The 144,179-nt window shown below is 44.7% G+C and overlaps 1 protein-coding gene across 3 annotated transcripts; it reads right to left on the minus strand.

The window, feature by feature from the left end:
- Nucleotides 1-19,040: 19,040 nt before the first annotated feature.
- SPECC1L (sperm antigen with calponin homology and coiled-coil domains 1 like) lies at nt 19,041-95,528 on the minus strand. Of its 3 annotated transcripts, none has more exons than XM_088477873.1 (16): nt 95,348-95,528; nt 68,768-68,945; nt 64,296-64,443; nt 61,596-63,178; nt 61,228-61,435; nt 52,598-52,671; nt 42,068-42,243; nt 41,814-41,980; nt 41,612-41,721; nt 35,190-35,280; nt 34,964-35,050; nt 33,253-33,412; nt 32,245-32,347; nt 22,144-22,260; nt 21,924-21,983; nt 19,041-21,811 (listed from the first exon to the last, which is right to left on the minus strand). In XM_088477873.1, exons 2-16 carry the CDS (start codon nt 68,906-68,908, stop codon nt 21,722-21,724), a joined length of 3,315 nt encoding a protein of 1,104 aa, XP_088333999.1. In that variant the 5' UTR covers nt 68,909-68,945; nt 95,348-95,528; the 3' UTR covers nt 19,041-21,721. The 3 variants fall into 3 exon arrangements, with proteins under 3 accessions (XP_088333999.1, XP_088334000.1, XP_088334001.1); XM_088477874.1 differs by lacking the exon at nt 95,348-95,528 and adding an exon at nt 77,988-78,024; XM_088477875.1 differs by lacking the exons at nt 52,598-52,671; nt 61,228-61,435; nt 61,596-63,178; ... (1 more) ...; nt 68,768-68,945; nt 95,348-95,528 and adding an exon at nt 43,082-47,531 and having other exon boundaries at nt 19,047-21,811.
- Between the last annotated feature and the right edge of the window lie 48,651 nt (nt 95,529-144,179).

Consider the following 144,179-nt stretch of genomic DNA (forward strand, 5'->3'; position numbering starts at 1 on the left):
CAATGCAGGAGCTCTTGTCAGACTATCCTTAAGATTAAGGAGGGCCTGTTCTGATTCCTCTGTGTGTATGACACGATCGGGCTTTGAGGAAGAGACTAATTCCTGTAATGGTAAGGCCAAAATAGAAAAACCTGGGATCCACATTCTACAGTATCCACACATTCCCAAGAAGGTACGAATTTGCTGTTGATTCTGCGGCAGTGTCATATTTTGTATGGCCTGGATTCTATCTGTTGTAAGATGTCGTAACCCCTGGGTTAGGCAGTGTCCCAAATATTTTAATCTGGATTGGCACGGCTGTAGTTTGTCCTTAGCCACCTTGTGTCCTGTTTGCAAGAGATGAAGTAACAAAAGTTTAGTATCATTCAAACATGACATAAACGAGTCAGAACATAGCAATAAATCGTCCACATATTGAATTAGAACAGATCCATTGGCAGGTTGAAAAGATTGTAAACAGTCGTGCAATGCCTGGGAGAAGATACTGGGGCTGTCTATGAAACCTTGGGGTAACCGTGTCCATGTGTATTGTAAACCTCTGTATGTAAATGCGAATAGATACTGACAGTCAGGATGGAGAGGCACAGAGAAGAAAGCAGAACAGAGGTCAATGACAGTGAAATGGGTTGCATTTGGTGGGATCTGCATCAGAATGACAGCTGGATTTGGCACTACAGGGAATTGGCTCTCTACTACCTTATTAACACCTCTAAAGTCTTGTACTAGCCTATAGCCCCTCCCACCACTCTTCTTCACTGGAAAGATGGGACTGTTGGGTACACTAGCTGTACGAAGTAAAATTCCCTGTTGCAATAATCGCTCAATTATTGGAAAAACCCCTAATTCTACCTCCTGTTTAAGTGGGTACAGGGGAATTTTTGGAGCTTGCCTTCCGCTTTTTAAATTTACCATTACTGGGCTTACGTTTGCCATTAATCCAGTGTCCTATCCATCTTTAGTCCAAAGGGAATCTGGAATTAGGGACATTTCATTTATCTGAGATGGATTTTCATTTAAACTTGTAGAGTGATACATTATCCTTTGGGGAGTGTTCAATATATCCCGCACCTCGTGTGCAACTCTCTCTGGGATATCTAAAAATAAACCATCAGGGGTGCAGTATATAACACATCCCATCTTACATAACAAGTCTCTTCCCAGCAGGTTAGTAGGAGCCGTAGCAGTCAGGAGGAAAGAATGCCTGGTATGCAACGGCCCAATAGTAACCTCTGTGGACTTTGTTAAAGGATAATGTTCCACTTTACCTGTTACACCCATTGTTGGTACTGTCTCGTTGGTCACCTGTAAATTAACGGGAGATTTTATCACTGATCTGGTCGCCCGTGTCTACAAAAAAGTATATTCAGTACCAGCTACATCAACCATCATGACCGGTTCTTCCCTAGTACTTCCCGTTAACCTGACTATCTGTAGACTACAGGTATGACCTGACCCCTAGCGTTGGCTACCATTCTCTAATAAAGCATTTACGGCCACAATTGGAGCTGGTGCCTGCTGGACATTTGCTGGCCTCTGTGCATATCCCTTATGGGGATATCCAGGTCTTCCCTGATTTGGGGTTCCTACTCTTTTTACTGTACAGTTTCTACTTAAGTGTCCTTGTTGTTTACAGTTAAAACATGTTCGTGGATCGGGTGAAGACATGTGTTGTTGTGAAGTTTGACCAGAGGATATAGATGGTGGATATGGGTAAGGATAGGGAGGGTAAGGGTATTGTGGGGGATAAGAAGTTGGTGGGTAGTATGGGACCTGTGGTTGCATTGGATTAGTGGTATAGAGTTGTGTTTGTTGTTGCGTGGGGTTGGTGTGAGCACAAACTTGTTCAGATGTGAGTGCAAGTGCAAGTGTGTCTGCTGGCTGTGATGTTACCGTCATTCCCTCCAGAGCATACTGACAGCCGTTAGTTTTTCGCTCTGGGCTTCTCTCTTCTTTGAGATGTTTTTATCATGTTCGATGGCGATTTCTATGAGGGTATCTATTGTGAGTCCTCGCCAGCCAGGCTGTGAGGTCTGAACCCGGGTTTTTAAACTCTCTTTCAGACCGTCCACGAGTACCGTGACTATCATTCCCCTGTGGTGAGTGCTATATTTAATATCCTCTATCCCAGTGTACTGGGTGATAGCCTGCAGAGCCCGGTCGCAATAATCTTCTGCAGTTTCACTCTCTTTTTGCTTAATGGTGAAAATTTATTCCAGTTAACTACTACTGGAAAATACATACCCAATTGAGTTACAATGCGGGAAATGTTACCTTGGTTTACTTGGTCTGTTAAGGGAACGTCACCATCCAATACACAATCCGCGATAAATTTTGTCACGTCAGTATTGCGTGATAGACAGGCCCTTAACACCACACGCCAATCTTTATTAGTTGGCTTATGTGAACTACCCAAATTTCTCAAAAATCTTTGACATTTGGCTAGTTCCTTTTTGGGATCGGGGAAATCATTTATGATGGAATTTAGTTCTACTCTTGTCCAAGGACAATGCATTACTACTTCCCTCATGGGCACTATACCGTTTGCATCTGCATTTCCATTCGGAACAGTTATTGTCCGAATGGGATTGAGACCGGTAGCGCTGCTACGTTTGACCTGGTTACCTGGCTGGGGGTTTAGTCTGCTGCTGCTATGTATGGTATGAACAACTTCCTCTACGGGTGCAGAGGGCGTTAACACTTCCCTTGCTGTTACCGACGGAGATGGCGGCACCACTCGTGATTGTGGTGATGCAGCATCTATCATCTGCACAGCATGGGAAATGGCAGACATTACAATAGGCTCATCATACACATCATAAACATTTTCTTTATGGTTGCTTAAGAGAGGGTAGAAATTGCTTGTTACATTTTTATGGGTATTTTTGGTAACTGTACTTGCACCTCCATCCACATAAGGTGGGGGAGGTGAGCGTGAACTGCTGACAATACTCTCCACGATGCTACCTTGCCGCACATGCGTGCCATTTTGCGGCTCGCCCGAATTGCAATTTAGCGTCATGGATATATTCTATGGCAATGTCCTTGCGACGCTAGTTTGCGTCGTTTGCACATTTTTAAGCCACGCATCCCCTTCATGCTGCCACAACTTTAAACATTCATAATATTTAACCTTTTTCTCTTGGGAGCGCATCAGACTGATGTGATCCCGGACATTATCTAATACATTTTTATCAAAACTACCAATTCTGGGAAACGGTCTAACACTCTTCATCGTCATTTTAAACCATACATTACAATACCTTATTGAATAAGTACCATACTTAGTATGCATAATACAACGAGCCGATCCGATCGGCGCCTCAATTAGCAGCACATCATTGTCTAACATCTCTACTGTTTGCGCGGCTCCCATTCTGAGACAAAATCCTACGCTTTTCAATAAAGATTTAAACTGGTGAAAGACAATCAAGATACTTTCACTTACCTATTAAAGTGGACTATTTAAGTCGGCGGCACCCACACACCTGGATAAGATTTGAAAAAGGCAACTTCCACACCCGGATAAGATTTAGTAAAGCAACTTCCACACCTATGGAAGTTTATATGTCGGCCACTTCCACGCACCTCTCTACAACAAAGACAACATGTACACCTGCTACTGTGTATAGAATGATAAAGCTGCTTACCAAGCGACTAGCACTTAGCCCTTACAGGTCATACGGTACCTTTAACTGTAGGGAAGTTACCCCTACCAACAAAACACTCACTGTTACACACTTTTTCCTGCGCAGAAAAATACACGTTAACCCAGATATTGGTAATAATTGAAAAATGTAAACCTCAACGGCTTTGTTCAAACACGTGGCAGCACAACCGGAAGTATGTATACGCTATTGTGCGACCAGTCGCATACACAATAATGCGACTACCACACAACCGTATGACCTTTAGCTGCGTACACAAAAGTGCATCTTTGCTGTGCGCAAACCTGCGACTTGGCAGCGTACTCATTACTGCGGCACCCCTTTAAACGTAAGGTTCTATCAACAGAGGAAAACAAACTTTTTCCTCTCTTGTCCCTGGATTCTAGTCAGCTTTCTTGATTCGCAAGGAGAAGGATAGCGATTTTTCAGCACAAAGCGGTTGCAGGAAAACCCTGCATGTGGCCACTCCACCCTTTGCTGAGATATCCATAGCCGTATGTACCGTCTGAGCAGGTATGTGACTTCACTACGAGCCCCAAACTAACGATACTGGATCAGAACCTCTATACACACCTTCCTATACCTTCTAATATCCTACCTATACCTTCTAAGGATGACGCTAATTTGCGTATGCAGCCATACAGTAAATAAAAGACAAGACCTGGAATCTGTGGTTCCAAAGCACCAGTTTTATTCAAGTAAAAGTACAGTCAGTTACACGCTATTGATCCAGACACAATTTAGGCGCAAAGGAATTATACAGACCCAAGTACAGTATACATACGCAGCGCTTCCGGTACCAGATGTTAGACATCAGCAAGAAACCCCTCGTCTATCAGCATTCAGCATGAAGACTAAAGACCCAGTGTTGGAGCACACATTTATACCCCCCAGGAATAGACAAAACAATAGAGACGTTTGTTGCTGATGCTATTGGTTCCCAAGGGGGATCCATCTGTTACGGAGCATTTAACAGGCTGATTCAAGTAGACTCATCCCAGCCTCTAACAACTGGGGGTCTCTGCCCCCCCACCCCATGCAATCATCCTAACAGTTGTTCATATAATATACATTTTGTTGCTTGAAGTCTCTCCGGTCCATAAGTTGAGAATGCATGATGCGATCTCCCCACCGATAACACCGGAATACTGTGGAAAGAGTACGCATCAGTACGAAACCAAACACGGCTTATTTAGCATGTATAAAACCTTAGTTACCAAATATCTTTATTTCACAGCATTTATACTAACTGAACCAACTTAAATCTTATACCTTAAAGCTAATGGAACCTTGTAAGTGAATATGTAATGTGTGAGTGTACGGGGTTTGAAATGAAGATGCTAGTTAACTGGGGACAGATGTGTGCGCATTTAGCTACTAAACAGTGTTTTTCTTATGCATTCGCTAATATGCGACTAGTTAACAGCGCTATTGTGCGTATTATTGTGTATATGAGAAATGATGGAAGATGCAATTGCATGGTGCTAATAGTAATCTCGCCATATGTACTTAATTGTGACTTTATCTAAAATGGAGCTTGGGCGGCCATTCGCAAAATGGCATCTTGCGATCTCATTTCTAATTTTAAACTGAACTTGTCTCAGCCAATTACGCAGCTTCGACACGATGGACATCGGAAGCTGACTGCTAGCAATCAATGTTCCCAATTAGATGGCAGTACTTTTTCCATTAAATTTTGATTATTCGAAGGTTTTGATGCGATGGCTAGTAGAGATGAACATCGGAAGCTCAGCACGAAATGGTTGCTAGGCTTCCGATGTCCATCCCTGCAGGGATCCCCTGACCAACATCTTCCTTCCCCCACCCACTGGCTGTGCAGCAGTGAGAGGAGGGAGGGGGCAGGGAGTGTGAGTGCGGTTCTTGTCCTGTCACACTAGCTTTGCCTCTTTGAATGCGACTATATTTAGATTGAGAGAACAATCAGACTGAGCCGTGTACAAGTATCTCAGATAGAAACCTATGCACAATTTCCACTTCCTATAATAATGAAAACTGCAAACAACTTAACTTGTGGCTTGCAGCATGGCGTGGTCTGTCTCTTAAAGAAAATGAAAAACAAAAATTAAAACAAAGATGATTTGCAATATGAATATTCCCTTTTAGTAACATTTTGTTGAGAAATATATTTAATTATAGGGTTGAACAAAACCTGTTTATACAAGATTGTAAATACAAGGTATGTTCCTCCTGAAATTAGTGTTTTGGTGTTTGCACCAGGATACAGATAGGAAGTACAAGAGTAAACATAAGTTGTTAAATATCTAAAAACTTGTTAGGGGTACATATATGTAATTTCTGCACAATAAATAGACTGGTGTCATACAGTGAGGGCAGAATGCAATCTGTGTTTGATCCTCAAGCAGAATGTGTAAAAGGCTTCTCTTCTGTGATTGGAGTCAGCAACCTGCTATATGGCAGAGTAACCTCTGTATGTTCAGAACACTGATTTATGCGGCGATACTGAAGGAAGCAGACTGCTAAGTGCTCAGAGAAACTAAAACATAAAAAACAAACAAGAAAACATGAACCACATTCCACCCAATACTGTACTAGTCAGAATTCAGTTCATTCTTAAGATATTACTCACCTAATCATTGCCAAAAAATGATTTGTTTAACATGAAGACAGCCATGTGAGAAAAAGTGGACTATTACGTTATATGCACACCATTTTACCCCATACTCGGCCAGCAGCATGTGGTGTTGCAGGACGTCATTAAATAAGTCACCCTTATACAGAGTTGTACATACCTCTGCACCCTGACCGTCCCTAATACCCAGAAACATCAGTGCGCACTATCCGTGGTGCAAAAGATACATCTGAAAACAGGCATATTTACGCTTCCAGCCATTTCTGCCAAGCCTGCAATTCTATTGACATGCCCCATGTGAGCACTGCTTATGCGAGAATGCCCCATAACGCCCCGTTCAATTGCAAGTGGAGATGCGGCAGCATTCCTTAAGAACAAGTGTACACAACTACCTGTAATGCAGAGTGTTGAGCAGGGTATGGTGCATACACATGGTACGATCTGCACCACCAACGTCTTGAAATATATCTTTCAGTGAAGCCATCCTGCCACATCTCTGAACAGGCAAAGTTGACGATATCGTCCAAGTTGGCCTGCATGCATGGACGATGAAAGATATCTTTATCGTCCATGTGGGCACGCGCATCGTTGGTCGTTGTCAGGTGACTGCAAAAAAGTAAACGATATGAACGATATCGTTATTGTTCATGAAAGTCGTACCGTGTGTACTGACCATTATGCTCTCCGCAAACTGAATTGCATTTAACGCTACATCATCTGCTGTGTCAGCAATCAGCCATGTACATGATTTACGGATTGATCCCTATGTTTTGGCACAACATGTCTATTACCTGTGTGCGAATGAGGCTAAAGTATGTACATTGACAACAACTTAAGTGAAGCACAGAATGAACATCTCACCGGATGATTGCCTAGATGTACTACCGTTGTTGCCTACATACTGTATGGTTTTCTGCTTGACATTTTAAAAGTCAAAAACTAATTGAACAAACATTACTTTAAACTTATATGTCCCACAAAATGACAGCCTGGCGCTAATAAACTACAATTGAATAATACACCACAGCTGCAAACTGCTATGGGTCTGTGTAAACCCAATAAAAGATCACCTGCTGATGATCCCAAACAAAGATAATACACAGATGGTGTTGCGCTAATTGAATTTGTAATTACAAATAAATACTTAACGTGGCAGAAATGAATTCATATATTTTTCATATATATATTTTTTTTCTTTTTAATTGATATGTTGCTTCAATGATTTAAAGATACATTGTGAGTATTCATGTACATTTCAGTTTTCAAGACACCAAGTGAAGAGTTGATTTTATTTTCTGTGTTTCAAAATGGTTTTACCTGTGTTAAGAATGACAATTAGAACATTGGCATCATGTGGAGACTGATTAAATAACATTGTATCCTATCAGGTAAAAGGAAGCTGTATATAAGGCGGGAGAATATACTTTACCCCTTTCATGCTCTTTGATAAAGCTTCATGTAGTGGAAGCGAAACTAGTTAGAGGATGTTCATCAAGTGACACAGTCGTTTTGCTGACTTTGGATACCTGTTTATTTCCACGGAGAGCCATAAGCGTTACACATTGCGGTGACGGTGCCCGCTGGCTGGATTCAAGACGGTGAGAGATAACCAGGCGGTCATGTGTTGACCATATTACAGCCTCAGGATTTCCCCCGTCAGAAGATAACCTTGTCCATTGGCCAGGCAGTAGGAGATAACAATAACCGCTACACCTCTTCAGGATATACAGGTGGATTATATATGCGCTTCGAATTAGCATGGAGTCCGTGTCTCCTAAATAACAGTGTACTGTTACACCTTTGGAAAACATTCCAGCGCTACCCCCTTGTCAAAACCCGGAGGTAAAATTAAAGGGGTTATTAGGACTCTCATATGTGGACTTTGATCGGGTGAGAACTGTCAGATTAAGATTGGTCACAGTTTACATGCAATATACAATTTTTTTAGATTTTTATGTTTTCTTTAGTAAACCTGTCAGTTATGCAGGTTTCTATTAGGAATCAAGAGGTTCCATGGTAATATATGATAGTCTGTACAGACTTTTACAATATTAAGGTGATTGTTATATGTCATTTGTATACCATTACTGATATGCTTATTGTGTATTTATTAAATTCATGGTAGATTTATTTGGTGTCTTGAATTCATTTCTGCCACGTTAAGTATTTATTTGTAATTACAAATCCAATTAGTGCAACACCATCAGTGTATTACTTTAAACTTGTTGCTTTCTTCCTATAAGCAAATAGTTGTATGAACCCCCAAAATAACTGAATTTTGGTACTTACAGATAAATCCCTTTCTCCGATTCCACAGGGGACACTGGAGCTCAAGACAGTGAGGTATAGACGGTGGTAGAGTAGAGCCTGGCACTTCAAATAATTAAGAAGTGTGACTGGCTCCTCCCCCTCTATGTCCCATCAGCTGTGGGACACAGTGAAACGCGTCAGTAGGACTTTGTACTGAGGACCTGATTCAGACCCAGTCGCTAGTTGTAGCCGCTCGCTCCTAGCATATGCAAATTCGAGTTAGCGACGGCATGGCAGGCAATCGCACGCCAAGGCATAAGCACGCCCCCTAAATGTCTTGGCGAGCGATCACCTTGCCTATGTAGACGCACATTAGCGTGTATTTACAGACCACTAGCGCACATCATCTCCAGGAAGTGTCTTAAAACATTGGTACATCGAGGACCATCGGAAACAATCACAGCGCTTGTGGTTGACTCTACCCTCCCACAAGCACTGCGAGCTCTTCAGTGTAAAAAACCACCAAGTGACGTGTAGTAGGACGCATCTTTGCTAATTATGCACACACAAAACTCCGTTTGGACACTCAGACACTCTCCCGTTCACAAGCACCTTCCCCTGTTACCACCCTCAAACGGCACATTCTGTCACTCAAAGTAGCAGGCAGGCTGTGTACTGCAAGCGCACAATTCCCCATCACTGAGACTGGCTTGAGCACGTGCATTGCAAATTATACCCATGCGCAGACGGGTGATAGTCGGTCAGTGCGAGCAGCCGCAGCTTAGCGAGCAGGTCTGAGTCAGGTCGTGAATTCCTTATTGCACTGGTACTTTTATACCATCCTTCCAACACCTGGACCAAGCCTCACAACTTTTTTTGGCATATTGCACTTCATCTACAGTGGACTGTAATTTCTACACATAGCAATCTCATCCACAAAAGGCTCATCTACAACAAGGGATCATCATCATGCAGGATTGCTTCTGCTTATGAAACCCATGTGGTTTGTGGTTGGTAATTATACAAGACTATATGTGGCATTCAAACTATCACTTGCCAATATAGAGGCCGCCATAGGAAAAGGTGTTTTGTTGTTATATACAGTTTCCCAGATGCTGAATTATCATCAAGCAACAAAACTGATACTGATATAATTATATATGATCACATAGAGGTGTATTCAGATTCCTATTAAGGATATACTTTTATGAATTTCTATTCATTTGCATGATTTTACTAATCAGCTGTTTTATATTAAATATGTTTATGCACTATATCCATTCCATTTCTTATGGAGCGTACACACGGTCAGATTTGTCAGACTTGTCAGATTTGTCAGATGAACGACTGAACGATTAAACGATTTGAAAGATTTGAACGATTTTACCAAAGTTTTGAACGATTTGAACGATTTGGACGATTTTTGACTGCATTAAAATGAATGGAATCGTCCAAGTCTGACTGCAAACCCATCAGATGTCAGATATCGTTATCTGACAAACGGGAACGCGCATCGTTGATCGTCCGTCGTTCAGGCATGTCAGATATGAACGATTTTCCTTCAGATATGAACGACTGAACGATTTTTAAATCGTTATCGTTCATATCTGAAGGAAAAATCTGATCGTGTGTATGCACCATTAATCATTCCATATTGTTGTTTTTTTTAGCGCTGTATATTTTTTTTTTCTAATGTCTAGCTATGGGCTTGTCGCTATGGCCTTCAACAATCACTTGTCTTATGGAACTTCGGTGATTCGCCATGCGTTCTCTAAATGTTGTTGTTTAGACAACAGAATATAGCCCGCATGGGCACATTAAGATGTAAATCACATAGGTCGACGTACATGTCAGCCAATGCTTAATGACAATTTTCTTTCCTGTGTGGGGGTGGGTAAACTCCTTGCCTGACAACATGCCCCCACATGTGGTGCATCCCACACAATGGAAACAGTCTGGTTTTTTTTTTTTTATGTTTAAGTCACGTTGTCCTGGACCATTCTTTAAAATTTTCTTGTGGGCCTCAGTAACAATTGTTTGAGGTTTGGCCCTAATTTTTTATATATATATATATACACACACACACACACACAATTTACTTTGGGTTCAGGGTATTGACTAGGGAAAGAAACTTGTGCCAATGCAAAAGCAAGACTTTTTTTTTTTACTTACATTATAGCCTGTACATAGAATATATAGACCATGGGGTATAGACTCATTTGGGACTTTGGCAATTCAATAATTTGTAAGAATGTTTTGCTCCTCCCTCTTCTACATCCCCATGGTGCAGGTTATTCTTCTAACAGAGCCCCGTAAGACAAAACAGAAACATAAAAAAAGCTGTTCAGGTCTGCTCAGAGTTGCACAAAACTGTGAATCTTTGGAACGAACACATAGAATTTTCTGCACAGGTAAAATTCTGTACTGCAATGCTCACAAAATACGCCAGTAGAATGGGCATGCACACAGTAAGGAAAAGGTTTCCACATCCCAATGTAGGCATGGAGAATGACAGTATTTTGGATGCAGGCATCATAGAAGACTAGAAGATCACCTGATTTTCTGTCATCTTGGTAATATAGATTTTCAAAACCTCAATGATAGCAAAGGAGTGAAGAGATAATCTTCCTCCATAGATTCTTAATTTTATTTAAATGGAACATGTAAATATTAGGAGTTATGGTAGACTTACCTTTGTTAACTCTATTTCTTCGAAGTCCATTGGATCCACAGGGACGCCATGGGGGTGGGGGGTTAGGGGTGTTTGGTGCCTGGATCACTCCACCCAAACAGTTAAGCTTTAGCTCCCAGGATGCATCAGTCCTTCTCCACATACACCCCCGCCCCCAGCCACAGGCAGTTTTGTAAAACAAGCCCAAGGCAGTAGCAGAAAAGAAGAGAAGGAAGAACATTACTCTCAAGAAACACTCTCCCAGAAGATGGATTCAGTGATCAAGACAGAAAAATGCCCAAAGAGGCCAGGTGCGTGAGCGTGGGCACCCTGTGGATCCTTTGGACTTCGAAGAAATAGAGTTAACAAAAGGTAAGTCTACCATAACGCTTATTTTCTTCTTCAGGGGATGTCCCATAGCAGTTTACTTAAGGCTGGGACGCTCCTGAGCAGAAAGGAGAATCCGACGCCCAAAGGAAGCATCCTGAGAGAGAAAAGTATTAAAGGCGTAAAACCGGAGAATGGTGTGGACGGAAGACCATGTGGCCACCTTGCAACAATTGTTCAGCAGAAGCAACACGTCGAACCACACACGAGTGTCCCACAGACTGAGTTGAATGAGCAGCAACTCTGTTTGGAACAGAAAGATCAGTTTGCATGTAGGCCTGAGAGATTGTCATGCGAAGCCATCAAGTCAGAGTCTGTTTGTTAGCTGGCCAGCCTCGGTTGTGAAATCCATAAAACACAAAAAGAGAATCTGATTTCCTCAAGGAATTTGTAACATCCACTTTGATCCGAAGTGCACAAACCACATCAAAGGAAGCTTCACCTGCATAAAAATCTGAGGACTGGAAGGGCAGAACTACAATCTCTTCATTTAAATGGAACCGGGATACCACTTTAGGGAGATACCCAGCCCTGGTACAGAAGACAGCTCTGTTCGGATTAAAGATCAAAAATGGGAAATGACCAGAGAGTGCTGCTAAATCAGATACCCTGCGGGCAGAGGAGATAGCGAGCAGAAAGTCTTCGCTGTCAGCCACTTGAGGTCTACCGAGTCCAGAGGTTCAAACGGAGGAGCCTGTAGAGCCCTGAGAAACAAGGACAAATCCAGAGGCACCGGAGGGACAAAAGGAGGTTGAATGCGGAGGACACCCTAAAAGAACCAGATTGACAGAGCAGAAACCTTAACTCTAAGGGAGGCCAGGCGGAGACCAAGGTCTAACCCAGACTAGAGAAAGGCAAGCACACAGGATACCCTAAAAACTGTAGGGTCATAGCCTCTGGGGAGCACCATTCAAAGTAATAGATGCGTGCTGAGGCAGGATTACGCGCCCTGAGCATCGTCTGGACCACAGAGAAACCCTTGGCTCTCAAGAAGGAAGACTCTAGAGCCACGCCGTGAGACAGATGAGGTAGGTCCGGGTGTAGGCAAGGACCCTGTGCTAGTAGTTCCTGCTGTACAGGATGTGGAAACTGAGTGTCTGTGGAGAGACTCTGTAGGTTGGTGAACCAATGTCGCCGAGGTGATTAGTGCCGCCTTCTTGCTTGAACTTTCAAAGCACCCTCGGGAAGAGGGAGATCAGAGGAAAGAGGTGTGTGAGATTGAAGTCCCATCTCGCTGCCAGAACGTCCCATGAAGGAGGCTGAGGGGTCTCTGGTCCTGGACCCGTACCTGGGGACCTTGTAGTTGTGACGTCAGGCCATGATGTCTATGTCTGGCAGGCCCCATTTGTCCACCAAGAGTAGAAAGATATCCAGGTGGAGAGCCCATTCTCCAGCTTTCTTTCCTGACAGCTTAGGAAGTCCTCTTCCCAGTTGAGGACTCCTGGAATGAACACTGCCGAGATTGCTGGGAGATGACCTTCGGCCCAGACCAGAATGTTTGCCACTTCCCACATGGCTGCCAGACGTCGCGTGCCTACCTGATAGCTGAGGTACGCTACCGCAGTTGAGTTGTTGGACTGGATCTGGACTGGCCTGTCCTGTCGTGGAGGAGATCCCGCGCCTGAGTGCTCTGTACACTGCTCGAAGCTCCAGAATGTTTGTGGGCAGGTGACTTTCCTTAGTTGTCCACCGTCCCTGAAAGGAATGATGACAGGCTACCACGCCCCATCCACAAAGGCTGGCATCTGTCGTGAGAAGTTCCCAATCTGGAATCCAGAAGGGGTGACCCTTGTCCAGATGGGACGTCTGTAGCCTACATGAGAGGGAAAGCCGGACCTCCGGAGAGAGGAGGATCATCTGGGACCAGATCAGATGATACTGTTCATACAAACCGGGAGCAAATCAGTTGTTGCAGAGGCCTGGAGTGGAACTGGGCGTATTCCACCATATTGAAGGTGGACACCATGGACCCCAGGACCTGATTGCTGAGTGAATGGATACCCTCAGATTGTGGAGCAAGCTGCGCACATGCAAATGTAGTGTCAAACTCTTGTCTGCTGGCAGAAAGATCCTCTATTTTCTTGAATCTAGGAGTGCCCCCAGATGTATCATCCGCTGTGTCGGAGATAGGGAGGACTTTTTCCAATTGATGATCCAGCCATGTGTTTGCAGGCAGTCCCCGGTCAGCTGGAGATGGCGTTGTAACACGACCGGTGAGCCTGCCAAGATTATGGAGGTTGTCTAGGTATGGCAGGATTCTGACTCCCTGGCATCTGAGGTGTGCCGCCATTATTTTGGTAAAGACCCAAAGGGCTGTTGACAGACCAAAGGGTAGTGCCCAAAACTGGTAATGTTGCTGCAGAACAGCAAACCATTAGAACCGCTGGTGGGTTGGAGTAATAGGTACATGCAGGTATGCATCCTGAATGTCCAGAGAAACCATGAAATCCCCAGGACAATTGATCGTAAAGTTTCCATAAGGAACTTGGGCAGTCTGATAAACCTATTCAGGGATCTGAGATTCAGAATAGGCCAGTGAGGGAAGCAATCGGGAAGCCGACTGCCTAAATACCAGCAGCCGGCTTCCCGACTGTCTTATCCCTGCATGGGTGAAATGCCGGGCGTCTACATGTAGACTCCCGCCTTTCCCCGACCCCGGGAGACCGGCGCCCAGCATCACGATCGTAGGCTAGGGGGAGTGAGGGTTAGGCACCCCCGGGGGGGACTTAGGGTTAGGCACCGGGGAAGGGGGTGGTTAGGGTTAGGCACTTAGAGGGGGGATTAGGGTTAGGCACTAGGGGGGGAAGTTAGGGTTAGGCACCCCTAAGGAGGGTTAGAGGGGTTAGGTTAGTGTATACTTACCTCTCCACAATCGGGATTTCCAGCGCTGTCGGGCTTCCGCTGCTTCGCACTCTGCTCCTGTCGGGCTGCCGCTGACGGGAATCGAACCGCCGGCCTTGCGGCCTGCGGTATATCATACCCATTCCGCCAGTGAGACCCATTCGGCTTCTGAATTAAAAAAAAAAAAGAGAGGAATAAAATCCTGTTCCTTTCTGAGCCAAAGGAACCGGTATTATCACACCTGAACGCAGTAGGGAGTGAATGGCCTTCTAGAGGGCAAGGGCCTTGATGGGGTCTGGGGAGAATGCCTCAAGAAAGTGAGGGTGTACCCCTAGAGATACCACTTCTCGGACCCAGGCGTCTGTTGTTTGACGCCAAGAGTCGGCATATTGAAGTCGGCCTCCCACCCTGGGATCCCCCAGGAAGAGGCCCACCCCATCAGGCAGAATGTTTGTCATTAGGCTTGGAAGCTGGACGTCTGGCCAATCAAGGCTGCTTGACTCGCAGCTTGGTGGTCTTGAGCAAACTAGACTGCCTGGGAAAAGACTATCCTCTTGTCTTACCCTGGGGGAGAAAGGACCGATAAGAGGACAGCCTAGGCTTAGAGGCAGTTGCTGATGGAAGAAAGGCAGATTTAGATGCTGCCACGGTAGCCACAAACTTGTCCAATTCTGCGCTGAACAGCCTGTCTCCAGTGAAGGGTAAAGAATCGAGTGCATTCTTGGCTCCCATGTCTGCCTTCCAGGACCGTAGCCAAAGTCGCAGATGCCTTAGAGGCAAGGAGTCAAGTATCCAACGCAGCTTCTCCCAAATAAGAGGCTGCTTCCTGAATAAGGGAGATATAGGCCAGTTGTTCCGTGGTAGCGTCTAATGGCAGGATCTCTTCCAGTGCCCCTGCCCATCCTTCGATAGCCTTAGCCACCCAGGCCGCAGCCATAGCGCCAGAAAGCGAGTAGACTGATTTTAGACAAGTTTCTAGCTTCTATCCGTGGCTTCCCTAAGGGAGAATGTAGACGGTAAAGGCAGCGTAGAGTTTCTGACTAATCGTGCCACATGCGAATCAACAGTGGGAGGGACTTCCCATTTAGTACACTCCTTAGTAGGGAGAATGTAAAAAGACTATAGTCTTTTTGGGACCTGTAACCGCTTGCAAGGAGTACACCAAGCTTTCCCCATTAGCTCAGTGAGGTGTTCTGATTGAGGGAATTCCGCCCCAACCGCCTTCTGACGTTTAAACATCGAGGTTTTTGGTTTAGGGGCCAGTTCATCATCCTCTATATTTAGGATTGATTTAACCACACTCGCTAAAGCAGTAACATACACTGTTGATTGACGGTGCTCCTCACCAGAGTGTGATTCGGAATGAGAACCTTGTGCGCCATCTGCCTCCTCAGATGATGCGTCAGAATCCAAAAGCTGGGTGGACTGAGAGGATGATACAGTTTGCCTGTGTGCTTTGGTGGCTAATGGTCTGTCCGCCTGTAACATTTAGTGAGAGACGGCAGACGTTTGAGCCATATTCTGATGTGCATAAAAATCCATCCAAGGAGAACGCATAGGGGGTACAGATATTGTAGGTTGTAACAGCTGCGAGTACCCTATGGTAGGAGGCAGCATGGGAGTGATAAAAGATCCACTAGCTGAGTCATAACCTGGGATAAGGAGGACACCCAGGGTGGCTCATCTACCGGGGCTGGTAAAGTGGATTTGTTAGCAGATTTATAATAATTAGCACATAGACCCTCCTGCATGAAATCCTGAGGGGGCAAGCCCGCAAAACAGGATTTACATGTAACCACACAGGGTCCTCCCGTTTAGCCTTGCCTTTGGAAGACATAGAAATAGCCAATAAGTAGCACACAATAACTGTCTAGTTAATAATGCAATGTGACACCCTTCACAAATACAAGTAAATGTGAAGTACAAATGCATCTACCCACCTGGTATTTGAGGGTTTGAGAAAAGAGCAGCAGGGACAGATATAACTGATAGTCAGAAAGTTTAAGACAGCATATCACACAACAAAGCTAGCACAGGTCACATTCAATGATTATAAATATACTTATAATGGGAACTAAAACTACTCAAGGCTCCAAGAGCTGCTAGAATTTGTGCACTGTATAACCTGGCCCCAGGGAGAGGTATACAGGGAGACTGGTCCCGACACTCCTGAGACCTGTAGCTTCAGAAAAGCATTAATGGCTACTGAGCGTCTCATATAGGAGGGTGAGTAGGAGGAGCAGCCGAGAAACAGGAAAACTCCTGTAAGGGATCGCGCTTTGGGCTGGGGGAGGGGCTGCCGGGGGAGAGCCTACTTCACCATTGCCGCATCAACCAGAGTGCCGCTGGCCTCACCTGGTCCCCGACGCCGGCTTTTTAACAGCCCCGGTGGTCTAGAGGGGGAGCGGACGCACCATTAGCCAAACTACAGCGTCTTCCAGCAGGTCTCCAGCGCCTGAAGTAAGGACTGCCAACAAGCGATTCCCTGCAAGAAAGGATTCGCCTTACCTGATCTTCTCCGTTGCCCGGGTGCAGCCCTGGGTCCCCAGTGGATAGGCTAGCATAAGCCCCATTGGCCCCCAGCGAAATTACCAGACCACTTACTGGTGTTGCGGCGCCGGCCGAGGTAGTTGGAGCATCATAACAGGTGCCCCTTAGGACGCCTTGCTGTGCTTGCTCAGATGACAGAAAAAAATAAAATAAAAAAAATAATAAAATTAAATACTTGGTACTGCTAAAGCAGTCCCCGTTATAAAAGGTGCGACTGATCCTGTCCAGCACCAAACGAAAAACTGTCTGCCTGTGGCTGGGGTATATGTGGAGGAGGACCAAGGCATCCCGGGAGCTAAAGCTTAACTGTTTGGTGCCTTGATCACTCCACCCTCCCCTTGGTATCCCTGTGGATCCCCTATGGACTCTGAAGAAGAAAACCTTGGTTATAGTTAAAAGGATATGGAGATTTGCAAGATAGAGAGTATGGAATCTAACACTCTCCGGGCAGCGGAAATTGACAAAACAGTTTTCTTATGAGAAACTTGTTACAGATCGTTGTTATTCCCACTAGTGTAGAACTGAATGTTGGTCATAATGCACCATACACCCAGCATAAAGTCTGCTCCTCGTCTGGAAGACGACAAAGAGGGCAGAAAACTGAACTTTTAAGAAACTTATTTATAATCCTTTATCTAACCTATTCTGTACAAACAGTAGCAGTCAGGCTTATTTGAAAGAAGTAGTTTGAAATGTCTATATTTTTCAACAAGAGTCATAATTCCTGCAGACCCAAAGATGATTCTTCATCAAATCACTTTTTTTGGCTGTGAACATGGGCCCTGATTCAGAGCCGGACGCTCTGAACAGAGCGCTCGCTCTGAATCAGGGCCGTCCTATTTAAATTTGCAGCGGCCTCTTGGACGCTCGCATAGCTGTGGGGTACCACCCACAGCTTATGCGAGCATCCATGATGATGGTCACGATGGTCAAGACCATTGCGACCATCGGGCTTGCGACGAGACCCTGCGGTAGGGTCTCGTGGCTGCAAGCCCAGGAGTGATTTTGGCTCTATCAGAGCCAAAATCACTCCCACTGACATCACTAGTGATGTCAGTGGGGCCGGACCCAGACGGTAGGTGTTCCCATGGGAACGCCTCCGTCTGGCAGCCACGCTCCCGGCACGCCTACCAAAGGGGGCGTGCTGTCAGTCACCATCGACAGCACGCCCCCTTTGATGTGAGACCCGGAGCGACGGAGAGCCCGTCGCTAGCCGGGTCTCGCGCATGCGCACGACAGAGCTCCCTCCGTTGTGCGCATGCGCAGTAGGGCACCATCGACCCGCTTGCGAGCGTCCTGCGCTCGCGAGCGGGTCTGAATCAGGCCCATGGTTCTAACCAAATTGTAGAAGTACCCTTATTTACTTAAGGAATGTATCTTCAAATACCACATCATTACAGACCATTCTACTAATACCTAATGGTAAAACGATCCCTGAGTGAATGTGTTTTGTTTTTCAGGAAGATCCCCACAATTGTCCTGGCCTGTGTGGCGTTATTAACAGCATCAGAATTCTTTAACGTTTTACTTTTATGAGAATGTACAGAAGGATTACAAAGAAGAAATCAATAAATTAGATGGCAATTCCAAGGGTTTATCATGGCATTGACAAGGAACGACTGCAGAATATGGGTCCTGAGCAGAAGCACTCCAACCAGATGGAGTTTTCCAGCAACAGTCCCCCAGTCAGTACATGTACCAACAGTAAAGGGGCCCCCCAGAAGACATCCCATGTCAAAAGATGGCTTGTGAGAGGTGGTACCAAGTGCGCCCCTCAGCCCACTCTGAAACCATCTATACCATATGAGCACCGCAGCAGTCACTTGAAATAAGCTAGGCAGCAAATTATAAAAAAATAAGATTCATGCTGCTGTGCAATCTACCAAAAACCATCCTGTCGTGTCAATAATAATAATAATAATAATAATAAAAAACACACACACCACTGAGTTCCCTACAAGATGAAGAGGTCATATAAGATGGAGGATGAAGAAAAACTTTATTCGAAGTGCCAACGTCCTAAAGAAGGCTCTATAGCTCATGGTCCATTGGATGATAAAAAGTAGCCATTTTCTATTGGATGATTCTGTGTGTCCCGGGACATTAACATACATTCGAGTACGTGAATTGTTTCTATACCACAAATTTTTTTTTTCTGGTGCTCAAGTCTTAAATACTTTGTTGGTAGAACATATACACCAGAAATAATGTCACTACAGTAATCCGTTCCTTCTGGAACTTTTAAAAACCCTGCATGATGCACGGGCCTCGCGTCACACAGAGGATCACCCTATACCTCATGTCACACTACTTGGAGGCATGAGAAAGTCTGGCTTGTTATCACAGACTTTTACAGCAAACAGATTTCAGTAACCACAGAACAAAATGAAAACAAACCTTTATTACTTTATTTTGGAAATGCCCTTTTGCATCGCAAAGCCAATGCATGTTTAAATATATCATATATAATAGATATTATATTAATAAAATAATAAAACGGCCAGTAACACATTCCTAGCAGAGAGAGACCTGCAGGGAACAATATGGATATTTTGCTGTTGCACTGCTTTATATTATGGCAAGTTCTCTACCAGGATGTGGTTAAAGCTTCATAGGTATCAATGCAAAGTCTGGCCACAAGGAATATTCTGCCAACATAATATGTTTAAATATTGTGTACTTAACAATAACAGAACACATAAATTGTGTCATATACATTAATAGGAACTAATCTCATTCTGAGATCCACATACAAAAAAGCTGTCGTTTTTGGCAAACTTAACTTTCCACAGTTGAGCATTTCAGAGAAGTTAAGAAATGTAGCAAAAAAACTAAATAAATTAGCCTGGAAAATGTACATTATAAAATAATACGCCTATAGAACTGTCAGCCATTGAAAATGGTATTTAACAATGAATGCCCTATATAATTGACCTTATATATAAACCTCTAAATCTGGCTAGCAGAAGGCATGAAATACACGCCAGATTAATCCTCACTGCCAAAAGGCAAACTTACAACATTCAGAAATAGCTGCAAATATGTAACCACAGTAAGGAGAGGCAGAGAATGTGATATCAGCTGAAAGTGTTCTATTGAGAAGAAACAGAAGATTGCTAAAGAGTATTGTAAAAAAAATAATCTTGTACCCTCCTTTCAAGAAGCAATATATGCAGTGACTTCCTGGTGTACACTACAATGTTAATAGGTATTGCATATGCGGAATGTAGTCAGCATCCCGACAGTCAGGATGCCTGCGGTCAGAATCCCAGCGCCTGAATACCAACAGCAGTCTAAACCCCGGCTCCAGAATTCCAACCAGTGCCAACCAGATGGTGAGTACTAGGGTTAAGCACTAGGGGGAGGTTAGGGTTAGGCTGCAAGAAATGTGGGTTAGGGGGAGGTTGAGCGTTATTTACCAAATTGGACTCCGACTGTTGGGATCACGCTGACGGTATACTGACAGTCAGCATCCTAACCCCCTGGATCCTGTACCCAACCCGCATATGCTATAAACCAATTACTATGTATTACCAGTGCCCTGGTAGGTCAAACAGCTGGTTATAAAGTTAGGTTTTGATATCTTGGTCTCATGTAAAATCTCCATTGGTCTTTTCACATATTAAAAAAAAAAATGCACTGTAACATAATGAAGTCTGCCAGTTCCTGTGTTTCTAAATAAAATAGTATTTGTGCTATTACTAATCTATAAATCCACTGGGAGTCATTTCAATGAGGTTTTACAATAACCCAAAGTGGGATGATTTCTACAAGCCAGTAAGAAGTGAGAATAAGCATTTTATCTATACACTTGTAAATGCAAGGGTTACGTATCTCCTCTCTAGGCTTCTAGGATGTACAGAAAGCTCTTATGCGGAAGAGTCCACCTACAGTCTGCAGTTCTCTGAGGTACTTAGAAATCTGGCACTTAATAAATTGGGAAGATTGGTGTCCCCCTCCTGAGGGAGGAAGAGTGGTTCCAAGTCTGGTACATGGTTTGTGCAGATTTCAGAACAAAGTCCATTGAAGGAATGTGAAGTAATATGAAGTATAAGGGTTATACAAAAGTCTGGGAACGTCTAGGGTGGCACAGCAGCTTATACTTCACTGTGGTTACTCTGCAGAAACACTGTACATACAGCATTCTGTTGTTACGGCTTTGTTGTACAAAGGCTAACAGCCGTATGTAGCGCAACATTAACCTGTATTGTCACTTAGTGTTCTAGGCACAAGGAGCAAGAGACAATCTGGACTAAGAAAGCAGCTTAGATGTTGGCACAATATGTGCTTTAGTATGCATCATTTCCATTGTCTATATTTTCTGGAATTAATTGATTATTATTGATGGCTGGCAGGTGCAGCTGCAAGGAACACACATTACTAAGGCACTAGGAGAACTTCGGCAAGACTTACATCTGTTCAGTCCACCACAGTCACGTTATCATGTTTCCACTGCCTTGGCACAAGCTGCATCCTGAGATACCGTAAGCAGAAATGAACTGTACAGTGCCTATGCCATGCAAAGGACACTGACAATGGTGATGACCCTCAGCTCATGTAGCAGGTGGTGAGTCATAGTACAGACTGGTGTATCGGTGAGATCTTAGAAGATGCTGGTCAGTGAGAAACCTTCAACCTCATCCTCACTGTAAATCGCTTGGAAAGTCTTGGTGTCCAGGGTTCCTCACAAAAGAGGGCTTGATTCAAGATGAGGGAGGTTCTAGCAGACATGGGGATGCCGAATGTTCAAGTTTCAAAGTATTTGTAAATGGATGTAACATACGTCATGAGACACTGCCAGTCTGGCCGCTCTGTTCGTACCATTTCATTGATGTCCTGTAAATGACATACCAGAACATGCTCATACAGCTGATTAATGATTAAAATATTATATATTATGAATATTAAAAAATAAAATCTTCCACCCATCAGTTCCCCCCCCACTCACCAGAGTAGATTTGATGCCCACACTTTCAGCTGCTTGAAAAGCCAGAGTGAAGTTTCTCCTCTACGAATACACACCAGAAAAAAAGCACAAAACAAAAATAAAGAAACACACTCAACCTGAGTGACCATACTAAACAGGATTAACAAAGGTACATATGATGTATGGCTGGAAACTTGATGTTATGCCTTTACGGATGGTGGATATGCATGTAACCACTTACCTTGTCCTGGTTGCTCAGTTCCTGGTATGGAATATGAGCAGGTAGGTAGGTGTGCAGCAGAGCGCAGAATGCAAGGCCGTCATTCCAACTGCTGCTGAAATTTGTGATATCAATATTCTGAAAAATAAAAAAAAACAACGACGATGTAAACACAGAGCTAAAGAAGTAAATTGCTCAGTAGAAAAGAGCATTTCCTTACATATTTGTAATCTGGGAGCTGGTGCATTAGTAAAGTGTATCTTAGGAGGTGGAGCTATTGGGGTCAAAAACTTGGTAGGCAGACATTATATTTAAATACACTGTGTGGACACGAGGATCCAAATACCAGTATCCCAACATGGTTGTAATGTTACTCAAAGCATTTTTTTAATAGTGCGAGCATTATAACTTTAAGCATGCCGCTTTACCAGCATGTTTACAGTTATAATCCCTACATGGCATTACAACTGGTATCTGGATTGTCGTGTCCACATTGTTACTCTTGACAGAATATATGTATCCCAAAACTCATGATGACTAAATTTAAGCTGATTTTGGACTGGCCAGATTATTCTACCTATCAAAATAATAAAGTTGTTATTGAACTAAGGCACCAGATAAGGTAGAGTTCAAAAGGCTGCTGGTTTCACTTAAAGTAAAGGTGCATATCTTTGTGGACATCTCATTACTGGTAGCTGCTAATTCAGGTAATGGTATCACTACATATACCAGATGCTTCAGAACGGATGTGGTCACCTTTGCTTCAACAGTTCAACAGGGTGAAATAGATAAGACCTCTGGAGCGGTTAGTTAAGTACAAATCTCTCCTGAATGTATGTATGTATGTATGTGTGTGTGTGTGTGTGTGTGTGTGTGTGTGTGTGTGTGTGTGTGTGTGTGTGTGTGTGTGTGTGTGTGTGTGTGTGTGTGTGTGTGTGTGTGTGTGTATATATATATATATATATATATATATATATATGGTTCATTTTTTACTAACCTTTTGTGATAACAGGTTTGTCATGCACCCCTGTGCAAGCTCATTTATATTAACCTGTGTCAGCTGTCTTTTTGGTAGTATGATAGAAGCTATGTTTGGTGACTGCCTTGCCTTTAAAAGCCAATAGCTGGCAGGTGAGCTTTAAACCAGGTAACATTTTTTCAGTTTAAACTATGTGACAGCAGCTACCAGGTTTTCATCAGTGTGACAGATAGTGTAGGACCTGCAGAGAAGTGGGGTCCCGTGATGTGGGCTGCAGGCTTAAATGCATTGATCAATCCATGGACCAAAACCCCATTATTTATTTATTTATATATTATTGTGAGTGCTGTATATACATGGTGAGTGCTGAGTTTTCTTATTTTATTTATTTAAGCAATGTGTTCACAAGCCACTTGCACCCCATGCCTGGGAATGGCGAGTGCAGGTCTGCACCCCAAATCTGGGAGTGGCGAGTGGCGATGGATTTCTGACTAGATGTACAATCTGCGTGAAGAGGCTTCTGTGTATCCAGAAGAATATGTACATGCGCCTATGGGTTTTTGCAAAACCAGTACTAATATTTTCATTTCTACCCAAATACAAAGGAATCTCCTTCTCACAGGAGCAGGATGTTCCCTCCCGCTGTCCCCGTCTTTTCTTCCCCCGCCTGTCCCTGGGTCAAATTCATTTCTGGGAAGAAACTAAAATAATACCAATAATAATAAAGAATTCATTTCCTGCCTCTTGTACAGCTGTACGTGCTGAGGCGTGCGCACACACACAGTAGCCGTGGCCTTGGGGGGTCCCAGTCCTAGTGCCTAATTAGCTGACACTTATAGGCGCAGGACATGTGTAAATTCAGGGGCACTGACACTACTGAATACAAGACAGAACCTCTAGGGATGAAGGATTCTATTCTCAGAACCAGCTTGTGTGTCAGACATTTGTTACCAAGGAATTTGTGTATTTATATGAGGGTCAAATACAAGTTAATCCTTTTTGCATTAATAAATCTGGGATTTAAAAACTCAACTTTAGTGTCCATCAAAATTCACTGGTTCTCTCATAACAAACAAGTGTTTACAGTTAGAGGGAGTAGGTCTCACTCAGCAATATTTTCCAGGTATGAGGATGCAGCTTAGATAGTACTGTTACAGACATAATTTTATTGTGATCTATAATTCACTCTGAAACCTGAAAACTACACTTAGTGCACTAAACATTCTAACCTCTTACACTGCCCACTCTCTACTAGAGAGAAATTGCTCAAACCTGCATACTAACGTGTTACTGGCACACTGTAACAATTGCTGAATACTCTGCCTGCGTATCCGGTCCCTGAGGTCTGTGACTCCCTGCCAGTGGACACTATTCTGTATTAAAAGATCCCACTGAGGACCAGATAAGTGGACTGTTATTATTTATTATACCTTACTGTGCAATGTTATGCTCGACTAACAAGATTTGGTTTCTATTCATGCACCAAAGAATTACTGTGTGTGGAATTCAATTAGCCCCCATAATTTTTCGGGGACGAAAAACTTGACTTTCGCATTTTTTAAGCTTCGGGCAATTCAATTAGATCCCCTTTTTTGTGCCTGAAAAATTATCTGTTTTCGGGGGAAACCACAGAATCCTTGATAAGTTCTCGGACCTTAAGTGTTTTCACGGACGGCTTCCCGAAAACAGGCTAAGTATCAGGGATTTTTTTTTGGAAGCCTGCTGAGGTCCCAAAAGAAATCCCCAATAAGTGCTGCCGTTGGTTGAACATCGGTGCTAAATGGATATCCCCGGTGGGTCAATTAGCCCGCAGTAAATTACAGAGGCTAACTGAATTCGTCCTCTAAAGCTGGTTATACACTGCACTATTATCGTGACTCTATACTTGCCAACTAAATGGCAAGCTGAAATGATAATCATGCAGTGTATGGGAGCAAGTGAGAAAAAATGGTTGTTCGGACTAGTTGGTTAATTTAACCAGGCGCTTACAGCATTAGTGTTGGTTAACCACAAAATCAGGGAAAAAGCTGGCATGGGGTCTCTCTCTGATTTCAGGGCAACCAGAAATAGACTGCCATCCTGGACTAGTGGAACCATAGAGGGTAGTTCTGCAGGGTCCCCCATCATGATTTAAGACAACTCTAGGCCAGTTGGCACAGGAGCTGGCTTCCGTAGGGTTGGTCGGATTAGCAAAAATGTGTGTAGGCTCCCCCATTATGATTAACTAGCCCTGGTGCCAACAGAACTAGAAGTCCCAGCATGGCCTGGTTAGCAGACATGGACACCAGTTACGAGACATGGACACCAGGGCATGCTGGCACTTGGGGAACAATAAGTGAATGTACTGAATGTAATCAACGTGTCTTTATTTAAGCATTTAGGATTTTTTATCTAAATACATTTCTGAGCTACAACTGTCAGTTGGCCGGGGCAAGCTGGCTCTTGTGGTTCTCCAATTACCAGCAAGCCCATGCAGCCATGCTGGGAGTTGTACCAAGGACAATAAGACTTAGGTCTTACCTGCCAAGTTCTTTACTTCGAACTCCATAGGGGACACAGGGACTATGCTAGGGTATAGGCTGGCAGATGATGTCTGGGCACCAAACAGTTAATTTCTCCAGGATTGTGCAACCCAGGCTCCTCCCCCCATCCCCTGCCCCCAGCCCAGTCTAGTTAGAAAGCCCAAGGCAGGAGCAGGACGGGGGAGAAGGAAGACCGTCACACACACTGATACAAACACCCGAAGAGACAGGGAAACCAGAAAATGGAGGAGAAACCCCGCCAGTCAGGTGCCTCACGGTGGGCGCCCTGTGTCCCCTATGGAGTTCGAAGAAGGGACTTAACAGGTAAGACAAGTCCTTTTCTTCTACAGTAGTTCATAGGGGACACAGGGACTATGCTGGGGACGTCCTAAAGCAATCCCCCTAAGGAAGGGGACAATCCTGAGTACCTGTCGCCCAAAGACCGCATCCGTGGAGGCGAAGGTATCAAAAAGCATTAAAGCGGATTAACGTGTGAACAGAAGACCACGCGGCCGTCGTACAAAGCTGCTCCACAGAGGCACTACAATGAGCTGCCCAAGAGGTACCAACCGATCTTGTGGAATGAGCAGTCACCACGGCCGGGGGATCTGCCATCACGTACGCGTGCGGATGGTTAAGCGAAGCCGCCTGGCTAAGGTCTGCTTAGTAGCTGACCAGCCTCACTTGTGGAAACCACAGAGGATGAAAAAAGGAGTCCGACTTCCGGATATCTCTGGTACGTTCTACATAGATGCAGGGAGCCCTCAAGACATCTAAAAAGGCATCTTCCGTCGAATCCTCGGGAGACTGAAAAGCCGGGACCACAATCTCCTGATTGAGATGGAAACTGGAAACTACCTTAGGAAGGTAGTCGTGTCGAGTTTGAAGAACGGCACGGTCCGAATGAAAGACCAGAAAAGGAAAGCGACGTGACAAAGTGCTCAAGTCCAACACTCTCAGAGCCGAAGCAAAAGCCAGAAGGAAAATGGTCTTCCACGTTAGCCAACAAAGGCCCACCAAATCCAAAAGGCTCGAAGGGAGGTGACTGTAGAGCCCGAAGCACAAGGGACAAGTCCCACGAAGCCACAAAAGGAGGCTGCACGTGGAGAACTCCCTGAAAGAATGTATGAACATCCGGCATCAAAGTAATCTGTCTCTGAAAGAGAACTGAAATTACCGAGACCTGTACCTTTAAGGACCTACAAAGACCCAAATCCAGACCGGCCTGTAGAAACGAGAGAAATTGAGAAAGCCGGAAGGATCTGAGGTTAAAACCGCTGGAAAAATACCCAGGAGAAGCACGCCAAATCCGATTCTAAAACTTTAGAAGGTGGTTTCTGCGCATTCAACATGGTGCGCATGAATGACCGTGAAAAATCTTTAGCACTCAAGACGGATGTCTTAAGGACTGCTGACAGGTTAACATCTTCCCACCTGTAATGACTTGCATCCGTGGTGAGAAGAACCCAGTCCAGAACCCAGAAGGGGCGACCCCTTCCAAGTGGGAGTTCTAGAGCCACCACGCAAGGGAGAAACGAACGTCCCGAGAAATGACAATTGTCTGCAGCTTGATCTGGAGATGGGATCCGCTCCAACGAGTCACAATCTCCATCTGGAGAGGTTGGGAGTGAAACTGGGTGTACTCCACCATGTCGAAGGTGGATACCAGAGATCCCAGGATCCGCATGCAGGAGTGAATGACACCCGGTGATGAAATAAGAACTCTCGAATCCTGTCCTGCAGAACCCTGAATCTTGTCCACTGCGAGAAACACTTTCTGAACCCAAGAATTCAACAGGGCCCCAGGTGGAACATCTTCTGTGCCGGAGTCTGGGAGGACTTCTTCCAATTGATGACCCACCTGTGTGACTGTAGAAGATCTATTGTGAGGCAGAGGTGCTCCTTGAGCATATCCGGAGATCTGGCTAGGATAAGTAGATTGTCCAGGTAAGGGAGAATTCTGATACCCTTGCGCCACAAGTGAGCTGCCATAACCACCATGACCTTCGTAAACACACGAGAAGCTGTGGAAAGGGAAAGGCCCAAAACTGGTAGTGCTCCTCGACTGCAAACCGGAGGAAACGCTGGTGACAGACGGACAGACACATGTAAATAAGTAACCTGGTTATCTAAGGCGGCCATGAAATCCCCTAGTTCCAATGCCAAAATGATGGAGCGCAAAGACTCCATACGGAAGTTGGGGACCCGCAAATACTTGTTGAGTGATTTGAGGTTAAGAATTGGGCGGAAGGAGCCGTTCGGCTTCTGAACCAAGAAGAAATTGACATAGAAGCCAGCGCTCATCTGCTTCTGAGGGACAGGAACCATTACCATGGAGGCAAGTAGAGAGTGAAATGCCTCCCGCAGCGCTTTTGTTTTTCCCGGAAGGCCTGTGGTAAAAAACTGACAGTGGACGCCTGAAAGTCAGAGCGTAGCTTTGTTCTTGAAGACATGTTACTGTGTGCCAAGAAAAGTCCCACACACCTAGTTATACAACAGGGGTGCACAATAGGGAACTGTAGGGGCCACACAAATTTAACAATGAGTGGGGGGAAACAGAGGGGTTACCCCCTTTTACAGTTATAGTAAGAAAGATTGACAGACAAGAGTGTGAAAAATTAGATCAAGCACACAGTCACATTCAATGCAATTATAATAGGCAGATAATGCTCAACAATCCAACCCGTCGGCTGGATGGAGCTAGACTGTATAACCTAACCTGAGGGGAGGTATACAGGGAGACAGGAGCCAAACTTCACTGAAGACTAGCTGTAGCCAGCAGCTCTGTAAGATGGCTGCTCAGCGTCTGTGCAAGGGAGAGGAGCAGGAAAAACCCTTTGGTGGCAAGCCTCCGTGAGGGATCAAACAAAGGGCCGGGGAGGGGCTAACTGGGAGAGCCTACCTCCCCCTGCTGACATAGATCCCCCGGACAATGGCAGCCTACAGTTCTGCTGGCGGTCACTATAATATATCAGCGATGCCTCCAACATTCCCTTTAAATCCATTTAACAACTACCTCCTAGCACCCACCGGGCATCAGGTGCTGGAAGAGCCCTAGTGTTATTGGCAGCAGGACAGGTTATGCCCATGAGGGGGGGCCTGCACACATAATGCGTCTAAGCCCTCCTCTGTGGAAAATAGCACTGGTGCTAAATGGCCTGTGGCTGGGTTGAATCATAGATGGCTAACACCCCCAGATTGCAGGTCTCCTCTATATGGTTCCAAAAGCCCAGACTGGAAAAGCCTAGTGTTGGCTTCCATGTGATCAGAGGGGACCACCATGTCATTCATCCCCTTGACTTTGGGGTAACCATGACTACGGTGAAAGCACTGCTGCTGGTTACAAGTTGGAAGTGGCAGGACACATTTTCTTAAATAAATGACACACAGAACCTTATAAACTAGTGATTAAAACAAAGCTTTTAAAATAATAAATTAATAGAAGTTGTGATATATAGAAAGCTGAGCAGCTTGGGTAGCTCATCCAGGAAAGGTCAGACTTAGTTGACCAATCAGATGAATAATGTCTTGGTGGTGTGGGGGTGCCTCACCGCCCAGCACGTAAATTAAACTTTGCTGTTCTCACAATAGAAACAGCAGCAATTAGCATACCAGTGTGGTGATTATAGGGTTGCTGACAGCAAAGCTCTCTATGAAACACTTGATAAAATGCAGTAGCTAAAGCGGAGTAGCTGATACAAAGGCCAATCACTGGTCAGGGCTGTGATTGGCCTTTGTATCAACTACTCCACCCAGTAGAAAAGAGCAAGGAAAATGTGATCATTAGCATGCATTTTTTTATTCTACACTGTTATAGTGGATGCAATGTTCACATAGTATAACTTCCACTGCCCAAAACATATTGCACAAATCAAATAGTGAGAATGTAATATACAGGAACAAACTAGTTCAACTATCTCAGTGACACAAAAGGAAAAATCTGTAGTGCTGGGTACACACTGGCCTTCATATCGGGCGTTCGTGTGTGCGTCGGCCAGTGTGTACAGACGATATGTCTGTGAACAACATCGTTCACAGACATATCGCATCTGCTGTGCAGCGCAGCCAATGCCCAATATATCTGCATACACTTGCTGCAGAGGCCGCCAGTAACTGACAGCTCAACTGAGAGGGCACATGTAAACGCTCGACCAGTTGTGACACCAGTGCCGACACATCGTGCCGACAATTGGCAAGTATGTATACAAGCACCAGATTGGACGGCGGATTGGCCTAACGGTCGATCAGTGTCCTAGGGTGTACCTAGCTTTAGACTCCAGTCGCTCCAAGATTATTTGAGATTTTCTTCCGCAAAAAAAGTGTAAGATTAAGTGCGGCAGAGCAGAAAAGAAAAACTACATGTCATAGAACATGTTCACAACTAGTGAGAATACTTAAATTTCCAGATTAGTGCCTATGTGACGGACAGGAAGAAGCTACTCTGCATATTTTGCACAATGCCTTTATTCCTCAGGAAGTCACATGACCTCTAGACCAAGCATTTATTGTCTTGTTAGCATGTCCATCACAGCCATCCACCCCCACAGCAGCGGCTTCACAAACAAGTCTTCTGTCAGAGCCTGAACCTAAAGAAGCCGGCATCTCCCAGCACAGAAAAAGCTCAGCAAAATTACAGGGTCTAATGTCACATATCACGGTGTACCCTTTGTCCAGTGGCGGATCTTACCTAGGGGCTGCGAGGCTGCAGCCCCCCTCCCCCAGTAAAATCCTCCACTGTTCAGTGAGCCAGTGCAGTTCATGGCTGCACTGGCTTCACAGTGACTGGAGGTGGCTTCCTATTGGAAGCGCCACCTGCCAGTCACACTGAAGACAGGCAGCCAGGCAGAGGTGCCTCCTCTCCCTGGGACTGCCAGTCCGGGCTATGATCAGCAGAGAGAGGCTTCTAGTGGAAGCCGCTGCTCTGCCTTTTGGGCAGCCCTACAGGGCTTCTCGAGGCTGCAACCAATGCAGCCCCGAGAAGCTGGTGTAAGGCGTGCGCATGCGGAGCACCACCGCCGCACGTGCACAGGTCCCGACGCCTGCCACATTAATTGAGCAGGCGCCGGGACCCAGGACAGTAGCAGCAGCCCCCCTCAGGTATTAACATTTTTCAGCCATAACTCCTGGCAGCCATTTCAATTTGAATAATGCTGTCAAATGTTTTACAGAACAGCGCAATTTCGTCTTTGGATAGGTTATTGGTCAAGCAAACGATGTAATGGGAAAACTTAGTTGATTAGACATTTAAGACTTTTAAAACTTATGCAGTTCTTACACTGATCCGAAAATGATAATGGTCTTGTGCCACAATGATATTAAATATATCAGTTCTAAAGTGAAACATATTGGGGCATATCAAATTGGGCACGAATTTGGAATACCCAATTTTGGATTACCGCGGGTATGCGAGCTTCAATACGTGCGGTGTCCAATTTAAAAAAAACAGTCGCTGGGTTTTCAAAGCTGAAAACCCTGCGGTGGGTGAAAAAAAAAGTAAAAGAAAAAGATTCCTACATGTGTGGGGGTCTCCGGTTGTCTCCAGGGCTCCCGGCGACCTCCCCTCCATCTTGTCACTGGGAGGGGGCTGCTGGGAGGCTCCTGAGGCTGGTGGGAGGAGCAAGGGCTGCTGGAGTATATAGTTCTCCCAGCGCCCTTTACAGGTAAGGGACACACGGGGGGGAGTCATACACACACAATACATACTCACTGCTGCTGCAGGAGACCGGGTCCTGATGCTGGAGGAAAAAGACAGCGCTGCGGAAGGTGAGTAATTAAGGACTAATTAAGCTAATTGGAAACTTTCAAGTGCCTAATTAGTCCTCAGGGGGGGGGGTGCCACCAGGGTCCCAGAGCAAGTCCCGCTGATTTGTCCTAAACTTAATGATATTAGGAAAAACCAGTCTTGCTCTGGAGATGCGAGGAAAAATCTAAAAAACCCCCCACCTGATTGAATAGCAAAAATTCCCCACCTGCAGGAAAATCCTTTCAGGTGTGGAATTTTTTGCTATTCTCGCCCCCACTTGAATATGCCCCATAGGGCCAAATAAAATCGGGTGAGAGTTTAAAAAATGTGAGAGTTTAGCAGTAAACTCTCACATTAGTTGAGTTTTATCTTCAAAATGGGAAAAAATCTGAATGAGATTTTAAATCGTGAGTTTTTTGCTTCTGAAAACATGCGAGTTTGCTCTGTTGCTTTGTTCTTTGACTCTATCACACTTTCTAAACTCTCACCCTATTACATTTAGCCCTTAGTGCCTGTGTCACTGTTTTATAATAGACACAGGGTTATTGACAAGATCTTCAACTCACAAATCCCATATTTTTACCACAGAAGCAAGGAGAAGGCGGCGTTACTTACCTGCCATCTGTGTATGCAAAGTGCATTTGTTAATTCCTTCCTGATTCTAGATAGATGGAACCACATGTATCCCGGTAACTAGCCTTCATCCGCTCCCGGGAGAGAGAGAGTGCTGCTTAATAACCCAGGGTCTAATTAACCAACCTAACAACCTGCCTACGCCTTTTCAGGGTTAGATCTACGTTTAAATGATAACCCCTGCATTGCCAACTGGGCATATATGCAACTGAAGTGCAAAGGAAATCACTCTTCACCATGCTCACCAGGTATCCCTCTGTCTTCTTCTGACACCACTTCAGCAAAGCATTCCTCTTGGAGCCTCCATATTCTCTTGCAAGGGCTGATAAGGGATCCTTCCTCTCCTCCCTGTAGTATACATTGATTGTCATATGTGTCCGAGTAAGGAGTGTGAAAGGAGATTAAATAGAAGGAATATTTCACATGCCTATGCAAAGTGCAAAAGGGACAAAGACCGGTCCATGTGATCATCCTGCCTTTTTACAATCGAGAAGACTACAGCTAATGACAATAACATGGAACATGTATGTCTAAAAATTATTTTATTTTTATATTGAGATGATTAAAAACACAATTATATATTGTCAAAAACTAGTACTTTCAACATATTCTCCTATGTGTTGTTTATAAAAGATTTGAATCAACATCTACAGAAATCACCCTACAATAATACACTAATCTAGTGCTTAGCAAATTAGGTGCCGAGGAACCCTAGGGTGCTGAAGTGCACTTACAAGGGTGCCGTGGGTTGGTAGGTACAGGATCAAAATAAAATTATTTATGGTCCATGTGATAGGCAAAACCATGACTGGTGGCTGCCAATTATAAAATAAGTGGACTAACAGAAGCACAACCCTGTCCATCACAACATAACAGAACCTAAGGAAGACATATAAACACAATTTACTTAAAATTAATAAATGATTGCAGAACTTCTCAATAACAAACTTTTGGCCTACGGGTGTCGTAACAAAATACTGATACTCTAGGGCGCCGTAATTAAAGTTTGGGAACCACTGCACTAATCGATGAAAATCTGTAATGTCTGGAAACATTGCAGAATTTACACACAATTACTGGGAAAACAATCTATAAAAGATAAAGAGGACTCTGCTAGGGCACTGTACCCAGAGCAGCCACATGGGTGTAACATTTATATACACTACAGTGAACAATATACAATTATTGTAGCACTGGAACTCAGTCTAGCGATATAAGGGAGCATGAGGGAACTAGAATACGGAGGCTTCTACCTGATGCGGTTTCGGGCAGTTGGTGTCACAGATGCTGTGGGCGAGGAAGAAGTGAGGGAAAGTTGTGGCGAGGGTGAAGTCATTGACATCAGAGGAGAAGCAGTACCCCCATCTGGCACACTGATGTCCCGTTTTAGTTCCTCACTGCTGCGGCGTGACACTAAAAAAAAAAAAATGACAAAGACACCCTTACAAGACATTAATCAAAAGGAAACAGCTTTCAGCCTCTGATAAGGCACCAAGAGAATGGAGGACATCATAAAACCTGTCTCAAGCCTCATAATATGACTCTTTATATGGCTCTTTATATGACATTCACAGGATGCATGATAAGGAAGAAAGAGCAGCAAACAATAAGATACACAAAAAATGATCACAAAGCTTTGGATTAACAATAATAACTTATTACAGCAATAGTTATTTGCACAAGGCTACATTTTAAACAGCACCCACTAGAAATCCCAGAAAAAGACAGGAAGGGGATAGGAAAGCCCTGTGGAAGTTCGGGTCAGACACTTCCTCTCGAATATTGTTTCTATTCTGAGTACAGGAGGTAAAAAATACAAAAACAAGAAAAGTGGGTGGGTAGAAGAAAAATCGTGTGTGTGTGTGTGTGTGTATATATATATATATATATATATATATATATATATATATATAACAAAAGACAGAGACCCTGCACTCACATTCATAAATAAATATCGGTCGGGGTGCTTCCAAGGACACATGTCTGTATATTGCTGATATACAGACATATGCTGCGGACGCCGGCGGCATGTGTGCCCTCTCTTCACTCCCTTTGGCCTGCAGTATTGCCGTAAGATAGTGCTGTCTGTATATCAGCAATATCCAAAGTGGGCCTTTGATGTTGGCTGGATGAGGCTTTGGGAGTTTGGACACACTTTTTGAACTCCATATTAATTGGGGTTAACTGACTAACCCTATGGAGATTTCTGTAAAGTCTCATATTAATGTCTACCATTTGATGTGATGTCTATGATGTCTACTATGTGAAAGTCTTGAAAAAGGTTCATCTGGGAACCGAAACGTCGACTACAACTAAACACCTGTGACCTATAAGGACTAAATTATCGAGAAATATTGTGAATACATTAAACTGCTTTATAGATTTTAAAGGAGAGTGCATCCTTCCTCATTGGATACAATTCTGAACTATATATAATTTTTTTTTTTTTTTTTTTTTTTAGACACACACACTAATTCAAAGCTAGATGCAGAATTTCATTTTTATTGACCATGTACCAGCTACAGATTAATTCCCAGATAAAAGTATGAAGTTACCCTCCATTAATAGATATAGACTACACATTTCTGTGACTGAACACACCAAATGCCACCACAATTAAAAGATTGTATTTATACAATGGGTCTAGAACATTACAGATGAGAGAGCAGTGACATCCTCTGAGCTTCCACAGTACAGTTACTGCTAAAAGGAAGCCTGATATCTAACAGAAGAGACCATCTTTAGGATATTTCATGATATTGGAAACCTTGTACCTTCTTTTCCTCTCTAATTTATGGTCATCAATGAAGGCTGGATTTTGTCTTGAGTCTATCAAATAAATCTGTCCACTGAAAATTCGGTTATTAGGCGTTAATAAAACCGGATACCAGTCCAAATGTCCATCTTTGCTCTCAGGTGCCCACTGTGGTTATCTATCTATATAACTTATGATTTCTGCTTTACCAGAGATGGATTTTGTGCTGTCCATGGCTGGAACACGGGGCAAGGATGAGGCCGTTCTGACACTGGATGATGATCTCAATAGATGTTCTGCAAAAAAAATAAATCAATCAACTAATGAGTCCTGATCATTCACAGCTCTTTTAGGGTACTCTACAGTTGCATAGTTTTACTGTACCCTTAAAATCAGTCAAAGATAAGTACTAAAATAATGTAATTTGCTAGGTACCTTGCACTGGTATTTCAGCATAGCTTGATCTTTTCTCTGACAGGCCCGGTAATGATTTAGTAGAAGATATAGGTCCACTGATGGAATGTCTCTGCAGGGACAGAGAGATGAACATGAAACAGAAGGTCTATCCAAGGAGTCGATGCACTTCAAAAGGTAAAATATATTGGTACAAATCTAGCACATATTAGTGAAATATAAATATTTTACGCAGATTTTAAATAAAAAAAATAAAAAATAAATCAGTTAACCCACTTCCACTATGGAATAACTCAATTTCCTAGATTACACCAAATTTGCACTACCATGCATTGCAGAGGGGTATTGAAATGTCTTCATATCACAAGTGGATTTGCTTCCAACGCCTCAGCAGATGTGTAAGGGAGAGATCTGACCTACCATATACACTTAAGCCGGGTACAGATTAAATGACCCGGCAGTCTTGCCGATGGTCGGGGGCGATTACCCTTTGCACCGGGACCAGGCAAGATTGCAGGTACACGCCAGAAGATTTAATGAACGACAGAATGATTACTTGTTCCGTCCTTCATTAATATGCACTGCACCGCATGCGATATTGTGTGAATGGCCGTGCAGTACAGCCAATCACACGGTGATGCTGGCGACACGTGGGAACATGCAATAGTGCGCACACACTAGACAATGTGGACAATTTGTTGTTCCAATTCGTCTAAAATTATCAAATCGTCCTATTTCTCATCAAGCATCCAGATGAAGAGGTTAAAGCATAACTCAATTTGAGAGAATCTGTCTCTATAACCCCATGAGATGGGGAATCTCCCCTCTTGTACCACACAATCCCTTCCCACCTCATAACATTTTTGAAACAGCAGTGGAACCTGGGAATTTTCGTGGATCAGGAGGGATTCCGCATTATTCAAGCATCAATTGACACAGCTATCAAGAAGAACAAGTGCCAAAATCCACACCAGATGGTACACAGTCCCCTCTAAACATGAGAGTTATGGTAAAACGTACCTTTGTTAACTCTCTTTCTTCGAAGTCCATAGGGAGACCTTGGGGTGTAGGTGGTGGATGAGGAATCCGGGCACCATGCAGTTAAAGCTTTCAGCTCCCAGGATGCACTGGTCCACTCTCCCTATACCCCCACCCCCGAGCCAGAGGTACCTCAGTTTGTGACAAGCCAAAGGCCGAAGGAGGATAAAATAGAGAAGGAAGACTGGTACACACAAGAATCACACTCAGACGGAAAAACGGTGACCAGAAACAAAGCCCCTCTGAAGCTAGGTGCGTCAGGGTGGGTGCCCTGTGGACCCTATGGACTCCAAAGAAAGAGTTAACAAAGGAAGGTTTTACCATAACATTTTCTTCTTCAGGGTCCATAGGCTCCGCAGGGAGACCATGTCGAGGGTGGACTCCATGGATCCATGAACCTGCATCGCTGAGTGGATTGACACCCTGCGACTGTGGAGGCATCTGCGTACTCGTAGTTGTAATGTGGAGATCTGGTCTGAAGTCAGAATGATTTTCTGCTGTTGAGAATCTAGCAGGGCTCCCAGATGCATCATCCTCTGTGAGGGATTCAGGGAGGACTTTTTTCCAATTGATTAACCACTCATGTTCTTGTAGAAAAGCAATTGTTAGTTGCAGATGGCGGTGGAGCACTTCTGGAGAACCCGCTAACAGCAGGAGGTCGTCCAGATATGGTAGCAGCTGGACACCCTGACTCCGCAGATGGGCCGCCATGATAGCCATAACTTTGGTAAATACCCATGGAGCTGTGGATAGGCCAAAGGGTAGGCCCGAAATTGGAAGTGTTGCTGTAGTATAGCGTATAGGTACATGTAGGTATGTGTCCTGAATATCCAGCGATACCATAAAATCCCCAGGTTCCATAGCCAGTATGATGGAGCGGAGGGTTTCCATCCTGAACCTTGGCACCCTGAGGAATTTGTTCAAGGATTTTAGGTTGAGGATATGCCGATGGGACCCATTCGGCTTCTGAACCAGAAAGAGAGAAGAATAATAACCAGTCCCTCGCTGAGATAGTGGGACTGGCACAATTACCCCTGCTTGCATCAAGGACTGTATGGCTTTCTGGATTTGTAAGGCCTTGTTCGGGTCTAAAGGAGGGTCTGTGTAGAAAAACTGGTGGGGAGGCCGCCGAAGAAATGAGAGGGCACACCCGTGAGTGACCACATCTTTTACCCAAGCATCCGTGGTGGTTTGACACAGCATCGGGCGAAAACTGAATAAGTCGGCCTCCCACTCTGGGATTCCCCAGAGGGAGGCCCGCCCTGTCAGGCTGAGGGTTTATCCTCTGGTTTAGCAGCAGCAGGGCGTCTTGTGATCCAGGCCTGTTTCTTGGGTTAGGCGGCCTTCTTAGAAGGTGACTGTTTAGGAAAGGACTGTCCTTTGGGCTTTCCTTGGGGACGAAAGGACCTAAAAGGAAGAGGTTCGAGGCTTTGAAGAAGCAGATGCTGAAGGCAGAAAAGCAGATTTCGATGCTGCCAACGTGTCAACAATCTTGTCCAGGTCTGGGCCAAACAAGATCTCCCCATTGTAGGGCAAGCCTTCCAGGCCTTTCTTCGAATCAGCATCCGCCCTCCAAGCGTGCAGCCACAGGGTACGGCGAGCAGACACGGCCGCGTGTGGAGGCCAGTACACTGGCATCGAATTTAGCTCTCCAATATATGTAACTGCATCTCGAATGTGACCCACCAATGACACCTGATCCCCAGAAGCTTCTGAGGGAAAGGAGTCCTCAAGTGCATCGGCCCAGCTCTATAGTTTTAGCTACCCATGAATTAGCCATGGATGACGGGCAACAGCGCCTGAGGATATAGATTTCAGGCAAGTTTTCACTTTCCTATCTCTAGGATCCTTTAAGGAAGAAATGGAAAGCATAGGTAACGCAGCACTCTTAATTAAATGTGTAACATGGGAATCCACCGCAGGGGGTGATTCCCATTTTCTACAATGAGCCTCCAGGCGATTGCCAGGCTGCAGCCATGTGTTCAACTAGCTGATCTAACAGAGGGAGTTCTGCGGAAGTCACCTTTACTCGTTTAAACAGAGGGTGCTTGGATTGAGGGGCTGGATCGTCATCCTCTATTACTAAGATGGATCTGACAGCTTGCACCAAAGCAAGAATATTAATTTTAGACAAGAGGCTCCACCTCTGCAGAGTGGAGTCGGGATTAGAGACATCAGCAACCTCTCCGTCGTCAGATGACATCTCAGACTCTGAGTGCTGTGTGGATTGTGATGACAACACAGTACGCTTAGCAGGGTTTAGGGGTTTCTCACCCTGCAACATGGTCTGAAGGGCAGTAGAGGAAGCCACCAGACTCTGCACTGAAGTAGAGAGAACGTCTACCCATGGTGGATGCACAGGAGTAGTCTCCATAGCTGGAATCTGTTGTGGTAATCCCTGTGGGGGCATAACAGTCTGCTGTGGGTAACCGCGATGGAGACTAGGACCTGAGAAAAAGCAGCCCAAGGGGGCTCCTGTACAGGTTCCGGGGGGTTTGAAGTGCCTGGTGGATTATAAGACACCTCACACACCATCCATCCCTAACTAAATCCTCTTCGCTTAAACCTGCAGCACAGTCTGCAGGATAGCAGAATGGGTGCAGAAGTGTGTTCATTACCCTTGTCCCTGTCAGACATATCTGCAGAGCAAAAGAACACCCAATATAGCACTGGGTATAATGAAACCACAAGTATGTAGGATACCAGTAGGTGAGCAATATACTTGTCCTGTCTGATGCTTGGGTAAGCTGCAGGAGCCCACAGCCTAAATATGGCACAGTTCAATGCACAACTGTATGTGACAAACATCACAAATATGTTTAGGGCAGAATGAGAGAAAATATATAGATATATGCTGACAGTAGAAAATAGACACAGACCAACAGCGCTAGCATAAGTCACATACAATGCAGAAATATAACTGCAAATTGTAACTACAATCGACTCCACAGACTCAGTGTCTGGTAGACTATAGCGCTACATACGCTGACACCAGGGAGAGGTATGTAGGGGGACCGGACCTCGCGTTACCCCGAGAGAGCTGCAACTGTGCCACTGAAAGAAAATGTGGGCATGGTTGGAGGAGGAGAACAGCTCAGAGAAGCGAGACCTCCGAGGGAAGGTGCACTGAGCTGAGGGGAGTAGCCGCATTAACAGGGAAGATGACCTCTCCTAGCCGATTGTTTAACAACCTGGGACGCTGGTTCTCGCACCATATGTACCTTGGTGGTCTAGTGGATCACTGTGGCTGGAGCCTATGTCCGCACTCAGCACCTCCGGTCTGTCCTCTGAGACCGGAGGTATGACTGCTAAAGCAGGGTCACCGCAAGCGATGACCTGCCTTACCTGTCCCCTAGCGTCCGGCTTGCAGTCTGGGTCCTTCCACGGGGCTGGCTAGCAAGGATCCCAGGATGCCCACCGAAATCCCCAGCCTGAACTGGCTTTGCGGTGCCGGAGCAAGAGCGCAGACGTCCTATGGACAGTCTGGTCTCTTAATAGAAAAAAAGTAAAAGAACAAATCATAAAATAAAAAGCTTTTAGGGCTGCTCCAGCCCCCCACATAATGGTGACCCGACTCAATTTTCACTGGTTACCAACGAAGCTTGGGTGCCTCTGGCTCGGGGGCGGGGTATAGGGAGAGTGGACCAGTGCATCCTGCAAGCTGAAAGCTTAACTGCGTGGTGCCCGGATTCCTCATCCACCACCTACACCCTAAGGTCTCCCTGTGGAGCCTATGGACCATGAAGAAGAAATACACAGTAGTAATCCCCAGTTTTCGAATTTGTGATGAGAGACTGTGGAACGTTTCTATATGCATGGTGGGATTGCCCAGTAATTTCAGGGAAAACCTGAACATCACACTATCTATACGCAAATAACCAAAGTTTTACCCAGGACACACTCACAAGTGCTCCTGGGAAAACCCGCAGTCAGACTAATTCACCATATTTGCATAATAATGTGGGTGAGAGAGAACAAGCTTTAATCCAACTATTAGCTGTATTTTGTCTACATAAATATGAGTAGAGGAGACATTCGTCTCTCCCCAGGTACCACCAATGTTGGTTCGTTATTATGGGACTTTATTTGCACTAGACAGCTGCACTGTCCCTAGCTTTACACTGATTCCTCTGAGAGGTGACTACGGTGACAGTGAATCTGTCTTTATTATAATATTGCCACCTTTATAACGGATCCATTACCCAATATTTACAACAAACAGGGACACCTTCTGCAGGGGTGGTCCTAACTGATACATTGCTTACACGTGGGAAAGATTATAGAGGCTTGACATCTTGTAATGTTTTACTGTGTTCTTAATAAAATGATGCTTATTAATTGTAATATTTATTGCTGGCTCAGCACTCTTTTTGGGTGATTAATGTGCCCATAATTGTCTACACATGTTGTAAGCATTCAAGATATCAAGATAACTAATCCCATAACTGGTATTCAGTTAATAAAGTGGTTAGCAATAGAATTTGGTATGCTGGTCTATGGAATATATTTTCGGCCTAATGAACAACACAATTATAGTGTTCCATAAAACCACTGCACCTTAGTACACTTTCAATAACAAAACTTTACCAGAAAATGTATCATCTTAAAAGAGGAAAGCTCAGAAAGACTGTAACTGACGTACTTCGCTCTTTTTCAGGTGTAGACTAAAGAGTATATGTAGCTTTAGAGAAGAGCACTTTCCATTAACCTGCTTCCCTCCCCCTCTGTTTTTTCCCCCTATACTCCAAAATAAATCACTTAAAAAAAACAGCCGCCACAACTATTAATTTTGGTTTAAGTACATTTTTTATTAGAACACCTTTACCAACATCTATTTAAAAATAGTGTGACTGTTGTTTAGGTCTGTCCCTAAACACTCTATACCTCCCCAACTGGTACAAATGGTGCTTTTAGTGTAGGGCAACAGGGTTGGGGGAGTTTCAGACACCCATTGTGACCATGCCCCCCTTTCTGCTGCCTGCATGTTGGTCCTAATTCCCCAACCTAAAAACACTGCACGCAGGTAAGACATCTACCTATAGCTTTTTAAATGTAAAGTTAAGGTATTTGTTCCACTTTTGTGTATTTGTATAGTTATTGTTGTATCTGATTGTTAGCCATCTGTGACTTTTATTCAAATACTTCTATTGTAAATCTGAAAAAGAAAATCCCACTCTTTTCCCCCAAAGAAATAAACTGCTATTTAAATCAATGTTTTGGTTATGTGACTAATTCTAGTTGAACATTGAATATGTCTGTCAACTTTTTGAGGTTTTACTAAAGAAATGTATGTGACAATCCATTCTATTTTATAAGAAATATTTAAAATATATTTTATTTGTTGCCAAATAAGTACAAAAACTCTCCGAGCTTAAAGAGCAAATGACATTTTCTTCTTTGCTTACCTGCATAGGGGACACCGCTGCAGCCGGTGGAGTTTTCATGGGACTAGGGCTTAGAGGTGTGCGGGGAATGGAGGTTGCTGCTGCAGCTGCTGCCACTGCTGGATTAGGGGCTATCAGGGAAGGAAAGTACACGGGTTACTCCATCTGTTTTTATGGTGTGACCTCATGGTTTTCCGTTTTGATGATTGGTATGTAAGATTACCTGGTGAGGATGCATTGTCAAATGATTTTATGAGGGTCTTGACAGTGGGTGTGGGTTCAGAAGAAGTGGAAGACCTGCGACTAAGACCCATTCCCTGTCTCAAAGCTGCCAAGTCCCTCTCCACAGCATTCATATAATTATATACACGACCACGTTCCTCTTCTTGCCTGGAGAAAAGAGCATATATAGATTTAAGACTCAACTGTATAGTCACAAGTATTTTAGCATCATTCCTATAATTCGTGTGTCCTTACTTTCGGGATGCAGCATTCTCCAATTCCTTGTTAAGCTTCTCATTTTTCTCCAGTGACTCTTGGAGCCGCCGTTTCAGTTCACCAATCTCTTCCTGTGCTTCCGACTTGATGTCATTAGCAATCACTACAGCAGTTTGTAAGTCAGCCTGAAACTGGCGCCACTCAGCAGATTCCTCCTGGGATGCCCAGCAGAAAGAAGATGCTTAGCTTGGAATCGAACATCATTTTATACTTGTCCTAACTGGTGGAGACTGCTGTTGAAAATCATACATGTGTCTCTGTGTGTACACACATATGTATATACGTATACACATACACACAAACATACGTTTTTGCCAGGGGTCAGCACGAGCACTCTACGACTGGTCTGCGGCTACGCAGCAAGCTGTGATGCACTGTGTGTTCTGACATCTCTCTCTCATTAACTTTTTCAGCAATTTGTGCTACAGTAGCCCTTCTATGGAATAGGACCAGACAGGCTAGCCTTGACTATCCACCTGCATCAATGAGCCTTGGGAGCCCATAACCCTGCCGCTGGTTCACCGCTTGTCCTTCCTTGGACTACTTTTTGTAGGTATTAACCACTGTATAGCGGGAACACCCCACAAGACCTGCCAGTTTGGAGATGGCCTGACCCAGTCGTCTAGCCATCACAATTTGGCACTTATAAAAGTCACTCAGGTGCTTATGACCGCCCATTTGTCCCACTTTCAACACATCAACTTAAAAAATGGACTGTTTATTTGCTGCCTAATATATCCCACCCCTTGACAGGTGCCATTGAAACGGAATAATCAAAAACTTCATATGTCAGTGGTTTTAATGTTATGGCTGATTGATGTATATAGAGAGACACATACATTTTAATTTTCAACAGAAAACACCACCAATTAGTTAATCATATGGAAGGCGTAAAAGACGTGATAATAACTAAAATAATTAAATAGGACAAACACTCAGATGACATTGCTAAAAACAGGCACGGATGAAAGTAAAAAAAAAAAAGAAACTTACCTTTGTTAACTCTCTTTCTTCGAAGTCCATAGGGTCCACAGGGAGACATTGAGGTGTTAGTGGGACCGGACACCAACAGCAAAGCTTTTCAATCCCAGGATGCTCCGGTCCTTCCTCCTATATCCCGTCCACAGCCTGAGGGCACTTTAGTTTTGTAAACAAGCCCAAGGCAGGACAGGAGAGAAGTTAGACTGGTGCACTGAGGAATCACACTATCACGCAGAGAAGGAAACATGTGACCAAGAGGAGAAGACCATAGAAGCCAGGTGCGTCAAGGCGGGTGTCCTGTGGACCCTATGGACTTCGAAGAAAAAGTTAACGAAGATAAGTTTTACCATACCACAGGGAGACATTAAGGATGTCCCAAAGCAGTTGTTTAAGGGCGGGAACACTCCTGAGGTGAGAGGGGAATGCTACGGAGCTGAGGCGAGAACCCTACGCACAAAAGGAAGCATCCTGAGATTCAAAATGTATCAAAGGCATAAAAACCTAAGAAAGGTGTGGACAGACGACCAGTTGATCGCCTTGCATAGCTGTTCAGCTGAGGCGCCATGTCGGGCTGCCCACGAGGGACCCACTGAGCGAGTAGAATGAGCAGAGACTGTAGCCGGCACAGGAAGGCCAGTCTGCGTGTAAGCCTGTGAGATAGCCATGCGAATCCATCTGGCCAGACTTTTTTTGGTACTCGTAAGAGGAAGTTGAAGGGGAATGTCTATGGCGGGCCTGTGAAGATCGGAGTACCAATGACGTCTGGGCCAAGCCGGAGCTATCAACAGGACTGTGTCCCCTCCTGTCTGAACTTCCGAAGCACTCGAGGAAGAAGGGATATTGGAGGGAAGAGATATGCCAACTGGAAGTTCCATTTTACAGACAAGGCGGCTCTGAAGGCCGCAGCGGGGTCTTTTGTTCTGGCTCCATAAACTGGAAGTTTGTTGTGTCTTGAGGCCATGAGATCCACTTCTGGAAGACCTCATTTTTCCACCAGAAGCTGAAAGACTTCTGGATGTAGAGACCATTCTCCTGCGTGCACGTCGTGACGGCTGAGGAAATCCGCTTCCCAATTGAGAATCCCCGGGATGAACACTGCGGGATGGCTGGGAGATTGCTTTCGGCCCATGAGAGAATGTGGGACACTTCTGTCATTGCTGACTAACTGAGTGCTCCCTTGGTGACTGAGGTAGGCCAAAACCGTGGCATTGTTGGACTGTACTTGTACTGGCCTGTTTTTCAGAATATTCTGGGCCCGAGTGAGAGCTCTGTAGATGACCCGAAGTTCCAGGATATTGATTGGCAGCCCTGCCTTGACTGGGCCACATGGGCCCTGGAAGGAGTGCTGGCTGGTTACTGCGACCCACCCTCGAGGCTTGCATCCGTGGTGAGGAGAGCCCAGTCCGGGATCCAAAATTGATGAACGACACTTATTCAAATGGGAAGTCTGTAGCCCCCAGACTAGGGACAGGCGAACCTCTGGGGGGAGGTTAATCGTCTGTGATCGGAGTAGATGGGTTAACCTGTTCCACCTGGAGAGGATCAGGTTTTGTAGTGGCCTGGAGTGAAACTTGGCAAATTCCACCATGTCGAATGTGGACACCAATGATCCCAAGGCCTGCATTGCAGAGTGAATCGACACTCTGCGATTGTGGAGCAGTCTGCATGGCCTGTGCTGCAGTGCTGAAATCTTGTCCGTTTTTAGCGAGATTCTCTGAACTTGAGAGTCCAGGAGGGCTCCCGAATGTACCATCCTTTAAGAGGGTGTCAGGGAAGACTTTTTCCAGATGATCAGCCAACCGTGCATCTGTAGAAAGGCAATGGTTACCTGGAAATGGCGGTGAAGTGTCTCTGGGGAGCTGGCCAACAGCAAGAGATCGTCCAGGTATGGGAGCAGTCTGATCCTTTGACGACGAAGAGAGACTGCCATTACTGCCATGTTCTTGGTAAGACCCGAGGGGACATTGAGAAGCTAAACGGCAGAGCCTGAAATTGGTAATGCTGCTATAGCATAGCAAACCGGAGATATTGTTGATGAGAAGGTGCTATAGGTACATATAGGGTAAGTGTCTTGAATGTCCAGAGACACCATAAAATCCCAAGGGTCCATAACTAGGATGATAGAGCGGAGGGTTTCCATATGAAACCTGGGCACTGATAAACTTGTTCAGAGAATTGAGGTTGAGGATAGGCTGATGAGACCCGTTGGGCTTCTGAACTAAGAATAGGGTAGAATAATAGCCCTTGCCTTGTTGTGAGGAGGGGACCGGAATTCTTACTCCTGAAATCAGTAAGGCCTGAATGGCTTTTTGGAGCAGCAGGGCCTTGGACGAGTCCGATGGAAGTCCTGTGCAAAAGAAGTGTTGGGGGGGTCACCTCAGGAAGGAGAGGGCGTATCCGTGGAGACCAATTTTTTTACCCAGGCATCTGACGTGGTTTGATGCCAAACTTGGGCAGGCTTGTCCTCAGACTTGGCAGGTGGATGTCTAGTAGCCCAGGCTGGTTTGGCCCTAGGCTTGGAAGCCTTGGCTGATGTCTGTTGCCGTTTAAAGGACTGACCCTTGGCTTTGTCTTGAAAGCAAATAGGACCGAAAGGATGACGTCCGCGGCTTTGTATTATATGCAGTGGGCAGGAACGCCGTCTTGTTAGGTGCCAAAGTAGTCAAAATTTTATCCAATTCTGGACCAAATAGGATGTCTCCTGCATAAGGCAGAGATTCTAGAGCCAGTTTTGATTCTGATTCTGCTTTCCAGGAAACGTAGCCAAAGAATACGGCCGAAGTGGCAGATATCCTGGATCCATCCATTACCGCTTCACCTAAGTAGGAGGCTGCATCGCTAATGTGAGATATGTAGGACAGTTGTTCCCTTAAAGCATCAGGGGGAAAAGTCTCTTCTAGGGCCTCTGCCCAACTCTCAATGGCTTTTGCCACCCAGGCCGTAGCCCTAGCAGGACGAGTAATAGCTCCTGTAAGATAGTATATGGATTCATGAGAAGCTTCTATACGTCTATCTGTGGTCTCCTTCAAGGTTGTATGAATGGGCAAGGTGGCATTTTTAACCAGACTTGTTACATGAGAATCCATCATTTGAGGAACTTCCCATTTAGTACAATCAGTAGCTGGAAGCAGGTAAAAGGGACTGAACCGTTTTTCAAATTTGAAACCTTTTACCGAGCATTTTCCAAGCTTCACTCATATGATCGGATAGATGGTCAGAGTGAGGAAACTCTGGTAAAACAACCTTTTGTCTCTTAAAAAGTGCATGTTTTTTCTTAGGAGCAGGTTCATCCTCTTCTATTTATAGAATAGTTTTAACAGCTCTCACAAGAGCAGGTATATTTAATTTAGAGGGTGGCTCCTCCTCTTCTAAGTGAGTGAGAGAGATCTGCATCTTCAGCCTCCCCAGATGAGATCTCAGAAGTAGATCACTGTGTGAATTGAGAAGATATCATAAAAACAGTTAGTAGGCTTAGTAGGTAAAGGTTTATTTTGTTGCAGCATTTGCTGAAAAACCGTAGAGATATTAGCCAAAGTCTGTACTAAGGTAGACAGCACGTCTATCCATGGGGGAGGCAAAGGATTTGCAGGGGGTACCTGCTGTGGCCATCCCATAGGTGGAGCTACCATGGGGACTGATACTTGGTCCACAAGTTTTGCCAGCATTTGTGATAAGGCAGCCCAAGATGGGTCCTGAGGGAGACACCCCGGGGCTGATGGACCTGGGGCTGTGCAACAATTAATACAGAGACCATCCTGAATGAGGTTCTCTGTGGCTAAGCCCGCAGTGTAGGACTTACAGGCTATCAGAGTAGGAGGAGCAGCATCAGGCTGCTAGTTATTCTTTCCACTGCCAGACATAGTCACAAGAATAATACATACACAGACAGATACAGTGCAATGAACACCTTGCAGTATGTGTAATATGGCACAATGTAGTGTGCAACCACGGTATATATGGCGCAGTGTAGTGTGCTATATAGTATGTGATAGTCCTCACTCTTAAATAGCAGATGTGAAGTACAATGAACCCCCAATACCTTTTTTTGAATCTAATAATTTTTATTGATTTTATATTAAACACACCCAAACAAATTAACAAAAATTGCAATCTAATAGTATCGGCAGGCATACAATTTAGATCACATAAGAATAGCCAGATATAGTGATAAGAATGGAAATAACAGATCATGATAGCTAACAAAAATATAGACCATAACTATCTCCAAATGTTACGGATAATGTAACGCGGACCCATAGGCGCCATCTGGGTCCACGTAATCAAAAACTATATGGGATAGCCTATATAAAACAGACATACTATCGAGACAGTATATAGTGTTCAAAGATATCACATATCAAAATAAAATATACAGTAAACTTTAAAAGAAAAAAAAAAAAAAGGATAAACACTTCCATGCCTGCCAACATATAAATGTAAACAAACTTAAATATTACATAACCCCTCCAGAAAATCCCAAATCAAACCTCCCTAAAACCCCCCACCCTGTATGACCTAACCCCAAACGAGGTATACCTGGATCCCCTAATCCCCTATCCCATTACTAACTAATCTAACCTTTCTAAATACCAAAATCCCCCCACCCCCCTCAATACTTAAAAAAAATAAAATAAAATAAAACAGGGGCAATAGACTAGATGGCCTTAAGCTAGTGGAACCCCAGCTCGCAACAGGCCTCCAAAATAGTTAAATCGAAACCCCTTCCCCCTCAGCAAGGAGACCAAAGACAAGGATATAAAGAGTACTTATATATCAGAAATATAACCCCTACCACCTCCCAGCCCAAATAAAACACATAATATATATATATATATATATATATATATATATATATACACATACATATATGCACATACATATACACATAACTTGCACAGGATAATTGACAGGGGCAATAGACTTAAGTGACCTACATCAGCAATAAACCGGCTCCCAGGCATAAAAAAAAATAAAAAATAAAATAAAAAAATAATTCCTCCCACAGTGAACCTAAATAAGGTACAATTGTAACAGGAGAAATATGAACATTTGAAACATCCGAATATATATTTGTATGGCAGTGCAGAAAAATTAAAACTCTACTGAAAAGGCATCAAAATTGCGACAAATATATTAAACTGCGGAGCACTAATCAGGCCAAGCCTCAGATTCTTGCAAAATAATAAAGAAATGTAATGGCAAATCACAACACTCCATCACAGCCAATAGGAATATATGCCAGACTTCTTGAGGAGTCACTGAAAAATCAAAGTATCCAGGAATAGAGAGATTGTTAAACTTGAAGGAAAACTTAATCTCAAAGGAAGATAAGTCCAGGGATTGCTTTTTTGCAGGTAAAGTGAGGACCACACATTTAGGTAGAGAGAGAGAAAATTGGGTACTAGCGAAACACTCAATATTGACAACAACTGGTGTCTGAGGCTTGAAAGTGGTTAGGCAAACTGAACCTGAAAAATCACCACACTCCAATTCGTGATCACAGGCCTCCATTTCAGTATTCTGAACTTCAGAGTGTGATAAATCATAACATGAAAGAGATAACTCATAGTTCAATTTCTCCACCTGAACCACGAGCCTCTCTTCAGAGTTGACGATGGCTTTAAGGAGAAGTTCCATATTATTTATAGAAGGCATAGCCATCTCAGGAGATAATCGTAAAAGCAGGTAAGTATCAGAAAATCGGATAACAGTATAATACAATACTTCACTGGAGATGTACAAAAACAACAGACACTGCAATCCAGGATACTCAGGATAGCCAGCAGAAAGTCCACCTTCAGCCTGCAAGCACCTGTTGCCACAGATTAACACTTCAAAATAAAATCAGTGCAACTTTGGACCTCTTCTGTGGATTCTGTTACATAATGGTGGCAAGGTTCAGAAACTGCGGATTCACAAGGATCACCATCAATCTACACACCATCAGGAGAGACTTATCCACCTCTGTAACTACTGAGAGCACTGTCCGGCGTGCACAGAGTTCCAGCAAAGCAAACAGGAGCAACAGCAGATATCCAGGCACAAGATGGCGGCCAGGCCCGGGAGTCGCATGTCCACAGAAGCCCACAGAGTGTCATGGACTGATCAGAGCAGGGTCCTTCAACTACACGCCCGCCCAGGACTTCATACCAGAGGGTAATGGAGTCAGCGCTTGAGCCAGGAGCTGCAGCAGCCGCCGCACCCGAATCCAAAATGGCGCCCGCGATGAAGAGACGCTGCAGGAAGAAAGTAACTGCTCTCACTTCACAGCAACCAGAAGGAATTCACAGACCGAGGGACTGCAGGAGCTTGGAGAGGTAAGTAATCCACAATTTGCCAAAGTGGGAGCCCAGTCAGAGGGAGCAGGATGATGATTCCGGATATTTGGGCCTAGGAGCTGTAAAATCAGCCTCCTTCACCTAGCTCGTCCTGGCCACGCCCCCCGAACCCCCAATACCTTAGTATGTCAGGGTATAGTATAAAAAAGGGACAGGTATAAACTGACCATATAGAAATCAGAGATTAAAGCTAGCACAAGTCACATACAAACGCAGAAAGAAAGAAAAAAACATTACATGTCTGCAATTGGCATTAAAATCAACTACACAGACCTCAGTGGCTGGTAGGATATAGCACTGTATAACCTGGCCCATGGGAGAGGTATACAGGGAGACTGGACCCAGCATTTTCCGGTGACCTGGTATGCCTAAAATGGCTGCCACGCGTCTCTGAGGGTGCAGAGGGTGATGGAAGAGCTGCTCAAGGAAACCCAAGACCGCAGTGGAAGCGCCCTGAACAAGGAGAGGGGCTGCAGGGAGAGCACCTTATTCCCTGAATGACGTTTATCACCGGGTCCCCTGGAGTTTACTACATGCCTCTGCGCCAGTATTGTTATGCCCCGGTGCAGGGCAGTTTCTAGGGTCTGAGGCTCCCAGTGCGAGCAGTCAAAATGCGCCCCCCCCCCCCTCGAAGCAGTAATATTGTGGAGTGGGCGTGGCGTCATCATGAGGGGGTGTGGTATCACAGTAAGGGAGCGTGATCTAGAAAGACCACAGAATGACAGTCACCGTGACTACTGAGTACAAGGGTGTCTAACCTGTCAGAGGCAAAGCGCTGAAAAATATATGTAGCTAAATAAAAGATAGACAGCATGCGCGCGCCGGAGGCGCGCGCTCAAAAAATGGGGTGTGGCCTAGCTGTCACAAGTCCACGCCGCATTTCTGTGTGCATGCCTGTGGTGTGACATTTGCAGAAGTATGACCTTGCATCACACCCGGTTTTAGTCGCGTTGGGAGCGAGCCCAGCCAGATCCACATAAAATACACTGCAACAAACCACTTCCACATAAAATATATTGGAAAAGCCAGAGGCACATACGTTTTAAAACCACATCCACCTCAAATACATTATTAAATCCAGAACCACATAAAACACATTGAAAAAACATGATTCACATAATACACACTTCATTCCAGCCCCCTCCCTTACCATTCCAGCCCCCTCCCTTACCATTCTCTACCCTCCCTTACCATTCTCTCCCCTCCCTTACCATTCCAGCCCCCTCCCTTACCATTCCAGCCCCCTCCCTTACCATTCCAGCCCCCTCCCTTACCATTCCAGCCCCCTCCCTTACCATTCCAGCCCCCTCCATTGCCATTCCATCCCGACAGGTCTTAGGCTTCCCCCCCACTGGCTCTCAGGCAAAAGTGCCCATTATGCAGTGCCCCCTGTAGTTGTCCCCATATGCAGTGTCCCCTGTATTTATGCCCCTTATGCAGTGCCCACAGTGGTAGTGTAACTTATGCAGTGCCCCCTGTAGTCATGTCCCCTGTAGTCATGCCCCCATCAGTAATGCCCCCAATAGTAATGGTTCCTGTTGTAGTGCCCCAGTAGTAGTGTCCCCAGTTGTATTGCCCCCAATAGTAATGCCCCCTGTACTAGTGTCCCCTTTATAAATTCCCCAGTATTAATGCCCCCAGTAGAAGTGCCCCTGGCCCCTGAGTAATGCACCCAGTAGTGGTGCCTCCTAAGCAATAACCCCAGTAGAAGTGCCTCCAGAGAGTAATGTCCCTAGTAGCTGTGCCCAGGTGCCCCCAGTAGTGGTGGCTCCCCCCAAGTATTGTCCAGGCTGCCTGCACACACACACAAAAAAAAAAAAACAGTAACACTTACCTTCAGCCCCGCTCTGGCCCCAGCTCTGGCGTCCGCTCCGCTCGGCTGCTCCTCTCTCTGCACTATGGGAAAGACGTCATGACGTCCTCCCATAGTGCACATTGTGGGAGCCGGAAGCCGGAGCCTCCGTCTCCGGCTGCTCTGCTCTGCCGGGCGCCCGCTGGTAACTGAATCTCAGCGGGCGCCCGGCAGTTAACATGCTGTTTCTACAGCAGGGGTAGGAGGCAGCGCGCCCCGTGCGATTGCACGGGTCGCCTGCCCCTAGAAACGGCCCTGCCCCGGTGGTCCAGTGGAGTAGTGGGCGAGCCAGTGTCCACATCAGCGTCTCCAGAGACCGGAGGCAAGACTGCACTAAGACGCGGGTCCCCCGAACGGGGTTCCGCCTTACCCATCCCCTGTATTCCAGGCTGCAGTCTGGGGTCCGGTGACCCTGCTAGCTAGTCCTCCTCTGAGCCCCGCCGGGAGTACCAAGCACAGGCTTGGTGTCAAAGCACCGTGGATGGGTGATGAGGTGGGGTGATGTCCGGACGACAGTCTGGTGCTGCTCACCCTTTTGTAAAAAAAGAAAAAAGTAAATTAAATCATAAAATTAAAGCTTGGGCTGCTTAATGCAGCACTCTGTTAGAATGGTGGTCCAGCTCCTGCCAGACACCAACGAAACTGAGGCGCCCTCAGGATGTGGGGGGGTATGAGGGGAAGGACCGGAGCATCCTGGGATTGAAAAGCTTTGGTGTCCGGTCCTCCAGGTCCCACCTACACCCCAATGTATCCCTGTGGAGACCTTTGGACCTTGAAAAAAAATAAAAAAATATATATATATATTTATTTATTTATTACACACACACACACACATACTGGTGTATCCTCATGCATCTGGCCTCAATACGCCACACACCGCAACTTGCCTGGTGTGAGCTACCAGGTCCCATGCTACTCTGCTAACATTGGGCATCGTTTTTTGCCTCAAATGCAATGCGATGTGACTAGGACGCACACGCAGACTGTGCCGATTAATTTGATGCAACACCTCCATCTCTGTGGGAGTCTGACTATGAACCACAATGGAACTCGGAATGAAAAAAAGCTGTGGCTGCTACATTGTATAACTTCGTATACATATTCAGAGAGTCAGTCAGAGACAGATAAGTGTCGCATATCAGATAAATCTGCAGAGTCTGCTGGTGCATCGCATTGCGACTAAGGTGCATTTTCTGCAAAAGAGAAGTAGAAAAAAAAAGACTCCCGGCCGCTAGCAGAGGCTCACGGGGCCTTGACGTTCAGAGAGGATTGTTTTTACTGAGACCACAGCAAAGATGTATAAGGACACACCTATCTATATAGAGGGGGAGCTCTTACCCGCAACTTGCGATTTAATATTTTGATCTCACGCTCCATGTCATGTTTCTGGTCCTGTAGCTTCTTTACAGTATCTAAAATATGAAGAGGAATTTGATTGAGAAGTGTGGGACACACACACACACACACACATTAATTAGGTTAGTAATAGAAAGATCTAGGCCTGTACTGTTGTAGTGAGTTACTGTTGTTCTAATGTTCAAACCTTGAGGTTAGACGTATATACACACTATAGCACAGATTTGTAAACTCGGTCCTCAGGACCCCAAACAGTGCATGTTTCCCAGGTCTCCTCACAGAATCACAAGTGAAATAATTAGCTCCACCTGTGGATCTTTTAAAATGTGTCAGTGAGTAATGACTACACCTGTGCACTTGCTGGGTGACCTGGAAAATGTGACCTGTGTGGTGTCCTTAGGACAGAGTTTGAGAACCACTGTACTATAGTCATAACGTGCAAAAGGAAATGAGAAAAATATTTACATCTAATCTAATAGCTACATGTGAGCTGTGTTCTCCTGTTAAGCACTGCCTTTACACATCCTCTGGCCAAATGTTGCTAGAGGCAGGCAGACAATGGAGCACGTACATGACAGGACAGTTTGTTACCATGTCATTAAACATATCCTGTCACTCTACTTTAGAAACACTAACTTGGACAAGTTTGATAGTTGCTTTGTGTGGTGTGATTTCTACAGATCTACATTTGCTTTGTGGGGTGTGATTTCTGCAGATCTACCTTTGCTTTGTGTGGTGTGATTTCTGCAGATCTACCTTTGCTTTGTGGGGTGTGATTTCTGCAGATCTACCTTTGCTTTGTGGGGTGTGATTTCTGCAGATCTACCTTTGCTTTGTGTGGTGTGATTTCTGCAGATCTACCTTTGCTTTGTGTGGTGTGATTTCTGCAGATCTACATTTGCTTTGTGTGGTGTGATTTCTGCAGATCTACATTTGCTTTGTGTGGTGTGATTTCTGCAGATCTACCTTTGCTTTGTGTGGTGTGATTTCTGCAGATCTACCTTTGCTTTGTGTGGTGTGATTTCTGCAGATCTACCTTTGCTTTGTGCGGTGTGATTTCTGCAGATCTACCTTTGCTTTGTGCGGTGTGATTTCTGCAGATCTACATTTGCTTTGTGCGGTGTGATTTCTGCAGATCTACATTTGCTTTGTGTGGTGTGATTTCTGCAGATCTACATTTGCTTTGTGTGGTGTGATTTCTGCAGATCTACATTTGCTTTGTGTGGTGTGATTTCTGCAGATCTACATTTGCTTTGTGTGGTGTGATTTCTGCAGATCTACATTTGCTTTGTGTGGTGTGATTTCTGCAGATCTACATTTGCTTTGTGTGGTGTGATTTCTGCAGATCTACATTTGCTTTGTGTGGTGGGGAAGAACAAGTGTTCTAAAGTCATTGGATACAATTTTATATTTTAAGCACATTCCTTTTCTCAAACGTTTATTCTGTTACACTATTTGCCCATTCACACAGTGCAGTCTAATGTTAAAAAATCTTAAGACAGTCAGTACTACAGGTCGCACTAGTCATGAGAAAAAACAACCTATTATTGGTGAGCATAAAATGTGTGGGGGCAATTGTATCCCATAGCAACCAGTCACATTCATATATTTTTCTAGCAGAGTTTAGTATTACAGGTCATTTTTTCAGGGCAGCAGTATTCAAATAATTCCTCCTATGAGTCTGAGGATGGGTTTATATACACTTTTAATATGTACATTGGTGACCAAAAATATTGGCACGCGTGCATTCTTTTCTTCTAAAAATGCATCATTGCTTACAAAAAATTGTTGAACTTAAAAATATTTCGTTATCCAGATATATATTTTGCTTGTAGTGGAACAAAACCTAAAAAATTAACAACATTGAACAAACTATACTTATTCCACACAGAAATCCATAAATGGCCTGACAAAATTACTGCAACACTTTAGAAGTAGTTAGAAATAACTAATTTTCAAGCAGTGACGCGCCTTAATTTTGGAACTGAACTCACACCTGTGATGACTTTGCTCGTATAAATACAAGAACAGCACTTAAGGCCCCCATACATCAGCAATTGATTGCAGCAATCGTGCAATTCTACAATCGATTGAAAAAGGGAAAGATTTTTATACACAATCGATTGCAAATTGCACGATTGCTGCAATCAATTGCTGATGTATGGGGGCCTTTACCTCAATCAAGGAATCAGATGCATATGCAGCAGTAAAAAGAGGTATTTGCCAACCTCCCAAGCAGCAAACTAAAGAAATGGTATACAGTGCTTAGGTACCCCAACTGAGACACTAATACAGTCACATATAGACATTTCTCAATAACCACATTATCAATAAAAAATAAAATTCATTGTACATAAGCCTTAATAATAAAAAAAAGTATATATTATATTCCTAGGAACAAGAAAACAAGAAAGAGTTGATCAGACTATTGGAAAAAAATGTAGCTTTCTAAAAAAAAAAAAAGTATCCGCAGCCTGAAATGTCCAAAATGAGTCAAAAAAAGACCCAAATATTGCAGTTCTTATTACCACATCTGTGTACTCAGGCAAATAAAGATTATAAGCGTGTGCTTCTAGAAAAATGCTGTTTTATATGTCCAGTGCTATTATCATATGTATCCAAAACAGCATCTCAGCTGTGCACAAAGCATATAGAAAAAGTGCATACGATCCACTTCAAAAGGAAAACATGAATTTGCACGTTACTCACACAGTCAAAGTAAAAGGATGTCAATTATACATACGGAGCATCTCTTTCTTATCACCTCAATTTAATGGAGCCTGGGGGGTAATATCAGTCCAATGCTGATTGCCTCTTACTAGCAGCTCCAGGCGGCATTGGCGAGGTGGCTCACCCTCATCTCAGGAATGCGCTGTATTGCAGTGCGATCGAGTCTCCCGCAAGCCGCCGATCCCTTGCAACCGCAATGGTCTTCAGTTGTAATGGGCAAAGGACTGCTTATGTGTAATGAATTGTATTTTTTATTGAGAATAATGTGGTTATTGAGAAATGTCTATATGTGACTGTATTTGTGTCTCAGTAGGGGTACCCAAGCGCAGTATACCATTTCTTTAGTTTGTGACTTTGCTTGTGCCTGGAACATAAAACTCACTAATTTCAATAGAGAAAATTACTCATTATCTTGATCTCTATCACAGTGTGTTTACAATGAGCACGGAGAAAAGACAAAAAGCTAGAAAGCGGTCTGAGTAGGAGACATAAAATTGTAGACAAGCATTGACAACCACAATGCTACAAATCAGAAACTTCATGTTCCCATTTCCTCCATATGTAATGCTAGCAGGAAGTGTAAGGTCTATGACACTGAAACCTCCAGATACAAATTGCAGCACTAAACTGTTCGAATGGTGGAGAGAGCACCTCAGTCATAGATTCAAAATGACCTTCAAGGACAACATACGACAACTCAATTTAACTCGCAGAACTCATCGCCAACTCAATGAAGGGGACAGGAGGGCCAAAATGTTGAAACATAAAAAGAGCCCTCCTGATACTTGCTAATACAAACCTAAACAGCTGGAGGATGATCCCAAACAGTTCAGAAATCACCCAGGAATGGTCCTAGATAAGAAGCTGGACTGTGCTAAAGCAGGTATTCAATGAGTCCAGATGTAAATATCATAGAATACATGAGGGTAGAGTTGAAATCAACAGATGGGGAGAAAGCACCCTTAAAACGTGGGGAGAACTATAGCAGTGGGAATGGGATTTAAATACCGGCAGCTAAGCGCACCCTAAACCTAACCCTCCCAGGGGGTTGCCTAACCCTAACTCTCCCTTACCCTAGCCTAACCCTAACATTCCCCTGGGGGTGTCTAACCTTAAGTGCCCCTGGGGGTCCCTAAACCTAACCCCCCCATCCCCGGGCTAAGTGTCCTACTTACCATTCGGCATTTCTACGCCTATCTTAAGTCCCTTGTCAGGCAGGTCCAGTCGGGATTTAGACCGGCGGCATTGCGTCCGCCAGTCTAATAACTACATCCCTAGCAGTGTGCCAGTAAAGAGGTGCTGGAAGCTCATCCAGGCCAAGTCTAAGTTAATAATTTTGTCAAAGCCATTTCTTTTCATTTTCTGATTTAAAAGGACATACAGATGTGTCCGCATTTAGAGGTTGACCGTACACCATATGGAGCAAGATGCCTTGCGCGACTGAGATGCTTCAAGGACTAGTAACACCGTATTTTCTTTAAATTTGCATCTTAGACCCGTATTCAATTTGAGCCGAGCCGCGATAATTTAACGCGGCCCGGACTTAACGCCGACGGTCTTGTAGGCGTTAAAGTATCGTGCACGTGCCCGCGTATCCCCGTATTCAATTTGAAAGTAGGCAAAAACGGGGAATGCTAACTGTAGAGCGGCCGCACCACGTCACACCACGTGGAAACTGTCAGTAGCCGAAGCCAATCAGCGGCCGCTCTTCAGTCAGCACGGCCGCTGATTGGCTCACGAGATGTGCCAGCTCCATGCATGTCCCGTCAGCTGGCATTCGGGAGCTATCAGTATGTGTGGCAACACACATACTGATAGCTGTCGCGTGGTTTGTGTAAAATTGTTTTTTGTTTTGCCAAGTTCCTGGATTACTGCGGAGACCAGCGCCAGGATATAGGAGAGTATGAAATTTTTTGGGCAGAGCCATTCATTAAGGATATTCTACTGGACAAGGGGACAGACATCTGGTATAGGTAAGTATGTGTGAATGGTAGGTATGTGTAATAAAGTTATACTGTCATGGTGTGTGTGTTTTGTCTTTTTTTAACTATTTATTTTACAGTGAAGTTACAGGTGCCGTATGTCTGCTGGCACCTGTTGTTCCACAAGTGCAAAATGGCAGGCATGCTGGCACCTGTAGTTCCACTGTAAAACACAATAGTTTTACATTATTTGGCCCCCACCATTACCCACCGAACCAGGGATATGGGGAAGAGCCCCGGGCTTCAGCGTAAGCCTGTGGTGCTCGGGAGGGGGGGAGAGGACCCTTCTTTTTAACTCCTGAAGGAAGTCGGGGTTTCTAATAGCCGCGGCAGGTGCATAAATGCGTCTTGAATAAGGTGATGCAGAAGAGCATTTAGAAGTTATTTTTAGGGCAAAACAACTATGCCCATCAAAAATGGGGTACTTGAAAATGGGGTTCAGTATATTTTAAAGCTGCTGAAGTGACTTAAAAAAAATCATGAAAAACCCACCTACCGCAAGCATCTGCAATGAAAAAAAAAAACCTGGGGCATACTTAGGGACCCCCAGAGTCAAGTTCGCCAGTTTTTAACTGTCCCCCGAAATTTTTTTTTTTTTTACCCCAAATTAAAAGTAAATTTTTGGGGTGCCCTTAAGTGTATTTTTTTTTTTTTTAATTTTGCCAGTTTACCTTTGGGGGACTGTCTGAAGGCTGCACGGGGGTTCCCGCAACGTTGCACCCCAAAACCCCAATTCTGCACTTTTTACCGCCTCCCATTCATAGGCGATACTTTACCGCCTATTACACTGCATTGACTTTCCGCCCAGGCGGAAAGTCTTTCAAATTGAATACGGGGTAAAACAAAAACAGGCGATAATGACGTCATCAGCAGTAAATTACCGCGGATCCGGACTTAATGCCTGAAATTGAATACGGCCCTTAGTCGCATAGCTGATGCAGCGAAAGGCCACTCACAGTGACCCAGAGATGCTAGGCTGCAACATGGCACAGGAACTGGTTTTACACACATACAAAGTCGTAGATGAGGCACAACGGAACTCCGCGTGATGAAGAGCCGGGGTAACTCATATCGTATTTTTACACAGATTCAGTCGCACACAGATGTACAAATGTTGCACATCAAATTGATCAGTGAAAGTTAGGAATGTAGTTTTGTTCCTGCCAGTTGTTTTATTTATACCAATAAGACACTCAACGCAGACAATTCGCACCGGACCTGGCGCACCAAGAGAGGCAATTTGACATGCTTGAAGCAACAGTAAGAAAGGATGCATCTATACATTATTACATTCTTAATTAAATTCAAAGATTCTGTATTATTAACAGGAAAGAACTGTTGAGACCAAACACTGCTGTTCATTTTAACGTAAAGAGGAAATTGAGAGCTTAACACACACAAAGGTGTCAATATTTTTGCCACAAGTGTACTTGTTATTAATCTCCAACATCCTGCTTGTATGAAGTAGAGTAAGGAGGAAAAAAATTAAAGGGGGAGTGGGGGAAGCCACGACTACAAGGTGCCAAACCCGAGCACAGCTGACTAAGCAGCTATCGTGGAGTAATTGTATTCTTATCTAGATCTGTGTTTATTATTGGTACACTTACTTTACTGTAATGTACATTTGACTTCTGATTTCATGCTTCCTTAAATTAACATTTCTAAAACTAAATAATGGTTAAGCTGACCATGCACAAACAGAAAGGGCCTTCACTATGCCAGATCGAAACCATTGTAAGGTAATTGTTAGTTCCGTTTGAAAAATCTAATCCACGAGTGATCAGATTATTTAATACTAGTTTCTGTGATTTTTTTCTGTGTTTCTATTTATTCCCCTCCCCTCCAGTGTTTCCCTTTTCTTTCAGGTTCTCCATGTTGCCTTCCAACCTCCCATAGGCTTGGGTCTCCCAAGCTTATGTCAACCTCAAGGGTGCCCGCAGAGCTACGGACAGTTATATTGGGGGAAGGGGGCTGCTGTGTATGTTTAGTTCACTGTGCACACACTGACAGAATGACACATTTTTATAAACAGGTTTAAATCTAAAAATTTGGTTGTTCTGAGACTGATTACCAACCATATCTTCCAGAAAATGTAGAATCTAGGCAAGCGGGGACAGCTTACAATAAATAAAACTTATTTCCTTTTTAATCAATGAGAACGTGTAACTAATATAAATACATTTCAATTTCCTTGAAGTCAACAGCTCAAGGAAATTGCAGATGAGTTGTGTTACCTAAAATAATAAGCACTCAAGAAATACTGGTGACAATTAAATTAGGAGCGAGTTTGCAAAAGTGATTTTGTACCATGAAACTCGCATACATTGTGTGATACGCGCACCCGAGAAATGCGAGGTTCAATTAGGAATGCGATGCAGTACTCGCGGTGAGGTTGCGTGACTTCTCTACAAAAAATTACCTGGGAGAAGAGCATGAAAAAGTGGGGAAACCATCCTGGACCCAAAAAAGTGGCAACTGAGATAGCATGTCCATATAGAAGGCTGTTGTGGCCATAAGGAAAGTACTGGAGGTTCTTAAAAGGTGTCAAATGGCAGATTATTGCTTTTTACTAATAGTTGAAAAATGATAGCAAGCAAGTGTACAGAAAAATGTATGTATAGTCATTTTTCTGTGTTTTTATACAATTTTGCAAAAAGTTGGAATAAACACTTTTACAGCTCATCTGAAAGTTTAAAAACCCCTCTTCCAGCAATACACCTCTACATACCTGTCCCACATCATTTTACCCATTACTGAGCTTTTTAGAGAAATTTACCTGAAAACTGACATGTATTATGCTATTTGAACCCATCTAAGTGCATGATTAATCATTGGGAGGGGTGTACCAGGAGTCCCAAAATTGTTACCTTAAAATACAGACCTACTTTTTCGCCTGTTTAGGGGTGGTGCACACAAAAAAAAATGCACATTTCCTCAGAAAAAACAATGCGGGTTTGGAACTCGATTTCAAATGAAATTCGCAGTCTGAGTTTGCCATGAGAACAGCTCGCAGGACCCAACTTACCAGATAGAAAGTGCATAGACAAATTTAATATAATAAAAACTTAAATTTACCTCTCTCACAGTTTCTGTGTTGTGCATGGAATTAAAGTGTGAAAATACGGTCTGTTCTTGTGATCAATATTCGAATGTAGACATTTGTGTGGGAGATATTAATGGAAATTTACGATGTGCAAAAACAATACAAATAAAATATATCTATATATCTATATATATATATATATATAAGAACAACAATTCTAAAATTGCAGAGCTGTGCTAAGATATGTGCACGACTGTATCCAATTTTGTTCTTAGTCCATTCCAAGCCTCATCTTTGGTGACGTCCCAGTAAAGCACCACCAACATTTACAAGTTTGTGCATACTAAAGAAAATGTGTAAGGTGTAAACAGTAAAAACATCACATTATCCTTTTTAGTAATTACAACTTTTTTTTTTAAAAAAAATGCTAAATACTGCTCAGTCTATCCTCTTCTATGTCATCCATAATGTAGTTATTTACAGGTCTATTTTTTGTGGGTTTCAATGTTTTTATTACAATGGTCGCGGTTTGCCTAGAAACCTGAAGGTGTAAAAGGTGTTCCATTAGAAATATAGGAACAGAGTCATATTTCTGGAACCTCTAACCATCCAGAGAGTTCAAGGGCTTTATTTAAAGCATTACCTTTTTAAATATCAAGCTAAAACACGTTAGCAGCTGCTTTTAAAAAAAGGCTGTGTGCCCAACTAGTACAACAGAATTTTTAAAAGTGCTGAGGGCAAGAAAATATCTTCTGAATGCAGATAAGTTAGCACACTGTTGTCCCTATTTCAGGCTTAAGCAGAAGCATGGCTGTGTCATACTGACCTCTGCTGGAAGTAATTGAGAAAGCACTTACTTTCAAGATCGGATATGATGAGATTGTCATGTAGTTTCACAGCTCTGTGCTGCTCAACTTCATCCTCCAGTTCAAATATGGTCTCCTTCATATCGCTGCGTTCAGTCTCCTTTTCCTCCAGCTCACTCCTCACCTTATCTAGTGCCAGAGTCAACTCTGACACCTGATTTTGTGCCTCTTCACGGAATGCTTGATATTTGTCTTCCAGCTGAAAAAGCATTGACAACACAAAAAATAATTAAAAAGAATGACGAATATAACCATTATGCAGCATTTTACCAAACTAATCTGCAGATAACTTTTCCTTCCTTTGCCACATTAGTTTTACGTGATGTGTTTTTCTACTACTTATCCAACTCCTTTCTCACCTTGTCAAAAGCATCTTGCATACGTCTGAGATCACTTTGTACATGCAGCAATTCATCCTGCAGGTTCCCTGCCAGAGATTCTGCTTTTTCTTTATCAGAACGTAAACTGTCAAGCAAGTTCTGTATATGAGAAGCATCCCCAGAGCTGTGTATGGAGTACAATTCTGCCACTCTCTGCTTCTCCTGTTCCAGCTGACCTTTCAGACGTGTACATTCTGCCTGCTCAGCATTTAGGGAGGCCTTGTATTCCTCTAGAGTAGCTGCCAGTGCCTGCTTTCCAAGTTGTTCAGCTTCGGCTATGCGATCCATGTGGTGGTTGCGCTCTTTAAGCGCGCGGATTACCTCCTGTGCTTCCTTATTATCCTGTTCTGCCATCTTTAGAGTATTGCTCAAATGTTGCTGGACACCCAACAATTGCTCTCGCTCAAAACGACCACTATCTGCCAATTCCATGTATCTCTGCTCCAAATCTAAATAACGGCTGCTCTTAAGATCCTCATCTAGAGAGTATGACACATGATGCTCATCAAGAAGGGCTCTTGCATACTCTAATTGACGACTGAACAATTCCAGCTTATCGCTCTGCTGGCAAAGGGAGTCCATCAAGATGACCTTTTCTTCACCCAACCTCTCATTCTCACTATTTAGCTCCTGCGTGATCTGCTGCAGATCAGCCAGTTCTTGTAGTGTGGCCTGTAGCTCCTCTGCTGTGCTATGCTGGTTCTCTTCCATCTGATGAATGCGCTCTGTCAGACAGGCTACAGACACCTCACTTACATTTCCACTACTCCCTTTACGGGAACGATCAGTACTTGGAAGACCTTCTGACTCGGAGGATGAAGATGGAGCATCAAGAGCATCATCACTTGAGGTGAGTGGCTGGTAAACTTCACTGCACTCACTATCTAAATTATCCATGGAACTACTCCTCCTCTCTCCTGTCAGTGTACTCTCATCCTGACTCAAGAGGTCCTCCATCGAGCCAGGAGCAGAACCCTCCACAGATGAGGCTAAAGTCCCTCCTCCACAGTCACTATGGCTGCCAGCAGCTATATCCATGGTTTGGTAGCCATACAGCTTCTCTGTAACATCTAACTGCTGACCCAATGAAAAGCCTAACGCATTCAGACGATCTTTCAGCATGCGGTTCTCATTCTTCAATTGTTGCAGCTCTTCTCGAACCACAGCATTCTGCTCTTGTAATTGCAGTAAAGGTGTTTCCTCAGGACTCTTATCATAGACATCCTGTCCAAGTTGCGTCTTGATGTCCCTTAACTCTGTACGTAGGAGTAAAATCTCACCATCTTTATTTTTGGCCAAACTTAAAAGGTCCTTCACTTTGGCTTCTAGAGCAGCACGATCATTGATCTGGTTGTCAGATTTGGATTTGCTCATATGAAGAACATCCGACTCTGCACGACCACGACATCGTTTAGTGGGGGCGGATGCCTCTCCTATGCCAACACCTGAACCTTGCGTTTTTTTACTGGCATTTAGACGTGAACGATCACGCACTCTCTCTCGAGATGATCCTGCTTCTTTGGCCCCAGATGAACCACTCCGCTTAGTGTTGGAACTGCTGCCTGTAGGTAAAGTGGAGAACACAGTAATAGGTAATGAGAAGAGCAACTTGAAAGTAGTGTTAACTTCACTATGAAACTAATCAATATTAATCATTTTAGGTCTTAATAACTTAACTGGCTAATATTATTTTGCCAAAAATTGTTGTTTTTTTATCATCAAATTATGTAAATAATAGCTATTTAAACCTGATTTAATATAATTGTATTAACAATTCACTCTTAAGGTTTGATAATAAAATTGTGCTGAATCAGGTTTAAATAGCTAATATTTACATAATTTAATTAAAAAAAAATTAGATAATTTTTTGGAAAAAAATATAAGCCAAGTGGTTAATGCCTAAAAATGACTAATATTAAATAATTTCTGAAGAGCAGCCAGCAGTAGGGTGTGGGCGGTCCTGCAGACAGCCATCACTACTGACACCGATCGCATTCAGTGACTGTGGCAGTGGGAAATTAGTGTAGCCCCCTGAACTCACGCTGTAGGAAGAATGCCTGGCTTATGTACCGAGGCCGGGAAGAGGAGATTGTGTGAGACCCAAAGGGGAAGAGGGGTAGACCAGGTGTGCTGAGCTTGGTGGCTGCCAGAAGTTTACCTTCCAGCAGCTGCCGATGGGTGATCTGACATAGTTGCATTAGGTGCAACCTTTTCAGGGAAAGCCCAGTTTGTCGTGGTTGTATCTGATGTGATTAAAATTGTGAAATCAAACAAAAAAAAAAAAAAAAGAGCCATTATTGAGTCCTGCAAAAAGTGATACCATAACTAAAAATAAAATCTGTAATAGAGGCAACACACATTTGCCAATAATAGTCAACATTCACTGCAAGCTTACTACACCACTGTGGTCAATTGCAACAGCTTTTGGATATAGTTGCAGTAGATTTTAGTGCATCAAGTTACAATGAACACTGACAGACAGGAGACAAACGCAACACAAGACTATCACACACTGCCACTATGCAGTTCTCGATTTTCCTCAAAATATGTGCAAAAAAATCCAAAAACTGAATGACTGATAAATCTGTAATATGTTATTTTTAAGGGCATATTAAACTTTGTGAACAAAACATTGCATATTTTAGTCTAAAGTAGTTCTTATAATACACAAATTCTTACCTGCGCTGCTCCTGGCTCTGCCGTCTGATCCACTCATTGCTGGCCCAGAACTGGGGTTGGATATGGCACTGGTTTTTTTCACCTTTACACCGTTGCTCGTGGGTGGCCCACCACCCACTCCAGCTAGGAGGTCATCATTACTTTTGGCCTGGAGGTGATTAAAAGATGAGACAATCATCATACAGTATCTGAGATGGGGGGCAGGGAATAATCATGCAGTGTGTGATAGCAAACAACAAACGTCCAAAAACAGTAGGTCCACCTAAAGGCAGAAATCAAACATGTCTGACTATAGTTCCATTGTGGGGGGGAAAGTTGGGCACTTCCCCTCCCAACTGAATGGTCTGTCACAGAATCAGATGGACTTTCTGCTATGCATGGGGGTATTTGTGACATGCTTACAACCTCAATTTTGGACAGTTGGTTAGTTGGAAGATTGGATGAAAGTTGGTCAGTGTATGGCCACCTTATGTTTTAAAGACGCTGCAAGGCCAGTATACCAAATAAAGTTTAAAGCGGTATTCTCTTCCAGAGCTCAATCTTTTCTCATGGGAAACAGTTTTTTGATCCCACAAATTATCAGAAAGGATCTACTATTGTTCTACTCAAGCTCTACCACCTGTCCACTTAGCCCTACACCCTCACCATTTAACTGATTGCTGTCTTCTATGTTCATCCCAGGCTTAACATCTGTAATCTCTCTCTCCATCATTATTCAAGCATACAGTAATTACTCTAAAAGGCCCCATACACGGTGCAATATAGCAGCCGATCCAACGGATTGGTACGATATCGCTGCTATATCGTACAGCGTGTGGGCATGACACACGCTCCCGTGGGGTCGTACATCGCACCTCCAGATCTTACTGCATATGTTCACTTGATCTGGGGATGCGATGTACGATCCCATGCAGCGCTATGCAGGTGGGGGAGCCAGAATATCGGACAGTCAGCCACCCGATCCCTGTGTGTGGGGACCGCCCGATATGCCGGGGGTCGGATCGCAAGTCGCATCGCAAGGTGAATATCGCACAAAGTATAGGGGCCCTTTATTCCAAACACACTCTCAGTTTACCAACCAAATTCTCAACTGCCATGCCTTGTGGGAGGCTTGCCTACACTCCCCTTACTGATAGCTGGCAGAGTATGCTGCTAGACCTTGTAGTTTCACAACTCCAGGAGAGCAACAGGTTGTCCACACCTGACCTACTGGAAACTTTCCACTCAGGCTTTCCTTCCCAACACTACACAGAGGACCTGATTCAGACCTGCTCGCTAGCAAGCGCTTGCTTGTTGCTGGCGATGTTGCACATGCGTATAGTTCGCAGTGCGCGTGCGCAAACTAGTACGAGCGACCGGGATGCGCTCGCGCGCCCTGCAAAGACAGCCCAGTGGAATAAGTGACAGGAGAGGCAGTTTGTAGGTGGTAACAGGAGCAGGGCAGTAGCAACGGGGGACTGGAGTTGCGGACACAGGCGTGCCTGAGTGTTTCCACGCCATTTCTGGGGAGTGCATAATTAACAGGCAGGGTCATAGTACATGTCACCTGGTTGAATTATACACTGAAGTGCTCGCAGTAGGGTACAGTCAACCGCAAGCGCTGCGGTTAGATGCGATGGAACCCAATGTACCGATGGTTGCATATACTTCCTGGAGAGGACGTATGCAAGTGGGCGGCTAAAGACAGGCTGGTAGGAGTCTGCAAACACAAAGTGATCGCTCGCCAAGACATAGTGGGCGTGCATGTGTCTTGCTGTGCGAGCGGATGCCTTGACGTCTCTTAGCTGAATTTCCATACACTGGGAGCGAGCGGCCGCATCTAGCGAGCGGGTCTGAATCAGGCCCAGAGTCAGCATTGAAAAAAAATCTAAAGGCCATAACATACTTCTAATTCTCCATGATCTCTTTGCTGCTTTTGACACCTCTCATAATGACACTACTTTCTCAAGGACTTCATAACACTGCCCTAGCCTGGTTCTCATCCTACTTATCATATCCCTCTTTCAGTGTTATTCTCTGAAGTCGCCTTATTGTGGCTTCTTCCATCGCTTGGAGTAACAGAAAGATATTTCTGTAGAGGCCCTAGCATCAAGCTATGTGGATGGTACTCTCTCCAGATCTCTTACCATCCATGTTGGACCACGTTACGGATTGCCTTTCTGCCACATGATTTTGAATGTCCTTTCGCCACCTCAAAATCAATATTTCAAGTGAATATACCTACCAAACACACAGATTGTGTTATACTGGCGCTTAGATAAAAATCAAGTCCACACCTAAAGGGAGCACTTCCTTTTAGACTTCAAGACAAAATTTCTGAAGTCAGTTCACAAGAAAGCGTCTCTATTTTTCAACTGGTGTGGTCATGAAGTAATTTGTTCCTTCCAGATACTTAATATCTCAATACAAAAAAGGAGAGAAACTAATAGTGCAATATTGCCATAAAAAAAAACAATAACATTTATTAGTACAAATTGCACTCACATTTAAACACAAAAAAAAATCAGCATATATCACCTCAGAAGACTTCTGAGGAAGAACCATTCATGGTTTGAAACGCGTTAAGCAAAGTATACATCACCGGCAGTGCCTGAACGCTGGACACCCTGTGTAGGAGCTCCATTGCAGGTTTCCGGGACCTACTATAGAAGACTCCACCTGTTCCAACTTCTGAGGGATATCCTGACTGTGCCCTGTTTCCAGTGAACTACCACATGGTGATATATGCTGATTTTTTTTGTGTTTAAATGTGAGTGCAATTTGTACTAATAAATGCTATTGTTTTTTTATGGCAATATTGCACTATTAGTGTCATAATCGTTCAATCGCTCTGTTTAATTGGCAAGTGGATATGCGGCTTAAAAATTGCAGCAAATGCCGAAAATTTCGGTGATGGTTGTGACTTAAATAAAAAAGATTGGCACTTTAAATCTTGCAGCTACATTGCAGAAATCTCTGTATCTGCCAAAACTCGTAGACTATTACATTTGGTCCACAGTGTTAGGGAATCAATCAGTACACCACCACAAAGATACTTCTTGTATCTGGACAAATTACACTTTTCTAATCAACAGTTTGTCAGATAGCAGTGTTTTATGTTTCCATCCGCATTTCCTCTTCCATTTCGGGGAGATAGATCAGTTTCATTGTGAGTTTTAAGAAAATTTAAAACACCAAAAGTTACAGTCTCCAACTGAGTCAAAAATACGAGTATAACAAATATTTCCCATCTCAACACCTAAAGCACACTCTTAGCTGCTCTAATACCAAGGTACAGAGTTTTTTTTAAAGATCACCTGCACTATATAATTCCTTCTACAGTATGTAAAACGAGGCTGACCCCTAGCCCCCATAGACCCCCTGAACTCCCCTCCTTAGGCAGGCTTGCCAAATGATCAAGCTATCTTCTTATCCTCTCCAGGTTATTCTAGCCAAATACAACCATTCTACATGATTCACCAAAACTTACATTTATTCTCCTTCTATATTCAAATCCCTTCTGATTAGAGCACATGGCACTATGAGAATTCTTTTGCATTTCTATCTGGCTGAACTAACATGAAATAAGTGGCACTTAACCTCAGGTTTCACACTCCTCTTTTCATATAGATTGTAAGCAGGGTCAAGGGGCTTTACTAAAGTGCGCTTTTGCAAAACTGCACATTTTTTGAAGGACATGGATACCAGTCAGCTCTAGGAGCGGGGGCCAAATAGTTTTTGCAGGAACCGCCCTAACGGGCTTCACCGATGTTGATCAACACTGGGCTGGAGGCTGATAAAATCAGATTATTTTCATCTAGTCTTATGCGGTGGGGTCCATATTGGCAGGCCCCACCGCACATCACCAGCTGTTTGAGTTTCTCTGCTGGTGATGTGTGGCAAAATGTAAAAACATAAAAAAAACACCGGTTAGTAAATTCACTCCCAGTTTTGTTTTAATACGGAGTTTATCCACAATTTTAAAGAGTTGAAAAGTATGGTGGCGCTATATAAATAAATGTTAAGTAATAGTTGGAAAATAGTAGTACTTTCAGCAATCTTTTTTGTTGGCGATAAAAGGAAATCTCATGCACAAGTTTTCAGGGCAACAAACAAATATCTGCGAGTTTAGCGGTACCGTAAGTGTGGCATATTCCCGTTAGCAAGTTGCCTCTATTTGCATGACCCACTAGATGTCCTAAATCAATAAGCAGTCTTGGGGGTCATCATACACCGACATGATTAAAGTTATAACACCCACACAAGTAAAATGCTGTAAAGAGCATTATACCCGTGTAGGGATCCCAGTGCCGGCATTGTGAGGTTGACATTCACTGTAAACAGTGTCGACTTCTCATACCCAACCACCCAAATCTTACTGGAGTGGTAAACATTGAGTGATCATTTGGCAAAGCATCCAGTTACATTACAAAAGGAAATCCAGGCTCTGTAGGTTTTAGTTTGCAATATGCTCCTGTTAGTTACTGCTTTACCTTTGATAAAGACGATCCCAGGCGGGATACCTTGGATGATGTGGGTGCGTTGATCTCTGACTTTGCCCTCTCGTTTCCCTGGGATTTGCTAGTGACAGCTACTTTTGGGACGGAGCCTGCACTCCTGTTTGCTTTCCTCATCCTGGGCAGCCTGTTTGTGATGCATTTACAGCTGAATCTGTGAAGCAGAAACAAGATTTTCATTACACTATGCTGAATTTTCCAAGTACAGGCTTTAATACGATGACACGAGTGTGAGATAATATTATTATAAACACATGTTGGCATAAAGAAAACCACTTAAATATTTGATAAGGAGATTTATGTTCTTACCTGTTAAATTATTTTTGGAATTGATAGGGGACACAGGCTTTACACTGGGTATAGGTGGATGAGCTGGAATCTGGGCACCAAACAGTTATTAAGTTTCCTCTCCCAGCAGCCCAGGCTCTATCTCCCCTATACCACGTCCCCAGGAGCAGGGACCAGTTGAATTGACAAGTACCAGGTAAGGAGCAAGAGGAAGGAGAAGGAAGACCGGCACACACTCCGGTCCAAACAGACAGTGGAGGTAAAAAGGGGAACCAGCAACTGTGCAATACCCCCGCAAGTCAGGTGCGTCAGGGTGGGCGCCCTGTGTCCCCTATGAATTTCAAGAAAAAGATTTAACAGGTAAATTTCCTTTTCTTTCATCAATAGGGGACACAGGGCCTGATTCAGACCCGCTTGCCAGCAAGCGGTCGTTCGTTGCAGACGATGTTCGCTAATGTGCACATGCGTGTAGTTCGCAATGCGTGTGCGCAAACTAGTACGAGCAATCGGATTGTATATGCTCGCCCTGCAAAGACAGCCCAGTGGAATGAGTGACAGAGGAGATGCCGTTTGTGGGTGGTAACAGGGGCAGGGCACTAGTAACACAGGCGTGCCAGAGTGTTTCCGCGCCGATTCTGGGGCGTGCATAATTAACAGGCAGTGTCATAGCACACGTCACCTGGTTGAAAAATACAATGAAGTGCTCGCAGTAGGGTGCAGTCAACTGCTAACGCTGCGGTCAGATCCGATGGAACCCGATGTACCAATGGTTGAATATACTTCCTGGAGATGAAGTATGCTAGTGGGCAGCTAAAGACAGGCTAGTGGGCATCTGTAAACACAAAGTGATCACTCGCCAAGACATAGGGGGCGTGCTTATGCCTTGCAGAGCAAGCAGCTGTCTTGACGTTACTATGCTAAATTTCCATACGCTGAGAGCGAGCGGCCGCATCTAGCGAGCGGGTCTGAATTAGTCCCACAGGCTTTACAATGGGACATCCCAAAGCTATTCTCCTAAGGGAGGGGATGCTCCTAAACTATGCTGAGAACCCCTTCACCTAAATACCGCCTCCACGGAGGCGAATGTGTCAAAGAAAAAGAAACAGAGGAACGTATGGGTAGAAGTCCACGTGGCTGCTTTACAAAGCTACTCTGCAGAGGCGCCACATCTAGCTGCCCAAGAAATGCCCACTGAACTGGTAGAATGAGCTCACACCACGGCAGAGACAGTAAGGTCCACCACAACACAAGCCTGGCGGATAGTCACATGGAGCTATCTGGCCAAAGTGAGCTTAGTAGCTGGCCAGCCCCGTTTGTGAAGAGTCCGGTACTTGGAACGAAGGAACCACTATCTCCTAGTTGATGTGAAGCCTGAAAACTACCTTTAGATAGGTAGCCCAACCATGTCTGAAGGACAGGCCGTTCCGCAAGAAAAATAGGAAAAGGGGAGTGACAAGACAATCGCTCAAGTCATAAACTCTATGGGCCAATGCAATGGCAAGGAGGAAGATTGTCTTCAATGTAAGCCAACAAATGTCTACTGTGTCAAAGGGCACACAAAGAGAGGATTGTAGTGCCTGAAGAACCTATGATAAGTTCAACAGAGCCACCGGAGGAACAAATGGAGGTTGCACATGGAGGACACCTGTAGGAAAGTCCATACATCCAGCAACAGAGCAATCAGTCTCTGAAAGAGGACAGAGAGGGCTGAAACCTGTACCTTTAAAGAAGCAAGGCTGAGATCCAAATCCAGACAGGCTGAAGCCTCAAAGTAAACACCAGTCAAAGTATGTTCTCCAAACTCTGTGATAAATCCTGGCAGAGGAAGGCTTTCGTGTATTAAGCATGGTACGAATGACCGGCCTTGAGAACCCCTTAGCTCTCAGGACAGATGTTTCAAGAGCCACCCGTTAAAGAGAGATGGGCCAGATCTGGATGGAAGCCTGGGCCCTGAGACATTAGATCAGGTCGGAGAGAAAAGTAGCAGCATATTGTCGATGGAGAGGCACAGAAAACCCACATACCAAGCTCTTCGAGCCCAATCTGGAGCCACAAGGATCATGGTGCCGCCCTCCAACTTCGATTTGCGGAAGATACACGGAATCATTAAGAATGGAGGGAAGATGAACAGTCGTCAGCGGAAAACCAGGAGCTAAAAGAAGACAACGTCCTGGCAGCTGATAAATTTGCCTCCCAATTTTGGACCCTGGGGATGTAGACTGCTAGCAGAGCTGGAAGATGACGCTCTGCCCACTGAAGGAGACGGCTCCTTCATGGTGCCGCCACTGCTGCCCTGATGGCTTATATAGGTGACGGCTGTCATGTTGTCCGAATGCACCTTGACTGGTCGATGCTGAAGGAGAGGCTGTGCTAGGCACTAAAAAACGTTCTGAGCTCCAAAATATTGTTGGGCAGCTGACTGTCCTCAACCATCCACAGACCCTGAAGTGTCTGATGACAAGTTACCATCTCACACCCAGAAGACTTGCATCAGTGGTGACCAGGACCCAGTCCTGTATCCAAAAGGGCTGGCCTTTGTCCATGTGAGACTGGAGGAGATACCACAAGTGGGAGTGATGGATCTCTATCTGAGACTTGAGATGTAGATCAGATTTGTTCCACCGGGCCAGAATCTCCATTTGTAAAGGATGGGAGTGAAACTGGACATACTCACCATGTCGACTACCATATCGAAGATGTAGTCCAGAGATCCCAGGATCTGCATGCAAGAGTGGATTGATACTCAATGGTGACTTAGGAATGTGCAAATCTTGGTCTGTAAGGAGCGAAGTTTGTCCGTAGGAAGAAACACCAGCTGTATTCTGGAACCCAGTAAGGGCCCCAAATGCAGCATCTCCTGAGATGTGGGATCAAGGTGGATTTTCGCCAATTGATGATCCACCACTGAGACTGGAGTAGGACTATCATCAGGTGACTGGGCCAGGAGAAGTAGAGCACCGAGGTAGGTATTCTGACACCCCTCCCCTCTCCCCAGTACATCGAAGATGTGTTGCCATGACCCTTGTGAAAACATGAGCCGTGGAAAGTTGAAATGGCAATGCCTGAAATTGGAAGTGTTCCTCCTGTACCGTAAACCTGAGGAAGTGGTGGTGACCGACTCTGATGTGAATATGTAAATAGGCATACTGGATAGACAAGGAAGCCATGAAGTCCCCCCAGATCCAGAGCCAGAATGATGGAGCGCAGAAACTCCATGCGGAACTTGGGAAACGGAGGAATCTGTTCAGCAACTTCAGGTTGAGGATAGGCCGAAACGAGCCATCCAGCTTCTGAACCAGGAAGAGGTTGGCATAGTAGCCCGTGTCCTTGGGAAATCATCCTTCTTACCCAGGCGTCAGTCGTGGTCGCCACCCATGCTTCGGAGAAAAGCATAAGTTGGCCTCACACGTTGGGGTCTCCCAGGTCGAGGCTCGTCCCGTCATGTGGCAGATTTGTCAGACGGCTTGGTAGCAGGACATTTGGTGGACCACGGCTGTTTTCCTCTGGACTCGGTGCCCTTGGTGAAAGAACCCAGGAACCTGGAGACAGACTGACCCTTGGCCTTACCCTGCTAATGAAAGCACTGAAATTTGAAGTTTGCGACATCGGGGCCACCGCAGAAGGACCGTAGCCACAATCTTGTCTAAATCTGGGCCAAAAAGAACCTCCCCTGAAAAAGAAAGAGCTTCAAAGGCCTTCTAAAGAGAGTCTGCATCTGCGCAGCAGGTATGAAGCAATTTCCTCATTTATGTGAAAACGGGAAACTACCATTGGGGGGTATCCTGCCTTGGTACGGAGGATAGCTCTATCTTGATGAAAAATCAGATATGGCAAGCGACATGACAATGCTGCCAAGTCAGAAGCTCTGCGAGCTGAAGAAATGGCGAAGGAGAAAAAGAGTGTCTCCGCCGTCAGCCATCTCAAGTCCACCCTATCCAAGGGTTTAAAAGGATGCGCCTGCAGCGCCCTGAGAACAAAATAAATCCCATGGTGCCACCGGTGGGAGAAATGGAGGTTGCAGTCAAGGAACCCCCTGAAAGAATGTTCTAACATCCGGTAGAGGGGCAATCTGAAACCAAACTGTCACTACCTTGAACACAGAGTCACATTTTATGTGGGAGCACCAAAGAAAAAATGAGTGCCAAATTCTGTGATAGATGCAAGCAGAAGCAGGCTTCCTTGCTCTCAGTATCATCTGAATTATAGAAGCAGGGAAACCCCTGGCCTTTAAGATGGATGACTCAAGAGCCATGCCGTCAAAGCCAGCCGAGGTAAACCCTGGTAAAGACAAGGACCCTGCATTAGCAGATCCTGTCGTAGAGGCAGTGGAAGTGGACTGTCTACTGACAGACATCAGATCAGAGAACCAATGCCTCCTGGGGCCAGGCAGGGGCTATTAGTATGATCCTGCCACCCTCCTGCTTGAACTTTCTGACGAGTCTTGGGAGGAGGGAAATTTGAGGAAAAAGGTACGCTAATTTGAAGTTCCATCTCACCGCCAGAGCGTCCACAAAGGCGGCTGAGGGGTCCTTTGTTCTGGACCCGTACCTTGGGACCTTGTGGTTGTGAAGTGACGCCATAAAGGTCTACGTCTGGTAACCCCCACCTGTCCACCAGGAGTTGGAACACCTCCGGATGAAGAGCCCATTCTCCGGCGTGTATATCTGGCAGGTCTGCCCTGAAGAAGGTCCTGCGCCAGTATGCGTGACTCGTGCACTGCCTGAAGCTCCAATATATTTATTGGTAGATGACTTTCTTGGTAAGTCCACCTTCCCTGAAAAGTGTAACGACCCATCACTGCTCCCCATCCTCGCAGACTTGTGTCCTTGGTGAGGAGTACCAATTCCGGGATCCATAACGGATGACTCTTGTCTAAATTAGTCATCTCCAGCCACCAAGCAAGGGAGAGCCGAACCTCTGGTGAGATACGAATCACCTGATGCTTTATCAGAAGATACTGACCATCCCACTGGGCCAGGATCCACAGCTGTAGGGGCCTGGAGTGGAACTGGGCATACGCCACCATGTCGAATGTGGCCACCATGGAGCCCAGTATCTGCATAGCAAAGTGAACTGACACTGTTTGCTTGCACAGTAGATTGTGAACACAAGACTGTAGTGCTACAATCTTGTACTCCGGCAGAAAGATCCTCTGTTCCAGAGAGTCCAGCAGCGCCCCCAAGTGTACCATCCGAGCTGGTGAAAGAGAAGACTTCTTCTAGTTGATCACCCAGCCATGCTCCTGTAAGCAAACAATGGTCATCCGTAGAGGACATTGTAACATCTCCTGAGACTGAGCTAATATCAGGAGGTCGTCTTGATATACCAGTATTCTGACTCCTTGTTGCCTGAGATGAGCCGTCATAACTGCCATTATCTTTGTAAATACTCGAGGGCTGTGGCCAGACCGAAGGGTAGAGCCTGAAACTGATAATGTTGCCGATCCACCGCAAACCTGAGAAAGGCCTGGTGGGATCTTGCAATCGGGACTGCAGATATACATCCTGAATGTCCAGCGAGACCATGAAGTCTCCGGGCTCCATCGCCAGCATAATTGACCTTAGAGTTTCCATACGGAACTTCGGCACCCTGACAAATCTGTTGAAAGATTTTAGATTCAGGATAGGAAGGTGCGACCCATTGTGCTTTAGAATCAAAAATACATTTGAGTAGTAACCCTTTCCCTGTTGCGCCACAGGGCAGTATGACTCCTGAGCCCAGGAGGGCCCCAACAGTTTCCCAGTAGGCAGACACTCTGCCCGGGTCTTCAAGAAGGTTTGTAAGAACAAACCTCTGAGGGGGATGCCTTCGGAAAGTAATGGCAAAACCCTGAGAGACCAGCTCTCGTACCCAGGCATCCGTAGTGGTCTGCTGCCAGGCCTGGGAGAACTGTAACAGCTGACCTCCAACCCTGACATCCTCCAGGGGGAGGCCCGCCCCATCAGACAGTAGGCTTACCCTCTGGCTTGGAGGCCAGGCACTTGGTTGACCAAGACCTCTTGGGCTGCTTTCTATGAGACTGACCCTGTCTGGCCAAGGACTGTTTTTTTGTCCTATTCTGTGGCCGATAGGACAGAGACGACGACTGCCTTTTTAAAGCAGACGTAGATGGTAATTCAGCAAACCTGGGTGTTGCCAATGAGGTCATTATGTCAATCCTCCATAGCCTTGGCCACACAAGCTACAGCCGTGGCCGGCCTGGTAATGGCTCCAGATAGTGAAAACATTGATTTCAGATGACTATCAAGCCTTCTATCTGTTACCTCCTTTAAAGAGGATGCTGCAGGAATAGGCAACGTAGCGTTCCTGATTAATCTTGTGATATGAGCATCTATCGTTGGGGGAATTTCCTATTTATTACACGCTCCTGGTGCGAATGGGAACCAAGAGGTTATATTCCTAGTGGCCTGAAAATGCTTGCTAGGAGTATCCCATGCCTCAGACATGAGGTTTGTCAACTGCCCCGACTGCGGGAAATAATCCTTAAGACACCGCTTGACATCTAAAGACCACCTCCTTAGAGGTCAGTGCAACCGCCTCCTCCTCAATATTGAGGACAGACCTTACAGTTCTTACTAGACAGGGAACATCCACAAGCAATTAATGGTCCTCTTTCACAGAGACTGACCCAGAACTCTGAGAATCATCGTCTGACGAGAAGGTTGAGTTAGACTCCTGAGGCAACACATAACGAGAACCTCTTTTATACCCCTCCTTCTTTACTACCACTGGTCTTTCCACCTGCGGAGAGGCTGAAGGTGGTAGTATACTCTGGCTAGAGTGAGCAGCCGCATTAACCCAACAGGGATTCATGGGAGGGCAAACACATAGGATGTACATGCTGAGGCACCACCGCAGCTGGAGCCCTTACCACCGTGGCCCTGCCTATTAAATAGGACAGAACCTCAGGTGTGATGGCCATCCAAGACGGCTCCAGTGTTGGTGCAGGTGTACCAGATATATTCGGTAACTGTTTGCTAGAGTTATTACAGAACCCATTCTGGTTAACATCCTTAGTGAGGAAACGTTAGACGAGACCTTCTCCCGCAGCGGCCTCTGGTGCGTCTCAACACCAGAGGTAAAGGACTGCTTTGCACGCGATTCCCCGAGACGAATCGCTTACCTGACATCTCCTTTACCCGACTGCAGTCCCGGACCTCAGCGTCTTTAGGCCGCCAGCTAAGCCACGCTGAAGCCTGCCGAAAACCTCAAAGCGTAAAGCGGTGCTGGCGTTTCGGCGTCAGTAGATGGAGTTGCAGTACAGCGTCAATATCGGCGCTGGTACCGCTGTTATAACAGGTGCGTCTTGCCGCCCACCAAACAAAACAACTGAATGCCTGAGGCTGGGGGTGGGGTATATAGGGAGGAGGACCAGCGCATCCTAGGATCTCCAAAGCTTTGCTGTTTGGTGCATTGGATGCGATCCAACTACATACCCCATGGTAATTCCTGTGGACCCTATGGAACCCAAAGAAGAAAAAAGTTAATAGCAGAAAAATAAACAGAGAAGAATGCAGCAGTTTCAACATGCACACTGAACATTCAATGCAATGAAACCAATGGACAAAAATTCTCAACAATCCAAGCCCAAGAGGGGAGGAAGGAGTTGTATGTTTAATCTGATCACTTAAGAGAAGTACACAGAGAGAAAAGGAGCCCATGCTTCTCTCTGGTGAGGTGCTGTAGCAGGCAATGTAGTACATGGCTGCTCAGCGTCCCTTTGAGGGAAATAGTGAGCCCAGTGGTGGGATGCCTGCAGGAGGGAGAGCGCCAAGGGGTTGGGGAGGGGAGAAAAGGGAAAGCCTGCCTCCCCCTTCTGGCATGTACCCCAGGGCAATGACTGCCCCTCATGTAGTGCCCTGTTGCCAATAACCTGCCCTCGTGGTCTAGTGGTGGTGTGGAGACAACCTGGGATACCAATGCCAGATCCCCCTCACCGGCAGTGACAGCCGCAATGTGTGTGGCTTCCTGCTTACAGAGAGGCACCTCGTCTCCTCACAAATGTGTCCAGCTGCAGCTCTAGTGTGCGCTGTGGAGCCCAGGTGCGGTAACAGACCCAGTCACCAGTGCAGCGGCTGCCGGCACTGGGGACGGCCTGAGTGGTAGTGAGGGCATCCTTTAGGACGCTGACTCAGACTGCTCAATAAATAAAAAAATACAAAGAAATAAATGAAACTAACTTGAGGCTTCCTAAAAGCAGCCCCTGTAAAACCGTGCCCGATCCTTCCAGGCACCAAATGAAAACTGGTCCCTGAGGCTGGGGGTGGGGTATAGGGAGCCTAGGCTGCTGAGAAAAGAAACTTAACTGTTTGGTGCCCAGACTACCTCTCATCCACCTATTCCCAGTGTAAAGCCTGTGTTCCTTATCGATATGAGAGAAAACGAAGAAATTGGTGTTGTAACTAATGTGGCGGTGTGTGCTGCTGGTAGTAGGAGGTCCCCAGACCTCGTAAGTAGCAGTAAGAAGGATTAAAAACTTAAAATGTAAAAAATAAAATTAATACACATTTTGCACAGCTTGCAGAGCTGAGGTAGCATAGGAGACAATTTTACACCAGGTGAGAATAGTGGTATTTGTGCCAGGCTGATGCCAAAAGAAAACGGCAGTTATTGTTAATGCACCTTGTACAATTTAGAATATAGTTCTTTAAAGAAGAATTAGTAAAGTGTTTAATGTTAATTATTAATAAAGTTGCATATAATACAATACAGAAGCAAATACAATAAAAATACTGTACTAATTAAGTTCAATTAAATACAAATATCATGGTCTTCCACTTAAAAAAATATATAAAATGTGAATTTGCTGTTGTGTCGTGGACCAATTGTATATAACAAATAATGAGAATGCACAGCACAAGCCACACTAATAATAGTATCTGTGTATGGTATGAATATGTACTCTTACCAGCCACGTGTCTTTGTTGTGGTCTGTATGAAGGGTATTGCCCTTACTGACTATGCCAAAGTTTGCAAGCCCACTGCATCCCCCGTTCTACACCTCTAAACACAAAGAGGTGTAAGTGCAAAAGACATTTGAAACTACATATGGATGGAGGATTAACAATCTCTTTTTATGTGGGGAAAAGAAAAATTTTCAGCAAAAAAACCCCCCCAAAACACTCTCCATGATACTGACTATTTGCAGATAAGCACTTTATGACCTTACTTATTTTAATGTTAATGGTAGTCCCTGTATTGTATATCCCCTTGTACTATGTCTCAATAAACAGCTTTTTGAGAATTATTTGCTGAAAAAGGGTTATTTTTGCATATTTGAAGCCATTTAACCTACCTATGTGCAAACTACTGGGGCCAATGAGGGATATTGATGGAGTGACCAGGACATACATTACTACATGCTGATACCCAAGTGCTTTTCTGGTACGCATTTTATTTAATTATGCAAATTATTTTCTAAAGAGGTACTCCACTATTTACATGTCTCGTCTGACTCTTGATTGAGCCTCTCCTATAAAGGTTTCCAGCCATTGGAATCCCGGGTCCATCCCACCATGTGGAATCCCTGTAAAGAACTACAGATAAGCCTTAATGTATTTCTATTTGCTATGCACAGTTATTATCTTTTGAGCACGTGCATTTTTAAGTATATACTACACTATCAGGCGCATGATCTTTCCAAGATTATAATATATAATAAATATATATACATACATACACACACACACACACACACACATACACACTTCAAAGCCTGGCACTCCTATACAATAGATGACCAACAGTCCAGGTGCACCTCCTGTGGCCAAACACACTTGTGGCTATATATAATAAACAGACATCACCCATGTCTTGATAAAAGAGGGAGAGCCGTTGAAACCCACATTGGTGTGGCCTGCTTTATAAAATATATATACACACACGCAATTTTTCTAAAATCTAGGAGCCACTGTCCACCCCAAAAAACCCAGGATTTTGCACAGGAGAAAATCTTGGGTATGAGCAGGGTACTTCCCGGGTCATATGTCTGAAAGTGGTATGAGTGAGTGCCAGTTCATGTTCTGATAACCATCTAGTGTGTGTATATACTAGGTGGGATACCCAGCGTCGCCCGGGTTGAAGAATGGATCTTGAAGTATATGTGTATCCTTCATTTTTTACATTGTCTTCGCCTATACCCCAACTTTATTGATCCTGAAAAGGATTCTACTGTTTGCCAACATGGTATAGCTCTGAAAATTTCCTATCTATACATTTGTGTGTGCTTGGAGGAAATGAGTAACTGTCAGTGCAGGTTCAGTGTGACAGTCGATTCTCAGACTCACTGCTCTTCCGTTGAAGCTCTGTCTGCGCAGGATTAGGCACTGGAAGACATCCTGAGCTAACTTGCTTAAACCAACATTTCAAATCAGAGACTCCACAGCCTACTTGGTGGGCAACATGTAGACGTCCATGGCCCTGACAAACTACAGACACAGCCAAAAATCTGATCCCTGTCAAACTACATTACCATGCTAAATTTGGAGGAGTAAGGTACAAAACTCTGGCCGGGCATAAAGGACAAACAGCCAAACACATATACTTTCTCACTTATTATATAGATATTATATATCTAACTGTATAGATTTTTTTTTTCACTCCAAGACAAATATGCACACACTAACTTCAAGTTCATCGGCAGGTGCATGGTTAAATTTATAATATCAGATCCAGCCACAAGGGTAAATCAGAGCAGCTAGCACATGAGTTGAAAGTGGAAAAAAATTTACATTTAATATGCCATGATTGTAAAATAGCAGCATGGCAACAGCAGTTCTCGTCGGTTAGAACTAAAGGATACAGTCTGCACCCCTAGCTACATTACAAATATCATCTCTTAATTAAGAGATATTTGCAATGTATTAGGGGTTCAGATGTCTATAAAAAGCACTTAGCCTCATGCTTTTATATTGTCACTCTTCAGCAACTTCTAACATCTCTATAGAGTTTAAAAATGGACTGCATTCTCAGTATATTTACAAAACTCCAGTTCTGTGACAAAGCATAATTATAATAGACACACACACACTATATCACCTATATAAATTGCAAGGGTTGGTACCTGCTGTTAAGTTGGTGGCTCTTGGGAGAACACATAAAGGGAATGGATCTGGACTACGTCTGAGAACACTCCACTACAACGATCATAAAATATATACAGCGCCTGCTCTCCACCCTCTCATTTTTAAAAGCTAAATGTAAACCAATAGAGTTGCACAGTGCAGGCATCAGTTAGCATGAGTTAACACTTTGTATGTTGCACATCATATTTCCTCCATTCAGGAACGAATGACACTGCACTAGGAGGGTCATTCGGATAGAAGGATTTAGTTTTAAATCCTGCATTTGAAGTGAAGTGGAGACTGCAGCTCCCATACGGAGGACGTGCCTTCCTTATTTGGAATCTCACACAGCACTGCAGGGATCTGTGGATTCTGACAATACATGTTCCTAATATTTGGAATTCTTTGGAAATGACAGACAAGAGAAGGTTCTTGTGTGTTCCCCATCTACAGCTTTTGTCCAGTAGTAAACATTTTTTGAACATCTGAATTACAGAGAGACAGAGTAAACAAGAGGTTTCTATTGTGTTTGGTGGCTGTGTAAAAAAAATATAACAATTACTTCTACTGCTTTTTCCCCCCATTTTTAGAGATGTCTAATCCACCTCTACAGGTTTGGTCATGGATTGATGTTATGGGTATCCTTTGTCACAGGCTCACTCAACAGAACATTACTAGATCTACTCAGTCTTTCATACTGAATGCCACATGAACAAACTGCTCTAAGCATCTCACAGGAACTGTGATGACGGAGCTTGGAGCCTGTGTCTGTGGTTCAGACTGGTTGTGGAAACAATAGGTTCCAACCAACAAAGGAATAATTTAAGCTGTTAGTCTTATTTTAACAAGCCCTTAGACATTCTTGTTGAATGTTACCTAAAATACAATATTTCCAAGAATACAAAAAATATCCTTGTTTTCTAATATGGTAATTTGAAAAGCTCACTTTGTAGTCGGATATATAAATGCACACAAAGTGCACCTATGCAACGCTTTCTCTTAAGGATTGTTCTTGTTAAACAGGGGAGGAGTTTCATACATACACTCCTATGTGCTCTCATGATCGCTGCCATTTTCTATATAAAAAACTGCAAGATTCAAATCACTGCTTTGTGGCTTCACCATTATGTTATACCTGAGGAGCCAGCACAAGTTACCAACTCCAAACCTTGTCACTATTTTCCTGCCAATTACCGCTAATTGGTTGCAGGGTCAGTTTGGCTTGTGGGGGGCTGGAAAAATCCCCAGAAGGACCACCTGCTTCGGAGCAAAGCCCACTTTAATCTGGTGATGGGGCCAATGCAAGGAAAGGTTGGTGACTGGTCCCTATGGGACTGTACATACAGCTGTGCTGCCCAGTGCCCTGTAACACTGAGGAGTTTCATGTCCAGTGCAGAAATTCCTCAGCAGTGTCTGCTGTGCTCCGATTGGCTGAGTGACATCACAGTGACTCAGCCAATTGTAACAAACACACCCTCCCTCCCCCAGGATAGGAGGAAACACGAGGCTGCTGGACCCTGGAGAGAAAACAGGAGGGGAGGGAGAGAGTGTCAGGACCGGATCTAGACCAAGTAGAGCCCAGGGTGAGAATTTCCTTTGGCGCTTCATCACACACACGCTGCCCCCATAGCCTCATACACATACTGACCCCATAGCAGCACACACACACACACTGACCCCCATAGCACCACACACACACACACACTGACCCCCATAGCCCCACACACACACTGACCCCCATAGCCCCACACACACACACACTGACCCCCATAGCCCCACACACACACACACTGACCCCCATAGTCCCACACACACACACTGACCCCATAGCCCCACACACACACTGACCCCATAGCACCACACACACACACTGCCCCCATAGACACACACACACACTGCCCCCATAGACACACACACTGATCCCATAGACACACACACACACTGACCCCATAGCCACCCACACACACACTGACCCCATAGCCACCCACACACACACTGACCCCATAGCCACCCACACACATGCTGACCCCATAGCCACACACACACATGCTGACCCCATAGCCACACACACACACGCTGACCCCATAGCCCCACACACACACATACTGACCCCATAGCCCCACACACACACATACTGACCCCATAGCCACACACACACACTGACCCCATAGCCACACACACACACTGACCCCATAGCCACACACACACACTGACCCCATAGCCACACACACACACTGACCCCATAGCCACACACACACACTGACCCCATAGCCACACACACACACACACACTGACCCCATAGCCACACACACACACACTGACCCCATAGCCACACACACACACACACTGACCCCATAGCCACACACACAGGTCCTTTCTCCTGCAGCTGCTAAGTCCTCGGAGATCTCACACTGTTCTGTGGGGGGGGGGGGCGCTATACAGAGGAGGAAGAGGCAGGCCATAGGACATGCTAGGAACAGCAGAGAGGGTGTACTGACTGCGACGTCACAGGGCCTTTTGATTCCCAGACACTCATTTCCGAAATTGTCGGGGGGAATCCTGGGCCGCATCTGAGCTGGAAGATGAGCCCAGTGGGCAGGGCTGGCCTCAGGTCTACTAGCACTCTGTGCTAGAATGTTTGGAGCACCCGGCCACTCCTTCCTCTACATTTTTTGACAGAAAAATATTTAATAGTATTTAATGAAAACTGCCACCATTGGCCTATGTCAATACTGCCCTTATATGCCAATGTCCAACCTACCAACACCAGCTGCCCCCAGAGACACTCTCCTTCACCTACCATCACCCTAACCTTAGCTGCACCCAGACCCCACCCCCTCAACAGTACCCAGAGACCTGCCCACCTACCAACACCCTAACCTAGGCTGCATCCAGACACACTCTCCCTCACCTACCAACACCCTAACCTTAGCTGCATCCAGACATCCTCTCCTAGCAATACCCCGACCTCAACAGTACTCAAACAAAATACGCACCTGCCCACCTACCAACACCCTAACCTTGGCTGTACCCAGACACACATACACTCACCCCCCCACCTACCAACATCCCAACCTCAGCAGCACCCAAAACAGGGGGTCACCTACCAACAACCAATCCTTATATGCACCCAGAGACAAACTCCCAACCACCACCTACCAACACCCTAGCAGCACCCAGAGACACTCCCCCTCCCCCCCTCAACATCCCAACCTCAGCAACACACAGAGATATAGAACTATACTCATTTAAAGTCTCTCACCTGTCTGCTTCCATTCTTCTGGGCTTGCTATGTGCTGCTCCCATAGGCAGAGCATAGGAAGAGGAACCTCCCTGCTGTGAGTATGAGGGGAAGGATGCAACAGGTGATAGGGGTCGTGCACTCGCCCCTGTGCTCAAAAGACTACATCTATTGTCTTTCACCATGGAGCCCATGGAATGTACACACTCTGGGTACCTACCACAGTGCAGGTCCTTCAAAGTTGATCAGCCTCGCAGTGTGCTCCCGTGGCGTCAGTGTGCGTGAGGGGCACAGAGTGTGCGTCTGTGTGTGTGTGGGTGTGCGTGAGGGGCACAGAGTGTGCATCTGTGTGTGTCACAGAGTTTATATATCAGACTAAAGTGGGCACAAGTTATTAGACTACAACTAAAGGGGGCACAGATTATATTAAACTAAATGTGGCACAAATAATTACAATTCTACATATGCTGCTACTGATTTTTATTATTCGGCTAAAGGGGACACAGACAATTTATTAAACTAAATTGGGCACAGTGCTGTGTTGAGAATCTGAGAATGCATAAAGATTTTGAGTCCTATGTGTGATAGTCACGCTCCTCCCATTGATAACCACACCTACTAAATGGTTGGCCACACCCCTTTAACAGGCCACTGCAGCTGCATTTCCCTTGTGGCACATTAATGCCCCAGACTGACACTGTGGGGGCGATTCAATTGTATTTTTGGCACCTGACGGAGCTATTCACTTGTGGCTCTGATCAGGCGCAAGTGCGGTGGACGCCCATTATTTCTTCTCGCACCCTCCTGAGGTGGTGAGCAGAAATGAGCAAAAAGTCAGCATTTTGGGTGACCAACTTGCCTTTGCACCCAATAGTTTAGACAGGTTTAGCCGCTTTATTCGACTACATCCGGCAAATTTGGGCGCGACAAGTACAATAACTTTGAATGCGAAAAACAAACTCCCCCTGATGGTTTGTGAAGGGGAAAGCACTACTGTTGTATAAGAGACATACCGTATAAAGCTAGTCAGCTGGTTTATCCAATTTGCGGACTATAGCCTGTTCCCCACAAAATGAAAACAAATCTCAGATAATATGCATTTAGTTCTCCTTATGTACATAGCAAAAGTTAATAATAAAAAGGTGTTATTTTTATACCCAACAGCTGCTTACCCTTTCCTCGTGGGGTATGTTTATCCAGCTGGGTGAGACAACACGCATCAGAGATATTACACAAAGCTTTCTTGTACAGTCTCTCTTCCTACGCACTTTAATGTTACACACAATTGTTCCTTTACTTCCCTGTTACACATTGCATGAAGTATGGGCAACCCGCGACACTAGGGGCGAAAAGTCAGAATCCGCAAAAAAGTATCACGGATGACGTAATATCGCCAGGCGGAAAGTTTCCGCCGTATTCAATTCCAAAGACTTTTTGAATACGTCAATGCATTGTAATCTGCGGAAAAGTTTCGCCTAAGAATAGCAGACGGACAAAAGTGCAAAATTGTGGTTTTGGGGTGCAACCTTTGGGAAACCCCCCTGCACCCTTGGGACAGACCCCCAAAGATAAACCGTGTAAAAAATAAAATAAAATGTAGAACACCCCAAAAAAGTACTTTCATTTTGGGGGCAAAAAAGTTCAGAGTTGGGGGACAAACTTTCAAACTAGTGAAATAGACTACTGGGGGTCCCCAAGTATGGGGCAGGTGTTTTTTTGATTGCAGGTGCTTGTGGCAAGTGGATTTTTAACGTGTTTTAAAACTCCAGTGTAGCAACTTAAAAATATGCTAGCACCCATTTTTCAAGTACCCCAAATTGCTGGGAGTAGTTATTTTCACACAAAAAATACTGCTTAATGCTATTCTTCACCACTTGTGTTAATGCGCTAATTGGCACCAATTGACACAACTTAACAAATACCTTCATTAGGGCTAATCGGGGGCATCTATAGTGATTCCCATTGTTAGTGCATCTTTTGTGGGGTGTCAGGCTGATTTCCCCATTTTTGACAGGACTTTTCATCTGTTTCAGTATCGCCGGGTGCCGTTTTCGCGTCCTAATTGAATACGGCGAATAGCGGGAGCGCAAACACTTTTCCACATGCAAAACACGCGAGGTAGGCGAAAAGTCCAGCATGCAAAAAAGTGTTGCGGGTGCAAAACTAATTGAATACGGCCCTATGAAATATAATTTAGGATACCTAGCCAGTTTGCAATGTTACTTACAGTTTCAAATGACATTTTTTTCATCAGCTAGTCACACTTTGAGCAATGCTGTCAGCAATACCAGGCAGTTAAAAAACAAAAAACGCAACGGTCATTAACCATTTTACCGAAATCAGATTATTATTGGGCATGTTGGAAAATGCCTGCTAACCGTCAGTATCCTCAGTCAGCTTTTGGCTGTGAATATGGGAGTAATCTGGCTGGTGGGCAGCAGTCACATCTTGTCAATATTGGCCATCTATGGGTGTGGATATATGGATGAACTGTAGAATGTGGTAGCTTTCTGCCCCCTTTACCTCTGCATAGAAGCAGCTCTAGTGTTCCCGCTAGGCTGTTTTAGAGGGGCGCGGCGCCCTGCCCTCCTTCTGGAGGGCAAAAAGCACCCTGCCCTCCAGGAGGAGGGCAAAAAGCGCCCTGCCCTAACAGCCTGCGGGAGCCGTTCTCACCCGCGGGACGCAGTGTCCCGCGGGTGGACAAACATGCGGTGACCCGGTCTTTTCTCCCTTTCTGCCCGGCGTCTTTTCTCCCTTTCTGCAGCGCTTGGGGGCTGCCCGGCATGTCCGTAAGCGCCGGGCACGCCCCCAAGTATGACGAAAAGGGGGATGCGTCTTATAGACACGCCCCCTTTTCGTAACCACGCCCCTTTTCGGACAAGCGCGCACAACATTGCCCTCTCTAGCTCCGGCGCCCTGCCTGCCGCCGGAGCTAGAGGGAACACTAAGCTCCACATAACAAGTAGATGGGCAATCTTCGTCTGGAAACCATGTCTGACACAGGCAGCCAGACACGCCACTTGACAAAAAGTTGTGTTCATGAACAAGGTCTGGAGCCATCCAAATGTAAAGTTAAAAATTAAACAAGTGCAGCAGCTGTCCAGTCAGATGCGGTATTAACTCTGACCAGGAAGGTAGTGACAATCTCCATGAACCAACATTTAGTCATTTGCAACCAAACAAAAAAATACTGATACTGCCATCATGCTAACATACAGTCACAATGGAGGCATTCTGGAAAATACAGTTCATAGGGCCTGATTCAGACCCACTCGCGAGCGGCTGTCCGCTCGCAAGTGGGTCGATGTTATGGACTGAGCATGCGCACGACGGAGGGAGCTCCGTCGTGCGCATGCGCCAGACGCGACGAGCGAAGGAAAGTCCTTCGCTCGTTGTGTCCGATCAAAGGGGGCGTGCTGTCAATGTTGATTGACAGCACGCCCCCTTTGGTGGGCGTGCCGGGGGCATGCCTCCCTGACGGGGGCGTTCCCACGGGAACGCCTCCCGTCAGAAGCCGGCCCACTGACATCACTAGTGATGTCAGTGGGAGTGATTTTGGCTCTGATAGAGCCAAAATCACTCCGGAGCTTGCGGTTGAAAACCTCAACCGCAGGCTCCGGCTCGCAATTTCGATAGTCGCGATGGTCACGACCATCGCGGCCATCACAATGCACGCTCGTATAGCCTGTGGGTGGTGACCCACAGCTATACGAGCGTCCAGGAGGACGGTCCATTTTCATGGAGCCCGGCCCTCATTCAGAGCGTGCGCTCTGCTCAGAGCGTACGGCTCTGAATGAGGTCCATAGTCCTCAATGAATGCATTACAATTACCATACTAAGCACCCTATTACTGGACAAAGGGGGGAATACAATTTTTTTTGCGCCCAACTCCCGTCTAAAGTGACGTGAGATCGGGGGCCAATATGCAATTGTTTTGGGCACACATGCCTTTTCGTGCAGGTCACGATTAAAAGCACCGAGTTTAGACAGGTAAAGCTGCTAAACCAGCGCAAAGTACTCATTAGAGCGCCCAAAAAAACAACATTTTTGTGGGATTTCTGCTTGCCACATCAGGAGGGTGCAAACAAAAATCTGTGCACTCGCACCCGATCGGAGCAACAACTGATTTGGTGCATTGGGCACCCATTACTAGCAGCCGTGGGCAAAAACAATCGAGTCCCCCCCACAGAGGTCTACTGCTGGTGAAAATAAGCGTTTGCATGGCGCCACGATACCTGCTCTAATATGGCCATTTCAGGATAAAATTCTCAAGATAATTTATTTAAAAAGAAAAAAAAGGATTCTTTTTTTCATCAAGAACATGAAAAAGTTTGAACTTAAATATAATAGTATCTCAACCACCCATTGAAATGTAACCATGTTTACTAAAACAGTGCATTGGCCAAGAGGAATCTTTCATTTACTTTCCATCAATGATGTGTTACTTGATCATAAATAATTGCAAGTTAAGGCGTAACACACCAAAAGCAGTTATGCTTTTACCCACAATTATGTAAGCCCAAGCTCAAAGGGTCCTTAAAATATTTTTTTTTTGTATTCAAATATTGCAAAACGCAATTCTGATAAAAATACCAAAAGATGCAAAGTGGCCTTTTTTAATCTTTTGAATTCTAGCACATTTGCCCAGCATTCTTGCAAGCATTCGCTTTGCGTCCAAACAAGTGAAAATAAATGAATAATCAAAAACTTGCAAAGGACATGAAATATTTGTTTACATTTTACATTAATATAACAACTGCACAAAACACAAGAGCAAAAGCAGAAAAAAAAACATTGAGCCACCAGCTGGTCCCAGTGGTCAGGTTGCTGTGTGTCCATAATGTTCTTAGAGGGACATCTTTCTGAATCTAAGATGGCTTTTGCATTGTGGGGGAGGAAAATCTGATTTCTCTAAATGTGGGAATGCTAGGTACCCACTGGGGATTCAGCAGATAGGATGTGTGCATGCAACTGGGCATTTTGTGCGCAAGATCAGATTGTGAGGGGGAGGTTTATTTTCCAGAAGCCAATTCAAAGAGCTTAGAAAATATTGGCAGTAATGAATTGCAAATAAATAACAGAAGGATTATTGTACCCAGCAAGTCACAAACCTACACAGAGAAGAGGTGGTCATTAAAAAATAAAAGAATAGAAAAGCCTATCAAAGTCATAAGAGAGAGATGCCTTTATACCAGTACTGATTAGCTAAAAAACAGATGAGACTATATAAAAAAAGGCTCAGGTAGGGGTCTATAGCATAATATATATATAGTTTAATGTGTTCAGTGCTAAAAGCCTGCAATGTTGCTTGGAGGGGCCTCCCTTTCATTTGTTACCTGTGTACCCAAGTCTCACAACACGAATATTCCTGTCAACAAACGTCTGTGCTAACAAAGGGGGAGGCATTAACACAGAGGCCAGAGAAAATTACTCTTGTAAACCTTTACATGCACAGTGAGGTAGTGTAAACTGCAGAACAGTCTGTATATGTCTGAATGAATAATCATCACACTGTTCACAGCCTGTGTTTTAATCTGCATAATTTAAAACAACAAGAATCCCAGCATTTCCTGTTTAAGCCATGTACACACTGGTCACTTGGGACAGACAGGGACCAAAGTGATGGGTAGGATTCTATTTTCTAGCACAATATATGGAAAGCCGATCATGGATATTACCACTGCACAGCATCTATTTCCCATGCATTGGGACAAGATGTTAACTGGGAATGTGAACCCACAGTTAGCCGAGGTCTTCCCTTCAGTCAATGAACTGTCTGCGGATAGACCTCTGGCTCCATGCTGGCATGTAGTTCAGACATCGCCACCAATCCCAGCAGAGCCCAGCTCCTACAGATACAGCAAAGACATGTCATGCACTAAATCTACTAACGAATTTAGGAAAAGGAGTGTTGATCAGAAAGAAATGGATACCTAAAACGAAGGTACTGTTTCCAACAGAGGATCTCAGGAAATTTGAATCACAGAGAAAAACAAAACAGTTTCCCTCTCGTATTTCATACAGTGCTAAAATCATCATTATTATTATTATTATTATTATTATTATTATGGGCTTAATACATATTACAGCCTTCTGTACCTTTTTTCTAGAAGGGATTATAGAATGTGACTAGGAATGCTGATAGACCAATGCAATATTGACAGAAACTTTGAAGCAGCAACACCATACTAATACAAAACAGTTTTTTCTCCCACATCTCTTACAACAAACGCTATTCTGACAGTAATTTATATTTATACGTAATTGGTTGCTACGGGCAACACCTCCATATTTGCTAAATCAAACATTAGCAAATTCCCAGATCCCCCTCAGTGTCATTAGCACTGAGGCTTTGAAATATAATTGTAAAGGGCCTGATACAGTAGTAAGCGCTGAGGACAATACAGGCTGTAAAGCTGGCCACACACTAGACCAACTTAGATCCAACCAGCCAACTAGTTGATTGGTTGGAATGAAAATCTGGTAAGGGATGAAAGCAAATGACAATCAGCAATTTGCTCCCAAACGCCGGAAAATGGACAAAAACTGTTAGAACAAATTGTTTAAATCAAACATTTAACAAACTTGTCTGACGGCCATTTTCATCTGTTTTCTGGCATTTAGGAGCAAATTGCTGATAATCAGTTACTCCCATTCCTTACCAGATTTTTATTCCAACCAATCAACTAGTTGGATGAAAGTTGGTCTCGTGTGTGGCCAGCTTTAGGCCTCTCCCAACATCATTTTAATAAGTTTTGAACCAACAAAGAGTTGCTCTACTGTCAAAAGTGCAGATTACATGTAGTTTAAGGTATAACATTTACATAGTTGATAAAACAAATGTAATGTTTCAAATTACTATGCAAATATATTTTTTTTGGTGACCTTACCCCTGATAGGAATTGCCTATACCTAGCCAGTAAAGGCAGGCTAAAATGTGTATTTGGTACACACCTTATGAGAAATATAATGGAACAGAGGGCCTGATTCAGACCCGCTCGTGAGCGCTGAACGCTCGCAAGCGGGTCGATGTTGGCCCAGTGTGCATGCGCACGACGGAGGCGGCTCTGTCGTGCACATGCACGAGACCCGGATAGCGACGGGCAAGCCGTCGCTCCGGGTCTCGCTACAAAGGGGGCGTGCTGTCGATGGTGAGTGACAGCACGCCCCCTTTGGTGGGCGTACTGGGGGCGTGGCTGCCCAGACGGAGGCGTTCCCATGGGAACGCCTACCGTCTGGGGCCAGCCCCACTGAAAAGCACTCCAGGGCTTGTGGCAACGAGACCCTACCACAAGGGTCTCGTCGCAAGCCCGATGGTCGCAATGGTCTTGACCATCGCGACCATCTTCCTGGCCGCTCGCTATAGCTGTGGGTGGTCACCCACAGCTATACGAGCAGCCAGGAGGCCGCTCTAAAAATTAAGAGGGACGGCCCTGATTCAGAGCGAGCGCTCTGTCAGAGCGTCCGGCTCTGAATCAGGGCCAGAATCCCGACGCTGACATCCCGAAAGGATTAGGATACAGACACTTGTCGGTCAGTATCCTAAGCCTCCCCCCTCCTGTGCCTAAACCTAACCTCGCCTGCTAGTGCTTAAACCGAAACTCCCCCTGCCCGCACCTTAAACCTAACCCTCCACCCACTACTTACCTCCGGGATTCCGGCGGTCAGGATGCCGGTGCCGGGATTCTGACAGGTGTCAGGATTCTGGCACCGGCATTCTGACCGCTGGAAACCCTGCGGTTGGGATATTGACCGTGTCCCTAATGGAACAAGGCAGCACTTTCCATAACCCCTGTTTGAGAAGAGCGCTGTATAAATCTGTAACTGCTCAGAGTACTAAAACACGTGTCAATAACATAAACATAACCCCATAAGGAAACTATGGGGGTGAAGCATCTCTCCCAGGAATCCATGTAACAATCATGTTTCATATGAGCAGAAATCCATATCATGCTTAGGGAAATTAATGCCATATCAACTATGTTCCAGAAGAAGGTTACAACATATTTGTACTAGAAATGTTCTTGGACAAAATACCAAAAATAAAAAAAAATAAAAAAAAGCTGTAAAACATATTAGCATAACCGCTTGGCTCTTTCAGTGAGTTCTCAGAGAAAGGGTGTTTAGCAAGGGGAAAAAAAAGTTTAAAAAAGGTATTTAAATAGTTGGGAAATGGACAGTTATGTAAAAACTACTTAGTTTCTGTGATTTATTTCTGATTTATTTATTTTTTATAACAAATGGTTTTGCCTTTTTATTAGTGTAAAGTTTTTGCTCAATTAACATTGCAACTTTTTGTCATATTAAATCACACTTAATCTGTCTTTAGGTTTTAAATACTTTACACTTCAGATAGCACTGGTTTTTATAATGCTACATTATGCTGGAGTAATTTTGCTTGCACAAATTCTGTTTAACTTGTGATTGCAATTTGGTATAAATCAGGATGCAACTGAAGACTTTCTAGGAGTGAAACGGTCATCACACACACAGAAAAAAATATTATATATATATATATATATATATATATATATATATATATATATATATATATATATATATATAGAAAGTGGGGTGGAAAGGGCATGCGCCAAATAGTGTATTAAATTTAAACAAGATAGTGTAGTTGTGCTCAAATAGATATGTGCGTACCAGAAATAAATTCTTTAAAGCTTATCTGAGTGGTCTTGTCAGCCGGATGCGGTTATAGTTTTATCCGGATATCTGGTGCCACACAATGGACCTTTAATAAAAGAGGCTCATAGTAGAGCCAAATAGAAGAGAGCAGATATAGTGTAGTAAGTCTAGTACACAATGCGTGGCTAATAATTATTGTGCGTACCAGTTAAAGTCTTGCATACAGATAGAAAGATAAATTCTTTACTCGTCTGTCCTCCTGTGTTCCTCTCACCCCAAGGTTTTCCACATTTTTGGATGGTGGTCTTTTAAATCAAAAAAGGACCCATCATCAGTGGTATATTTAAAACAGGGGGCTTTATTAGAGGGGAATATATAAGGGATACATATAGACAAAGTTAGTAGGAGATAAAAAAGTTTTGCTTATCTGCAAGGGTAGTAGCCAAGGTTCATATAGGTAAGGCTGGCAGTGGCGAGTAAAGAATTTATCTTTCAATCTGTATGCAAGACTTGAACTGGTACGCACAATAATTATTAGCCACGCATTGTGTACTAGACTTACTACACTATATCTGCTCTCTTCTATTTGGCTCTACTATGAGCCTCTTTTATTAAAGGTCCATTGTGTGGCACCAGATATCCGGATAAAGCAATAACCGCATCCGGCTGACAAGACCACTCAGATAAGCTTTAAAGAATTTATTTCTGGTACGCACATATCTATTTGAGCACAACTACACTATCTTGTTTAAATTTAATACACTATTTGGCGCATGTCCTTTCCACCCCACTTTCCAGATCACATTCCGTCTGACGGCCATGCAGATACACGGAAAGGACAGCTGCCTCCTTCTACTAAAAGGATTTTAGTGTTGGAACTTTTTAAAGCACCTACACCGCAAGAAATAATTCAGGGTTATATACAGAGCGCCTTCCAGGAACCATCACATATATATATATATATATATATATATATATATATATATGTGATGGTTATATATAGCACACACATATTCCGCAGCGCTTTACAGCGAATATTTGGCCATTCACATCAGTCCCTGCCCCAGTGGAGCTTACAATCTATATTCCCTATCACATGCACACACGCTAGGGTTATTTTTTTGTTGGGAGACAATTAACCCACCATTATATTTTTGGAGGAAACTGGAGTACCTGGAGGAATCCATGCAATAACAGGGAGAATATACAAACTCCGCACAGTTAGGGCCGTAGTGTGAATCGAACCCGTGACCTCTGCTGTGAGGCAGTAATGCTAACCATTACACCATCTGTGCTGTTGAACTAACACTAATGCTGGGTACACACTGGCCGACAAATAAGCCGTTCAATTTAACAGGCGATAAATTGTGGGTGTGTACAAGCGATATGTCTGTGAATGGCATCAGGACTATAGATAGACAGAAAAAAGATTGTCAATGTCTAGATAGACACCAGAAGTTAGACAGTCAATAGGTCGACAGGGACAAAAGTTCGACATATGAGAAGGACAACATGTACAAATGGTCAACACGTTTTTTGGGGGGGTTCTTTTTAGGGTTAGGCACCAGGAGGGAGGGTTAGGTACTAAAAGGGAAGATTAGGGTCAGGCACCTACCCTGACGGATAGATTAGGATTAGGCACAATTAGGTAGGGATAGGTTTAGGCACCTAGGGGAGGGTTAGGGTGAAGATTAGGGTTAGTGTATTAAAAAAAATAAATAAAAAAAAACACGTGTCGACCATTTTCTTGTCAACCTATCGACTGTCTAACATCAGGTATTTATCTAGACATTGTCGACCTTTTTACTGTCTATCTTCACAGACATATCACGCCGGCTGTGCAGCACAGCCGATGCCCAATATACCTGAACATATAATGGTCCATCTTGAGGTGTGCGGACGGGTCAGCCGACCACCCATAAATTTGCTGCAGAGGCCGTCGGTGATTGACAGCTGAACTGGGCGGGTCATTGTAAATGCCAACCTAGTTTTGACGTCAAGCACGACGCATTGGGCCGACGATTGGCAAGTGTGTATGCACTTACCAATCGTCCTAGTGTGTACCCAGCTTTAGAGGTGGTAGTACTTTGGGTTTAACAGTAAGTGTGTGAAATAATTTTGGGTTATTTAAGTCCTTTTTAGATAGACCAGGTGGTGTTGTTTTGATTAACCCTTTTGTTACCTATATGTCACAAATGTAATACCCAAGCCATTTTGTCTGACAGTCGGGAGATGTTGCCGTTTTGCAGGCAGCATTTCTTTCCCCTCATACGAAGACACGCTATTTCACCGTTATATAGTCTAATAAAGCACACTTTTAGCAGAACCATTGGGATCCTATTCACGGAATACCCATGCTATCCATGACACCAAATCCTGTCTGTGCGTAAAATTCTGCTTCTCCACATGGAAGGCTATTGCTAACGATCCGACGCATCGGAACAATAAATCAGCAATATTGTTCCGGGTGTATGCACTATATTGTGCATTGCACGCTCCCGTGGTGTCTTCGACCGAATTGTCTGATCTTTTGTACATGCAGAAAGATCAGGCGATGCGGCTGATGATCCCATGCAGCGCTGACCAGCATATCGGGCAGTCGGGCACCGAATCACCCTGTGTGTAGGGACCGTCCGATATGTCAGCCCTGGGATCATAGGTTGCATCGGCGGGTACACATCGTATCATGTATACCCGCCTTAAGAGCCTGGAAGATTGAAAAATAATAAACACTGCCAGGGAAAAAGTTGTCAACGCAGCGGATTGGCCAGCAAGCACAACTTGATTACTTTCGTTAAAACTTAAAAGTCACATACTTTGGTAAAACAACTGAACAATAATAAAAACATAGGGAAAAGGGGAAACAGTCAACTAGAAGTATTTTGCATTTGAAATGGGCACGTTTGTGCACGATTATTGTTTCACTCAGTGTGAACTGTATATGGAAAGGAAATATCAGCTTTCATGCTGACAATCACACACAGAAGAGGCCAATGAAAGATTCACAATAATCAGAAAGGAAAAGGTTGAGGCATCTCCCATTCCACAATACAGAAAGGTCCAAACCACGACCTGTGTAACTCGTACACAGAATTATGTCACCAAAGTGATCTGTATACCTCTATAGAATATACGAACGTAGTTTACAACATTAAATTCTATATATAATATAACCCAACATTATTACAATCTAATTCGAATCACAAACGTAGGCGTGCACACATCAAGACCACGTAGTGACAGCAGAGGCGACTATCGGTAACATGCATAGAAGTAGCTGGCACACACACACAGCTGTGAGCATGAGCATGCACAGTATATACACACGTTGCGTATCACGTCTCTCATCTCTGAAGAGCTCTCGAGATTCTCGGTCTTGGAGCTCCCGGGATCATTTCCGTTTCCGGAGCTCCCGGCTCCGGCGAACGCACCACTACGCATGCGCACCGGCGGCCGCGTCCTCGCCACGCTCACTGTAACTCCGTAAGAAGAGATCCATTGCGCAGGCTCTAAGTAACGGGCCGGGTACGTACGTAGTAGACACTACCCTCACTGTGACTGATGTTACAGAGCGCCGGGCCTCTGTCGGTTGCTGAATGTCGCTATTGTTTGCCTTACAAAATGTGTGGGCTCTATTTATAAGAGGAATAAAGACCCTTTCTATAAAGAAAGGAAGGAAAAAAAAACTGCGCTACAATGGTGAGAAAAATATATATTGGTGCTTGATAGACGAATGAAATAATAAACCCTTTCTCCTGCTTTTTAGTAGGAATACAAGGTTCTTACTATTTATTAAAAAAACACAACCTGCGGTGATCTCCTCTTTCACTTAGTGCACAGTTACATTATAATGTAATGTAAAAAAAGACAGCGCAAAACTATTGCAATAAACATATGGCCATCTGAAGTAAATTAGGAAGAGATCGTTCTCCACAGTGCAATGTACCCCTGGTTCCCCGAGCTCCTGTTCTATGTTGGACAGGGATACCCTCAATACCTATTCTGCAGCGCATGCGCAAGTAATGCAATTTTTCACATTTGCAAAAAGATGCCAGTTTTTTCCACATGGAGACAAAGATGGCGAAAAGCGGCAAATAATTTAAACTGTACTTTACAACCAATAAATATTGACGAGGCTGAAGTTGGCTTCTTATTCGGCCAGCTTCTTATTCTTATTCACTTCTTATTCATTTTCCAGCTTCTCATTCAGAAAATGTTACATTTAAACATTTAAATAAAGTTAGATCACTAAACTAACACTATGTAAACAAAGAATTATGTCCCCTACACAGTCTACAATTATTATTTTCCTGGCACAATAAGGATTTGGGCATGAAAAGGGCAGTAAAGCGGGCACAGGCACTATATTTTGTCATTTTGAATAAGAAGCTGTAGTTGTGCAGGGGTTAACTAGCTTCGGTCATCAAATGTTACACTTGAAACCCACAGAGGGTGGTCTGGTACATATGACCTACTTGTCATTTGTCTTGACCAACAAGGATTTTGGCATGAATAGGGCAGTAAACGGGCACAGGCTCCAGAATTTGTCATTTTGAATAAGAAGCTGTAGTTGTGCAGGGGTTAACTAGCTTCGGTCATCAAATGTTACACTTGAAACCCACAGAGGGTGGTCTGGTACATATGACCCACTTGTCATTTGCCTTGACCAACAAGGATTTTGGCATGAATAGGGCAGTAAAGCGGGCACAGGCACCAGATTATCTCATTTTGAATAAGAAGCTGTAGTTGTGCAGGGGTTAACTAGCTTCGGTCATCAAATGTTACACTTGAAACCCACAGAGGGTGGTCTGGTACATATGACCCACTTGTCATTTGTCTTGACCAACAAGGATTTTGGCATGAATAGGGCAGTAAACGAGCACAGGCTCCATAATTTGTAATTTTGAATAAGAAGCTGTAGTTGTGCAGGGGTTAACTAGCTTCGGTCATCAAATGTTACACTTGAAACCCACAGAGGGTGGTCTGGTACATATGACCCACTTGTCATTTGTCTTGACTAACAAGTATTTTGGCATGAATAGGGCAGTAAAGCGGGCACAGGCACCACATTTTGTCATTTTGAATAAGAAGCTGTAGTTGTGAAGGGGTTAACTAGCTTCGGTCATCAAATGTTACACTTGAAACCCACAGAGGGTGGTCTGGTACATATGACCCACTTGTCATTTGCCTTGACCAACAAGGATTTTGGCATGAATAGGGCAGTAAACGGGCACAGGCTCCAGAATTTGTCATTTTGAATAAGAAGCTGTAGTTGTGCAGGGGTTAACTAGCTTCGGTCATCAAATGTTACACTTGAAACCCACAGAGGGTGGTCTGGTACATATGACCCACTTGTCATTTGCCTTGACCAACAAGGATTTTGGCATGAATAGGGCAGTAAACGGGCACAGGCTCCAGAATTTGTAATTTTGAATAAGAAGCTGTAGTTGTGCAGGGGTTAACTAGCTTCGGTCATCAAATGTTACACTTGAAACCCACAGAGGGTGGTCTGGTACATATGACCCACTTGTCATTTGTCTTGACCAACAAGGATTTTGGCATGAATAGGGCAGTAAAGCGGGCACAGGCACCAAATTTTGTCATTTTGAATAAGAAGCTGTAGTTGTGCAGGGGTTAACTAGCTTCGGTCATCAAATGTTACACTTGAAACCCACAGAGGGTGGTCTGGTACATATGACCCACTTGTCATTTGTCTTGACCAACAAGGATTTTGGCATGAATAGGGCAGTAAACGAGCACAGGCTCCATAATTTGTAATTTTGAATAAGAAGCTGTAGTTGTGCAGGGGTTAACTAGCTTTGGTCATCAAATGTTACACTTGAAACCCACAGAGGGTGGTCTGGTACATATGACCCACTTGTCATTTGTCTTGACTAACAAGGATTTTGGCATGAATAGGGCAGTAAAGCGGGCACAGGCACCACATTTTGTCATTTTGAATAAGAAGCTGTAGTTGTGCAGGGGTTAACTAGCTTCGGTCATCAAATGTTACACTTGAAACCCACAGAGGGTGATCTGGTACATATGACCCACTTGTCATTTGTCTTGACCAACAAGGATTTTGGCATGAATAGGGCAGTAAAGCGGGCACAGGCACCAGATTATCTCATTTTGAATAAGAAGCTGTAGTTGTGAAGGGGTTAACTAGCTTCGGTCATCAAATGTTACACTTGAAACCCACAGAGGGTGGTCTGGTACATATGACCCACTTGTCATTTGCCTTGACCAACAAGGATTTTGGCATGAATAGGGCAGTAAACGGGCACAGGCTCCAGAATTTGTCATTTTGAATAAGAAGCTGTAGTTGTGCAGGGGTTAACTAGCTTCGGTCATCAAATGTTACACTTGAAACCCACAGAGGGTGGTCTGGTACATATGACCCACTTGTCATTTGTCTTGACCAACAAGGATTTTGGCATGAATAGGGCAGTAAAGCGGGCACAGGCACCACATTTTGTCATTTTGAATAAGAAGCTGTAGTTGTGCAGGGGTTAACTAGCTTCGGTCATCAAATGTTACACTTGAAACCCACAGAGGGTGGTCTGGTACATATGACCCACTTGTCATTTGCCTTGACCAACAAGGATTTTGGCATGAATAGGGCAGTAAAGCGGGCACAGGCACCAGATTATCTCATTTTGAATAAGAAGCTGTAGTTGTGCAGGGGTTAACTAGCTTCGGTCATCAAATGTTACACTTGAAACCCACAGAGGGTGGTCTGGTACATATGACCCACTTGTCATTTGTCTTGACCAACAAGGATTTTGGCATGAATAGGGCAGTAAACGAGCACAGGCTCCATAATTTGTAATTTTGAATAAGAAGCTGTAGTTGTGCAGGGGTTAACTAGCTTCGGTCATCAAATGTTACACTTGAAACCCACAGAGGGTGGTCTGGTACATATGACCCACTTGTCATTTGTCTTGACTAACAAGTATTTTGGCATGAATAGGGCAGTAAAGCGGGCACAGGCACCACATTTTGTCATTTTGAATAAGAAGCTGTAGTTGTGAAGGGGTTAACTAGCTTCGGTCATCAAATGTTACACTTGAAACCCACAGAGGGTGGTCTGGTACATATGACCCACTTGTCATTTGCCTTGACCAACAAGGATTTTGGCATGAATAGGGCAGTAAACGGGCGCAGGCTCCAGAATTTGTCATTTTGAATAAGAAGCTGTAGTTGTGCAGGGGTTAACTAGCTTCGGTCATCAAATGTTACACTTGAAACCCACAGAGGGTGGTCTGGTACATATGACCCACTTGTCATTTGCCTTGACCAACAAGGATTTTGGCATGAATAGGGCAGTAAACGGGCACAGGCACCAAATTTTGTCATTTTGAATAAGAAGCTGTAGTTGTGCAGGGGTTAACTAGCTTCGGTCATCAAATGTTACACTTGAAACCCACAGAGGGTGGTCTGGTACATATGACCCACTTGTCATTTGTCTTGACCAACAAGGATTTTGGCATGAATAGGGCAGTAAACGAGCACAGGCTCCATAATTTGTAATTTTGAATAAGAAGCTGTAGTTGTGCAGGGGTTAACTAGCTTTGGTCATCAAATGTTACACTTGAAACCCACAGAGGGTGGTCTGGTACATATGACCCACTTGTCATTTGTCTTGACTAACAAGGATTTTGGCATGAATAGGGCAGTAAAGCGGGCACAGGCACCACATTTTGTCATTTTGAATAAGAAGCTGTAGTTGTGCAGGGGTTAACTAGCTTCGGTCATCAAATGTTACACTTGAAACCCACAGAGGGTGATCTGGTACATATGACCCACTTGTCATTTGTCTTGACCAACAAGGATTTTGGCATGAATAGGGCAGTAAAGCGGGCACAGGCACCAGATTATCTCATTTTGAATAAGAAGCTGTAGTTGTGAAGGGGTTAACTAGCTTCGGTCATCAAATGTTACACTTGAAACCCACAGAGGGTGGTCTGGTACATATGACCCACTTGTCATTTGCCTTGACCAACAAGGATTTTGGCATGAATAGGGCAGTAAACGGGCACAGGCTCCAGAATTTGTCATTTTGAATAAGAAGCTGTAGTTGTGCAGGGGTTAACTAGCTTCGGTCATCAAATGTTACACTTGAAACCCACAGAGGGTGGTCTGGTACATATGACCCACTTGTCATTTGTCTTGACCAACAAGGATTTTGGCATGAATAGGGCAGTAAAGCGGGCACAGGCACCACATTTTGTCATTTTGAATAAGAAGCTGTAGTTGTGCAGGGGTTAACTAGCTTCGGTCATCAAATGTTACACTTGAAACCCACAGAGGGTGGTCTGGTACATATGACCCACTTGTCATTTGCCTTGACCAACAAGGATTTTGGCATGAATAGGGCAGTAAAGCGGGCACAGGCACCAGATTATCTCATTTTGAATAAGAAGCTGTAGTTGTGCAGGGGTTAACTAGCTTCGGTCATCAAATGTTACACTTGAAACCCACAGAGGGTGGTCTGGTACATATGACCCACTTGTCATTTGTCTTGACCAACAAGGATTTTGGCATGAATAGGGCAGTAAAGCGGGCACAGGCACCAAATTTTGTCATTTTGAATAAGAAGCTGTAGTTGTGCAGGGGTTAACTAGCTTCGGTCATCAAATTTTACACTTGAAACCCACAGAGGGTGGTCTGGTACATATGACCCACTTGTCATTTGTCTTGACCAACAAGGATTTTGGCATGAATAGGGCAGTAAACGAGCACAGGCTCCATAATTTGTAATTTTGAATAAGAAGCTGTAGTTGTGCAGGGGTTAACTAGCTTCGGTCATCAAATGTTACACTTGAAACCCACAGAGGGTGGTCTGGTACATATGACCCACTTGTCATTTGTCTTGACTAACAAGGATTTTGGCATGAATAGGGCAGTAAAGCGGGCACAGGCACCACATTTTGTCATTTTGAATAAGAAGCTGTAGTTGTGCAGGGGTTAACTAGCTTCGGTCATCAAATGTTACACTTGAAACCCACAGAGGGTGATCTGGTACATATGACCCACTTGTCATTTGTCTTGACCAACAAGGATTTTGGCATGAATAGGGCAGTAAAGCGGGCACAGGCACCAGATTATCTCATTTTGAATAAGAAGCTGTAGTTGTGCAGGGGTTAACTAGCTTCGGTCATCAAATCTTACACTTGAAACCCACAGAGGGTGGTTTGGTACATATGACCCACTTGTCATTTGCCTTGACCATCAAGGATTTTGGCATGAATAGGTCAGTAAACGGGCACAGGCTCCAGAATTTGTCATTTTGAATAAGAAGCTGTAGTTGTGCAGGGGTTAACTAGCTTCGGTCATCAAATGTTACACTTGAAACCCACAGAGGGTGGTCTGGTACATATGACCCACTTGTCATTTGTCTTGACCAACAAGGATTTTGGCATGAATAGGGCAGTAAAGCGGGCACAGGCACCACATTTTGTCATTTTGAATAAGAAGCTGTAGTTGTGCAGGGGTTAACTAGCTTCGGTCATCAAATGTTACACTTGAAACCCACAGAGGGTGGTCTGGTACATATGACCCACTTGTCATTTGCCTTGACCAACAAGGATTTTGGCATGAATAGGGCAGTAAAGCGGGCACAGGCACCAGATTATCTCATTTTGAATAAGAAGCTGTAGTTGTGCAGGGGTTAACTAGCTTCGGTCATCAAATGTTACACTTGAAACCCACAGAGGGTGGTCTGGTACATATGACCCACTTGTCATTTGTCTTGACCAACAAGGATTTTGGCATGAATAGGGCAGTAAAGCGGGCACAGGCACCAAATTTTGTCATTTTGAATAAGAAGCTGTAGTTGTGCAGGGGTTAACTAGCTTCGGTCATCAAATTTTACACTTGAAACCCACAGAGGGTGGTCTGGTACATATGACCCACTTGTCATTTGTCTTGACCAACAAGGATTTTGGCATGAATAGGGCAGTAAACGAGCACAGGCTCCATAATTTGTAATTTTGAATAAGAAGCTGTAGTTGTGCAGGGGTTAACTAGCTTCGGTCATCAAATGTTACACTTGAAACCCACAGAGGGTGGTCTGGTACATATGACCCACTTGTCATTTGTCTTGACTAACAAGGATTTTGGCATGAATAGGGCAGTAAAGCGGGCACAGGCACCACATTTTGTCATTTTGAATAAGAAGCTGTAGTTGTGCAGGGGTTAACTAGCTTCGGTCATCAAATGTTACACTTGAAACCCACAGAGGGTGATCTGGTACATATGACCCACTTGTCATTTGTCTTGACCAACAAGGATTTTGGCATGAATAGGGCAGTAAAGCGGGCACAGGCACCAGATTATCTCATTTTGAATAAGAAGCTGTAGTTGTGCAGGGGTTAACTAGCTTCGGTCATCAAATCTTACACTTGAAACCCACAGAGGGTGGTTTGGTACATATGACCCACTTGTCATTTGCCTTGACCATCAAGGATTTTGGCATGAATAGGGCAGTAAACGGGCACAGGCTCCAGAATTTGTCATTTTGAATAAGAAGCTGTAGTTGTGCAGGGGTTAACTAGCTTCGGTCATCAAATGTTACACTTGAAACCCACAGAGGGTGGTCTGGTACATATGACCCACTTGTCATTTGCCTTAACCAACAAGGATTTTGGCATGAATAGGGCAGTAAAGCGGGCACAGGCACCAGATTATCTCATTTTGAATAAGAAGCTGTAGTTGTGCAGGGGTTAACTAGCTTCGGTCATCAAATGTTACACTTGAAACCCACAGAGGGTGGTCTGGTACATATGACCCACTTGTCATTTGCCTTGACCAACAAGGATTTTGGCATGAATAGGGCAGTAAAGCGGGCACAGGCACCAGATTATCTCATTTTGAATAAGAAGCTGTAGTTGTGCAGGGGTTAACTAGCTTCGGTCATCAAATGTTACACTTGAAACCCACAGAGGGTGGTCTGGTACATATGACCCACTTGTCATTTGCCTTGACCAACAAGGATTTTGGCATGAATAGGGCAGTAAAGCGGGCACAGGCACCAGATTATCTCATTTTGAATAAGAAGCTGTAGTTGTGCAGGGGTTAACTAGCTTCGGTCATCAAATGTTACACTTGAAACCCACAGAGGGTGGTCTGGTACATATGACCCACTTGTCATTTGTCTTGACCAACAAGGATTTTGGCATGAATAGGGCAGTAAACGGGCACAGGCTCCAGAATTTGTCATTTTGAATAAGAAGCTGTAGTTGTGCAGGGGTTAACTAGCTTCGGTCATCAAATGTTACACTTGAAATCCACAGAGGGTGGTCTGGTACATATAACCCACTTGCCATTTGCCTTGACCAGCAAGGATTTGGGAATAAATAGGGCAGTAATGTGGGCACATGCACCAGGTTTCTTAATTTTGAATAATTACCTGTAGTTTTTCAAGGGTTAAATAGCGTTGGTCACCAAATTTGACAATTGGGGTCTTTCCCTAAACCTCTGAGCATGGTCTGGTATTTGAATACAGGAAAAAAAATCTGTGTGGGGTTCACCTTTTCTTCCGATAACCAGCACTAGGTTGGTTATAGGGAGGAAGGGGGTAACACTATAGCAGGGAGACACACTTAGCGTGGTGTCCTCCTGCCATCACATTAACCAGCCCCAGACTATTCAGCATGTTTCTGGAATCTCTTAGAAAGCTGGTACACCGGCAGTGGCGTAATAAGGGGGTGCGTGTGGGGCACCTTGCCCTGGGCACCATCTGACAGGCCCGGCAGAGGGGGGAGCTGATGTCCAGGGCGATGTCCAGTGCTCAGTAGCGTAACTAGGGCATGGCCGGTGACGCCCCCGCACCGCCGGCCACGGTACTGGCCCATCCTAGTTAAACAGTGTAGTGTCGACCGCAGTGAGGAGCTCATTCAGAGTTGGTCGCTGCTGGCGGCCACTCGCTGTGCATGTGGGCAGGTGGTTTTTTTTTATCTCCGGCTGCTCGCAAAGCTGTGGGTGACCATCCACAGCTTGTGCGAGCGGGCTGTAGACAGTCATAATTATCATGACCGTCGGGCTTGCGACGAGACCCTGGGGTTGGGTCTAGCTGCCGCAAGCACGAGTGTACTTCCTGCTCTAAGGAGGGGTTACTGACACTAGTGATGTCAGTAACCCCTCCTAAAAATGCCAGACGTTCCTAAGGGAACGCATGCGTTTGTCTGCCCACAAAACAGGGCGAGCTGTCAATCAACATCGACAGCCGTCCCGTCTTGTTGTGAGCCACGTAGCAACTGACCTTCAGTCGCTCAGCTGGTCTCGCACATGCACCTGCTGGACGCAGTGCATACGCAAACATCGAGCTGCTTGCGATCGCTGTGCGCTCGCGAGTGGCTCTGAGTGAGCTCCTGAGTGCGGTCAGCATTTACTCAGGACCGGCGCTAGGCTTCCCTGCGCCCAGCACTGTCCTGTGCTGCACAGCCACGTCCCTTCTCTCCCCCTGAGCGCTTACCTAATAGCGCCAGGCGAAGGGTGGGAGGCGGGCTCAGGATAGCCCATAGAGCCGCCAGTGCATTTACAGCAGCCTATGAGAGTCAGACAGCCCGGGGGACTGCAGTGGTGCGGACGGCGGTGTGAGCAGGAGCGGGGATTCAAGTTAGTTTTTAAATTTTTTTTACTTGTGTGTTTGTCTAATGGGGGTACTGCATCAGGGGGGGAGGTGACCTCTACTAGGGACTACTACTAACGTATGGAGGTAACTACTATTGGGGGCACTGCATCGGTGGGGCTGTACTGGGGACTATTACTGGATAGGGGGATCACTACTGAGGGCCTGCATAAGTGGGACCACTACTGTGATCTGCATAAGGGGGACCACTACTGGGGGCACCGTATAAGTTGAACTAATGGCGGGCTGCATAAGAAGGACTACGACAGGGGGATCTGTGTAAGGGGCACTGCATATGGGGGATCACTACTGGGGGCACCGTATAATGGGAACTAATGGGTGACTGCATAAGGGGGACCACTACTAGGGGTACTGTACAAGGGGCACTACTAAGGGCCTGCATAAGAGGGATCACTACTGGGGACATTGTATACTTGGGGTACTGTATAAGGGGTACTACTGGGGGCCTGCATAAGAGGGACCACTACTGGGGGCACTGCAAAGGGGGGACTGTATAAGGGGCACTGCATTAAGGTGCATATGGAATAGAAAGAAATGTTCAGAGTGATGAGATAGGGATGTGTGTCATGTTGACACTCCCCATTTTTAAGTGTCCACGCCCATTTTTTGTCACACGCACATAGGGGGGGGGGGGGTCCATTTTTAAACTTGTCCTGGGCTCCATATACCCTAGTTAAGCCACTGCCAGTGCTGTGACCAAATGCTTGATCCCAGCGCCTTAGTCCTGCACTCCGGTGAGATGTATCCCCAGCAGGACACATAAGTGTCCGATGGTGCCTAAGGGCGCATGCGCACTACGGAGGGAGCTTCGTCGTGCACATGCGCGAGACCCGGCGAGCGATGGGGAATCCGTCGCTCGGGGCCTCGCACCAAAGGGGGCGTGCTGTCGATAGTGAGTGGGAGTGCCGGGGGCGTGGCTGCCAGACGGAGGCGTTCCCATGGGAACGCCTACCATCTGGGTCTGGCCCCACTGACATCACTAGTGATGTCAATGGGAGTGAATTTGGCTCTGATAGAGCCAAAATCACTCTTGGGCTTGCGGCACCGAGACCCTACCGCAGGGTCTTGTCGCAAGCCCGATGGTCGCGATAGTCTTGACCATCGCGACCATCATCATGGACGCTCGCATAAGCTGTGGGTGGTAACCCACAGCTATGCGAGCGTCCAGGAGGCCGCTCCAATGTTAGGTAGGAGGGCCCTGATTCAGAGCAAGCGCTCTGGTCAGAGTGTCCGGCTCTGAATCAGGCCCAGTATGTCTGTTTTCAGTGCCGGTCAAGGCCCAGCAGCGGCTGACATGTGGCGCCAGCTAATAGCTGAGTGCAGCTCATTGACCGCCGGCCATTGAAGAGGGGTGACAATTTGAATTTGAGGCAATCACAGTGGTGACAATTTTGACAATCTGAGCCAATCACGGCGTGCACCAGCAGCCAATAGAAATCGGCCACAGTGAGCCATTCGTTGTAAGCCGCATCATGGCTGGCTACGCCCGTGGCGTCTAGCGTCAGATGTCTCTGGGAGGAAGAGTCAATTTGGCGGAAATGGGTGAAGAGCTCCAGCGGCCGTGGAAGAGTCCAGAAGACACCGGGCTCAAAAGAGAAGAGCTCCAGCGGCTTCAGAAGACGCTAGGAGACACTGGGCTCAATAGAGAAGAGCTCTGACAGCGCCGCTACTGGACAGAATGGGCCAGCGACAGAAAAATGCGGCTGAGGACCGGAGAGTACTGCAGTGGTTGGGAAGTAAAAGAGCGAATGAAGATCCTCACTGCATCCTCTCCCACCCGACAGGTAGACCCTCTTTGAGGCCTTACCATCATTAACCCCTCCCTAGACCATCAGATTGTTAGGCAGTAGGCACGTAAGGGTCATGAGGCCTTAAGCCTGTGGCACAAATAGGCGGGCATTAGGCCCGTGCTCCTAAGGCTATAATTGACCCTGGGCAATAGGCCCAGGTCACATAAATAAGTGAGGTGCCAACTTCTCATCTTGCCTGGGTGCCAAACACCATAGTTATTCCCCTGGACCTTGGTCACTGCTACCTGGGTGAAGACTGCTGTGGCAGTGGGAGTTTGCCAGCTCAAGGTGAAGACTACAGGAAGCACTGAGATCGTGGGAGTCGACCCACCTCGGCTGAAGAACACATAGTAATTGTGGATGAACTAGGCTTAGTTCAGCCAAAGACTACTGGACTGGTAAATCTAATTGCATTGTATTTTCATTCAATTGCATGCTATTTTAATTGTCAGGCATTAGGCCCATGGCCACTGTGGGCGTTAAGCCCTAACCAGCAGGGACGGCCTTTGTTAGGCGGACAATAAGCCTGAGCCAGAGAGGTCACTAGTCCCACAAGGTATAAGGGGCATTAGACGCTATAGGGTTAATTTGGGATCCACATCATTAACCCATTGTTAGGTGTCATTGATCCACTAGAAGGCAGGCACTAGGCCTGAGGCAGCAGAAGATGATTAAGCCCTGTAGTACTGTTGTTCTGATTTGATAAGAATGTATTGAGGTTTGTAACCTTGTTACCTCGTCATCTCAGCTACTACAATCAGGCCTCCATTAAAAGGTAGGCTGTAGTAAGGTACCTGTTTGTGATTATGGTAATGTTTTGTAACTGCATTATTCCCTTGTCCTGTAACAATTATTGCATTATTGGTGTAGATGCATTGTTGGGGAGCATAGGTGTAGCATGGTGATATGGAGTGCACTACATCCACCCTATATTGCTGTTGGCAGGGTGCTGATGTATGTATGAGTAGTCAAGTTGGTGTGTGTGGTCAGAGGCGTCACCTACCTTGGTGTCACATGGTGCGGATGCTCTGAGTCCTCCTGCGCGCCATAGGCGTGTGCTCCCGGAAGGGGCGTGGCTTCGCAGGAAGGGGCGTGACCTCGCCCGTGAAGCGACACCCCTTATGTGAGCCGATCTTGGGTGCGTTACCGCCTCCCGTTCTCGTCACACAGTGGGCTTCCCCAGTGCTCCTGCAGCTGTTGGGGCAGCCCACATTCTCTCCCTGCCTCTCTCCGCGTCCTGGCATCACGGTGACACCATCCGACGGGGTGAGACCAAAATAGCAGAGCAGCTCTGCTATTTTGGTGTCAAACCCTTCGGATGGTGTCACCCAGTGCAGCCCGCCCCCAGTGGCGGTTCTAGGGGCGGGCTAACAGGGCAGTCGCCCAGAGCGCCGGCCCCTAGAGGGCACCACTGATTCCCCAGGAGGGCAAAAATAAAAATTCCATAAGAAAAATAAAAAAAAAACCAGCGCCAGTCACCCCCGCGTTGATATTTGGTATCAGCGGGCACCCGGCTCCCTCTCTGCAGCGGCAGTCGAAGCTCACTCCAGAGCTCTGGCTCCCGCATAGAGCACTATGGGAGGGACGTCCTAACGTCATGAAGTCTCTCCCATAGAACCGTGGAACCGGAGCTCACTCCTGAGCTCCGGCTCCAGCAGAGAGCACTATGGGAGGGACGTCATGACATCTCTCCCATAGATCTGTGATCTGTGGTGGAGCCGCGGTCGGACCAGACGGCAGTGGACGCAGGAGCGGGGCCTAAGGGAAGTATTATGTTTGTATGTTTTATTTTTCAGAAGGGAGACATAGGGCATTACTACTGGGGGCATGTCTATAAGGGGGCATTACTACTGGGGGCATGTCTATAAGGGGGCATTGCTACTGGGGGCATGTCTATAAGGGGGCATTACTACTGGGGGCATGTCTATAAAGGGGCATTATTACTGGGGACATTACTACTGGGGGCATGTCTATAAGGGGGCATTACTACTGGGGGCACTACTATAGGGGGCACTAATGGGGGCATTACAACTGTGGGCACTACTATAGGGGACATTCCTACTGTGGGCACTACTACAGGGGGCATTATTACTGGGGGCACTACTAATGTGGGCACTTCTATAGGGGGCACCACTATTGGGGGCATTACCAATGGAGGCACTACTATAGGGTACTTTACCAATGGGGGCATTAACACTGTGGGTACTACTGAGGGCACTGCATGGGGAGCACCAATACTGGGGCCATTGTGTAAGAGACACCACTGCTGTGAGCATTCTATAAGGGGCACCACTACTGTGGGCATTGTATTAGGGGCACTACTACTCAGTACTGTGGACCTTGTGTATAAGGGGCACTAATTTGAGCATTGTGTAAAAGGGGCACCACTGTGTATCATAACATGAATAAGGGACTAATGTGTGGCGTAATTTGAATTGGGGATACGGTATTATAGAGGGCATAACTGTGTGTGCAACAATGTATTATACAGGGCATTACTGCGTGTGACATAATGTATTATACAGGGCATTACTGCGTGTGACATAATGTATTATACAGGGCATTACTGCGTGTGGCATAATGTGTTATACAAATTCTTACTGCGTGTGGCATAATGTGTTAAACAGGGCATTACTGCATGTGGCATAATGTGTTATAAAAGCCATTACTGCATGTGGCATAATGTGTTATACAGGGCATTACTGCATGTGGCATAATGTGTTTATAAAGGGCATTACTGTGTGTGGAATTATGTGTTATAAAGGGCATTACTGCACATGGCAATTAATCGCCACGAGGGGAGAGCTTGAGGGGAAGACCAGCACCTTCGTAAGTGCTGGGCACGCCCTACAGTGTGATAAATTGGGGGTGATCCGCAAGGACACACCCCCTTTCCGGAAGCGCATGCGCTTTCAGTGCAAGCTGAGGAACGTCTTCTAAAAAAAAGTTGGCAACTAAAAGTTGTCCCTAAGCTCCACAATGTCTAGAACCGGCCCTGCCCGCACCCCCCTTGTGATGCCAGTGTGTGTGGTAAACACTAAACAAAGAAGTCAGTATAGTGAAGCCATGTAGGTGGCTGTTGTTTTGTGTTTATCTGCAGGTACCGAGATCCGGATCATTTGTCCATTGCCCAAATTAATTATGCCAAAATCCTTGTTGGTGAAGGGAAATGGCAAGTGGGTGATGTGTACCTGACCCCCCTCTGTGGGTTCCAAGAGTCAAATTTATTGACCAAGGATAGTTACCCCTGCACAACTACACATACTTATTCAAAATGACAAATTATGGAGCCTGTGCCCGCTTTACTGCCCTATTCATACCCAAAACCTTCTTGGTCAAAGCAAATGGCAAGTGGGTTATATGTACCAGATCACCCTCTGTGGGATCCAAGTGTAACATTTGATGACTGAAGCTAGTTAACCCCTGCACAACTACAGCTTCTTATTCAAAATGAGATAATCTGGTGCCTGTGCCCGCTTTACTGCCCTATTCATGCCAAAATCCTTATTGGTGAAGGCAAATGACAAGTGGGTCATATGTACCAGACCACCCTCTGTGGGTTTCAAGTGTAACATTTGATGACCGAAGCTAGTTAACCCCTGCACAACTACAGCTTCTTATTCAAAATGACAAATTCTGGAGCCTGTGCCCGTTTACTGCCCTATTCATGCCAAAATCCTTGTTGGTCAAGGCAAATGACAAGTGGGTCATATGTACCAGACCACCCTCTGTGGGTTTCAAGTGTAACATTTGATGACCAAAGCTAGTTAACCCCTTCACAACTACAGCTTCTTATTCAAAATGACAAAATGTGGTGCCTGTGCCCGTTTACTGCCCTATTCATGTCAAAATCCTTGTTGGTCAAGGCAAATGACAAGTGGGTCATATGTACCAGACCACCCTCTGTGGGTTTCAAGTGTAACATTTGATGACCGAAGCTAGTTAACCCCTGCACAACTACAGCTTCTTATTCAAAATGAGATAATCTTGTGCCTGTGCCCGCTTTACTGCCCTATTCATGCCAAAATCCTTTTTGGTCAAGGCAAATGACAAGTGGGTCATATGTACCAGACCACCCTCTGTGGGTTTCAAGTGTAACATTTGATGACCGAAGCTAGTTAACCCCTGCACAACTACAGCTTCTTATTCAAAATGACAAATTCTGGAGCCTGTGCCCGTTTAATGCCCTATTCATGCCACAATTCTTGTTGGTCAAGGCAAATGACAAGTGGGTCATATGTACCAGACCACCCTCTGTGGGTTTCAAGTGTAACATTTGATGACCGAAGCTAGTTAACCCCTGCACAACTACAGCTTCTTATTCAAAATGACAAATTCTGGAGCCTGTGCCCGCTTTACTGCCCTATTCATGCCAAAATCCTTTTTGGTCAAGACAAATGGCAAGTGGGTCATATGTACCAGACCACCCTCTGTGGGTTTCAAGTGTAACATTTGATGACCGAAGCTAGTTAACCCCTGCACAACTACAGCTTCTTATTCAAAATGAGATAATCTTGTGCCTGTGCCCGCTTTACTGCCCTATTCATGCCAAAATCCTTGTTGGTCAAGGCAAATGACAAGTGGGTCATATGTACCAGACCACCCTCTGTGGGTTTCAAGTGTAACATTTGATGACCGAAGCTAGTTAACCCCTGCACAACTACAGCTTCTTATTCAAAATGACAAAATGTGGTGCCTGTGCCCGTTTACTGCCCTATTCATGCCAAAATCTTTGTTGATCAAGGCAAATGACAAGTGGGTCATATGTACCAGACCACCCTCTGTGGGTTTCAAGTGTAACATTTGATGACCGAAGCTAGTTAACCCCTGCACAACTACAGCTTCTTATTCAAAATGACAAATTCTGGAGCCTGTGCCCGTTTACTGCCCTATTCATGCCAAAATCCTTGTTGGTCAAGGCAAATGACAAGTGGGTCATATGTACCAGACCACCCTCTGTGGGTTTCAAGTGTAACATTTGATGACCAAAGCTAGTTAACCCCTTCACAACTACAGCTTCTTATTCAAAATGACAAAATGTGGTGCCTGTGCCCGTTTACTGCCCTATTCATGTCAAAATCCTTGTTGGTCAAGGCAAATGACAAGTGGGTCATATGTACCAGACCACCCTCTGTGGGTTTCAAGTGTAACATTTGATGACCGAAGCTAGTTAACCCCTGCACAACTACAGCTTCTTATTCAAAATGAGATAATCTTGTGCCTGTGCCCGCTTTACTGCCCTATTCATGCCAAAATCCTTTTTGGTCAAGGCAAATGACAAGTGGGTCATATGTACCAGACCACCCTCTGTGGGTTTCAAGTGTAACATTTGATGACCGAAGCTAGTTAACCCCTGCACAACTACAGCTTCTTATTCAAAATGACAAATTCTGGAGCCTGTGCCCGTTTAATGCCCTATTCATGCCACAATTCTTGTTGGTCAAGGCAAATGACAAGTGGGTCATATGTACCAGACCACCCTCTGTGGGTTTCAAGTGTAACATTTGATGACCGAAGCTAGTTAACCCCTGCACAACTACAGCTTCTTATTCAAAATGACAAATTCTGGAGCCTGTGCCCGCTTTACTGCCCTATTCATGCCAAAATCCTTTTTGGTCAAGACAAATGGCAAGTGGGTCATATGTACCAGACCACCCTCTGTGGGTTTCAAGTGTAACATTTGATGACCGAAGCTAGTTAACCCCTGCACAACTACAGCTTCTTATTCAAAATGAGATAATCTTGTGCCTGTGCCCGCTTTACTGCCCTATTCATGCCAAAATCCTTGTTGGTCAAGGCAAATGACAAGTGGGTCATATGTACCAGACCACCCTCTGTGGGTTTCAAGTGTAACATTTGATGACCGAAGCTAGTTAACCCCTGCACAACTACAGCTTCTTATTCAAAATGACAAAATGTGGTGTCTGTGCCCGCTTTACTGCCCTATTCATGCCAAAATCCTTGTTGGTCAAGGCAAATGACAAGTGGGTCATATGTACCAGACCACCCTCTGTGGGTTTCAAGTGTAACATTTGATGACCGAAGCTAGTTAACCCCTGCACAACTACAGCTTCTTATTCAAAATGACAAATTCTGGAGCCTGTGCCCGTTTAATGCCCTATTCATGCCACAATTCTTGTTGGTCAAGGCAAATGACAAGTGGGTCATATGTACCAGACCACCCTCTGTGGGTTTCAAGTGTAACATTTGATGACCGAAGCTAGTTAACCCCTGCACAACTACAGCTTCTTATTCAAAATGACAAAATGTGGTGTCTGTGCCCGCTTTACTGCCCTATTCATGCCAAAATCCTTGTTGGTCAAGACAAATGACAAGTGGGTCATATGTACCAGACCACCCTCTGTGGGTTTCAAGTGTAACATTTGATGACCGAAGCTAGTTAACCCCTGCACAACTACAGCTTCTTATTCAAAATGACAAATTCTGGAGCCTGTGCCCGCTTTACTGCCCTATTCATGCCAAAATCCTTTTTGGTCAAGACAAATGGCAAGTGGGTCATATGTACCAGACCACCCTCTGTGGGTTTCAAGTGTAACATTTGATGACCGAAGCTAGTTAACCCCTGCACAACTACAGCTTCTTATTCAAAATGAGATAATCTTGTGCCTGTGCCCGCTTTACTGCCCTATTCATGCCAAAATCCTTGTTGGTCAAGGCAAATGACAAGTGGGTCATATGTACCAGACCACCCTCTGTGGGTTTCAAGTGTAACATTTGATGACCGAAGCTAGTTAACCCCTGCACAACTACAGCTTCTTATTCAAAATGACAAATTCTGGAGCCTGTGCCCGTTTACTGCCCTATTCATGCCACAATTCTTGGTGGTCAAGGCAAATGACAAGTGGGTCATATGTACCAGACCACCCTCTGTGGGTTTCAAGTGTAACATTTGATGACCGAAGCTAGTTAACCCCTGCACAACTACAGCTTCTTATTCAAAATGACAAAATGTGGTGTCTGTGCCCGCTTTACTGCCCTATTCATGCCAAAATCCTTGTTGGTCAAGACAAATGACAAGTGGGTCATATGTACCAGACCACCCTCTGTGGGTTTCAAGTGTAACATTTGATGACCGAAGCTAGTTAACCCCTGCACAACTACAGCTTCTTATTCAAAATGACAAATTCTGGAGCCTGTGCCCGCTTTACTGCCCTATTCATGCCAAAATCCTTTTTGGTCAAGACAAATGGCAAGTGGGTCATATGTACCAGACCACCCTCTGTGGGTTTCAAGTGTAACATTTCATGACCGAAGCTAGTTAACCCCTGCACAACTACAGCTTCTTATTCAAAATGATAAATTCTGTAGCATGTGCCCGTTTACTGCCCTATTCATGCCAAAATCCTTGTTGGTCAAGACAAATGACAAGTGGGTCATATGTACCAGACCACCCTCTGTGGGTTTCAAGTGTAACATTTGATGACCGAAGCTAGTTAACCCCTGCACAACTACAGCTTCTTATTCAAAATTACAAATTATGGAGCCACTGCCCGTTTACTGCCCTATTCATGCCAAAATCCTTGTTGGTCAAGACAAATGGCAAGTGGGTCATATGTACCAGACCACCCTCTGTGGGTTTCAAGTGTAACATTTCATGACCGAAGCTAGTTAACCCCTGCACAACTACAGCTTCTTATTCAAAATGAGATAATCTGGTGCCTGTGCCCGCTTTACTGCCCTATTCATGCCAAAATCCTTATTGGTCAAGGCAAATGACAAGTGGGTCATATGTACCAGACCACCCTCTGTGGGTTTCAAATGTAACATTTGATGACCGAAGCTAGTTAACCCCTGCACAACTACAGCTTCTTATTCAAAATGACAAATTCTGGAGCCTGTGCCCGTTTACTGCCCTATTCATGCCAAAATCCTTGTTGGTCAAGGCAAATGACAAGTGGGTCATATGTACCAGACCACCCTCTGTGGGTTTCAAGTGTAACATTTGATGACCGAAGCTAGTTACCCCTGCACAACTACAGCTTCTTATTCAAACTGACAAATTATGGAGCCTGTGCCCGTTTACTGCCCTATTCATGCCACAATTCTTGTTGGTCAAGGCAAATGACAAGTGGGTCATATGTACCAGACCACCCTCTGTGGGTTTCAAGTGTAACATTTGATGACCGAAGCTAGTTAACCCCTGCACAACTACAGCTTCTTATTCAAAATGACAAAATGTGGTGTCTGTGCCCGCTTTACTGCCCTATTCATGCCAAAATCCTTGTTGGTCAAGACAAATGACAAGTGGGTCATATGTACCAGACCACCCTCTGTGGGTTTCAAGTGTAACATTTGATGACCGAAGCTAGTTAACCCCTGCACAACTACAGCTTCTTATTCAAAATGACAAATTCTGGAGCCTGTGCCCGCTTTACTGCCCTATTCATGCCAAAATCCTTTTTGGTCAAGACAAATGGCAAGTGGGTCATATGTACCAGACCACCCTCTGTGGGTTTCAAGTGTAACATTTCATGACCGAAGCTAGTTAACCCCTGCACAACTACAGCTTCTTATTCAAAATGATAAATTCTGTAGCATGTGCCCGTTTACTGCCCTATTCATGCCAAAATCCTTGTTGGTCAAGACAAATGACAAGTGGGTCATATGTACCAGACCACCCTCTGTGGGTTTCAAGTGTAACATTTGATGACCGAAGCTAGTTAACCCCTGCACAACTACAGCTTCTTATTCAAAATTACAAATTATGGAGCCACTGCCCGTTTACTGCCCTATTCATGCCAAAATCCTTGTTGGTCAAGACAAATGGCAAGTGGGTCATATGTACCAGACCACCCTCTGTGGGTTTCAAGTGTAACATTTCATGACCGAAGCTAGTTAACCCCTGCACAACTACAGCTTCTTATTCAAAATGAGATAATCTGGTGCCTGTGCCCGCTTTACTGCCCTATTCATGCCAAAATCCTTATTGGTCAAGGCAAATGACAAGTGGGTCATATGTACCAGACCACCCTCTGTGGGTTTCAAGTGTAACATTTGATGACCGAAGCTAGTTAACCCCTGCACAACTACAGCTTCTTATTCAAAATGACAAATTCTGGAGCCTGTGCCCGTTTACTGCCCTATTCATGCCAAAATCCTTGTTGGTCAAGGCAAATGACAAGTGGGTCATATGTACCAGACCACCCTCTGTGGGTTTCAAGTGTAACATTTGATGACCGAAGCTAGTTAACCCCTTCACAACTACAGCTTCTTATTCAAAATGACAAAATGTGGTGCCTGTGCCCGTTTACTGCCCTATTCATGCCAAAATCCTTGTTGGTCAAGGCAAATGACAAGTGGGTCATATGTACCAGACCACCCTCTGTGGGTTTCAAGTGTAACATTTGATGACCGAAGCTAGTTAACCCCTGCACAACTACAGCTTCTTATTCAAAATGACAAAATGTGGTGTCTGTGCCCGCTTTACTGCCCTATTCATGCCAAAATCCTTCTTGGTCAAGACAAATGACAAGTGGGTCATATGTACCAGACCACCCTCTGTGGGTTTCAAGTGTAACATTTGATGACCGAAGCTAGTTAACCCCTGCACAACTACAGCTTCTTATTCAAAATGACAAATTCTGGAGCCTGTGCCCGCTTTACTGCCCTATTCATGCCAAAATCCTTTTTGGTCAAGACAAATGGCAAGTGGGTCATATGTACCAGACCACCCTCTGTGGGTTTCAAGTGTAACATTTCATGACCGAAGCTAGTTAACCCCTGCACAACTACAGCTTCTTATTCAAAATGATAAATTCTGTAGCATGTGCCCGTTTACTGCCCTATTCATGCCAAAATCCTTGTTGGTCAAGACAAATGACAAGTGGGTCATATGTACCAGACCACCCTCTGTGGGTTTCAAGTGTAACATTTGATGACCGAAGCTAGTTAACCCCTGCACAACTACAGCTTCTTATTCAAAATTACAAATTATGGAGCCACTGCCCGTTTACTGCCCTATTCATGCCAAAATCCTTGTTGGTCAAGACAAATGGCAAGTGGGTCATATGTACCAGACCACCCTCTGTGGGTTTCAAGTGTAACATTTCATGACCGAAGCTAGTTAACCCCTGCACAACTACAGCTTCTTATTCAAAATGAGATAATCTGGTGCCTGTGCCCGCTTTACTGCCCTATTCATGCCAAAATCCTTATTGGTCAAGGCAAATGACAAGTGGGTCATATGTACCAGACCACCCTCTGTGGGTTTCAAGTGTAACATTTGATGACCGAAGCTAGTTAACCCCTGCACAACTACAGCTTCTTATTCAAAATGACAAATTCTGGAGCCTGTGCCCGTTTACTGCCCTATTCATGCCAAAATCCTTGTTGGTCAAGGCAAATGACAAGTGGGTCATATGTACCAGACCACCCTCTGTGGGTTTCAAGTGTAACATTTGATGACCGAAGCTAGTTAACCCCTTCACAACTACAGCTTCTTATTCAAAATGACAAAATGTGGTGCCTGTGCCCGTTTACTGCCCTATTCATGCCAAAATCCTTGTTGGTCAAGGCAAATGACAAGTGGGTCATATGTACCAGACCACCCTCTGTGGGTTTCAAGTGTAACATTTGATGACCGAAGCTAGTTAACCCCTGCACAACTACAGCTTCTTATTCAAAATGAGATAATCTTGTGCCTGTGCCCGCTTTACTGCCCTATTCATGCCAAAATCCTTGTTGGTCAAGGCAAATGACAAGTGGGTCATATGTACCAGACCACCCTCTGTGGGTTTCAAGTGTAACATTTGATGACCGAAGCTAGTTAACCCCTGCACAACTACAGCTTCTTATTCAAAATGACAAATTCTGGAGCCTGTGCCCGTTTACTGCCCTATTCATGCCACAATTCTTGTTGGTCAAGGCAAATGACAAGTGGGTCATATGTACCAGACCACCCTCTGTGGGTTTCAAGTGTAACATTTCATGACCGAAGCTAGTTAACCCCTGCACAACTACAGCTTCTTATTCAAAATGAGATAATCTGGTGCCTGTGCCCGCTTTACTGCCCTATTCATGCCAAAATCCTTATTGGTCAAGGCAAATGACAAGTCGGTCATATGTACCAGACCACCCTCTGTGGGTTTCAAGTGTAACATTTGATGACCGAAGCTAGTTAACCCCTGCACAACTACAGCTTCATATTCAAAATGACAAATTCTGGAGCCTGTGCCCGTTTACTGCCCTATTCATGCCAAAATCCTTGTTGGTCAAGGCAAATGACAAGTGGGTCATATGTACCAGACCACCCTCTGTGGGTTTCAAGTGTAACATTTGATGACCGAAGCTAGTTAACCCCTTCACAACTACAGCTTCTTATTCAAAATGACAAAATGTGGTGCCTGTGCCCGTTTACTGCCCTATTCATGCCAAAATCCTTGTTGGTCAAGGCAAATGACAAGTGGGTCATATGTACCAGACCACCCTCTGTGGGTTTCAAGTGTAACATTTGATGACCGAAGCTAGTTAACCCCTGCACAACTACAGCTTCTTATTCAAACTGACAAATTATGGAGCCTGTGCCCGTTTACTGCCCTATTCATGCCACAATTCTTGTTGGTCAAGGCAAATGACAAGTGGGTCATATGTACCAGACCACCCTCTGTGGGTTTCAAGTGTAACATTTGATGACCGAAGCTAGTTAACCCCTGCACAACTACAGCTTCTTATTCAAAATGACAAAATGTGGTGTCTGTGCCCGCTTTACTGCCCTATTCATGCCAAAATCCTTGTTGGTCAAGACAAATGACAAGTGGGTCATATGTACCAGACCACCCTCTGTGGGTTTCAAGTGTAACATTTGATGACCGAAGCTAGTTAACCCCTGCACAACTACAGCTTCTTATTCAAAATGACAAATTCTGGAGCCTGTGCCCGCTTTACTGCCCTATTCATGCCAAAATCCTTTTTGGTCAAGACAAATGGCAAGTGGGTCATATGTACCAGACCACCCTCTGTGGGTTTCAAGTGTAACATTTCATGACCGAAGCTAGTTAACCCCTGCACAACTACAGCTTCTTATTCAAAATGATAAATTCTGTAGCATGTGCCCGTTTACTGCCCTATTCATGCCAAAATCCTTGTTGGTCAAGACAAATGACAAGTGGGTCATATGTACCAGACCACCCTCTGTGGGTTTCAAGTGTAACATTTGATGACCGAAGCTAGTTAACCCCTGCACAACTACAGCTTCTTATTCAAAATTACAAATTATGGAGCCACTGCCCGTTTACTGCCCTATTCATGCCAAAATCCTTGTTGGTCAAGACAAATGGCAAGTGGGTCATATGTACCAGACCACCCTCTGTGGGTTTCAAGTGTAACATTTCATGACCGAAGCTAGTTAACCCCTGCACAACTACAGCTTCTTATTCAAAATGAGATAATCTGGTGCCTGTGCCCGCTCTACTGCCCTATTCATGCCAAAATCCTTATTGGTCAAGGCAAATGACAAGTGGGTCATATGTACCAGACCACCCTCTGTGGGTTTCAAGTGTAACATTTGATGACCGAAGCTAGTTAACCCCTGCACAACTACAGCTTCTTATTCAAAATGACAAATTCTGGAGCCTGTGCCCGTTTACTGCCCTATTCATGCCAAAATCCTTGTTGGTCAAGGCAAATGACAAGTGGGTCATATGTACCAGACCACCCTCTGTGGGTTTCAAGTGTAACATTTGATGACCGAAGCTAGTTAACCCCTTCACAACTACAGCTTCTTATTCAAAATGACAAAATGTGGTGCCTGTGCCCGTTTACTGCCCTATTCATGCCAAAATCCTTGTTGGTCAAGGCAAATGACAAGTGGGTCATATGTACCAGACCACCCTCTGTGGGTTTCAAGTGTAACATTTGATGACCGAAGCTAGTTAACCCCTGCACAACTACAGCTTCTTATTCAAAATGAGATAATCTTGTGCCTGTGCCCGCTTTACTGCCCTATTCATGCCAAAATCCTTGTTGGTCAAGGCAAATGACAAGTGGGTCATATGTACCAGACCACCCTCTGTGGGTTTCAAGTGTAACATTTGATGACCGAAGCTAGTTAACCCCTGCACAACTACAGCTTCTTATTCAAAATGACAAAATGTGGTGTCTGTGCCCGCTTTACTGCCCTATTCATGCCAAAATCCTTGTTGGTCAAGGCAAATGACAAGTGGGTCATATGTACCAGACCACCCTCTGTGGGTTTCAAGTGTAACATTTGATGACCGAAGCTAGTTAACCCCTGCACAACTACAGCTTCTTATTCAAAATGACAAATTCTGGAGCCTGTGCCCGTTTAATGCCCTATTCATGCCACAATTCTTGTTGGTCAAGGCAAATGACAAGTGGGTCATATGTACCAGACCACCCTCTGTGGGTTTCAAGTGTAACATTTGATGACCGAAGCTAGTTAACCCCTGCACAACTACAGCTTCTTATTCAAAATGACAAAATGTGGTGTCTGTGCCCGCTTTACTGCCCTATTCATGCCAAAATCCTTGTTGGTCAAGACAAATGACAAGTGGGTCATATGTACCAGACCACCCTCTGTGGGTTTCAAGTGTAACATTTGATGACCGAAGCTAGTTAACCCCTGCACAACTACAGCTTCTTATTCAAAATGACAAATTCTGGAGCCTGTGCCCGCTTTACTGCCCTATTCATGCCAAAATCCTTTTTGGTCAAGACAAATGGCAAGTGGGTCATATGTACCAGACCACCCTCTGTGGGTTTCAAGTGTAACATTTGATGACCGAAGCTAGTTAACCCCTGCACAACTACAGCTTCTTATTCAAAATGAGATAATCTTGTGCCTGTGCCCGCTTTACTGCCCTATTCATGCCAAAATCCTTGTTGGTCAAGGCAAATGACAAGTGGGTCATATGTACCAGACCACCCTCTGTGGGTTTCAAGTGTAACATTTGATGACCGAAGCTAGTTAACCCCTGCACAACTACAGCTTCTTATTCAAAATGACAAATTCTGGAGCCTGTGCCCGTTTACTGCCCTATTCATGCCACAATTCTTGGTGGTCAAGGCAAATGACAAGTGGGTCATATGTACCAGACCACCCTCTGTGGGTTTCAAGTGTAACATTTGATGACCGAAGCTAGTTAACCCCTGCACAACTACAGCTTCTTATTCAAAATGACAAAATGTGGTGTCTGTGCCCGCTTTACTGCCCTATTCATGCCAAAATCCTTGTTGGTCAAGACAAATGACAAGTGGGTCATATGTACCAGACCACCCTCTGTGGGTTTCAAGTGTAACATTTGATGACCGAAGCTAGTTAACCCCTGCACAACTACAGCTTCTTATTCAAAATGACAAATTCTGGAGCCTGTGCCCGCTTTACTGCCCTATTCATGCCAAAATCCTTTTTGGTCAAGACAAATGGCAAGTGGGTCATATGTACCAGACCACCCTCTGTGGGTTTCAAGTGTAACATTTCATGACCGAAGCTAGTTAACCCCTGCACAACTACAGCTTCTTATTCAAAATGATAAATTCTGTAGCATGTGCCCGTTTACTGCCCTATTCATGCCAAAATCCTTGTTGGTCAAGACAAATGACAAGTGGGTCATATGTACCAGACCACCCTCTGTGGGTTTCAAGTGTAACATTTGATGACCGAAGCTAGTTAACCCCTGCACAACTACAGCTTCTTATTCAAAATTACAAATTATGGAGCCACTGCCCGTTTACTGCCCTATTCATGCCAAAATCCTTGTTGGTCAAGACAAATGGCAAGTGGGTCATATGTACCAGACCACCCTCTGTGGGTTTCAAGTGTAACATTTCATGACCGAAGCTAGTTAACCCCTGCACAACTACAGCTTCTTATTCAAAATGAGATAATCTGGTGCCTGTGCCCGCTTTACTGCCCTATTCATGCCAAAATCCTTATTGGTCAAGGCAAATGACAAGTGGGTCATATGTACCAGACCACCCTCTGTGGGTTTCAAATGTAACATTTGATGACCGAAGCTAGTTAACCCCTGCACAACTACAGCTTCTTATTCAAAATGACAAATTCTGGAGCCTGTGCCCGTTTACTGCCCTATTCATGCCAAAATCCTTGTTGGTCAAGGCAAATGACAAGTGGGTCATATGTACCAGACCACCCTCTGTGGGTTTCAAGTGTAACATTTGATGACCGAAGCTAGTTACCCCTGCACAACTACAGCTTCTTATTCAAACTGACAAATTATGGAGCCTGTGCCCGTTTACTGCCCTATTCATGCCACAATTCTTGTTGGTCAAGGCAAATGACAAGTGGGTCATATGTACCAGACCACCCTCTGTGGGTTTCAAGTGTAACATTTGATGACCGAAGCTAGTTAACCCCTGCACAACTACAGCTTCTTATTCAAAATGACAAAATGTGGTGTCTGTGCCCGCTTTACTGCCCTATTCATGCCAAAATCCTTGTTGGTCAAGACAAATGACAAGTGGGTCATATGTACCAGACCACCCTCTGTGGGTTTCAAGTGTAACATTTGATGACCGAAGCTAGTTAACCCCTGCACAACTACAGCTTCTTATTCAAAATGACAAATTCTGGAGCCTGTGCCCGCTTTACTGCCCTATTCATGCCAAAATCCTTTTTGGTCAAGACAAATGGCAAGTGGGTCATATGTACCAGACCACCCTCTGTGGGTTTCAAGTGTAACATTTCATGACCGAAGCTAGTTAACCCCTGCACAACTACAGCTTCTTATTCAAAATGATAAATTCTGTAGCATGTGCCCGTTTACTGCCCTATTCATGCCAAAATCCTTGTTGGTCAAGACAAATGACAAGTGGGTCATATGTACCAGACCACCCTCTGTGGGTTTCAAGTGTAACATTTGATGACCGAAGCTAGTTAACCCCTGCACAACTACAGCTTCTTATTCAAAATTACAAATTATGGAGCCACTGCCCGTTTACTGCCCTATTCATGCCAAAATCCTTGTTGGTCAAGACAAATGGAAAGTGGGTCATATGTACCAGACCACCCTCTGTGGGTTTCAAGTGTAACATTTCATGACCGAAGCTAGTTAACCCCTGCACAACTACAGCTTCTTATTCAAAATGAGATAATCTGGTGCCTGTGCCCGCTTTACTGCCCTATTCATGCCAAAATCCTTATTGGTCAAGGCAAATGACAAGTGGGTCATATGTACCAGACCACCCTCTGTGGGTTTCAAGTGTAACATTTGATGACCGAAGCTAGTTAACCCCTGCACAACTACAGCTTCTTATTCAAAATGACAAATTCTGGAGCCTGTGCCCGTTTACTGCCCTATTCATGCCAAAATCCTTGTTGGTCAAGGCAAATGACAAGTGGGTCATATGTACCAGACCACCCTCTGTGGGTTTCAAGTGTAACATTTGATGACCGAAGCTAGTTAACCCCTTCACAACTACAGCTTCTTATTCAAAATGACAAAATGTGGTGCCTGTGCCCGTTTACTGCCCTATTCATGCCAAAATCCTTGTTGGTCAAGGCAAATGACAAGTGGGTCATATGTACCAGACCACCCTCTGTGGGTTTCAAGTGTAACATTTGATGACCGAAGCTAGTTAACCCCTGCACAACTACAGCTTCTTATTCAAAATGAGATAATCTTGTGCCTGTGCCCGCTTTACTGCCCTATTCATGCCAAAATCCTTGTTGGTCAAGGCAAATGACAAGTGGGTCATATGTACCAGACCACCCTCTGTGGGTTTCAAGTGTAACATTTGATGACCGAAGCTAGTTAACCCCTGCACAACTACAGCTTCTTATTCAAAATGACAAATTCTGGAGCCTGTGCCCGTTTACTGCCCTATTCATGCCACAATTCTTGTTGGTCAAGGCAAATGACAAGTGGGTCATATGTACCAGACCACCCTCTGTGGGTTTCAAGTGTAACATTTCATGACCGAAGCTAGTTAACCCCTGCACAACTACAGCTTCTTATTCAAAATGAGATAATCTGGTGCCTGTGCCCGCTTTACTGCCCTATTCATGCCAAAATCCTTATTGGTCAAGGCAAATGACAAGTCGGTCATATGTACCAGACCACCCTCTGTGGGTTTCAAGTGTAACATTTGATGACCGAAGCTAGTTAACCCCTGCACAACTACAGCTTCATATTCAAAATGACAAATTCTGGAGCCTGTGCCCGTTTACTGCCCTATTCATGCCAAAATCCTTGTTGGTCAAGGCAAATGACAAGTGGGTCATATGTACCAGACCACCCTCTGTGGGTTTCAAGTGTAACATTTGATGACCGAAGCTAGTTAACCCCTTCACAACTACAGCTTCTTATTCAAAATGACAAAATGTGGTGCCTGTGCCCGTTTACTGCCCTATTCATGCCAAAATCCTTGTTGGTCAAGGCAAATGACAAGTGGGTCATATGTACCAGACCACCCTCTGTGGGCTTCAAGTGTAACATTTGATGACCGAAGCTAGTTAACCCCTGCACAACTACAGCTTCTTATTCAAACTGACAAATTATGGAGCCTGTGCCCGTTTACTGCCCTATTCATGCCACAATTCTTGTTGGTCAAGGCAAATGACAAGTGGGTCATATGTACCAGACCACCCTCTGTGGGTTTCAAGTGTAACATTTGATGACCGAAGCTAGTTAACCCCTGCACAACTACAGCTTCTTATTCAAAATGACAAAATGTGGTGTCTGTGCCCGCTTTACTGCCCTATTCATGCCAAAATCCTTGTTGGTCAAGACAAATGACAAGTGGGTCATATGTACCAGACCACCCTCTGTGGGTTTCAAGTGTAACATTTGATGACCGAAGCTAGTTAACCCCTGCACAACTACAGCTTCTTATTCAAAATGACAAATTCTGGAGCCTGTGCCCGCTTTACTGCCCTATTCATGCCAAAATCCTTTTTGGTCAAGACAAATGGCAAGTGGGTCATATGTACCAGACCACCCTCTGTGGGTTTCAAGTGTAACATTTCATGACCGAAGCTAGTTAACCCCTGCACAACTACAGCTTCTTATTCAAAATGATAAATTCTGTAGCATGTGCCCGTTTACTGCCCTATTCATGCCAAAATCCTTGTTGGTCAAGACAAATGACAAGTGGGTCATATGTACCAGACCACCCTCTGTGGGTTTCAAGTGTAACATTTGATGACCGAAGCTAGTTAACCCCTGCACAACTACAGCTTCTTATTCAAAATTACAAATTATGGAGCCACTGCCCGTTTACTGCCCTATTCATGCCAAAATCCTTGTTGGTCAAGACAAATGGCAAGTGGGTCATATGTACCAGACCACCCTCTGTGGGTTTCAAGTGTAACATTTCATGACCGAAGCTAGTTAACCCCTGCACAACTACAGCTTCTTATTCAAAATGAGATAATCTGGTGCCTGTGCCCGCTCTACTGCCCTATTCATGCCAAAATCCTTATTGGTCAAGGCAAATGACAAGTGGGTCATATGTACCAGACCACCCTCTGTGGGTTTCAAGTGTAACATTTGATGACCGAAGCTAGTTAACCCCTGCACAACTACAGCTTCTTATTCAAAATGACAAATTCTGGAGCCTGTGCCCGTTTACTGCCCTATTCATGCCAAAATCCTTGTTGGTCAAGGCAAATGACAAGTGGGTCATATGTACCAGACCACCCTCTGTGGGTTTCAAGTGTAACATTTGATGACCGAAGCTAGTTAACCCCTTCACAACTACAGCTTCTTATTCAAAATGACAAAATGTGGTGCCTGTGCCCGTTTACTGCCCTATTCATGCCAAAATCCTTGTTGGTCAAGGCAAATGACAAGTGGGTCATATGTACCAGACCACCCTCTGTGGGTTTCAAGTGTAACATTTGATGACCGAAGCTAGTTAACCCCTGCACAACTACAGCTTCTTATTCAAAATGAGATAATCTTGTGCCTGTGCCCGCTTTACTGCCCTATTCATGCCAAAATCCTTGTTGGTCAAGGCAAATGACAAGTGGGTCATATGTACCAGACCACCCTCTGTGGGTTTCAAGTGTAACATTTGATGACCGAAGCTAGTTAACCCCTGCACAACTACAGCTTCTTATTCAAAATGACAAATTCTGGAGCCTGTGCCCGTTTACTGCCCTATTCATGCCACAATTCTTGTTGGTCAAGGCAAATGACAAGTGGGTCATATGTACCAGACCACCCTCTGTGAGTTTCAAGTGTAACATTTCATGACCGAAGCTAGTTAACCCCTGCACAACTACAGCTTCTTATTCAAAATGAGATAATCTGGTGCCTGTGCCCGCTTTACTGCCCTATTCATGCCAAAATCCTTATTGGTCAAGGCAAATGACAAGTGGGTCATATGTACCAGACCACCCTCTGTGGGTTTCAAGTGTAACATTTGATGACCGAAGCTAGTTAACCCCTGCACAACTACAGCTTCATATTCAAAATGACAAATTCTGGAGCCTGTGCCCGTTTACTGCCCTATTCATGCCAAAATCCTTGTTGGTCAAGGCAAATGACAAGTGGGTCATATGTACCAGACCACCCTCTGTGGGTTTCAAGTGTAACATTTGATGACCGAAGCTAGTTAACCCCTTCACAACTACAGCTTCTTATTCAAAATGACAAAATGTGGTGCCTGTGCCCGTTTACTGCCCTATTCATGCCAAAATCCTTGTTGGTCAAGGCAAATGACAAGTGGGTCATATGTACCAGACCACCCTCTGTGGGTTTCAAGTGTAACATTTGATGACCGAAGCTAGTTAACCCCTGCACAACTACAGCTTCTTATTCAAAATGACAAAATGTGGTGTCTGTGCCCGCTTTACTGCCCTATTCATGCCAAAATCCTTGTTGGTCAAGACAAATGACAAGTGGGTCATATGTACCAGACCACCCTCTGTGGGTTTCAAGTGTAACATTTGATGACCGAAGCTAGTTAACCCCTGCACAACTACAGCTTCTTATTCAAAATGACAAATTCTGGAGCCTGTGCCCGCTTTACTGCCCTATTCATGCCAAAATCCTTTTTGGTCAAGACAAATGGCAAGTGGGTCATATGTACCAGACCACCCTCTGTGGGTTTCAAGTGTAACATTTGATGACCGAAGCTAGTTAACCCCTGCACAACTACAGCTTCTTATTCAAAATGATAAATTCTGTAGCATGTGCCCGTTTACTGCCCTATTCATGCCAAAATCCTTGTTGGTCAAGACAAATGACAAGTGGGTCATATGTACCAGACCACCCTCTGTGGGTTTCAAGTGTAACATTTGATGACCGAAGCTAGTTAACCCCTGCACAACTACAGCTTCTTATTCAAAATTACAAATTATGGAGCAGATGCCCGTTTACTGCCCTATTCATGCCAAAATCCTTGTTGGTCAAGACAAATGGCAAGTGGGTCATATGTACCAGACCACCCTCTGTGGGTTTCAAGTGTAACATTTCATGACCGAAGCTAGTTAACCCCTGCACAACTACAGCTTCTTATTCAAAATGACAAATTCTGGAGCCTGTGCCCGTTTACTGCCCTATTCATGCCAAAATCCTTGTTAGTCAAGACAAATGACAAGTGGGTCATATGTACCAGACCACCCTCTGTGGGTTTCAAGTGTAACATTTGATGACCGAAGCTAGATAACCCCTGCACAACTACAGCTTCTTATTCAAAATGAGATAATCTGGTGCCTGTGCCCGCTTTACTGCCCTATTCATGCCAAAATCCTTGTTGGTCAAGGCAAATGACAAGTGGGTCATATGTACCAGACCACCCTCTGTGGGTTGCAAGTGTAACATTTGATGACCGAAGCTAGTTAACCCCTGCACAACTACAGCTTCTTATTCAAAATGACAAAATGTGGTGCCTGTGCCCGCTTTACTGCCCTATTCATGCCAAAATCCTTGTTGGTCAAGACAAATGACAAGTGGGTCATATGTACCAGACCACCCTCTGTGGGTTTCAAGTGTAACATTTGATGACCGAAGCTAGTTAACCCCTGCACAACTACAGCTTCTTGTTCAAAATGACAAATTCTGGAGCCTGTGCCCGTTTACTGCCCTATTCATGCCAAAATCCTTGTTGGTCAAGGCAAATGACAAGTGGGTCATATGTACCAGACCACCCTCTGTGGGTTTCAAGTGTAACATTTGATGACCGAAGCTAGTTAACCCCTTCACAACTACAGCTTCTTATTCAAAATGAGATAATCTGGTGTCTGTGCCCGCTTTACTGCCCTATTCATGCCAAAATCCTTGTTGGTCAAGACAAATGACAAGTGGGTCATATGTACCAGACCACCCTCTGTGGGTTTCAAGTGTAACATTTGATGACCGAAGCTAGTTAACCCCTGCACAACTACAGCTTCTTATTCAAAATTACAAATTATGGAGCCTGTGCCCGTTTACTGCCCTATTCATGCCAAAATCCTTGTTGGTCAAGACAAATGGCAAGTGGGTCATATGTACCAGACCACCCTCTGTGGGTTTCAAGTGTAACATTTGATGACCAAAGCTAGTTAACCCCTGCACAACTACAGCTTCTTATTCAAAATGACAAATTCTGGAGCCTGTGCCCGTTTACTGCCCTATTCATGCCAAAATCCTTGTTGGTCAAGACAAATGACAAGTGGGTCATATGTACCAGACCACCCTCTGTGGGTTTCAAGTGTAACATTTGATGACCGAAGCTAGTTAACCGCTGCACAACTACAGCTTCTTATTCAAAATGACAAAATGTGGTGCCTGTGCCCGTTTACTGCCCTATTCATGCCAAAATCCTTGTTGGTCAAGACAAATGACAAGTGAGTCATATGTACCAGACCACCCTCTGTGGGTTTCAAGTGTAACATTTGATGACCGAAGCTAGTTAACCCCTGCACAACTACAGCTTCTTATTCAAAATGAGATAATCTTGTGCCTGTGCCCGCTTTACTGCCCTATTCATGCCAAAATCCTTGTTGGTCAAGGCAAATGACAAGTGGGTCATATGTACCAGACCACCCTCTGTGGGTTTCAAGTGTAACATTTGATGACGGAAGCTAGTTAACCCCTGCACAACTACAGCTTCTTATTCAAAATGACAAAATGTGGTGCCTGTGCCCGTTTAGTGCCCTATTCATGCCAAAATCCTTGTTGGTCAAGGCAAATGACAAGTGGGTCATATGCACCAGACCACCCTCTGTGGGTTTCAAGTGTAACATTTTATGACCGAAGCTAGTTAACCCCTGCACAACTACAGCTTCTTATTCAAAATGAGATAATCTGGTGCCTGTGCCCGCTTTACTGCCCTATTCATGCCAAAATCCTTGTTGGTCAAGGCAAATGACAAGTGGGTCTTATGTACCAGACCACCCTCTGTGGGTTTCAAGTGTAATATTTGATGACCGAAGCTAGTTAACCCCTGCACAACTACAGCTTCTTATTCAAAATGACAAAATGTGGTGCCTGTGCCCGTTTACTGCCCTATTCATGCCAAAATCCTTGTTGGTCAAGGCAAATGACAAGTGGGTCATATGTACCAGACCACCCTCTGTGGGTTTCAAGTGTAACATTTGATGACCGAAGCTAGTTAACCCCTGCACAACTACAGCTTCTTATTCAAAATGAGATAATCTGGTGCCTGTGCCCGCTTTACTGCCCTATTCATGCCAAAATCCTTGTTGGTCAAGGCAAATGACAAGTGGGTCATATGTACCAGACCACTCTCTGTGGGTTTCAAGTGTAACATTTGATGACCGAAGCTAGTTAACCCCTGCACAACTACAGCTTCTTATTCAAAATGACAAAATGTGGTGCCTGTGCCCGCTTTACTGCCCTATTCATGCCAAAATCCTTGTTGGTCAAGGCAAATGACAAGTGGGTCATATGTACCAGACCACCCTCTGTGGGTTTCAAGAGTAACATTTGATGACAGAAGCTAGTTAACCCCTGCACAACTACAGCTTCTTATTCAAAATGACAAAATGTGGTGCCTGTTCCCGTTTACTGCCCTATTCATGCCAAAATCCTTGTTGGTCAAGACAAATGACAAGTGGGTCATATGTACCAGATCACCCTCTGTGGGTTTCAAGTGTAACATTTGATGACCGAAGCTAGTTAACCCCTGCAGAACTACAGCTTCTTATTCAAAATTACAAAATGTGGTGCCTGTGCCCGTTTACTGCCCTATTCATGCCAAAATCCTTGTTGGTCAAGACAAATGACAAGTGGGTCATATGTACCAGACCACCCTCTGTCGGTTTCAAGTGTAACATTTGATGACCGAAGCTAGTTAACCCCTGCACAACTACAGCTTCTTATTCATAATGAGATAATCTGGTGCCTGTGCCCGCTTTACTGCCCTATTCATGCCAAAATCCTTGTTGGTCAAGGCAAATGACAAGTGGGTCATATGTACCAGACCACCCTCTGTGGGTTTCAAGTGTAACATTTGATGACCGAAGCTAGTTAACCCCTGCACAACTACAGCTTCTTATTCAAAATGAGATAATCTGGTGCCTGTGCCCGCTTTACTGCCCTATTCATGCCAAAATCCTTGTTGGTCAAGGCAAATGACAAGTGGGTCATATGTACCAGACCACCCTCTGTGGGTTGCAAGTGTAACATTTGATGACCGAAGCTAGTTAACCCCTGCACAACTACAGCTTCTTATTCAAAATGACAAAATGTGGTGCCTGTGCCCGCTTTACTGCCCTATTCATGCCAAAATCCTTGTTGGTCAAGACAAATGACAAGTGGGTCATATGTACCAGACCACCCTCTGTGGGTTTCAAGTGTAACATTTGATGACCGAAGCTAGTTAACCCCTGCACAACTACAGCTTCTTATTCAAAATTTCAAATTATGGAGCCTGTGCCCGCTTTACTGCCCTATTCATGCCAAAATCCTTGTTGGTCAAGACAAATGACAAGTGGGTCATATGTACCAGACCACCCTCTGTGGGTTTCAAGTGTAACATTTGATGACCGAAGCTAGTTAACCCCTGCACAACTACAGCTTCTTATTCAAAATGACAAATTCTGGAGCCTGTGCCCGTTTACTGCCCTATTCATGCCAAAATCCTTGTTGGTCAAGGCAAATGACAAGTGGGTCATATGTACCAGACCACCCTCTGTGGGTTTCAAGTGTAACATTTGATGACCGAAGCTAGTTAACCCCTTCACAACTACAGCTTCTTATTCAAAATGAGATAATCTGGTGTCTGTGCCCGCTTTACTGCCCTATTCATGCCAAAATCCTTGTTGGTCAAGACAAATGACAAGTGGGTCATATGTACCAGACCACCCTCTGTGGGTTTCAAGTGTAACATTTGATGACCGAAGCTAGTTAACCCCTGCACAACTACAGCTTCTTATTCAAAATTACAAATTATGGAGCCTGTGCCCGTTTACTGCCCTATTCATGCCAAAATCCTTGTTGGTCAAGACAAATGGCAAGTGGGTCATATGTACCAGACCACCCTCTGTGGGTTTCAAGTGTAACATTTGATGACCAAAGCTAGTTAACCCCTGCACAACTACAGCTTCTTATTCAAAATGACAAATTCTGGAGCCTGTGCCCGTTTACTGCCCTATTCATGCCAAAATCCTTGTTGGTCAAGACAAATGACAAGTGGGTCATATGTACCAGACCACCCTCTGTGGGTTTCAAGTGTAACATTTGATGACCGAAGCTAGTTAACCCCTGCACAACTACAGCTTCTTATTCAAAATGACAAAATGTGGTGCCTGTGCCCGTTTACTGCCCTATTCATGCCAAAATCCTTATTGGTCAAGACAAATGACAAGTGAGTCATATGTACCAGACCACCCTCTGTGGGTTTCAAGTGTAACATTTGATGACCGAAGCTAGTTAACCCCTGCACAACTACAGCTTCTTATTCAAAATGAGATAATCTGGTGCCTGTGCCCGCTTTACTGCCCTATTCATGCCAAAATCCTTGTTGGTCAAGGCAAATGACAAGTGGGTCATATGTACCAGACCACCCTCTGTGGGTTTCAAGTGTAACATTTGATGACGGAAGCTAGTTAACCCCTGCACAACTACAGCTTCTTATTCAAAATGACAAAATGTGGTGCCTGTGCCCGTTTACTGCCCTATTCATGCCAAAATCCTTGTTGGTCAAGGCAAATGACAAGTGGGTCATATGTACCAGACCACCCTCTGTGGGTTTCAAGTGTAACATTTGATGACCGAAGCTAGTTAACCCCTGCACAACTACAGCTTCTTATTCAAAATGAGATAATCTGGTGCCTGTGCCCGCTTTACTGCCCTATTCATGCCAAAATCCTTGTTGGTCAAGGCAAATGACAAGTGGGTCATATGTAGCAGACCACTCTCTGTGGGTTTCAAGTGTAACATTTGATGACCGAAGCTAGTTAACCCCTGCACAACTACAGCTTCTTATTCAAAATGACAAAATGTGGTGCCTGTGCCCGCTTTACTGCCCTATTCATGCCAAAATCCTTGTTGGTCAAGGCAAATGACAAGTGGGTCATATGTACCAGACCACCCTCTGTGGGTTTCAAGATTAACATTTGATGACCGAAGCTAGTTAACCCCTGCACAACTACAGCTTCTTATTCAAAATGACAAAATGTGGTGCCTGTGCCCGTTTACTGCCCTATTCATGCCAAAATCCTTGTTGGTCAAGACAAATGACAAGTGGGTCATATGTACCAGACCACCCTCTGTGGGTTTCAAGTGTAACATTTGATGACCGAAGCTAGATAACCCCTGCACAACTACAGCTTCTTATTCAAAATGAGATAATCTGGTGCCTGTGCCCGCTTTACTGCCCTATTCATGCCAAAATCCTTGTTGGTCAAGGCAAATGACAAGTGGGTCATATGTACCAGACCACCCTCTGTGGGTTTCAAGTGTAACATTTGATGACCGAAGCTAGTTAACCCCTGCACAACTACAGCTTCTTATTCAAAATGAGATAATCTGGTGCCTGTGCCCGCTTTACTGCCCTATTCATGCCAAAATCCTTGTTGGTCAAGGCAAATGACAAGTGGGTCATATGTACCAGACCACCCTCTGTGGGTTTCAAGTGTAACATTTGATGACCGAAGCTAGTTAACCCCTGCACAACTACAGCTTCTTATTCAAAATGACAAAATGTGGTGCCTGTGCCCGCTTTACTGCCCTATTCATGCCAAAATCCTTGTTGGTCAAGACAAATGACAAGTGGGTCATATGTACCAGATCACCCTCTGTGGGTTTCAAGTGTAACATTTGATGACCGAAGCTAGTTAACCCCTGCACAACTACAGCTTCTTATTCAAAATGACAAAATGTGGTGCCTGTGCCCGTTTACTGCCCTATTCATGCCAAAATCCTTGTTGGTCAAGGCAAATGACAAGTGGGTCATATGTACCAGACCACCCTCTGTGGGTTTCAAGTGTAACATTTGATGTCCGAAGCTAGTTAACCCCTGCACAACTACAGCTTCTTATTCAAAATGACAAAATGTGGTGCCTGTGCCCGTTTACTGCCCTATTCATGCCAAAATCCTTGTTGGTCAAGACAAATGACAAGTGGGTCATATGTACCAGACCACCCTCTGTGGGTTTCATGTGTAACATTTGATGACCGAAGCTAGTTAACCCCTGCACAACTACAGCTTCTTATTCAAAATGAGATAATCTGGTGCCTGTGCCCGCTTTACTGCCCTATTCATGCCAAAATCCTTGTTGGTCAAGGCAAATGACAAGTGGGTCATATGTACCAGACCACCCTCTGTGGGTTTCAAGTGTAACATTTGATGACCGAAGCTAGTTAACCCCTGCACAACTACAGCTTCTTATTCAAAATGACAAAATGTGGTGCCTGTGCCCGCTTTACTGCCCTATTCATGCCAAAATCCTTGTTGGTCAAGACAAATGACAAGTGGGTCATATGTACCAGACCACCCTCTGTGGGTTTCAAGTGTAACATTTGATGACCGAAGCTAGTTAACCCCTGCACAACTACAGCTTCTTATTCAAAATGAGATAATCTGGTGCCTGTGCCCGCTTTACTGCCCTATTCATGCCAAAATCCTTGTTGGTCAAGGCAAATGACAAGTGGGTCATATGTACCAGACCACCCTCTGTGGGTTTCAAGTGTAACATTTGATGACCGAAGCTAGTTAACCCCTGCACAACTACAGCTTCTTATTCAAAATGAGATAATCTGGTGCCTGTGCCCGCTTTACTGCCCTATTCATGCCAAAATCCTTGTTGGTCAAGGCAAATGACAAGTGGGTCATATGTACCAGACCACCCTCTGTGGGTTTCAAGTGTAACATTTGATGACCGAAGCTAGTTAACCCCTGCACAACTACAGCTTCTTATTCAAAATGACAAAATGTGGTGCCTGTGCCCGCTTTACTGCCCTATTCATGCCAAAATCCTTGTTGGTCAAGACAAATGACAAGTGGGTCATATGTACCAGACCACCCTCTGTGGGTTTCAAGTGTAACATTTGATGACCGAAGCTAGTTAACCCCTGCACAACTACAGCTTCTTATTCAAAATGACAAAATGTGGTGCCTGTGCCCGTTTACTGCCCTATTCATGCCAAAATCCTTGTTGGTCAAGGCAAATGACAAGTGGGTCATATGTACCAGACCACCCTCTGTGGGTTTCAAGTGTAACATTTGATGTCCGAAGCTAGTTAACCCCTGCACAACTACAGCTTCTTATTCAAAATGACAAAATGTGGTGCCTGTGCCCGTTTACTGCCCTATTCATGCCAAAATCCTTGTTGGTCAAGACAAATGACAAGTGGGTCATATGTACCAGACCACCCTCTGTGGGTTTCATGTGTAACATTTGATGACCGAAGCTAGTTAACCCCTGCACAACTACAGCTTCTTATTCAAAATGAGATAATCTGGTGCCTGTGCCCGCTTTACTGCCCTATTCATGCCAAAATCCTTGTTGGTCAAGGCAAATGACAAGTGGGTCATATGTACCAGACCACCCTCTGTGGGTTTCAAGTGTAACATTTGATGACCGAAGCTAGTTAACCCCTGCACAACTACAGCTTCTTATTCAAAATGACAAAATGTGGTGCCTGTGCCCGCTTTACTGCCCTATTCATGCCAAAATCCTTGTTGGTCAAGACAAATGACAAGTGGGTCATATGTACCAGACCACCCTCTGTGGGTTTCAAGTGTAACATTTGATGACCGAAGCTAGTTAACCCCTGCACAACTACAGCTTCTTATTCAAAATGAGATAATCTGGTGCCTGTGCCCGCTTTACTGCCCTATTCATGCCAAAATCCTTGTTGGTCAAGGCAAATGACAAGTGGGTCATATGTACCAGACCACCCTCTGTGGGTTTCAAGTGTAACATTTGATGACCGAAGCTAGTTAACCCCTGCACAACTACAGCTTCTTATTCAAAATGAGATAATCTGGTGCCTGTGCCCGCTTTACTGCCATATTCATGCCAAAATCCTTGTTGGTCAAGGCAAATGACAAGTGGGTCATATGTACCAGACCACCCTCTGTGGGTTTCAAGTGTAACATTTGATGACCGAAGCTAGTTAACCCCTGCACAACTACAGCTTCTTATTCAAAATGACAAAATGTGGTGCCTCTGCCCGCTTTACTGCCCTATTCATGCCAAAATCCTTGTTGGTCAAGACAAATGACAAGTGGGTCATATGTACCAGACCACCCTCTGTGGGTTTCAAGTGTAACATTTGATGACCGAAGCTAGTTAACCCCTGCACAACTACAGCTTCTTATTCAAAATGACAAATTCTGGAGCCTGTGCCCGTTTACTGCCCTATTCATGCCAAAATCCTTGTTGGTCAAGGCAAATGACAAGTGGGTCATATGTACCAGACCACCCTCTGTGGGTTTCAAGTGTAACATTTGATGACCGAAGCTAGTTAACCCCTTCACAACTACAGCTTCTTATTCAAAATGAGATAATCTGGTGTCTGTGCCCGCTTTACTGCCCTATTCATGCCAAAATCCTTGTTGGTCAAGACAAATGACAAGTGGGTCATATGTACCAGACCACCCTCTGTGGGTTTCAAGTGTAACATTTGATGACCGAAGCTAGTTAACCCCTGCACAACTACAGCTTCTTATTCAAAATTACAAATTATGGAGCCTGTGCCCGTTTACTGCCCTATTCATGCCAAAATCCTTGTTGGTCAAGACAAATGGCAAGTGGGTCATATGTACCAGACCACCCTCTGTGGGTTTCAAGTGTAACATTTGATGACCAAAGCTAGTTAACCCCTGCACAACTACAGCTTCTTATTCAAAATGACAAATTCTGGAGCCTGTGCCCGTTTACTGCCCTATTCATGCCAAAATCCTTGTTGGTCAAGACAAATGACAAGTGGGTCATATGTACCAGACCACCCTCTGTGGGTTTCAAGTGTAACATTTGATGACCGAAGCTAGTTAACCCCTGCACAACTACAGCTTCTTATTCAAAATGACAAAATGTGGTGCCTGTGCCCGTTTACTGCCCTATTCATGCCAAAATCCTTGTTGGTCAAGACAAATGACAAGTGAGTCATATGTACCAGACCACCCTCTGTGGGTTTCAAGTGTAACATTTGATGACCGAAGCTAGTTAACCCCTGCACAACTACAGCTTCTTATTCAAAATGAGATAATCTGGTGCCTGTGCCCGCTTTACTGCCCTATTCATGCCAAAATCCTTGTTGGTCAAGGCAAATGACAAGTGGGTCATATGTACCAGACCACCCTCTGTGGGTTTCAAGTGTAACATTTGATGACGGAAGCTAGTTAACCCCTGCACAACTACAGCTTCTTATTCAAAATGACAAAATGTGGTGCCTGTGCCCGTTTACTGCCCTATTCATGCCAAAATCCTTGTTGGTCAAGGCAAATGACAAGTGGGTCATATGTACCAGACCACCCTCTGTGGGTTTCAAGTGTAACATTTGATGACCGAAGCTAGTTAACCCCTGCACAACTACAGCTTCTTATTCAAAATGAGATAATCTGGTGCCTGTGCCCGCTTTACTGCCCTATTCATGCCAAAATCCTTGTTGGTCAAGGCAAATGACAAGTGGGTCATATGTAGCAGACCACTCTCTGTGGGTTTCAAGTGTAACATTTGATGACCGAAGCTAGTTAACCCCTGCACAACTACAGCTTCTTATTCAAAATGACAAAATGTGGTGCCTGTGCCCGCTTTACTGCCCTATTCATGCCAAAATCCTTGTTGGTCAAGGCAAATGACAAGTGGGTCATATGTACCAGACCACCCTCTGTGGGTTTCAAGATTAACATTTGATGACCGAAGCTAGTTAACCCCTGCACAACTACAGCTTCTTATTCAAAATGACAAAATGTGGTGCCTGTGCCCGTTTACTGCCCTATTCATGCCAAAATCCTTGTTGGTCAAGACAAATGACAAGTGGGTCATATGTACCAGACCACCCTCTGTGGGTTTCAAGTGTAACATTTGATGACCGAAGCTAGATAACCCCTGCACAACTACAGCTTCTTATTCAAAATGAGATAATCTGGTGCCTGTGCCCGCTTTACTGCCCTATTCATGCCAAAATCCTTGTTGGTCAAGGCAAATGACAAGTGGGTCATATGTACCAGACCACCCTCTGTGGGTTTCAAGTGTAACATTTGATGACCGAAGCTAGTTAACCCCTGCACAACTACAGCTTCTTATTCAAAATGAGATAATCTGGTGCCTGTGCCCGCTTTACTGCCCTATTCATGCCAAAATCCTTGTTGGTCAAGGCAAATGACAAGTGGGTCATATGTACCAGACCACCCTCTGTGGGTTTCAAGTGTAACATTTGATGACCGAAGCTAGTTAACCCCTGCACAACTACAGCTTCTTATTCAAAATGACAAAATGTGGTGCCTGTGCCCGCTTTACTGCCCTATTCATGCCAAAATCCTTGTTGGTCAAGACAAATGACAAGTGGGTCATATGTACCAGATCACCCTCTGTGGGTTTCAAGTGTAACATTTGATGACCGAAGCTAGTTAACCCCTGCACAACTACAGCTTCTTATTCAAAATGACAAAATGTGGTGCCTGTGCCCGTTTACTGCCCTATTCATGCCAAAATCCTTGTTGGTCAAGGCAAATGACAAGTGGGTCATATGTACCAGACCACCCTCTGTGGGTTTCAAGTGTAACATTTGATGTCCGAAGCTAGTTAACCCCTGCACAACTACAGCTTCTTATTCAAAATGACAAAATGTGGTGCCTGTGCCCGTTTACTGCCCTATTCATGCCAAAATCCTTGTTGGTCAAGACAAATGACAAGTGGGTCATATGTACCAGACCACCCTCTGTGGGTTTCAAGTGTAACATTTGATGACCGAAGCTAGTTAACCCCTGCACAACTACAGCTTCTTATTCAAAATGAGATAATCTGGTGCCTGTGCCCGCTTTACTGCCCTATTCATGCCAAAATCCTTGTTGGTCAAGGCAAATGACAAGTGGGTCATATGTACCAGACCACCCTCTGTGGGTTTCAAGTGTAACATTTGATGACCGAAGCTAGTTAACCCCTGCACAACTACAGCTTCTTATTCAAAATGACAAAATGTGGTGCCTGTGCCCGCTTTACTGCCCTATTCATGCCAAAATCCTTGTTGGTCAAGACAAATGACAAGTGGGTCATATGTACCAGATCACCCTCTGTGGGTTTCAAGTGTAACATTTGATGACCGAAGCTAGTTAACCCCTGCACAACTACAGCTTCTTATTCAAAATGACAAAATGTGGTGCCTGTGCCCGTTTACTGCCCTATTCATGCCAAAATCCTTGTTGGTCAAGGCAAATGACAAGTGGGTCATATGTACCAGACCACCCTCTGTGGGTTTCAAGTGTAACATTTGATGACCGAAGCTAGTTAACCCCTGCACAACTACAGCTTCTTATTCAAAATGACAAAATGTGGTGCCTGTGCCCGTTTACTGCCCTATTCATGCCAAAATCTTTGTTGATCAAGGCAAATGACAAGTGGGTCATATGTACCAGACCACCCTCTGTGGGTTTCAAGTGTAACATTTGATGACCGAAGCTAGTTAACCCCTGCACAACTACAGCTTCTTATTCAAAATGACAAAATGTGGTGCCTGTGTCCGTTTACTGCCCTATTCATGCCAAAATCCTTGTTGGTCAAGGCAAATGACAAGTGGGTCATATGTAACAGACCACCCTCTGTGGGTTTCAAGTGTAACATTTGATGACCGAAGCTAGTTAACCCCTGCACAACTACAGCTTCTTATTCAAAATGACAAAATGTGGTGCCTGTGCCCGTTTACTGCCCTATTCATGCCAAAATCCTTGTTGGTCAAGACAAATGACAAGTGGGTCATATGTACCAGACCACCCTTTGTGGGTTTCAACTGTAACATTTGATGACCGAAGCTAGTTAACCCCTGCACAACTACAGCTTCTTATTCAAAATGAGATAATCTGGTGCCTGTGCCCGCTTTACTGCCCTATTCATGCCAAAATCCTTGTTGGTCAAGGCAAATGACAAGTGGGTCATATGTACCAGACCACCCTCTGTGGGTTTCAAGTGTAACATTTGATGACCGAAGCTAGTTAACCCCTGCACAACTACAGCTTCTTATACAAAATGAGATAATCTGGTGCCTGTGCCCACTTTACTGCCCTATTCATGCCAAAATCCTTGTTGGTCAATGCAAATGACAAGTGGGTCATATGTACCAGACCACCCTCTGTGGGTTTCAAGTGTAACATTTGATGACCGAAGATAGTTAACCCCTGCACAACTACAGCTTCTTATTCAAAATGACAAAATGTGGTGCCTGTGCCCGTTTACTGCCCTATTCATGCCAAAATCCTTGTTGGTCAAGGCAAATGACAAGTGGGTCATATGTACCAGACCACCCTCTGTGGGTTTCAAGTGTAACATTTGATGACCGAAGCTAGTTAACCCCTGCACAACTACAGCTTCTTATTCAAAATGACAAAATGTGGTGCCTGTGCCCGCTTTACTGCCCTATTCATGCCAAAATCCTTGTTGGTCAAGGCAAATGACAAGTGGGTCATATGTACCAGACCACCCTCTGTGGGTTTCAAGTGTAACATTTGATGACCGAAGCTAGTTAACCCCTGCACAACTACAGCTTCTTATTCAAAATGAGATAATCTGGTGCCTGTGCCCGCTTTACTGCCCTATTCATGCCAAAATCCTTGTTGGTCAAGGCAAATGACAAGTGGGTCATATGTACCAGACCACCCTCTGTGGGTTTCAAGTGTAACATTTGATGACCGAAGCTAGTTAACCCCTGCACAACTACAGCTTCTTATTCAAAATGACAAAATGTGGTGCCTGTGCCCGTTTACTGCCCTATTCATGCCAAAATCCTTGTTGGTCAAGGCAAATGACAAGTGGGTCATATGTACCAGACCACCCTCTGTGGGTTTCAAGTGTAACATTTGATGTCCGAAGCTAGTTAACCCCTGCACAACTACAGCTTCTTATTCAAAATGACAAAATGTGGTGCCTGTGCCCGTTTACTGCCCTATTCATGCCAAAATCCTTGTTGGTCAAGGCAAATGACAAGTGGGTCATATGTACCAGACCACCCTCTGTGGGTTTCAAGTGTAACATTTGATGTCCGAAGCTAGTTAACCCCTGCACAACTACAGCTTCTTATTCAAAATGACAAAATGTGGTGCCTGTGCCCGTTTACTGCCCTATTCATGCCAAAATCCTTGTTGGTCAAGACAAATGACAAGTGGGTCATATGTACCAGACCACCCTCTGTGGGTTTCATGTGTAACATTTGATGACCGAAGCTAGTTAACCCCTGCACAACTACAGCTTCTTATTCAAAATGAGATAATCTGGTGCCTGTGCCCGCTTTACTGCCCTATTCATGCCAAAATCCTTGTTGGTCAAGGCAAATGACAAGTGGGTCATATGTACCAGACCACCCTCTGTGGGTTTCAAGTGTAACATTTGATGACCGAAGCTAGTTAACCCCTGCACAACTACAGCTTCTTATTCAAAATGAGATAATCTGGTGCCTGTGCCCGCTTTACTGCCCTATTCATGCCAAAATCCTTGTTGGTCAAGGCAAATGACAAGTGGGTCATATGTACCAGACCACCCTCTGTGGGTTTCAACTGTAACATTTGATGACCGAAGCTAGTTAACCCCTGCACAACTACAGCTTCTTATTCAAAATGACAAAATGTGGTGCCTGTGCCCGCTTTACTGCCCTATTCATGCCAAAATCCTTGTTGGTCAAGACAAATGACAAGTGGGTCATATGTACCAGATCACCCTCTGTGGGTTTCAAGTGTAACATTTGATGACCGAAGCTAGTTAACCCCTGCACAACTACAGCTTCTTATTCAAAATGACAAAATGTGGTGCCTGTGCCCGTTTACTGCCCTATTCATGCCAAAATCCTTGTTGGTCAAGGCAAATGACAAGTGGGTCATATGTACCAGACCACCCTCTGTGGGTTTCAAGTGTAACATTTGATGACCGAAGCTAGTTAACCCCTGCACAACTACAGCTTCTTATTCAAAATGACAAAATGTGGTGCCTGTGCCCGTTTACTGCCCTATTCATGCCAAAATCTTTGTTGATCAAGGCAAATGACAAGTGGGTCATATGTACCAGACCACCCTCTGTGGGTTTCAAGTGTAACATTTGATGACCGAAGCTAGTTAACCCCTGCACAACTACAGCTTCTTATTCAAAATGACAAAATGTGGTGCCTGTGTCCGTTTACTGCCCTATTCATGCCAAAATCCTTGTTGGTCAAGGCAAATGACAAGTGGGTAATATGTAACAGACCACCCTCTGTGGGTTTCAAGTGTAACATTTGATGACCGAAGCTAGTTAACCCCTGCACAACTACAGCTTCTTATTCAAAATGACAAAATGTGGTGCCTGTGCCCGTTTACTGCCCTATTCATGCCAAAATCCTTGTTGGTCAAGACAAATGACAAGTGGGTCATATGTACCAGACCACCCTCTGTGGGTTTCAACTGTAACATTTGATGACCGAAGCTAGTTAACCCCTGCACAACTACAGCTTCTTATTCAAAATGAGATAATCTGGTGCCTGTGCCCGCTTTACTGCCCTATTCATGCCAAAATCCTTGTTGGTCAAGGCAAATGACAAGTGGGTCATATGTACCAGACCACCCTCTGTGGGTTTCAAGTGTAACATTTGATGACCGAAGCTAGTTAACCCCTGCACAACTACAGCTTCTTATTCAAAATGAGATAATCTGGTGCCTGTGCCCACTTTACTGCCCTATTCATGCCAAAATCCTTGTTGGTCAATGCAAATGACAAGTGGGTCATATGTACCAGACCACCCTCTGTGGGTTTCAAGTGTAACATTTGATGACCGAAGATAGTTAACCCCTGCACAACTATAGCTTCTTATTCAAAATGACAAAATGTGGTGCCTGTGCCCGTTTACTGCCCTATTCATGCCAAAATCCTTGTTGGTCAAGGCAAATGACAAGTGGGTCATATGTACCAGACCACCCTCTGTGGGTTTCAAGTGTAACATTTGATGACCGAAGCTAGTTAACCCCTGCACAACTACAGCTTCTTATTCAAAATGACAAAATGTGGTGCCTGTGCCCGCTTTACTGCCCTATTCATGCCAAAATCCTTGTTGGTCAAGGCAAATGACAAGTGGGTCATATGTACCAGACCACCCTCTGTGGGTTTCAAGTGTAACATTTGATGACCGAAGCTAGTTAACCCCTGCACAACTACAGCTTCTTATTCAAAATGAGATAATCTGGTGCCTGTGCCCGCTTTACTGCCCTATTCATGCCAAAATCCTTGTTGGTCAAGGCAAATGACAAGTGGGTCATATGTACCAGACCACCCTCTGTGGGTTTCAAGTGTAACATTTGATGACCGAAGCTAGTTAACCCCTGCACAACTACAGCTTCTTATTCAAAATGACAAAATGTGGTGCCTGTGCCCGTTTACAGCCCTATTCATGCCAAAATCCTTGTTGGTCAAGGCAAATGACAAGTGGGTCATATGTACCAGACCACCCTCTGTGGGTTTCAAGTGTAACATTTGATGTCCGAAGCTAGTTAACCCCTGCACAACTACAGCTTCTTATTCAAAATGACAAAATGTGGTGCCTGTGCCCGTTTACTGCCCTATTCATGCCAAAATCCTTGTTGGTCAAGGCAAATGACAAGTGGGTCATATGTACCAGACCACCCTCTGTGGGTTTCAAGTGTAACATTTGATGTCCGAAGCTAGTTAACCCCTGCACAACTACAGCTTCTTATTCAAAATGACAAAATGTGGTGCCTGTGCCCGTTTACTGCCCTATTCATGCCAAAATCCTTGTTGGTCAAGACAAATGACAAGTGGGTCATATGTACCAGACCACCCTCTGTGGGTTTCATGTGTAACATTTGATGACCGAAGCTAGTTAACCCCTGCACAACTACAGCTTCTTATTCAAAATGAGATAATCTGGTGCCTGTGCCCGCTTTACTGCCCTATTCATGCCAAAATCCTTGTTGGTCAAGGCAAATGACAAGTGGGTCATATGTACCAGACCACCCTCTGTGGGTTTCAAGTGTAACATTTGATGACCGAAGCTAGTTAACCCCTGCACAACTACAGCTTCTTATTCAAAATGACAAAATGTGGTGCCTGTGCCCGCTTTACTGCCCTATTCATGCCAAAATCCTTGTTGGTCAAGACAAATGACAAGTGGGTCATATGTACCAGACCACCCTCTGTGGGTTTCAAGTGTAACATTTGATGACCGAAGCTAGTTAACCCCTGCACAACTACAGCTTCTTATTCAAAATGAGATAATCTGGTGCCTGTGCCCGCTTTACTGCCCTATTCATGCCAAAATCCTTGTTGGTCAAGGCAAATGACAAGTGGGTCATATGTACCAGACCACCCTCTGTGGGTTTCAAGTGTAACATTTGATGACCGAAGCTAGTTAACCCCTGCACAACTACAGCTTCTTATTCAAAATGAGATAATCTGGTGCCTGTGCCCGCTTTACTGCCCTATTCATGCCAAAAAACTTGTTGGTCAAGGCAAATGACAAGTGGGTCATATGTACCAGACCACCCTCTGTGGGTTTCAAGTGTAACATTTGATGACCGAAGCTAGTTAACCCCTGCACAACTACAGCTTCTTATTCAAAATGACAAAATGTGGTGCCTGTGCCCGCTTTACTGCCCTATTCATGCCAAAATCCTTGTTGGTCAAGACAAATGACAAGTGGGTCATATGTACCAGATCACCCTCTGTGGGTTTCAAGTGTAACATTTGATGACCGAAGCTAGTTAACCCCTGCACAACTACAGCTTCTTATTCAAAATGACAAAATGTGGTGCCTGTGCCCGTTTACTGCCCTATTCATGCCAAAATCCTTGTTGGTCAAGGCAAATGACAAGTGGGTCATATGTACCAGACCACCCTCTGTGGGTTTCAAGTGTAACATTTGATGTCCGAAGCTAGTTAACCCCTGCACAACTACAGCTTCTTATTCAAAATGACAAAATGTGGTGCCTGTGCCCGTTTACTGCCCTATTCATGCCAAAATCCTTGTTGGTCAAGACAAATGACAAGTGGGTCATATGTACCAGACCACCCTCTGTGGGTTTCAGGTGTAACATTTGATGACCGAAGCTAGTTAACCCCTGCACAACTACAGCTTCTTATTCAAAATGAGATAATCTGGTGCCTGTGCCCGCTTTACTGCCCTATTCA

This window comes from Taudactylus pleione, unplaced genomic scaffold, assembly GCF_031769625.1.
Source record: "Taudactylus pleione unplaced genomic scaffold, aTauple2 ptg000205l, whole genome shotgun sequence".
NCBI classification, from domain to species: domain Eukaryota; kingdom Metazoa; phylum Chordata; class Amphibia; order Anura; family Myobatrachidae; genus Taudactylus; species Taudactylus pleione.

Bases quoted from the DNA above. Each gene is read 5' to 3' on its own strand.
- SPECC1L (XM_088477873.1), bottom strand. From the start codon at position 68,908: ATGAGGAAAGCAAACAGGAGTGCAGGCTCCGTCCCAAAAGTAGCTGTC. The intron at 64,444-68,767 runs GTAAAGCAGTAA...AATCACCTCCAG, and splicing joins TGGGATCGTCTTTATCAAAG to GCCAAAAGTAATGATGACCT. The intron at 61,436-61,595 runs GTGAGAAAGGAG...ATGCTTTTTCAG, and splicing joins TGCAAGATGCTTTTGACAAG to CTGGAAGACAAATATCAAGC.